The sequence below is a fragment of the Nerophis lumbriciformis genome, linkage group LG19 (genome assembly GCF_033978685.3).
Source record: "Nerophis lumbriciformis linkage group LG19, RoL_Nlum_v2.1, whole genome shotgun sequence".
Lineage (NCBI taxonomy): Eukaryota > Metazoa > Chordata > Actinopteri > Syngnathiformes > Syngnathidae > Nerophis > Nerophis lumbriciformis.
The window spans coordinates 38,149,786-38,293,964 of NC_084566.2; the positions used below are offsets into that span (position 1 = coordinate 38,149,786).

Genomic DNA, 144,179 nt, shown 5'->3' on the forward strand with positions numbered 1-144,179 from the left:
GCGTTACGACACAAATATGCATGACGCTGCTGGCTCGTCCACTAAATATAGCACCCTGACACATACACTACCGTTCAAAAGTTTGGGGTCACATTGAAATGTCCTTAATTTTAAGGAAAAGCACTGTACTTTTCAATGAAGATAACTTTAAACGAGTCTTAACTTTAAAGAAATACACTCTGTACATTGCTAATGTGGTAAATGACTATTCTAGCTGCAAATGTCTGTTTTTTGGTGCAATGTCTACATAGGTGTATAGAGGCCCATTTCCAGCAACTATCACTCCAGTGTTCTAATGGTACAATGTGTTTGCTCATTGGCTCAGAAGGCTAATTGATGATTAGAAAACCCTTGTGCAATCATGTTCACACATCTGAAAACAGTTTAGCTCGTTACAGAAGATACAAAACTGACCTTCCTTTGAGCAGATTTAGTTTCTGGAGCATTACATTTGTGGGGTCAATTAAACGCTCAAAATGGCCAGAAAAAGAGAACTTTCATCTGAAACTCGACAGTCTATTCTTGTTCTTAGAAATGAAGGCTATTCCATGCGAGAAATTGCTAAGAAATTGAAGATTTCCTACAACGGCGTGTACTACTCCCTTCAGAGGACAGCACAAACAGACTAACCAGAGTAGAAAAAGAAGTGGAAGGCCGCGTTGCACAACTGAGCAAGAAGATAAGTACATTAGAGTCTCTAGTTTGAGAAACAGACGCCTCACAGGTCCCCAACTGGCATCTTTATTAAATAGTACCCGCAAAACACCAGTGTCAACATCTACAGTGAAGAGGTGGCTGCGGGATTCTGGGCTTCATGGCAGAGTGGCAAAGAAAAAGCCATATCTGAGACTGGCCAATGAAAGAAAAAGATTAAGATGGGCAAAAGAACACAGACATTGGACAGAAGAAGACTGGAAAAAAGTGTTGTGGACGGATGAATCCAAGTTTGAGGTGTTTGGATCACAAAGAACAACGTTTGTGAGACGCAGAACAACTGAAAAGATGCTGGAAGAATGCCTGACGCCATCTGTTAAGCATGGTGGAGGTCATGTGATGGTCTGGGGTTGCTTTGGTGCTGGTAAGGTGGGAGATTTGTACAGGGTAAAAGGGATTCTGAATAAGGAAGGCTATCACTCCATTTTGCAACGCCATGCCATACCCAGTGGACAGCGCTTGATTGGAGCCAATTTCATCCTACAACAGGACAATGACCCAAAACACACCTCCAAATTGTGCAAGAACTATTTAGAGAAGAAGCAGGCAGCTGATATTCTATCGGTAATGGAGTGGCCAGCGCAGTCACCAGATCTGAACCCCATTGAGCTGTTGTGGGAGCAGCTTGACCGTATGGTACGCAAGAAGTGCCCATCCAACCAATCCAACTTGTGGGAGCTGCTTCTAGAAGCGTGGGGTGCAATTTCTCCAGATTACCTCAACAAATTAACAGCTAGAATGCCAAAGGTCTGCAATGCTGTAATTGCTGCAAATGGAGGATTCTTTGACGAAAGCAAAGTTTGATGTAAAAAAAATCTTATTTCAAATACAAATCATTATTTCTAACCTTGTCAATGTCTTGACTCTATTTTCTATTCATTTCAATAATGGTGAATAAATGTGACTTTTCATGGAAAACACAAAATTGTTTGGGTGACCCCAAACTTTTGAACGGTAGTGTACAAATAAAAAAAAATCACATTCCACTTGAGTCACAATTGGATCTCCCAGACCCAACTTCCTAAAGTGTGGTTGTTTGGCAGCTTGGCCACTTTAAAAAGTGAGCTAGCTGTGATATTACCCCTGGCTTTGCCCCGTCACCCTAACCCCTGACAGGTGGAACATTGCAGCCCTCCCCGTCTCCTCCCTCCCGCCTCCTGATTGGTGCTGAAGGCGACGACGCTGCAGCCTGGACTCTTTAAATAATCCTACAGCGAGATTGTCTTATCAATGAAGTAGTAAAAGGGTGGTCCCTTTTAGGTTCTGAATTCCACAAAAAGCGACCAAGATGAAAATTATCATCGGCATTGGAGGGTGAGTAGACTGGACTTTGTATTCTAATTGAAGTCACGTCTTCAGGGTTCATTTGTTGTCATATTTGTGTGCGATTCCAGCGTGACCAACGGGGGCAAGACCACCCTGACGAACAGACTGCTCGGGTCTTTGCCCAACTGCTGTGTGGTGTATCAGGACGACTTTTTCAAGGTAAGACTGTCTTCGGTTACTTGGAGGAAATGTGACAGTGTTATTAGCTGTGACCCTCCATTCTGACCTGCAGATGTCCTGTCATGGCCGTAACCTAGTAACATGTCTCCACTGATCGTCTCCTGGACGGCAAATCAAAAAAACGGCCGAGCGTCCGCCCGCTTGAAAGATAAAGCTCCGTTAAATCAGCCGGGATAGACTCCAGCTCACCTCGATACACACGAACGCCTTCAGTCTTTTGGTCTTAACGAAGATCTTTTCAAGATTCCTAAACGCTTTAAAGCAGGCAGCCCAAACTATGACATCACATGAATTGGGTTTAAAACTGGGGAGCAGGTACCAGGTATAGGATCGTTAACTGTCGTTTTTGCAGAAGGTCCTTAAAGGGGAACATTATCACCAGACCTATGTAAGCGTCAATATATACCTTGATGTTGCAGAAAAAAAGACCATATATTTTTTTAACCGATTTCCGAACTCTAAATGGGTGAATTTTGGCGAATTAAACTATTATTCGCTCTCGGAGCGATACATCGGGAAGCAATCCGCCATTTTCTCACTTTCGTCGGTGTGTTGTCGGAGGGTGTAACAACACGAACAGGGACGGATTCAAGTTGCACCAGTGGCCCAAAGATGCGAAAGTGGCAAGAAATTGGACGAAATTTGTTCAAAATACGAGGCTGTGGGGAAAGCCGATGAAATGGTCAGTCGTTTGTTCCGCACACTTTACTATGCTACGACAGAGATGGCAAGAATGTGTGGATATCCTGCGACACTCAAAGCAGATGCTGTCATCAACTCCAAAACTGGACAGATCAGCTTTCAGGAAAAGAGAGCGGATGAGGGTATGTCTACAGAATATATTAATTGATGAAAACTTCATTCATTACTCAGAATCAGAATCAGAATCAGCTTTATTGTCATTACGCAAGGTAACGAGATTGAGGCCATTCCATACAGTGCGATGTGTGCATGGTAGAAAAACAATGTGCAAATATATAAAAATATAAAAAATTTAGAAGTGCAATGAATATGGTGTGAAATGAATATATACATGAAAAAAAAAACAAAAAAAAAACAGGGTGGTTGGTGGAATGGGTTATTGCACCGAAGAGAAGGCAGTTATGAGGGACAATGGGGCAGTCCGTTCAGGATGGTTATGGCCCTGGGGAAGAAGCTGTTCTTTAGCCTGTTTGTTTTGGTTTTAATGCACCTGTAGTGCTTCCCAGAGGGCAGCAGGTGGAACAGGTCAGAGCCAGGGTGGGTGCTGTCCTTGATGATGGCACTGGCTCTGTTGAGGCAGCGGGAGGTGTAGATGTCCGTCAGAGAGGGGAGAGGGCGGCCGATGATCTTCTGAGCCGTCTTGACCACTCTTTGCAGCCTCTCCCTGTCTGCTGCAGTGCAGCTGCCGTACCATACCGTAATACAGTAGGTCAGCAGGCTCTCGATGGACGAGCGGTAGAAGGTCAGCAGCAGGTCAGGCTTCAGGTTGTACTTCCCGAGGACTCTAAGGAAGTGTAGCCGCTGCTGAGCCTTCTTGATTATTGATGTGGTGTTGACTGTCCAGGAGAAGTCATTAGAGATGTGGACTCCAAGGTACCTGAAGGTGTGGACCCTCTCTACACGCTCGCCGTTGATGTAGAGGGGGGCAGGTTTTACGTAAATTATAATACATAAACTGTGTTTACCAATAATTTAGCTTAAAAACGTTTATTTTTTTCAATCATTCGAGTACATTCGGGTAGTCTTGTGTAATGCAGTATTTTGTGTCTAGTTGTGACGTCACATCGGGAAGCAATCCGCCATTTTCTCAAACACCGAGTCAAATCAGCTCTGTTATTTTCCGTTTTTTTTCGACTGTTTTCCGTACCTTGGAGACATCATGCCTCGTCGGTGTGTTGTCGGAGGGTGTAACAACACGAACAGGGACGGATTCAAGTTGCACCAGTGGCCCAAAGATGCCAAAGTGGCAAGAAATTGGACGTTTGTTCCGCACACTTTACCGACGAAAGCTATGCTACGACAGAGATGGCAAGAATGTGTGGATATCCTGAGACACTCAAAGCAGATGCATTTCCAACGATAAAGTCAAAGAAATCTGCGAGCGGATGAGGGTATGTCTACAGAATATATTAATTGATGAAAACTGGGCTGTCTGCACTCTCAAAGTGCATGTTGTTGCCAAATGTATTTCATATGCTGTAAAACTAGTTCATAGTTGTTAGTTTCCTTTAATGCCAAACAAACACATACCAATCGTTGGTTAGAAGGCGATCGCCTAATTCGTCCTCGCTTTCTCCCGTGTCGCTGGCTGTCGTGTCGTTTTCGTCGGTTTCGCTTGCATACGGTTCAAACCGATATGGCTCAATAGCTTCAGTTTCTTCTTCAATTTCGTTTTCGCTACCTGCCTCCACACTACAACCATCCGTTTCAATACATGCGTAATCTGTTGAATCGCTTAAGCCGCTGAAATCCGAGTCTGAATCCGAGCTAATGTCGCTATTCCTTGCTGTTTGTTTGTATCGGCATCACTATGTGACGTCACAGGAAAATGGACGGGTGTTTATAACGATGGTTAAAATCAGGCACTTTGAAGCTTTTTTTAGGGATATTGCGTGATGGGTAAAATTTTGAAAAAAACTTCGAAAAATAAAATAAGCCACTGGGAACTGATTTTTAATGGTTTTAACGCTTCTGAAGTTGTAATAATGTTCCCCTTTAAAAATACCCGAGCGGGATTTTTGCCTTGCGCCTTTGCAGTAGGTCCACTCTTGTCATTAAAAGGCTTTCTCGCAGTTTTTGCAATAGGTCCTTAAAAACGACAAGAATTTAAAGCAGTGGTCCCCAACCACCGATCCCGGGACCGGTACCGGTCCGTGACGCATTTGCTACCAGGGCCGTAGAGAAACATTAAATAAATTATAAACGACTGCCTTTGCTCCGACTTAACTTTCTCCTGTCCCACTAGAGCAGGGGTCGGCAACCCAAAATGTTGAAAGAGCCATATTGGACCAAAAATACAAAAAAGTAATCTGTCTGGAGCCGCAAAAAATTAAAAGATGGCCCTGTGATGAGATGGCGACTTGTCCAGGGTGTATCCCGCCTTCCGCCCGAGATAGGCTACAGCACCCCCCACGACCCCACAAGGGACAAGCGGTAGAAAATGGGTAAAAGACCTATATATAAGTGTTATAATGAAGGCAACACATGATGTAAGTGTCTATATTAGTTATATTAGCCTACTATCAAAAAGACTGTGTCGTGATCTTCGTTGACAGAAATGTTGAAATGTAATATTTATTCTACACATTTTTACAACATTGGAAAACATGAGTAAAACTTCTCAGAGGGTGACTTGCTTAGAACGGCCAAAAGTATAGATGTGTGTGTCCAAGTTAAAGGAAATGGAAGGCTGTCTTCTTCTAATGGATTTATTACACTCTTTGCAAGCTAGGTAATGTTTGCTGTGGTCTGGAACAACAGGGCACACAAACAACTATCAGAAATGCAGCCAATATTACATACAGATAATGAATAAACTAAATACACAGAGGACATAAGTAAAGGAATATAAATTATCTCAAATATAGCTACAAACAAGGCATAATGATGCAATATGTACATACAGCTAGCTTAAATAGCATGTTAGCATCGATTAGCTTACAGTCATACACTGACCAAATATGCCTGATTAGCACTCCCAACAAGTAACTAACATCAATATAGCTCACCTTTGTGCATTCACGCACAGCATAAAACGTTTGGTGGACAAAATGAGACACAGAAGCGGTGGCATAAAACACGTCTTTCTTTGGCAGCGTCAGAGAAAGTTATACTTGTAAACAAACTGTTGAGTCGCAGTCCGCACAACGGTGAGTTCAAGGGCCGCTGGAATTAGTAGGACAAAACGGCGCTCATCAGTGAAGGATAAACACAAATATATTTTAAACAGTGGGCTTTCTAACAATTAGCGAGGTTTGGGTCGTGTTTGTCCTCGTACAGGAACCATATTACAACAAATATTTTTCACCCCATTTTTTTTTCCCATTTCCATACATTTTTGAAAACGCCACCAGGGCGCCGCTCAAGAGCCGAATGTAGCTGGAGAGCCGCGGTTTGCTGACCACCGCACTAGACACATCAATAAGCTTGTTTATAGGGTTAACCCTAACCCTAACCCCAATAAAACTCCCTATAGGAAGTTGCCATTTGTTATATTTGTTCTAACTTTGTGACATGATACAATGCACATTAATGAACGAAGTATAAATGTGACAGATTGTAGCCAAAGGGTGATTTCCATCTGCAGTTTACCATCAACCTGCTAGGGATCTTGTCAGGTTCAAACACTGATGACATCTATTAAACAGACAAAGAAGCAAGGAATCAAACAGGGACAGAATTAAATTTGGCTCAATTGAGGAGAAACGCCTGGGCTGTACTCTTTGTACAGTGTCCCACCACGCTCTGACGAAAGATTGTACTTTTATTTGGACTTTCCCTGATTACATGGCAACAGCTGTTTCTAAAGGAAGGGGGTCGTAAACAGCCGCTGCCTTTGGTTACAAAACAGTTCAAAGAAAAGGTCGGTTCAAAGAAAAGGTCGTAAACAGCCGTTGCTGTTGTGTTTACTGAGAGGAGGTGACGGCTCAGACACCAGGGGGCAGTATATACAATAATTTATTATATATAATAAATATATATAATAAACAATACAACTAAACTATAGAAATAGAGTGTGTGACTAAAATACAAGAGTGTGTGTGTTGTAAGACTATGTGTGTAGATATCTGAAGTGTGTTACCAAGTGTTGATGAGAAAAGGCAGACAAGTCCAAAGAGGGCAAGGCAAAAGGGGTCCAAGATCAGCGAGGGGTCCGTGGGGCAGAGAGAGACGTCAGAGTCCAGGGGCGAGTGAGGAGTCGGGAAACGAAGAAGGCAGTCCAAAAACACCGGGGAAACAACGGGAGATCTCGAGGAGGGAAGACTCGGGAAGGCACTGCGGAAGAGCAACAGACGTCAGAATCACGGAGGGAAAAACAACACAGTAAGAGCGCATAAGGCTTACGGTACACCATGAGAAAACTTAAGTTCCCGCGCCGATCCTAGGGTCCACTGGTCTTTTAACCAGCTCGCCCTCATCAGTTTCAGGTGTGATGATTGCCGGTGATTGATTGCAGCTGGTGGCTGCTGCAGGGCGGTGACGTGCGCGGCGCGTCCCTGGATGTGCGCACCCGTGGGCGTGTCCCGAGGTGCGCACAGACGGATGAGCGGCGTTGGCAGGAGCCTGAGCCGTAACAGTTGCCCTCGGTTACAAAACAGTTCAAAGACAAGGTGCCTGGAGGGGGGTCAGGCCCTGCCTCGTCTCTGCTTTGTAGATCTCGGGTCAAAACAAAATCTTCCTGTGGATTACAATACACCAAAGAAACCGACACCCTCATGTCGCTCCCCATCCTACACAGTGGAGTTTTACAAGCCTTTTGATTGTTAAGATCAAAGACAGCTTTTGTCTGCTCGCTGGGAACTCATTGAAACACAAAGTTTTATGATAACTTAGATACAATTATTCTGACGGATCTCAATTGCAAAAATACAAGCCTCGGGCTCCCACTGACTTGTATTTTTAATGCACTTATTTTTGCTGTATTTATCTGGCACAAGTGGAAAGCCGGTCCCTGAAAATGATTTGCCGTACAATAAACCGGTCCGTGGTGGGAAAAAAAGGTCGAGGACCACTGATTTAAATGATCTTTGACTATTTATTAGCTCTAGGTCCTCGGAAAAAAAATGGCAAAGCTCTTGTTTGAACAGCATAAGTTTGTAAAAATCCGCAGAGCACTCCTGTCGTACGGAAGATCTTTGACTCAAGTTTTTGCAGTAGATTCTTAGAAACCGCAGAGAGCGCTCTGCTTGTGTTTTCTGTACGATTCGGAATAGAATTGTGGTTCTCTCCCGTAAAGGCTACGTCCGCACGTTTAAGCTCGATGGTCGTGGGCTTCTTGGGTCGTTGACTTGCCCTGTCCAGGTGTGATCAGCTGCGACTGGCTTACTAGATTGCAACAATGTTTTACTGGTGACTGTTATTTCAGAAGCCCGATCAAATAGAAGTCGGGGAGGACGGCTTTAGACAGTGGGATGGTAAGAATGGATTTGGCGTAGGAAAAAAAATGCACTTTCTTTGGTAACCAAGCAATGCTAAACTAAGGAGTAGCACACCCGTTGACTAACAGTGACTAATGTGTGCTGAGGCATGTCGTGTGCTCAAACCAGCTTTTTCTTCTCTTCCTACCAGTCATCACGGCCTTGGACATGGAGGCCATGGTCAGCACGGTGAGAGGCTGGCAGGAGAACCCGGTCAAGTTCGCCCGCTCCCACGGAGTTTGCCTGTCACCCGAAGCCAAAGACTCGTTGAAGGAGGAGAGGATCCATATCCTCATTGTGGAGGGCTTCCTCATCTACAACTACAAGTGGGTCAACCCTAAAAACCCTCCAGGCCTTCCAGAAGTAGTAAGCGGTTCTTGACTCTCCCTGCAGGCCTCTCATGGACGCTTACGACAAATGCTTCTACATCTCGCTTCCTTATGAGGAGTGCAAGAGGAGGAGAAGGTAGCCATCTCTCGCCAGTCGTTATCGTCGTCAGGTTTGCCCAGTCCTTTGATCTGTTGGACTGTGTCTTCGCAGTACGAGGTCCTACACCGTCCCGGACCCGCCCGGCCTGTTTGATGGCCACGTGTGGCCCATGTACCTGAAGCACCGCAAAGAAATGGAGAGTCACTGTGACAGAATAGGTACGTCAACACAAACACTTCCCAGTGGCCTAGTGGTTAGAGTGTCCGCCCTGAGATGGGTAGGTCGTGAGTAAGGCTGAAACGACGCGTCGACGTAGTCGACGTCATCGGTTACGTAAATACGTCGACGCCGTTTTTGTGCGTCGGCGCGTCGCATATTTACGTCACACTACTGTCATGGCGGAGCGCAAAGCAGACGATGCGAGCGAGGGGAAAAAAGCACGCCAAAAGTCGTCAAAAGTGTCGGAGTATTTCAATAAACGGCCTAATGTTGTTGTATGCACACTGTGTCGAGCGGAAATGGCCTATCATAGCAGCACAACGGCTATGAACGAACATTTGAAAAGAAAACCCCCGACAGCGTTCTTGCCATCACCATCAACTAGTCAATCGTCCGCGTGCGTATACGTTGTCATTATTACACAAAAACATGAATGTGTCATTTGTATCTGCGTTGTAAATTCATAAACTAAAGCACCGTTTGCTCTGAGAGGCGCGTTTGGCGTGCCTGTTCAGTGTTTACAAAGACGCGCTCCTCTTTAACGCTGTGGAGAGGCGGCGGCGGCGGCGAGCGAGCGGCGAGGCGGGGCGCGCCGGGAGCGACGCCGCAAGAGCCAGAGGACGACGAGCGAGCGAGGAAGAGGAGCTGAAAAGCGAGGAAAGAAAGAGAAAAGAGTTGGAAGAGAAAAGACTTTGTGTAAAATTAAAAGATTGTAAACCTGGCAAAGCCGTCTGGCGTTCAGTCTGTCGGTCCTGAAAGAACCCCACGGCACAAGACGTGTCACAAACGCTAACGTTAATTAGTTGTGCAAATACCTTTTACAACATTAACAGTTACATATACTATGTACAAACCAACAATTAACTTTCACTTTAATCATACTATCATTGTTGTGTTATTAAGCAAAATAAGCAATACTTTTACTTATTTTTACACTGTACACTTTTTTGTATTGGATGTTTAGCTTTATTTTTGCACATTTTAGCAAATAAGCAATACTTTTACTTTTGTTGAAATGTTTACATTGTTACAGAATATTTCCGTTTTGCACTTTTTTGTATTGGATGTTTATCTTTATTTTTGCACATTTTAAAGCAAAATAAGCAATACTTTTACTTTTGAAATGCTTATACTATTCCAGAATATTAAGATTTGCACTGGATGTTTACTTTTATATTTGCACATTAAAAAGCAAATAAGCTACTTTTAATTTTGTTAAATGTTAAAAGTTTTAAATGTTTACATTGTTACAGAATATTTTGTCATGTTGTTGTCAATGTTGACTGAGTGGCCATACTTTTTTTTTTGTAAATAAAAGCCATGCCTTTTGAAAAAACTGGCCTACATTTATTTTTTCCTCTTCATTTTAAATAAAAAAAATAATCGGTAAAAGGAAAAATAATCTATAGATTAATCGAAAAAATAATCTATAGATTAACCGATTAATCGAAAAAAAAATCTATAGATTAATCGATAGAAAAATAATCGTTAGCTGCAGCCCTAGTCGTGAGTTCAAACCCCGGCCGAGTCATACCAAAGACTATAAAAATGGGAGCCATTACCTCCCTGCTTGGCACTCAGCATTAAGGGTTGGAATTGGGGGTTCCATCCATCCTTTTTCTACCGCTTGTCCCTTTTGGGGTCGCTGGAACCTATCTCAGCTGCAATCGGGCGGAAGGCGGAGTACACCCTGGACAAGACGCCACCTCATCACAGGGCCAACACAGATAGACAGACAACATTCACACACTAGGGACCATTTAGTGTTGCCAATCAACCTATCCCCAGGTGCATGTCTTTGGAGGTGGGAGGAAGCCGGAGTACCCGGAGGGAACCCACGCAGTCACGGGGAGAACATGCAAACTCCACACAGAAAGATCCCGAGCCCGGGATTGAACCCAGGACTACTCAGGACCTTTGTATTGTGAGGCACATGCACTAACCCCTGTTCTGCCGGAATTGGGGGTTAAATCACCAAAATGGTTCCCGGGCGCGGCCACCGCTACTGCTCACTGCTCCCCTCACCTTCCAGGGGGTAGAACAAAGGGATGGGTCCAATGCAGAGGACAAATTTCACCACACCTAGTGTGTGTGTGTGACTATCATTGGTACTTTAACTTCACTTCATGCCAAAGTACAGTACTACAGGAACTACTCCTAGTTTCTAACTAAAGACCTACTCAGTGGTCTCGTGGTTAGAGGGTCCGCCCTGAGATCGGTAGGTTGTGAGTTCAAACCCCGGCCGAGTCATACCAAAGACATTACCTCCCTGCTTGGCACTCAGCATCAAGGCTTGGAATTGGGGATTAAATCACCAAAAATGATTCCCGGGCGTGGCCACCGCTGCTGCTCACTGCTCCCCTCACCTCCCAGGGGGTGAAACAAGGGGATGGGTCGAATGCAGAGGTTAATTTCACCACACCTAGTGTGTGTGTGACAATCATTGGTACTTTAACTTAACTTCATGCCAAAGTACAGTACTCCAGGAACTACGCCTAGTTTCATGTACTTCAATAAACTGACTAAAGACCTGCTCAGTGGTCTCGTGGTTAGAGTGTCTGCCCTGAGATGGGTAGGTCGTGAGTTCAAACCCCGGCCGAGTCATGCCAAAGACTATAAAAATGGGAGCCATTACCTCCCTGCTTGGCACTCAGCATCAAGGCTTGGAATTGGGGGTTAAATCACCAAAAATGATTCCCGGGCGTGGCCACCGCTGCTGCTCACTGCTCCCCTCACCTCCCAGGGGGTGGAACAAGGGGTTGATTTCACCACACCTAGTGTGTGTGTGACAATCTACATTCGTAGCAGACGTAGGAATGTAGACATTGTGTTGCCACAATTGCTGCTAGGCAGACTATTATAGCGTGGCGCAGTTGGGAGATTCGGAAAAACACTTTGAAAATTAAGTTACTCAACTTAATACCATTTTTTTCCTGCTTGTTATGTCAGATGTTTGTGACCATTTGTTGCTAGGCAGACTTCGTAGGGCAGCGTGATTTGTGCCCCTAGCTCAGGGGTCGGCAACCCAAAATGTTGAAAGAGCCATATTGGACCAAAAATACAAAAACAAATCTGTCTGGAGCCGCAAAAAATTAAAAGCCATATTACATACAGATAGTGTGTCATGAGATATACATTGAATTAAGATGACTTAAAAGAAACTAAATGAGCTCAAATATAGCTACAAATGAGGCATAATGATGCAATATGTACATATAGCTAGCCTAAATAGCATGTTAGCATTGATTAGCTTGCAGTCATGCAGTCAGTGTTTTTCAACCTTTTTTGAGCCAAGGCACATTTTTTGCGTTGAAAAAATGCGGAGGCACACCACCAGCAGAAATCATTAAAAAACGAAACTCAGTTGACAGTAAAAAGTTGTTGTCGCAATTGTTGGATATGACTTTAAACCATAACCAAGCATGCATCAATATAGCTCTTGTCTCAAAGTGGGTGTACTGTCACCACCTGTCGCATCACGCCGTGACGTATTTTGAGGTTTTTGGTGTTCTCCTGTGTGTAGTGTTTTAGTTCTAGTCTTGCGCTCCTATTTTGGTGGCTTTTTCTCTTTTTTTGGTATTTTCCTGTAGCAGTTTTATAGCGATATTTCCCGCATCTACTTTGTTTTTATCCGTCTTCGTGGGGACATTGTCGATTGTCATGTTCAGATGTGCATTGTGGACGCCTACTTTGCTCCACAGTAAAGTCTTTGCTGTCGTCCAGCATTTTGTTTTTGTTGACTTTGTAGCCGGTTCAGTTTTAGTTTTGTTCTGCATAGCCTTCCCTAAGCTTCAATGCCTTTTCTTAGGGGCACTTACTCACTTTGTTTATTTTTTGTTTAAGCATTAGATACCTTTTTACCTGCACGCTGCCTCCCGCTGTTTCCGACATCTACAAAGCAATTAGCTACTGGCTGCCACCTACTGATATGGAAGAGTATTACACGGTTACTCTACCGACACTCAACAACAACACATCATTTGCAGACTATAATTACTGCTTTGCAAAACAAATTTTTAACCCAAATAGGTGAAATTAGATCATCTCCGACGGCACACCAGACTGTATATCACGGCACACTAGTGTGCCGCGGCACAGTGGTTGAAAAACACTGATGCAGTGACCAAATATGTCTGATTAGCACTCCACACAAGTCAATAACATCAACAAAACTCACCTTTGTGCATTCATGCACAACATTAAAAGTTTGGTGGACAAAATGAGACAGAAAAAGAAGTGGCATAAAACACGTCCTAGAAAGTCGGAGAAAGTTATACATGTAAACAAACTACGGTGAGTTCAAGGACCGCCAAAATTAGTAGGACATAACGGCGCTCGCCAAATACTGGAATCAGTGAAGCATGTTTAATACAAACAGTGTGCTTTAATACAATTAGGGAGGTTTGTGTCATGTTTGTCCTCCTACAGAAACCATAATAAAAACAACAACAACAAAAATTCCCCTCATCTTTTTCCATTTTTCATACATTTTTGAAAAAGCTCCAGAGAGCCACTAGGGCGGCGCTAAAGAGCCGCATACGGGTTGCCGACCCCTGCCCTAGCTCAATAAAGGAACACAAAACAATCACAATGCAAACTGGATAAAAAGGGCCACTTGCCCGCAAGGCATGGCTAAAAAATAAATAAATAAATAAATAAATAAAAATTCTCAAGGAGCAGCACTCTAATCAAGAAACATTGTTCTTATTCCACACTATTTTGCAACAAAATAATTGATATTGAATGCATCATGTCTCCTGCTTATTATGTCAAATGTTTGCAGACATTGTTGCTCGCTAGTCTTCACAATCATTGTACCGTTTCCCAGGCAAATACTAGAAAGGACGGGGATATTTGGCAAAGGAAGGAAGTCAAACAATGAACAACTGGGGGGCAGAGGGTTCCTTTGCCCCACACAGTAAAAAAAAAAAAAAAAACGACCAATCAAACATTTGATTCCTCCCAAACTCGTAGTCCCAGTAGTGTGGAAGTGTTATTTCACACCACTTTGTACGAAAATGGGGGAATCTTTCATTCCACTGATGCACCATCTACAATGCAAAAAGTGAAATCTAAGTAAGATGAAATATGTCAAATAAGGGTGATATTTGCTTATTTTCTGTCTGATAAGATAATTCTTCTCACTAAGCAGATTTTATGTTAGAGTGTTTTACTTGTTTTAAGTGTTTTGCTCCTAAATGATCTCAGTAAGATATTACAGCTTGTTGCTGAGATATGATGACCTATATTGAGTAAAACATGCTTGAAACTAAAATATCAAGTGTTGCAAAGCTGTGTCATCAACACTCACAAGTAGAAAACTACTTTTTTAAAGTCATCATTTCTTACTTCAAGCATGAAAACAAAAATCATGATGCCGAGCGCATATCATGATGTCAAGATAATGGCACTAGCATTTACTTTATTTAAGAATATTTTTCAACATATTGAGCAAAAATGTCTCTTTTTTTTCTACCAAGAAAGGTGCACTTGTTATTAGTGAGAATATACTTATTTTAAGGTATTTTTGGGTTCATTGAAGTTAGCTAATTTGACTTGTTTTGGAAAGTCTTGACAAGCCAAATGTTCTTGTTCTATTGGCAGATAATTTTGCTTAGTTCAAGTAAAATACCCCTCATTTTTGTATTTTTTTTTTCTTGTTTTTGAACACTGACTTTTTGCAGTGTTGTCCTTTGTTCAACTTATTTAGTTATACTAGTGGTGTTCCTCAAGGTTCCATTTTAGGTCCACTCTATTTCATTACGTGGGCTATTCAACTGGTGGCCTGCGGGTTCAGTTAAATAAAAAAAAACATGCCAGAGACTCACATTTTTTCAGCAAAACACGAGAGTGCTGTCATGTAGATGATCTTTGACTAGCTTTTTCACTAAAAAATACATGTTTACTGTACAGGACACTGGTTGTCCGGAATATACAAAATAAGAATATTCTGGAAAAGTGGCCCCCTAAATGCTCCATGCAGAAATAGGACAGTAACATATTTTGTCATGCAAGTAAATATAAAAACACTTTTTTGGATGAATACTTTTCACTGCAAAAAGTGAAATCTAAGTAAGAATAAATATCTCAAATAAGGGTGATATTTGCTTATTTTCTGTCTGATAAGATAATTCTTCTCACTAAGCAGATTTTATGTTAGAGTGTTTTACTTGTTTTAAGGGTTTTGGTCCTAAATGATCTCAGTAAGATATTACAGCTTGTTGCTGAGATTTGATGACCTATATTGAGTAAAACATGCTTGAAACTAGAATATCAAGTGTTGCAAAGCTGTGTCATCAACACTCACAAGTAGAAAACTACTTTTTTAAAGTCATCATTTTGTATTTCAAGCATGAAAACAAAAATCATGATGCCGAGCGCATATCATGATGTGAAGATAATGGCACCAGCATTTACTTTATTTAAGAATATTTTTCAACATATTGAGCAAAAAGGTCTCTTTTTTTTTTTTTCTACCAAGAAAAGTGCACTTGTTATTAATGAGAATATACTTATTTTAAGCTATTTTGGGGTTCATTGAGGTTAGCTAATTTTACTTGTTTTTTAAAGTCTCGACAAGCCGAATTTTCTTGGTCTATTGGCAGATAATTTTGCTTAGTTCAAATAAAATACCCCTCATTTTTGTATTTTTTTAATTGTTTTTGAACACTGACTTTTTGCAGTGTCGTCCTTTGTTCAACTTATTTAGTTATACTAGTGGTGTTCCTCAAGGTTCCATTTTAGGTCCACTCTATTTCATTACGTGGGCTATTCAACTGGTGGCCTGCGGGTTCAGTTAAATAAAAAAAAACATGTCAGAGACTCACATTTTTTCAGCAAAACACGAGAGTGCTGTCATATAGATGATCTTTGACTAGCTTTTTCACTAAAAAAAAAACCTCTGTAACTTTGACAAAATACATGTCTACTGTAGAGGACACTGGTTGTCCGGAATATACAAAATAAGAATATTCTGGAAAAGTGGCCCCCTAAATGCTCCATGCAGAAATAGGACAGTAACATATTTTGTCATCTCATCTAGTGGTGTTCCTCAAGGTTCCATTTTAGGTCCACTCTATTTCATTACGTGGGCTATTCAACTGGTGGCCTGTGGGTTCAGTTAAATAAATAAAAAACATGTCAGAGACTTACATTTTTTCATTAGATTCTTAAAAACACGAGAGTGCTGTCATATAGATGATCTTTGACTAGCTTTTTCACTGAAAAAACCTCTGTAACTTTGACAAAATACATGTCTACTGTACAGGACACTGGTTGTCCGGAATATACAAAATAAGAATATTCTGGAAAAGTGGCCCCCTAAATGCTCCATGCAGAAATAGGACAGTGACATATTTTGTCAGGCAAGTAAATATATAAACACTTTTTTGGATGAATACTTTTCACTGCAAAAACTGAAATCTAAGTAAGATGAAATATGTCAAATAAGGGTGATATTTGCTTATTTTCTGTCCGATAAGATAATTCTTCTCACTAAGCAGATTTTATGTTAGAGTGTTTTACTTGTTTTAAGTGTTTTGCTCCTAAATGATCTCAGTAAGATATTACAGCTTGTTGCTGAGATTTGATGACCTATATTGAGTAAAACATGCTTGAAACTAGAATATCAAGTGTTGCAAAGCTGTGTCATCAACACTCACAAGTATAAAACTACTTTTTTAAAGTCATCATTTTGTATTTCAAGCATGAAAACAAAAATCATGATGCCGAACGCATATCATTATGTCAAGATAATGGCACTAGCATTTACTTTATTTAAGAATATTTTTCAACATATTGAGCAAAAAGGTCTCTATTTTTTTTTCTACCAAGAAAAGTGCACTTGTTATTAATGAGAATATACTTATTTTAAGCTATTTTGGGGTTCATTGAGGTTAGCTCATTTTACTTGTTTTTTAAAGTCTCGACAAGCCAAATTTTCTTGTTCTATTGGCAGATGATTTTGCTTAGTTCAAGTAAAATACCCCTCATTTTTGTATTTTTTTTTCTTCTTGTTTTTGAACACTGACTTTTTGCAGTGTTGTCCTTTGTTCAACTTATTTAGTTATACTAGTGGTGTTCCTCAAGGTTCCATTTTAGGTCCACTCTATTTCATTACGTGGGCTATTCAACTGGTGGCCTGTGGTTCCGTTAAAAAAAAAAACATGTCAGAGACTCACATTTTTGCAGCAGATTCTTAAAAACACGAGAGTGCTGTCATATAGATGATCTTTGACTAGCTTTTTCACTGAAAAAACCTCTGTAACTTTGACAAAATACATGTCTACTGTAGAGGACACTGGTTGTCCGGAATATACAAAATAAGAATATTCTGGAAAAGTGGCCCCCTAAATGCTCCATGCAGAAATAGGACAGTAACATATTTTGTCATCTCATCTAGTGGTGTTCCTCAAGGTTCCATTTTAGGTCCACTCTATTTCATTACGTGGGCTATTCAACTGGTGGCCTGCGGGTTCAGTTAAAAAAAAACATGTCAGAGACTCACATTTTTGCAGCAGATTCTTAAAAACACGAGAGTGCTGTCATATAGATGATCTTTGACTAGCTTTTTCACTGAAAAAACCTCTGTAACTTTAACAAAATACATGTTTACTGTACAGGACACTGGTTGTCCGGAATATACAAAATAAGAATATTCTGGAAAAGTGGCCCCCTAAATGCTCCATGCAGAAATAGGACAGTAACATATTTTGTCATCTCATCTAATGGTGTTCCTCAAGGTTCCATTTTAGGTCCACTCTATTTCATTACGTGGGCTATTCAACTGGTGGCCTGTGGTTCCGTTAAAAAAAAAACATGTCAGAGACTCACATTTTTGCAGCAGAGTCTTAAAAACACAAGAGTGCTGTCATATAGATGATCTTTGACTAGCTTTTTCACTGAAAAAACCTCTGTAACTTTAACAAAATACATGTTTACTGTACAGGACACTGGTTGTCCGGAATATACAAAATAAGAATATTCTGGAAAAGTGGCCCCCTAAATGCTCCATGCAGAAATAGGACAGTGACATATTTTGTCATGCAAGTAAATATATAAACACTTTTTTGGATGAATACTTTTCACTGCAAAAAGTGAAATCTAAGTAAGAATAAATATGTCAAATAAGGGTGATATTTGCTTATTTTCTGTCTGATAAGATCATTCTTCTCACTAAGCAGATTTTATGTTAGAGTGTTTTACTTGTTTTAAGTGTTTTGGTCCTAAATGATCTCAGTAAGATATTACAGCTTGTTGCTGAGATTTGATGACCTATATTGAGTAAAACATGCTTGAAACTAGAATATCAAGTGTTGCAAAGCTGTGTCATCAACACTCACAAGTAGAAAACTACTTTTTTAAAGTCATCATTTCTTACTTCAAGTATGAAAACAAAAATCATGATGCCGAGCGCATATCATGATGTCAAGATAATGGCACTAGCATTTACTTCATTTAAGAATATTTTTCAACGTATTGAGCAGAAAGGTCTCTTTTTTTTCTACCAAGAAAAGTGCACTTGTTATTAGTGAGAATATACTTATTTTAAGGTATTTTTGGGGTTATTGAGATTAGCTAATTTTACTTGTTTTGGAAAGTCTTGACAAGCCAAATGTTCTTGTTCTATTGGCAGATAATTTTGCTTAGTTCAAGTAAAATACAGCTCATTTTTGTATTTTTTTTTAAATTGTTTTTGAACACTGACTTTTTGCAGTGTAGTCCTTTGTTCAACTTATTTAGTTATACTAGTGGTGTTCCTCAAGGTTCCATTTTAGGTCCACTCTATTTCATTACGTGGGCTATTCAACTGGCGGGTTCAGTTAAAAAAAAACATGTCAGAGACTCACATTTTTGCAGCAGATTCTTAAAAACACGAGAGTGCTGTCATATAGATGATCTTTGACTAGCTTTTTCACTGAAAAAACCTCTGTAACTTTGACAAAATACATGTCTACTGTAGAGGACACTGGTTGTCCGGAATATACAAAATAAGAATATTCTGGAAAAGTGGCCCCCTAAATGCTCCATGCAGAAATAGGACAGTAACATATTTTGTCATCTCATCTAGTGGTGTTCCTCAAGGTTCCATTTTAGGTCCACTCTATTTCATTACGTGGGCTATTCAACTGGTGGCCTGTGGGTTCAGTTAAATAAATAAAAAACATGTCAGAGACTTACATTTTTTCATTAGATTCTTAAAAACACGAGAGTGCTGTCATATAGATGATCTTTGACTAGCTTTTTCACTGAAAAAACCTCTGTAACTTTGACAAAATACATGTCTACTGTAGAGGACACTGGTTGTCCGGAATATACAAAATAAGAATATTCTGGAAAAGTGGCCCCCTAAATGCTCCATGCAGAAATAGGACAGTGACATATTTTGTCATGCAAGTAAATATAAAAACACTTTTTTGGATGAATACTTTTCACTGCAAAAAGTGAAATCTAAGTAAGATGAAATATGTCAAATAAGGGTGATATTTGCTTATTTTCTGTCCGATAAGATAATTCTTCTCACTAAGCAGATTTTATGTTAGAGTGTTTTACTTGTTTTAAGTGTTTTGCTCCTAAATGATCTCAGTAAGATATTACAGCTTGTTGCTGAGATTTGATGACCTATATTGAGTAAAACATGCTTGAAACTAGAATACCAAGTGTTGCAAAGCTGTGTCATCAACACTCACAAGTATAAAACTACTTTTTTAAAGTCATCATTTTGTATTTCAAGCATGAAAACAAAAATCATGATGCCGAGCGCATGTCATGTCAAGATAATGGCACTAGCATTTACTTTATTTAAGAATATTTTTCAACATATTGAGCAAAAAGGTCTCTTTTTTTTTCTACCAAGAAAAGTGCACTTGTTATTAGTGAGAATATACTTATTTTAAGGTATTTTTGGGTTCATTGAGGTTAGCTAATTTTACTTGTTTTGGAAAGTCTTGACAAGCCGAATTTTCTTGTTCTATTGGCAGATAATTTTGCTTAGTTCAAGTAAAATACAGCTCATTTTTGTATTTTTTTTTAAATTGTTTTTGAACACTGACTTTTTGCAGTGTAGTCCTTTGTTCAACTTATTTAGTTATACTAGTGGTGTTCCTCAAGGTTCCATTTTAGGTCCACTCTATTTTATTACGTGGGCTATTCAACTGGCGGGTTCAGTTAAAAAAAAAACATGTCAGAGACTCACATTTTTGCAGCAGATTCTTAAAAACACGAGAGTGCTGTCATATAGATGATCTTTGACTAGCTTTTTCACTGAAAAAACCTCTGTAACTTTGACAAAATACATGTCTACTGCAGAGGACACTGGTTGTCCGGAATATACAAAATAAGAATATTCTGGAAAAGTGGCCCCCTAAATGCTCCATGCAGAAATAGGACAGTAACATATTTTGTCATCTCATCTAGTGGTGTTCCTCAAGGTTCCATTTTAGGTCCACTCTATTTCATTACGTGGGCTATTCAACTGGTGGCCTGCGGGTTCAGTTAAAAAACAACATGTCAGAGACTCACATTTTTGCAGCAGATTCTTAAAAACACGAGAGTGCTGTCATATAGATGATCTTTGACTAGCTTTTTCACTAGTGCAGTGCACTGGATGAGATGAGGCACTGTCCCACTTGCCTCGAATGCAAAATTGCCAATGTGTTTTTTGGGGCTTGATAAAAACTTAGCTCACCTATTCTAGAACACCTCGACGGATTGACCTCAAAAGACGACATATACGACCACGTCTTCGAGAGCATCCAGAACGCATTTCTCAACTCATAGGTAAAAAAAACAAAAAAACACTCACTTGTTTATTTATTTTTTTACATTTTGTTTGTACAATCCTCACTTTTTTCTTCACAGCGTGACGACCACCTGCCAGAGGAAATGTGTGTACATATGTGTAAATAAATGATGATTGCTGAAATGTACAACAATGTGTTGTGTAAATAGTCGCTAACAACAAGCAGTGTTGTGTTTTCTGTCGTCCTGTCAAACGTTGTTGTTGTTGTTTTGGTTCAAAGAGATGAACTTCAGCACAGGTTGAATGGACGTCAAAGTGAAACCACCTAAAGACCACATAAACAAACTTAAAAAGAGTAATTCTGTTTCCTGTCCTTCTTGCGCTCACAGTCCAACTGTCACGTTTTGGGAGAACTAGTTGCACCTTACTGTGAACCGCTCAAATAAAACAAGTTTCCCTTCATTTCTGAACTATTGCTGGAAACCAACAAAAGATTCAACTTCATGTTGCCTTATTTTTTTTACTGAATCACATATTTGCATATTAACTCACAAAAAAAGATTAAATCTAAAATATTTCTGGTTAGTTATTCCTGTTTTGTTTTGTTAAATAAAATAAATGTATTTTATTTGAAAAACTTATAAATATTTATTTTTTGAACCATTAAGACAGCTACCAAATCATTAAACATCATGTTAGTTTGTAAACAAACTCCAAAACTTAAAAAGTGGGTTTCATACAACATCATCACTGGAAATATAATATACTTGAACATTTTATTTAAAAATTAAAAAAAAAAAATCTGAAAAAGAGAAAAACAATAAATAAATTTAAAAAAATAAATAAATAAAAAAAAAAATAAAAAAAAAAAAAATATATATATATATATATATATATATATATATATATATATATATATATATATATATATATATATATATATATATATATATATATATATATATATATATATATATATATAAATGGGTTGTACTTGTATAGCGCTTTTCTACCTTCAAGGTACTCAAAGCGCTTTGACACTACTATACTACTACTATATATATATATATATATATATATATATATATATATTTATTTTTTTTTAAATTAAAACTTTAATTAAAAATGTCCTTTTCTGTTTTATTTGTTTTTTTAAACAGAAATATTGTATTTTGATTTAAAATGGTATAATTCTGGTATACACCATTAAAAAGCTAAAATAAATTACACTAGGAAAAAATAAATAAAAAACAATTAATGAACTAACTTACCGATTAAAAAAAAAATTAAAACAGGAATATTATATTTTTTGATTTGATTTTTTGGAATAAAAAATGGAATGATTGTATTTTAAACCATTTAAAAATCTTTTACTAATTTAATAATTTATTGCTTTTTTTAATCACTAAATTAATGATTTGTTGATTTTTTCATGGGTTAAAACATTTTATTGTTATTTTATTATTCAAATAAGATATTGTTTATATTAAATTTGCATACAATAATGCAAATTAGTGGACAAATTTAATGGGTTTTTTTCAATGATTAAAACATAAATATATATTTTTTAAATGTAATACCTTACTTTTCCTGCCTTACTAAATGTGTTTAATCTCATTTTGAAGTAGTAGCTTAAGCAACACTTAAAATAATGTTTATATATATATATATATATATATATATATATATATATATATATATATATATATATATATATATATATATATATATATATATATATATATATATGTGTGAATGTGAGTGTGAATGTTGTCTGTCTATCTGTGTTGGCCCTGCGATGAGGTGGCGACTTGTCCAGGGTGTACCCCGCCTTCCGCCCGATTGTAGCTGAGATAGGCTCCAGCGCCCCCCGCGACCCCAAAAGGGAATAAGCGGTAGAAAATGGATGGATGGATATATATATTTATATATATATATATATATATATATATATATATATATATATATATATATATATATATATATATATATATATATATATATATATATATATTTAAACATTATTTTAAGTGTTGCTTAAAATAATATATTTATATATTATATATATATTTAAAATAATGTTTATATATATATATATATATATATATATATATAAACATTATTTTAAGTGTTGCTTAAGCTACTACTTCAAAATGGGATTAAACACATTTAGTAAGGCAGGAAAAGTAAGGTATTACATTTAAAAAATATATATTTCTGTTTTAAACATTGAAAAAAAAAACCATTAAATTAGTCCACTAATTTGCATTATTGTATGCAAATTTAATATAAAAAATATCTTATTTGAATAATAAAATAACAATAAAATGTTTTAACCCATGAAAAAATCAACAAACCATTAATTTAGTGATTAAAAAAAGCAATAAATTATTAAATTAGTAAAAGATTTTTAAATGGTTTAAAATACAATCATTCCATTTTTTATTCCAAAAAATAAAATCAAAAAATATAATATTCCTGTTTTAATTTTTTTTTTAATCGGTAAGTTAGTTCATTAATTGTTTTTTATTTATTTTTTCTTAGTGTAATTTATTTTAGCTTTTTAATGGTGTATACCAGAATTATACCATTTTAAATCAAAATACAATATTTCTGTTTAAAAAAACAAATAAAACAGAAAAGGACATTTTTAATTTAAAAATATATATAAACATTAAATACATTTTTACCCAGTAAGAAAATCAACAGTAAATTAAATTAGTGATTGATTTTTTTTTAAGAAAAGCAACAAATCAGTAAAATAGTTCACAAAATGTTGGGGGTTTTGTTTGCAAAACTCCAAAAACGTAAAGTAACTTTTTATTTTATTATTAGAAAACAAAATGTATAAATACACTGTATATACAATTCTCATTAAATTTGTAGTACAACACATTTTTATAATTAAAACGTTTTTAGAAACTTCATAGTGCAGAGCATTAAATACAAGTATTAGTAAATATGTTAAATATGAAATAGTGCTGGGCTATTTCTACCCTTCTTGAGGCAGCAACAAGGAAAAGTACCTTCCATATGGGAAAGGGAATAAGCGGTAGAAAATGGATGGATGGATGTAAAAATTTGAAGTGCTCCCCCTCTGGCCAACATGTGAAATAACAAGTGTGTGTAAACATTTGAAGTGCTCCCCCTCTGGTCAACATATGAAATAACAAGTGTGTTTAAACATTTGAAGTGCTCCCCCTCTGGGCAACATATAAAATAACAAGTGTGTGTAAACATTTGAAGTGCTCCCCCTCTGGCCAACATATGAAATAACAAGTGTGTGTAAAAATTGGAAGTGCTCCCCCTCTGGCCAACATATGAAATAACAAGTGTGTGTAAAAATTTGAAGCGCTCCCCCTCTGGCCAACATATGAAATAACAAGTGTGTGTAAAAATTTGAAGCGCTCCCCCCTCTGGCCAACATATGAAATAACAAGTGTGTGTAAACATTTGAAGTGCTCCCCCTCTGGTCAACATATGAAATAACAAGTGTGTGTAAACATTTGAAGTGCTCCCCCTCTGGCCAACATATGAAATAACAAGTGTGTGTAAACATTTGAAGTGCTCCCCCTCTGGCCAACATATGCAAAAACATGTGTGTGTAAACTTTTGAAGTGCTCCCCCTCTGGCCAACATATGAAATAACAAGTGTGTGTAAAAATTGGAAGTGCTCCCCCTCTGGCCAACATATGAAATAACAAGTGTGTGTAAACATTTGAAGTGCTCCCCCTCTGGCCAACATGTGAAATAACAAGTGTGTGTAAAAATTTGAAGTGCTCCCCCCTCTGGCCAACATATGAAATAACAAGTGTGTGTAAAAAATTGGAAGTGCTCCCCCTCTGGCCAACATATGCAATAACAAGTGTGTGTAAACATTTGAAGTGCTCCCCCTCTGGCCAAGATGTGAAATAACAAGTGTGTGTAAAAATTGGAAGTGCTCCCCCTCTGGCCAACATATGCAATAACAAGTGTGTGTAAACATTTGAAGTGCTCCCCCTCTGGCCAATATGTGAAATAACAAGTGTGTGTAAAAATTTGAAGTGCTCCCCCCTCTGGCCAACATATGAAATAACAAGTGTGTGTAAAAATTTGAAGTGCTCCCCCTCTGGCCAACATATGAAATAACAAGTGTGTGTAAAAATTTGAAGTGCTCCCCCTCTGGTCAACATATGAAATAACAAGTGTGTGTAAACATTTGAAGTGCTCCCCCTCTGGGCAACATATAAAATAACAAGTGTGTGTAAAAATTTGAAGTGCTCCCCCTCTGGCCAACATATGAAATAACAAGTGTGTGTAAACATTTGAAGTGCTCCCCCTCTGGCCAACATATGAAATAACAAGTGTGTGTAAAAATTGGAAGTGCTCCCCTTTGGCCAACATATGAAATAACAAGTGTGTGTAAAAATTTGAAGTGCTCCCCCTCTGGCCAACATAAGCAATAACAAGTGTGTGTAAACATTTGAAGTGCTCCCCCTCTGGCCAACATATGAAATAACAAGTGTGTGTAAAAATTTGAAGTGCTCCCCCCTCTGGCCAACATATGAAATAACAAGTGTGTGTAAAAATTTGAAGTGCTCCCCCTCTGGCCAACATATGAAATAACAAGTGTGTGTAAAAATTTGAAGTGCTCCCCCTCTGGTCAACATATGAAATAACAAGTGTGTGTAAACATTTGAAGTGCTCCCCCTCTGGGCAACATATAAAATAACAAGTGTGTGTAAAAATTTGAAGTGCTCCCCCTCTGGCCAACATATGCAATAACAAGTGTGTGTAAACATTTGAAGTGCTCCCCCTCTGGCCAAGATGTGAAATAACAAGTGTGTGTAAAAATTGGAAGTGCTCCCCCTCTGGCCAACATATGCAATAACAAGTGTGTGTAAACATTTGAAGTGCTCCCCCTCTGGCCAATATGTGAAATAACAAGTGTGTGTAAAAATTTGAAGTGCTCCCCCCTCTGGCCAACATATGAAATAACAAGTGTGTGTAAAAATTTGAAGTGCTCCCCCTCTGGCCAACATATGAAATAACAAGTGTGTGTAAAAATTTGAAGTGCTCCCCCTCTGGTCAACATATGAAATAACAAGTGTGTGTAAACATTTGAAGTGCTCCCCCTCTGGGCAACATATAAAATAACAAGTGTGTGTAAAAATTTGAAGTGCTCCCCCTCTGGCCAACATATGAAATAACAAGTGTGTGTAAACATTTGAAGTGCTCCCCCTCTGGCCAACATATGAAATAACAAGTGTGTGTAAAAATTGGAAGTGCTCCCCTTTGGCCAACATATGAAATAACAAGTGTGTGTAAAAATTTGAAGTGCTCCCCCTCTGGCCAACATAAGCAATAACAAGTGTGTGTAAACATTTGAAGTGCTCCCCCTCTGGCCAACATATGAAATAACAAGTGTGTGTAAAAATTTGAAGCGCTCCCCCCTCTGGCCAACATATGAAATAACAAGTGTGTGTAAACATTTGAAGTGCTCCCCCTCTGGCCAACATATGAAATAACAAGTGTGTGTAAAAATTTGAAGTGCTCCCCCTCTGGCCAACATGTGAAATAACAAGTGTGTGTAAAAATTTTAAGTGCTCCCCCTCTGGCCAACATATGAAATAACAAGTGTGTGTAAAAATGTAAAGTGCTCCCCCTCTGGCCAACATATGAAATAACAAGTGTGTGTAAACATTTGAAGTGCTCCCCCTCTGGCCAACATATGAAATAACAAGTGTGCGTAAAAATTTGAAGTGCTCCCCCTCTGGCCAACATGTGAAATAACAAGTGTGTGTAAAAATTTGAAGTGCTCCCCCTCTGGCCAACATATGCAATAACAAGTGTGTGTAAACATTTGAAGTGCTCCCCCTCTGGCCAACATATGAAATAACAAGTGTGTGTAAAAATTTGAAGTGCTCCCCCTCTGGCCAACATGTGAAATAACAAGTGTGTGTAAAAATTTGAAGTGCTCCCCCTCTGGTCAACATATGAAATAACAAGTGTGTGTAAACATTTGAAGTGCTCCCCCTCTGGGCAACATATGAAATAACAAGTGTGTGTAAGAAATTTAAAGTGCTCCCCCTCTGGCCAACATATGAAATAACAAGTGTGTGTAAAAATTTGAAGTGATCCCCCTCTGGCCAACATATGAAATAACAAGTGTGTGTAAGCATTTTAAGTGCTCCCCCTCTGGCCAACATATGCAATAACAAGTGTGTGTAAACATTTGAAGTGCTCCCCCTCTGGCCAACATATGAAATAACAAGTGTGTGTAAAAAATTGAAGTGCTCCCCCTCTGGCCAACATACGAAATAACAAGTGTGTGTAAAAAATTGAAGTGCTCCCCCTCTGGCCAACATATGAAATAACAAGTGTGTGTGTAAACATTTGAAGTGCTCCCTCTCTGGCCAACATATGAAATAACAAGTGTGTGTAAACATTTGAAGTGCTCCCCCTCTGGCCAACATATGAAATAACAAGTGTGTGTAAACATTTGAAGTGCTCCCCCTCTGGCCAACATATGAAATAACAAGTGTGTGTAAAAAATTGAAGTGCTCCCCCTCTGGCTAACATATGAAATAACAAGTGTGTGTGTAAACATTTGAAGTGCTCCCTCTCTGGCCAACATATGAAATAACAAGTGTGTGTAAACATTTGAAGTGCTCCCCCTCTGGCCAACATATGAAATAGCAAGTGTGTGTAAACATTTGAAGTGCTCCCCCTCTGGCCAACATATGAAATAACAAGTGTGTGTAAACATTTGAAGTGCTCCCCCTCTGGCCAACATATGCAATAACAAGTGTGTGTAAACATTTGAAGTGCTCCCCCTCTGGCCAACATATGAAATAGCAAGTGTGTGTAAACATTTGAAGTGCTCCCCCTCTGGCCAACATATGAAATAACAAGTGTGTGTAAAAATTTGAAGTGCGCCCTCTTCTGGCCAACATATGAAATAACAAGTGTGTGTAAACATTTGAAGTGCTCCCCCTCTGGCCAACATATGAAATAACAAGTGTGTGTAAAAATTTGAAGTGCTCCCCCTCTGGCCAACATGTGAAATAACAAGTGTGTGTAAAAATTTGAAGCGTTCCCCCTCTGGCCAACGTATGCAATAACAAGTGTGTGTAAACATTTGAAGTGCTCCCCCTCTGGCCAACATATGAAATAACAAGTGTGTGTAAACATTTGAAGTGCTCCCCCTCTGGCCAACATATGAAATAACAAGTGTGTGTAAACATTTGTAGTGCTCCCCCTCTGGCCAACATATGAAATAACAAGTGTGTGTAAACATTTGAAGTGCTCCCCCTCTGGCCAACATATGAAATAACAAGTGTGTGTAAACATTTGAAGTGCTCCCCCTCTGGCCAACATATGAAATAACAAGTGTGTGTAAAAAATTTAAGTGCTCCCCCTCTGGCCAACATATGAAACAACAAGTGTGTGTAAACATTTTAAGTGCTCCCCCTCTGGCCAACATATGCAATAACAAGTGTGTGTAAACATTTGAAGTGCTCCCCCTCTGGCCAACATATGAAATAACAAGTGTGTGTAAAAATTTGAAGTGCTCCCTCTCTGGCCAACATATGAAATAACAAGTGTGTGTAAACATTTGAAGTGCTCCCCCTCTGGCCAACATATGAAATAGCAAGTGTGTGTAAAAAAATTGAAGTGCTCCCCCTCTGGCCAACATATGAAATAACAAGTGTGTGTAAAAAATTTAAGTGCTCCCCCTCTGGCCAACATATGAAATAACAAGTGTGTGTAAAAATTTGAAGTGCTCCCCCTCTGGCCAACATATGAAATAACATGTGTGTGTAAACATTTTAAGTGCTCCCCCTCTGGCCAACATATGAAATAACAAGTGTGTGTAAACATTTGAAGTGCTCCCCCTCTGGCCAACATATGAAATAACAAGTGTGTGTGTAAACATTTGAAGTGCTCCCCCTCTGGCCAACATATGAAATAACAAGTGTGTGTAAACATTTGAAGTGCTCCCCCTCTGGCCAACATATGAAATAACAAGTGTGTGTAAACATTTGAAGTGCTCCCCCTCTGGCCAACATATGAAATAACAAGTGTGTGTAAAAATTTGAAGTGCTCCCCCTCTGGCCAACATGTGAAATAACAAGTGTGTGTAAAAATTTGAAGTGCTCCCCCCCTGGCCAACATATGAAATAACAAGTGTGTGTAAACATTTGAAGTGCTCCCCCTCTGGCCAACATATGAAATAACAAGTGTGTGTAAACATTTGAAGTGCTCCCCCTCTGGCCAACATATGAAATAACAAGTGTGTGTAAACATTTGAAGTGCTCCCCCTCTGGCCAACGTATGCAATAACAAGTGTGTGTAAACATTTGAAGTGCTCCCCCTCTGGCCAACATATGAAATAACAAGTGTGTGTAAACATTTGAAGTGCTCCCCTTCTGGCCAACATATGAAATAACAAGTGTGTGTAAACATTTGAAGTGCTCCCCCTCTGGCCAACATATGAAATAACAAGTGTGTGTAAAAATTTGAAGTGCTCCCCCTCTGGTCAACATATGAAATAACAAGTGTGTGTAAACATTTGAAGTGCTCCCCCTCTGGGCAACATATGAAATAACAAGTGTGTGTAAAAATTTGAAGTGCTCCCCCTCTGGCCAACATATGAAATAACAAGTGTGTGTAAACATTTGAAGTGCTCCCCCTCTGGCCAACATATGAAATAACAAGTGTGTGTAAACATTTGAAGTGCTCCCCCTCTGGCCAACATATGCAATAACAAGTGTGTGTAAACATTTGAAGTGCTCCCCCTCTGGCCAACATATGAAATAACAAGTGTGTGTAAAAATTTGAAGTGCTCCCCCTCTGGTCAACGTATGCAATAACAAGTGTGTGTAAGAAATTTAAACGCGGCCCCTTTGGCCAAAATGTATTAAAAAAAATAAAATATGTATATAGAGACATACTTTAATAACTTGAAGTAAATAATTAAGATTAAATACCAATTACAAACACAAAATAAAATAAAATAAAAATAAATAAAACCTATAAGCTTACCTTTTTTATATTTGCACAGTTTGTATATATTATTCATGTTGTAAATATAAATCTTCATATATCTAGAAAGGGTGGTCCAAGAAGAAGGTAATACTTGAAAGTACGGGTGTGTGCAAATGTGTGTGTTTGTGCAGAGGGGAGGTGAGGGGAGCTGTGAGCAGCAGCGGTGGCCACGCCCGGGAATCATTTTTGGGTGATTTAACCCCCAATTCCAAACCCTCGATGCTGGGTGCCAAGCAGCAAGCATTTTATAGTCTTTGGTATGACTCGGCCCGGGTTTGAACTCACAACCTACCGATCTCAGGGCGGTACACTCTAACCACTAGGCCACTGCGTAGTTTTATTGCTTTTGAAGTGTTTTGCCCAGATGTACTCTTGAATACACAAAACTAGTATCTATATCAAATTAGTCATACTATCTCGCTATCCTGAAATGTCAATATTTTAGATTTTTTTTAAAAACTTTATAAAAAAAATTGTAGTACTATAATAATATAGTAATACATATACAATAGGATATTGGGAATGGAAAAGAATACGGAAAAAATAAATATTTTTAATTATCAAAATTAAAAAAATTAAAGTCACAAATTTGTATTCATCAGGAATATAGTTTAAATATATTTTACTATAATAACATAATACAAAATAAATATTCTATTATGCATGTAAAACAATTAACTACAAAGTATTTTGGATAGTCCTGTAGCAATCAAGATAATATTTGATGGCACATTTTTACATGTATCAGGCATACAGTTTAAACATAATAATAATAATAGATTTTATTTGTAAAAAAAAAAAAAAAGCACTTTACATTGAGTAAACAACCTCAGAGTGCTACAGTGTATTAAAAAAATAAAAATAAAAAGATAATAAAAATAAAAACTATAACAGCCTAATAGCTAGAACTAGCATGCATATATCTAAAAAAAAAGAAGGGTTTTTAAGACTTTTTTAAAAGCATCCACAGTCTGTGGTGCCTTCAGGTGGTCAGGGAGAGTGTTCCATAGACTGGGAGCGGCGGAGCAGAATGCCCGGTAATACATTTTGTCATCATATATTTATTGTTGATGTACTGTTTTACGCACACAAGAGCATATGATATATAAAATGTATACGTGCTCTTGTGCATGTATAACAGTACATCAAAGTACTGATTACTAGCAATCAACATATTATTTTACAGCACATTATCGGGCCTATATAGTGCTTAGTCAATATAATGTCTACTATTTACAGCTACATTAAACTAGTAGTACTATCTATCATAATAATAACAATTTCAGCAGACATTTTTATATTTTATATTTGTCAGCCTTTATAATACCCTATAAAAATATGAAATAAAGAAAATATGTCTACATTGCTGTTTTTAATTATTGACTACCACATGTGTGCACATACATGATAAATATTACGCTATAATTACGTTAAATTGACTAATGCATATGTGCACATACATGATAAATATTACGCTATAATAAAGTTAAAATGACTAATACATATGTGCACGTACATGATAAATATTACGCTACAATAAAGTTAAAATGACTAATACATATGTGCACATACATGATAAATATTACGCTATAATAAAGTTAAATTGACTAATACATATGTGCACATACATAATAAATATTACACTATAATAAAGTTGAATTGACTAATACATATGTGCACATACATGATAAATATTACGCTATAATATAGTTAAATTGACTAATACACATATGCACATACATGATAAATATTACGCTATAATAAAGTTAAAATGACTAATACATATGTGCACATACATGATAAATATTACGCTATAATAAAGTTAAATTGACTAATACATATGTGCACATATATGATAAATATTACGCTATAATATAGTTAAATTGACTAATACATATGTGCACATACATGATAAATATTACGCTATAATAAAGTTAAATTGACTAATACATATGTGCACATACATGATAAATATTACGCTATAATAAAGTTAAATTGACTAATACACATGTGCACATACATGATAAACATTACGCTATAATAAAGTTAAAATGACTAATACATATGTGCACAAAAATGATAAATATTACGCTATAATAAAGTTAAATTGACTAATACATATGTGCACATACATAATAAATATTACACTATAATAAAGTTAAATTGATTAATACATATGTGCACATACATGATAAATATTACACTATAATAAAGTTAAATTGACTAATACACATGTGCACATACATGATAAATATTACGCTACAATAAAGTTAAATTGACTAATACATATGTGCACATACATAATAAATATTACACTATAATAAAGTTGAATTGACTAATACATATGTGCACATACATAATAAATATTACACTATAATAAAGTTGAATTGACTAATACACATATGCACATACATGATAAATATTACGCTATAATAAAGTTAAAATGACTAATGCATATGTGCACATACATGATAAATATTACGCTATAATAAAGTTAAATTGACTAATACATATGTGCACATACATGATAAATATTACGCTATAATAATGTTAAATTGACTAATACATATGTGCACGTACATGATAAATATTACGCTATAATAAAGTTGAATTGACTAATACATATGTGCACATACATGATAAATATTACACTATAATAAAGTTGAATTGACTAATACATATGTGCACATACATGATAAATATTACGCTATAATAAAGTTGAATTGACTAATACATATGTGCACATACATGATAAATATTACACTATAATAAAGTTGAATTGACTAATACATATGTGCACATACATGATAAATATTACGCTATAATAAAGTTGAATTGACTAATACATATGTGCACATACATGATAAATATTACGCTATAATAAAGTTGAATTGACTAATACATATGTGCACATACATGATAAATATTACACTATAATAAAGTTGAATTGACTAATACATATGTGCACATACATGATAAATATTACGCTATAATAAAGTTGAATTGACTAATACATATGTGCACATACATGATAAATATTACACTATAATAAAGTTGAATTGACTAATACATATGTGCACATACATGATGAATATTACGCTATGATAAAGTTAAATTGACTAATACATATGTGCACATACATGATAAATATTACGCTATAATAAAGTTAAATTGACTAATACATATGTGCACATACATGATAAATATTACGCTATAATACATTTAAACAATAGTAATACAAGAGACAAAGATAACACTTTTGATAAATATGTTGAACCATTACTCTTACTGTATGTTGCCAAACAGCACTAATAATTCCCTCTAATGAACAAATCTCATGACCTCCTTCTTTTCAAAGTCCTTCTAGACAAAAGGTGACCTGTCACATGTCACTCAAACACACATCATGTGACCCGTGCCTTGAAAAACATGACCAGGTGTCATCATAATGTTCCATCTAATGAGCAACATTTTGCAGCCGTCTCACCTGTGTTGCAAATATTCCTTTTATTATGACCGTCTTCTTTTAAGCTCATGCTGTGAGCAGCACCGGGCACCTACAGATTGATGACATATATTCCAAAGTTATTATTAGTGCTTCACACTTTGCTGCTCCAGCTCTTTTTTTTAAGCGTTAAAAGGTTAGTTCTCCCTTTTTCCCTTTTTCTTTTTGGTGGGCAACATTCTGTCATGTGATCCAGCGTGGTCATACTTACTGGCTATTTTTTTGTGTCTTACATGTTCCTGCTCGGGGAGGTCTTGTGCCAAACAAGTGCCCAGGACGCGCGGCTCTTATAAAGCAGTTGGGCGGGTGTTTGCCGAGAATAGAACGACTTTTGTCGCCCTATTTGGACCGGGAGACTGTTGCAGGGTCACGGGAGGACGCCTCAAAAGGGCACAATGAGATCCTGTAATCCTGCACATCGTCCAGCAGAATAATGTTGTGATAATATTATTTATTGCTCTTTTTTTTTTTGGTTGTGTTTGACTTTTGTAGCTGTATGTAGAAATAGCGCCTCTGAAGTGGCAGCTGGTTGCATCAGCTATCAGAATCAAGAATCAGAAATCAGAAATACTCATACTTGCCAATCCTCCCGAATTTTCCGGGAGACTCCCGAAATTCAGCGCCTCTCCCGAAAAACCTCCCGGGACAAATATTCTCCCGAAAATCTCCCGATTTTCAGCCGGAGCTTGAGGCCACGCCCCCTCCAGCTCCATGCGGACCTGAGTGAGGACAGCCTTTTTTCACGACGGGAGGACAACAGGGTGACAAGAACTAAATCATCCAGACTAGAGATAAATTGTATTATTATGTTTATCTTACCTAAAAATAAATATATTTATTAATTTAAAAAAAAAAAAACGAAATACATTTTTACTATATTTTGCTAAAAACATCAAAATTAATTGTATTTTTATTTGTATTTTTTCTGACTCCTTATTACATCCAGCCATAGAATTATACATTAAAATAAACATATTTGAAATAATTAATTTTAAATGATCATAATTCATTTAAAATGACCATATTTAATTAATAAAATAATTGCTTGTTTATCAACAACTTTAGCATTTTATTCATTACATTTTGAAGCTCTCAGAAGCCAAGTTATGTTATATTCCTTAAGATTTATTTATGCAAGTTTGAAGTATCAATGATTTAAACACAGTTTTGTTTGCATATTTTCAGGATAAATATATATATATGTATATATATATATACATATATATATATATATATATATATATATATATATATATATATATATATATGTATGAAATAATTGACTTGGTGAATTCTAGCTGTCAATATACTCCTCCCCTCTTAACCACGCCCCCAACCACGCCCCCGCCCCACCCCTGACCACGCCCCCGCCCCCCACCTCCCGAAATTGGAGGTCTCAAAGTTGGCAAGTATGGAAATACTTGAATAATCCCCGGGGGGAAATTTAACATTTTCAGCACAATCCCATTCAAGATCAGAGACAAACATTACGGGGAGACAGAACAGGATCGCTGACGGGTCTGCCAACTTCCGGCGCCCCTTACAAAAAAGGTGAGAAACAGGTAAACGCTGGGGCGGGGGTTGGGTGAGACAAAAAAATATTCAGTCTGAGGCCAAGGAAAAAAACCACAACTTCAAAGCCATAGCACACATAAGCATGTGTGTAAGAGGGAAACATAAATTAACACAAAGCAGAGATGTCCGATAATATTATCGGCCGATAAATGCTTTAAAATGTGATATCGGAAATTATCGGTATCGGTTTCAAAAAAGTAAAATGTATGACTTTTTAAAACGCCGCTGTGTACACGGACGTAGGGAGAAGTACAGAGCGCCAATAAACCTTAAAGGCACTGCCTTCGGGTGCCGGCCCAGTCACATAATATCTACGGCTTTTTACACAACAGCCATACAGGTCACACTGAGGGTGGCCGTATAAACAACTTTAACACTGTTACAAATATGCGCCACACTGTGAACCCACGCCAAACAAGAATGACAAACACACTTCGGGAGAACATCCGCACCGTAATTACCAGAGCCCAAAAAAAGTCTGCGGGCTATAGAGCGTTTTCTATTGGGGCTCCAGTACTATGGAATGCCCTCCCGGTAACAATTAGAGATGCTACCTCAGTAGAAGCATTTAAGTCCCATCTTAAAACTCATTTGTATACTCTAGCCTTTAAATAGCCCCCCTGTTAGACCAGTTGATCTGCCGTTTTTTTTCTTTTCTCCTCTGCTCCCCTATTCCTTGTGGAGGGGGGGGGGGCACAGGTCCGGTGGCCATGGATGAAGTGCTGGCTGTCCAGAGTCGGGACCCGGGGTGGACCGCTCGCCTGTGCATCGGCTGGGAACATCTCTGCGCTGCTGACCCGTCTCCGCGCGGGATGGTGTCCTGCTGGCCCCACTATGGACTGGACTCTTACTATTATGTTGGATCCACTGTGGACTGGACTCTCACAATATTATGTCAGACCCACTCGACATCCATTGCTTTCGGTCTCCCCTAGAGGGGGGGGGGGGGTTACCCACATATGCGGTCCTCTCCAAGGTTTCTCATAGTCATTCACATCGACGTCCCACTGGGGTGAGTTTTTCCTTGCCCGTATGTGGGCTTTGTACCGAGGATGTCGTTGTGGCTTGTGCAGCCCTTTGAGACACTTGTGATTTAGGGCTATATAAATAAACATTGATTGATTGATAACACAACAGAACAAATACCCAGAAGCCCTCGCAGCACTAACTCTTCCGGGATGCTATAGGGAGAGCATGTCCCAAATTCCAAGCTGCTGTTTTAATAATAATGCACTTTGTGACTTCAATAATAAATATGGCAGTGCCATGTTGGCATTTTTTTTCTCCATAACTTGAGTTGATTTTTTTAGGAAAACCTTGTTACATTGTTTAATGCATCCAGCGGGGCATCACAACAAAATTAGGCATAATAATGTGTTAATTCCACGACTGTATAGATCGGTATCGCTTGATATCGGAATCGGTAATTAAGAGTTGGACAATATCGGATATTGGCAAAAAAAAGCCATTATCGGACATCTCTAACACAAAGGACTATAAAGACATTAAAAGAGCAGAGCTGATGCAACCAGCCATTTCTACACACAGTCACAAAAGTAAAACAACAACAACAACAACAAAACATCTACAATGTGGTGTGGTGTTCCACGCCATCGTCTGCTGGGGTGGGGGTAGCATGGGCAGAGACAGGAGCAGACCCATCAAAGCAACCACCTGTTTAGTGGCCTAGTGGTTAGAGTGTCCGCCCTGAGATGGGTAGGTCGTGATTTCAAACCCCGGCCGAGTCATACCAAAGACTATAAAAATGGGAGCCATTACCTCCCTGCTTGGCACTCAGGATCAAGGCTTGGAATTGGGGGTTGCCCACTGCTCCCCTCACCTCCCAGGGGGTGAACACCTAGTGTGTGTGTGACAATCATTGGTACTTTAACTTTAACTGAAGAAAGCCGACTCCACCCTTGGCCGCCCACCAACTCTCGGCCAGTGTCCAGTCCGCATGGATGAGCGAGGACGCGTCCCAAGGAGACCGAGGTGTCCGGTACCCGCTCACTCAGCCAAGACACTGTGAAGCTTGTCTGTTCCGGCGCTCAGCACCAGCTCCGCAGCCCTGTCCCTTCATCCGCATCTCCTCCAGTCTCTCCAAACGGACTCTGGTGTGGCAGAGACCCAGCAGCTGGTCTCCATGGCCAAAAGGCTCCCGGGAAGTAACCCTAGATCTAGAAGTTCACAAAAAAAAGCACCGCAGAAGTCAGGAAAGTGCCACCCCCTTGTCACACGGTCCCAAAGGGTCCCGAACCAGAGGCAAAGGCAAAAAAAACCCACATGAAAACAAGAAGGCTCCTTTACAGTTTTTTTTTTACAGTCGCTAGGACTCATTTCCCAATACTTAGGTCACCTACTCAGTGGCCTAGTGGTTAGAGTGTCCGCCCTGAGATCGGTAGGTTGTGAGTTCATACCAAAGACTATAAAAATGGGAGCCGTTACCTCCCTGCTTGGCACTCAGCATCAAGGGTTGGAATTGGGGGTTAAATCACCAAAAAATAATTCCCGGGCGCGGCCACCGCTGCTGCTCACTGCTCCCCTCACCTCCCAGAGGGTGATCAAGGGTGATGGGTCAAAATGCAGAGAATAATTTCGCCACACCTAGTGTGTGTGAGGCTATCATTGGTACTTTAACTTTATATTTACTGTAGTATGACTGTTGACAACAATACTAGACATCAGTAGCTTGTAGAGATGCGCGGATAGGCAATTATTTCATCCGCAACCGCATCACAAAAGTCGTCGACCATCCGCCATCCACCCGATCTAACATTTAATCAAAACCGCACCGGCCATCCGCCACCCGCCCGTTGTTATATATCTAATATAGACGATGCAAGGCATTAGTGAGGTTATAAAGCTTTTGCCTGTTAAAGAAAGGAGACTGATCCAATGCAACAGAGACATTCAATGCGTGCCACGCTGTCACGGCCCAGACGCACACCAGTGCGCAATCATCTGGGAGCCGCGCTGAGCGCACCTCCAAGCGCGTGGAGGTGCGATGTCCCTCGCACCCGCGGCGGCTCCACCCGGGCTCGCGCCCGAGGCTTCAGCGGGCACCGCGGCGGCCATCCTACTCGTCGCGGCCTAGCCCTCGCGGCTCTCGCTGCCGGCGACGGCCGGGTATGGGCCCGACGCTCCAGCGCCATCCATTTTCAGGGCTAGTTGATTCGGCAGATGGGTTGTTACACACTCCTTAGCGGATTCCAACTTCCATGGCCACTGTCCTGCTGTCTATATCAACCAACACCTTTTCTGGGGTCTGATGAGCGTCGTCATCGGGCGACTTAACCCCGGCGTTCGGTTCATCCCGCAGCGCCAGTTCTGCTTACCAAAAGTGGCCCATTCGGCTCACCAGGGTGAGCTCCACCCCTTTCGTGAGCGCACTGAGCACGGAGTGACCCCTGTTACGCGCCCCCGGCAACGGGGGTGGCGGGCAGGTAAGCTGCGCGGGCGCAGCGCGCGGAGTGACCCCTGTTACGAGCCCCCGGCCACGGGGGTGGCGGGCAGGTAAGCTGCTTACCTGCTGCGCGTGACACCGGCCGCGGCGAAGGCGGACGAGGCGGGGTGTCGGTGCGGTGGGCGCGGTGGTGACCCTGGACGTGCGTCGGGCCCTTCTCGCGGATCACCTCAGCTACGGCTCCCGGTGGGGCCCTCTCGGGGGAAGGGGCCTCGGTCCCGGATCCCTTCTCCGCTCCGTAAAAGTGTCCATCTCTTTTTTTTCTTCTTCTTCTGTTGTGGCATATGCTGCAGGTGCCTGCTTGTTTTTCGTATGTGGGTAACAACATTTAACTATGTATATATATTTCCCAATTGGTTTAGCTGCCACCCGCCTGAATCTATTTAAAATCTAATTTTTTTTTTATTTCAACCGCCCGACCCGACCCGCGGATAAAATCTAATTTTTTTTTATTTCAACCGCCCGACCCGACCCGCGGATAAAATCTAATTTTTTTTTATTTCAACTGCCCGACCCGCGGATAATCCGCGGACTCCGCGGTTGTGTCCGCAAACCGCGCATCTCTAGTAGCTTGGCAACACTGCCCTCATGTGGTGACTAATTCCTCAGGCAGACGTGCAGATTCAATTAAATAAAATTAGTAATTGTGAAAAATAAATACTTTAAAAAATATATATATATTAGCTAACCGGTGGTGAAAATGTTATATTTTTGTCTGAAAAAAAATGTCAAACAGCCCCATTATGGACCTCAGTAGTTTGGCAACACCGCCCTCATGTGGTGGCTTTCTACAACTACATTCAGTACATTTACACTGATACAATTGTAATATTATTTTGTGAATGATGAATGTTGTCTGTCTATCTGTGTTGGCCCTGCGATGAGGTGGCGACTTGTCCAGGGTGTACGCTGCCTTCCGCCCGAATGCAGCTGAGATAGGCTCCAGCACCCCCTGCCATCCCAAAAGGGACAATCGGTAGAAAATGGATGGATGGATGATGTATTGTAAAGAATTCACACAGCATTCACACATTTGCACGCATATAGGATTCCAATTGTTATTCGTATTGTTTATCTGCCTTCTTCTCCCACAGTTTTCAACCCATCGGAACCGTTTAAGTACCAAAACGTTCCGCTTTTTTTATGTTCTCAAATATCCCAGATTACCATTACCGGGACATTTTTCGGATCAAAGAATATTGGGTAAAGTTCCCTCATTTCTCAAAAGATTCACACCAATCCACCATCCACACACTCCACGCTGGACGTTCCAGCCGACATATTTCCATGGGCCCAAAAAATGTCCTGGATTTACCAGGTAAATCCAACAATGTTTTTCACGGATTCATGTTTAATTTGTGGACCCCTCAGATGTAAAGACATGATGTGCCTCCAATCTTTCTTTTTTTTCTCTAAATACAGTGAGAGTCCAGTCCATAGTGGATCTAGTTAATAGTGTGAGAGTCCAGTCCATAGTGGATCTAACATAATAGTGAGAGTCCAGTCCATAGTGGATCTAACATAAAAGTGAGAGAGTCCAGTCCATAGTGGATCTGTCATGTCTGTGTGATCATGTTTTGTTTTAGTAATGTTCGGTTTAAATTTTGGACTTTTTGTGCACTTTTGTTTTATTTTGTCACCATAGCAACCATTAGTTTCACCTGTCACGTCACGCACCTGTTCCACGTTTGGACTCATTGTGCACTCTTGTCACCATAGCAACCATTAGTTTTCACCTGTCACGTCACGCACCTGTTTCACGTTTTGAGTCACGCACCTGCTTTCACTAATCATGTCCATAGTATTTAAGTTCATTCATTTTCTGTTGTTCGTCCTGACGACATCACCACATTTATGCTCCTGCACACTCTCCACACCCTGATGACCCTTGCTACTCTTTTTTTCATGCCGGTTCCATGCCAAGTAAGTTTTTGTTTGTTAAGCCACAGTTAGTGTTTTGTTTAATTGTTCATAGTTTCTGCCAATGTGCAAGTTTTGTGTTTAAAGTCTAGTTTTATTCTCCGCCACTGTGCGCGCTTTTTGTTTATTCCTTTTTTGATAGTTTAAAATAAATCATGTACCCACCTTCAAGCCTTGACCAGTCCAGTTCATTTGCACCACGGGAGAACAAACCAAGCCAAAGTCCAAGTCCTGACAGGATCTAACATAATATTGTGAGAGTCCAGTCCATAGTGGATCTAACATAATAGTGTGAGAGTCCAGTCCATAGTGGATCTAATATAATAGTGTGAGAGTCCAGTCCATAGTGGATCTAACATAATAGTGAGAGTCCAGTCCATAGTGGATCTAACATAATAGTGTGAGAGTCCAGTCCATAATGGATCTAACATAATAGTGTGAGAGTCCAGTCCATAGTGGATCTAACATAATATTGTGAGAGTCCAGTCCATAGTGGATCTAACATAATATTGTGAGAGTCCAGTCCATAGTGGATCTAACATAATAGTGAGAGGCCAGTCCATAGTGGATCTAACATAATAGTGAGAGTCCAGTCCATAGTGGATCTAACATAATAGTGAGAGTCCAGTCCATAGTGAATCCAACATAATAGTGTGAGAGTCCAGTCCATAGTGGATCTAACATAATAGTGTGAGAGTCCAGTCCATAGTGGATCTAACATAATAGTGAGAGTCCAGTCCATAGTGGATCTAACATAATAGTGAGAGTCCAGTCCATAGTGGATCTAACATAATAGTGTGAGAGTCCAGTCCATAGTGGATCTAACATAATAGTGTGAGAGTCCAGTCCATAGTGGGGCCAGCAGGAGATCATCTTGAGTATATACCTCATGTTAAAATATTCCTATTTTTTACTGCTAATTGTGAGTATGTTGTGTGGCCGCTAGATGGCGCTGTTCCTGCTCAAAGTGGTGAAGTTAACTTGTCAAAGTTGACCTGAGCAAGTGAAGGGTTAAAGTTCCCTGCTAGAAAACATGGAAAAGGAACTGAGTGGAATGACTTTTGGGGGGAAATGACCCAAAAGCGAGAGAGTGGGGAGTTCCATCCCACTCAGGAACTGATAAGGTCCAACATTGAAGAGACTTTTACGCGCGTTGAATGTCAGAATTGTTGATTTGGGTACTTTGAGTCGTCATGGCAAACTTATGTCTTTTGTATCTTTTCCCCGGACTGCTCCTGCCTCTTATCGGCGGCCAACAGCCTCCGCGCGCCGGGCCTTGGCGGCACCGCATCCAGTGGGAGAACAACGGCCAGATCCACAGCCTCGTCAGCAGCGGCTCAGCGTTCAAAGCTCCTGCCAGGTCCAGGAGCCAATCGACGGTCTACGTCAGCAGTCGGGACCGCACGGCGGCCTCAGAGTCCGCGTCACCCGCCGCCGACCACGCGTCCCGCCGGGCGCGCACCCGCGTCCGCCGCCCGAGGCCGGACCTCACCGGCAGCATCAGCGCATGGACCGACGGTCTCACCGTGGACGGCTCGGTGCCGCACACCAGCCGAGACGAGGAACCGTTCCAGTCCTTACGCGCGGACGTCAGCTGGCTTTACGCGCCCAGGACGCAGAGCTCCATCCTGGCTCATCCTGCGCCCTTCCAGCAACCAGGAGGAGACGCGTTTCCTCTGGAAGCGACGGGCAGCGACGTGGAGAGTATGTTTAACGACGATTCTCGGAACCACAACTTCCCCGGGAATTCCGTCTTCTACAATATTTATCCACCCAGCAGGGGACGACCGGGGACGCACACGCGGCGGCCTCCTGACGCAGGACACGGGACCACATACTTCCAGAATGGTAAGCAACTATGCAGAAATCAGCAAAATTGTTTTATTATTGTACTAGTTTTTTTTAGTGTTGAGCCACACTGCTGCTTTTTGACCCTGCCATGCAGCTTAATAACTTTTTATTTTATTTTATTATAAATTATTATTATTATTATTATTATTATTATTTTAATATTTATTTTTTATTTAATTATTTATTTTATTTATTTTGTTTATTTTAATTATTTAATTTTATTTTATTTAATATTTAAAATGTATTTGTAAATGTATTTATTTATAATTATTATTATATAATTTAATATAATATAATGTATTTATTTTTTAAATATTTGTTTGTTATTTAATTATTTATTTAATTATATTTATTTATTATTTATTTTAATTATTTAATTTAATTTAATTTAATATTTAAATGTATTTATACATTTATTTATTTATAATTATTATTATATAATTTAATTTTAGGGCTTCACGGTGGCAGAGGGGTTAGTGCATCTGCCTCACAATACGAAGGTCCTGAGTAGTCTTGGGTTCAATCCCGGGCTCGGGATCTTTCTGTGTGGAGTTTGCATGTTCTCCCCATGACTGCGTGGGTTCCCTCCGGGTACTCCGGCTTCCTCCCACCTCCAAAGACATGCACCTGGGGATAAGTTGATTGGCAACACTAAATTGGCCCTAGTGTGTGAATGTGAGTGTGAATGTTGTCTGTCTATCTGTGTTGGCCCTGCGATGAGGTGGCGACTTGTCCAGGGTGTACCCCGCCTTCCGCCCGATTGTAGCTGAGATAGGCTCCAGCGCCCCCCGTGACCCCAAAGGGAATAAGCGGTAGAAAATGGATGGATGGATGGATTATATAATTTATTATTATATTTTTATTATTATTAAAAAAAAATTATTTTAACTTTAACTTTACAAAATACTAGAAACAGCGTATAATTTAATTTAATAACATTTTATTTTATTTTATTATAAATTATTATTTTTATTTATTTGTTTATTTTTTTAATATTTGTTTTTTATTTAATAATTTATTTTATTTATTACATTTATTTATTATTTATTTTAAATATTTAATTTAATTTAATATTTAAAATGTATCTATAAATGTATTTATTTACAATTATTATTATATAATTTAATATAATATAATGTATTTATTTTTAAAATATGTATTTTTTATTTAATTTTTTATTTTATTTTATTTATTTATCATTTATTTAAATTATTTAATTTAATTTTATTTAATATTTAAAATGTATTTATACATTTATTTATTTATTTATAATTATTAGTATATAATTTATTATTATATTTGTATTATTATTATAATTTTTTTTAATTTTAACTTAACTTTAACTTTACAAAATATTAGAAACAGCATATAATCTACATTTCTGCCAGTGGGTGCTCGGTGTGTGTGTATTAGTCTTGTCCCGATTTCCCAACTCATATGGAAACGGGGTTTGTACTTTTGTATATGTAAAAATGTTGAATGGACCTTTGGAATTTTGAAGTGGACCCCATTAAATCCCAACAAAGAAGGGAGAAAATTGCTTCAAGGTGACACAAATTGCCTTGGATTGCATTTGGACAGCATCAGAATGTCAAACTGGTAGAATCCTGCCAAGCATCTGCAAGACTCGCTCAACAGTTGGAGGGAAGAACAGACATTGAAACATGTTCTGTCCTCCTGACAGGACTGCCTGACCTGCTGCCAGATCCCTACGCCATCCAAGCAGGTGCTTACGTGCAGCGCATGCAGATGTTTGCGTTACGTTGTGCGGCAGAGGAGAACTGCTTGGCCAGGTAGGTAGGCTGCAGGACCACACACACACACACACACACACACACACACTGACCTTTGTTTCCATTGTGTGCAAGCAGAACCTTATACAAGTCTGTTAGTGTCTTCCCATATCTACTCTGACTTTTATTGCTCATTTTCCATTGGATGGCCCGTCTTTGGCTCTGGTTTGTCGCTTTTCCATTAGCAAGGGCTTTATAGGGATCGGAATCGGTATTCCGTTTCCATTTTCCATTCTGCTTAACGATTTGGTTGTCGTTTCATCAATTCTCATGATTAAAAAAACCCAATTCCCAACGCATCACATTTACTTTTTCCTTCAACTACATCACTGATCACTACTCAGTGCAGACATCATGAGAGCCAACAAACATAATAAAATAGCACTTACCGTAACAATATCTTCTCTAACTGGAATGCAGACTGTTAGGATGTTGATATATTCTCGTTTAGGGGAAGAATGACTCATAATTCATGCGAAGGGTTTAAAAAAACAACAAAAATGTATTTTCTTTGTCTGCGGGTCTAAATTGGCTGTCAAAGTGTGCCAACTTCTCAGTTAATGTCCACATCATTTTACTATCAAGGTGAGAGGCTTGATTTATAATCTGGAATTAACTTTCAGCAACTCACCACACTGCAAAAACTGAAATCTGAGAAAGATGAAATATCTCAAATAAGGGTGATATTTGCTTATTTTCTGTCTGATAAGATCATTCTTCTCACTAAGCAGATTTTATGTTAGAGTGTTTTACTTGTTTTAAGTGTTTTGCTCCTAAATGATCTCAGTAAGATATTACAGCTTTGTTGCTGAGATTTGATGACCTATATTGAGTAAAACATGCTTGAAACTAGAATATCAAGTGTTGCACAGCTGTGTCATCAACACTCACAAGTATAAAACTCCTTTTTTTAAAGTTATAATTTCTTATTTCAAGCATGAAAATAAAAAATCATAACTTTGACACAATTGTGTCTCATAATTAAAACAAATGGACTTTGCTGTTTTATTTTCAATGAAACAATAGAAAATAGGTACTCATATAGTAGTACAGTTGGCACAGTAAAGTAAACTGACAGTTAATATTTAAACATTTAACATGTGACATTTCTAGAAATTTTGAACAGAAATAGTTCATGCACATTCAGGTAAATCTTCAAAATTACAATTTAAAAAAATTTGGCCGGGGGCCTGGCTGTATGTATGCACACTAGAGATCTGCGGTTTGCGGACACAACCGCGGAGTCCGCGGATTATCCGCGGGTCGGGCGGTTGAAATAAAAAAAAAAAAACAGATTTTAAATAGATTCAGGCTGGTGGCAGTTAAACCAATTCGAAAATATATATACATAGTTAAATGTTGTTACCCACATACGAAAAACGAGCAGGCACCTGCAGCATATGCCACAACAGAAGAAGAAAAAAAAAAGAGATGGCAACGCCGGCAGCAAACGTGGTACGCGACAAACTAAAAAAGGGAATACTAAAGACCAGGGGAAAAAAAGGCCAGAAAAGTTCAGCGTGGACTCGTTTTTATGAGGTTGTAAATCAGGATGATAGTAATGCTGGCTACGTGATTTGCAAGAGCTGCGACGCTGTTTATGTCTACGACAGTCACAAAACCGGGACATCTAACATGGTGCATCACATTTGTGCAAAACCCCGAACCTCCACAAACACCCTGAGCATGAGCAGTTTCGTCCGCCGTGATACCAGAAGAGTGCCACAGGATGTTAAAACAAGATAGAACACAGCTGCCTGCAGCAGTTTGAGTGGCGCGAGCGCGCTTGGAGGTGCGCTCAGCGCGGCTCCCAGATGATTGCGCACTGGTGTGCGTCTGGGCCGTGACAGCGTGGCACGCATTGAATGTCTCTGCTGCATTGGATCAGTCTCCTTTCTTTAACAGGCAAAAGCTTTATAATCTCACTAATGCCTTGCATCGTCTATATTAGATATATAACAACGGGCGGATGGCGGGCGGGTGCGGTTTTGAATAAATGTTAGTTTGGGTGGCTGGCGGATGGTTGACGACTTTTGTGATGTGGTTGCGGATGAAATAATTGCATATCCGCGCATCTCTAATGCACACTAATTGACTGAAAGAGTACGCACTTGGCGCGATGATGTCATGTTATCCATGGAAAAATGCATTTTTAGACAATATGATTTGCCTGAGCGGCTAGGAGACCCCGAGAGTAACAAGCGGTTGCCTTGTTGCCTTTCCATTAAGAACAATAAATTAGTTTTTAGTATAAGTTTGCTGGTTTCAAGAAATGTAATGCCGAGCGCATATCATTATGTCAAGATAATGGCACTAGCATTTACTTCATTTAAGAATATTTTTCAACATATTGAGCAAAAAGGTCTGTTTTTTTTCTACCAAGAAAAGTGAACTTGTTATTAGTGAGAATATACTTATTTTAAGCTATTTTTGGGTTTATTGAGGTTAGCTAATTTTACTTGTTTTGGAAAGTCTTGACAAGCCAAATGTTCTTGTTCTATTGGCAGATAATTTTGCTTAGTTCAAGTAAAATACCCCTCATTTTTGTATATTTTTTTCTTGTTTTTGAACACTGACTTTTTGCAGTGCAGCTGAGGATGCCAATACATAGGGAATTTGCCTCTCTCTGATCAATAAATGTACGTCCTTAACGTTAGCGCGTATAATGACATTACATTTAATACCGGTAGGTTAATATTCAGGTCGCGACATGCAAATGGAGTATTGTTGGCGCTTTTTGGATGGTTATTTATAGGGTTTTACGGTCGGAATAAATGCAATAGACGCTAGAGATGCGCGGTTTGCGGACACAACCGCGGAGTCCGCGGATAAACCGCGGGTCGGGCGGGTAAAAATAGATTTTAAATAGATGCGGGCGGTTGGCGGTTGAACAAATTCGGAAATATATATACATAGTTAAATGTTGTTACCCACATACGAAAAACGAGCAGCACTCTTTGAAACAGTCAATTATTCATCAGGCACCGCGTCCCAGCAACAAGTGCCGCAAGCGAGCGCTCCTTCAGCGCAGCAGGGCGCATTTTAGAGGCCAGGCGCTCTCGCATGAATCCTGGCACTGTAGATGCCATTTTATTCCTGCATAGTGCTAACAAAAAAAAAAGTAAGTAGACATACGGTTGGATATGTTAAACGAATTAGTCTACGTTACCTATAGGCTATACCAAATAAGCCCATGTCTAACCTATATTGAGTTCGGTCAGCTAAATAATTTTGATGGTTACGTGTTGTTTGGGCGCACTACAATGTTAAGGAATTAAGGCAATTGCGTTGTTTATTGTGGTTTTTTTCTATTCGAGATATACTACTATGTGTGAATAATTATTTGGCCTCGCTTTCAAGTGAAGCGCATCTCCGATTGGCGACAATGTAAGGATATTTAGCCTGCTTTGTTTGTCGCGACCATCTATTTTCATTATAATTCAAGTTTGATGATAAAGTGCAGTCTGATGGGTTTGATTTCCCCCCTTCAGCTATTTGCCTTGGCCAATAAGTTGCAGGTAATTTATTATTATTATTTATTGAATTTATTTTTGTTTAAATAGGGATGACATAAATATGTTATTGTATAATTTAAGTTTGTGCGCGTGATTGACAGCCTAAGGCTTATGAGGCACATTTTTTATTTATTTTTTTATTTCAACTTAAAAACGTATGAGCCTATGCCTAGAACATAGGCTATGTGTTTATCTTTATTTTCCTGCCTGTCGTTGACAATGGAGATTGTCTGATATTTTGTCATGGCTGCAGATCAATCAATAAAGGTTCATCTTTGTCGCGAAATTGTTCACTGCTTCACTGTGCACCCCGCCCTCGTCCCTATTTGAGCATTATAACGTTAACAAGTTAATATTCATTGAAATAAATTCAGAACATTTTTTTTACCTAACGAAAATATAGGCCTAGTCTTTCTAAAACATTTTTTTAACTTCTTAAAAGCCTCGTTCTGCTTGCTGCAACTGCGCACACAAAGTGTGAGGAATGCACTCCTGATCTGAGGGCATTGGCAACAATAGTCAACACTTTCTTAATGGAAATGACAATAATATTATAATAATGATGAATAATATCATCACGCATTAATATCTCTTAGTCACTAATGCGTGGCACGCATTGAATGTCTCTGCTACATTGGATCAGTCTCCTTTCTTTAACAGGCAAAAGCTTTCTAACCTCACTAATGCCTTGCATCGTCTATATTAGATATATAACAACGGGCGGGTGTGGTTTTGATAAAATGTTGGTTCGGGTGGATGGCGGATGGTTGACGACTTTTGTGATGCGGTTGCGGATGAAATAATTGCCTATCCGCGCATCTCTAATAGACGCAATGACGTCATGGCTCCCATTGGCTCCTTTCACAGCAGAAGTTTATTTACGTTTATTTACAGGTAATAATGCATTAAAAAAGAACATGTGTGGATTGGGAATTGTAGGCACAATTCCTAAAAAAAAAAAAGTGCAGTTCTCCTTTAAGAGGCCCACAACCTCCAAGCGGGTACCAAGGGTCAGGACTCAGGGTATCCCCAGAAAAATTACTTTCTGAATTTAACAATTAAATAATAATAACATTAACAGTCGACTGTAGAAATAAACAACACATTACACAAGATGATTCTTTTTAAAAGTAAAACTCTGTCAGCTCGTGTGATCTAATTTCACCTATTTGGGTTAAAAATATTTTTTTGCAAACCAGTAATTATAGTCTGCAAATGATGTGTTGTTGTTGAGTGTCGGTGCTGTCTAGAGCTCGGCAGAGTAACCGTGTAATACTCTTCCATATCAGTAGGTGGCAGCAGGTAGCTAATTGCTTTGTAGATGTCGGAAACAGCGGGAGGCAGGGTGCAGGTAAAAAGGTGTCTAATGCTTAAACCAAAAATAAACAAAAGGTGAGTGCCCCTAAGAAAAGGCATTGAAGCTTAGGGAAGGCTATGCAGAACGAAACTAAAACTGAACTGGCTACAAAGTAAACAAAAACAGAATGCTGGACGACAGCAAAGACTTACTGTGGAGCAAAGACAATGTACATCCGAACATGACATGACAATCAACGATGTCCCCGCAAAGAAGGATAAAAACAACTGAAATATTCTTGATTGCTAAAACAAAGTAGATGCGGGAAATATCGCTCAAAGACATGAAACTGCTACAGGAAAATACCAAAAAAAGAGAAAAAGCCATTAAAATAGGAGCGCAAGACAAGGAGTAAAACACTACACACGGGAAAACAGCAATAAAGTCCAAATAAGTCAGGGTGTGATGTGACAGGTGGTGACAGTACACCTACTTTGAGACAAGAGCTATATTGATGCATGCTTGGTTATGCTTTAAAGTCCTATCCAATAATACCCATTGCATATAATATACTGCTGTAACCCCCACAGGTCGGCCTACGCTCCCTCAATGCGAGACATCGACTTCCGGGTCCTACTACGCTTCCCGCAGAAAGTGAAGAACCAAGGCACCGCCGACTTCCTCCCCGTGAAACCAAGGCACCAGTGGGACTGGCACAGCTGCCACCAGTGAGTTGGTAACGATTCAGCCATGTTTGGGCCGTACTCTAACATGAACATGGAATAATTCAAAAAAACCTTTTATTGCAAAGGCACTACCACAGCATGGAGGCCTTCAGCAACTACGACCTGCTGGACGCCGCCACGGGACGTAAAGTCGCCGAGGGACACAAGGCCAGTTTTTGTCTGGAGGACACGGGCTGCGACCCCGGGATCAGGCGGCGCTACGCCTGCACAGCTCACAGACAGGTGATACCCAAAGTCCTCATTTTGGAAGTGGCACTCACGGAACTAAGGAAGGGAGTTTTGTACTAACCCCGTTTCCATATGAGTTGGGAAATTGTGTTAGATGTAAATATGAACGGAATACAATGATTTGCAAATCCTTTTCAACCCATCTTCAATTAATATGCTACAAAGACAACATATTTGATGTTCAAACTGATAAACGTTTTTTTTTTTTTTGCAAGTAATCATTAACTTTAGAATTTGATGCCTGCAACATGTTTCAAAAAAGCTGGCACAAGTGGCAAAAAAGACTGAGAACGTTGAGGAGTGCTCATCAAACACTTATTCGGAACATCCCACAGGTGGACAGGCAAATTGGGAACAGGTGGGTGCCATGATTGGGTGTAAAAGTAGATTCCATGAAATTCACAAACAAGGATGGGGCGAGGGTCACCACTTTGTCAACAAATGCGTGAGCAAATTGTTGAACAGTTTAAGAAAAGCCTTTCTCAACCAACTATTGCAAGGAATTTAGGGATTTCACCATCTACGCTCCGTAATATCATCAAAGGGTTCAGAGAATCTGGAGAAATCACTGCACGTAAGCAGCTAAGCCCGTGACCTTCCATCCCTCAGGGTGTACTGCATCAACAAGCGACATCAGTGTGTAAAGGATATCACCACATGGGCTCAGGAACACGTCAGAAACCCACTGTCAGTAACTACAGTTGGTCGCCACATCTGTAAGTGCAAGTTAAAACTCTCCTATGCAAGGCGAAAACCGTTTATCAACAACACCCAGAAACGCCGTCGGCTTCGCTGGGCCTGAGCTCATCTAAGATGGACTGATACAAAGTGGAAAAGTGTTCCGTGGTCTGACGAGTCCACATTTCAAATTGTATTTGGAAACTGTGGACGTCGTGTCCTCCGGACCAAAGAGGAAAAGAACCATCCGGATTGTTATAGGCGCAAAGTTGAAAAGCCAGCATGTGTGATGGTATGGGGGTGTATTAGTGCCCAAGACATGGGTAACTTACACATCTGTGAAGGCACCATTAATGCTGAAAGGTGCATACAGGTTTTGGAGCAACCAAGCAACGTTACCATGGACGCCCCTGCTTATTTCAGCAAGACAATGCCAAGCCACGTGTTACATCAACGTGGCTTCATAGTAAAAGAGTGCGGGTACTAGACTGGCCTGCCTGTAGTCCAGACCTGTCTCCCATTGAAAATGTGTGGCCCATTATGAAGCCTAAAATAGCACAACGGAGACCCCCGGACTGTTGAACAACTTAAGCTGTACATCAAGCAAGAATGGGAAAGAATTCCACCTGAGAAGCTTCAAAAATGTGTCTCCTCAGTTCCCAAACCTTTACTGAGTGTTGTTAAAAGGAAAGGCCATGTAACACAGTGGTGAACATGCCCTTTCCCAACTACTTTGGCACGTGTTGCAGCCATGAAATTCTAAGTTAATTATTATTTGCAAAAAAAAAAAGAAAAGTTTATGAGTTTGAACATCAAATATGTTGTCTTTGTAGTGCATTCAATTGAATATGCGTTGAAAATGATTTGCAAATCATTGTATTCCGTTTATATTTACATCTAACACAATTTCCCAACTCATATGGAAACGGGGTTTGTTTCTTAACTGTCACGTTTAAAAAGACGGTAACTGTGTAGCCTGCAAGGGAAGTTTCTTCCCCCTAAAGATGAAACACAGCTTGCATGTTTACTTTTATTGTATTGAATTGATTAAATACTAATTTGTGACAGTACTATGGAGCAGGGGGCGGCACTGAGACAGAGACGTCGATAGTATGAGACGTGTTTATTCAACACAAGGAAGTGGAGTGTGTAATTAATCCAAATAAGTATAGTGCGACTATGTGTTGTGTTTAACTGAGTGTTGAGCGAGATGTGGAAGTCCAGGGAGGGCGAGGCAAGCTCGGAGCTCCGTGGGCAAGCGAGAGGTCAAAGGCAGGAGCGAGGCGTCAAGGTCCGTGTCCAGGCGAGAGGTCGAGATCCGGGAAGGCAGCCAGGGAGCCAGAGGGACACGAGACACACAGCTCGAAACCAGGAAATGGGGGAACGCTGCGGGATGACGACACAGGACACAAGACGATGAGCTTCCATAACACAGATAGAGCGAATGCACATAGGAAGAGAGCTAGAGACGTGTAGGCTTACAGTACTGAGACGGATAGCTACGTTCTGGCACTGGAACGCAGGACCGCGCTGGCTTATGAAGGGAGTGGATTCCTCATTAGCGTCGGGTGTGTTGAGTTCAGATTGCCTGCAGCCGCACGGACGGGAACGCCTGTGGGCGTGTCCAGAGGCACCCGTGATTTGTACAACTTTAGGGGCATTTGAGACGTAGACGCATCTCAAAGTCTGATCCATGAAGTGTCTGAACGACCAAAAAGGCGTATCATTCCAGAATGATTTGGTCCAATTTGTACGATTTCAGAGGTTTTCAAAGTTTTGGCATGTCTCAAAGTCTGACCGATTAAAGCGTATTATTCCAGATTGCTTTGGCCAAAATCTTAGCAACATTAGATGTTTTGCCTCCAGATTTTGACAAGTCTTGCAAGATTTTGCGTGACGTCATACTTGAGAGGGCAATAAACAATGGATTATTGAAGGGGGGGGCGTGGTTGGGGGCGGGGCTAAGAGGGGAGGAGTATATTTACAGCTAGAATTCACCAAGTCAAGTATTTCATATATATATATATATATATATATATATATATATATATATATATATATATATATATATATATATATATATATAAGAAATACTTGAATTTCAGTGTTCATTTATTTACACATGTACACACACATAACACTCATCTACTCATTGTTGAGTTAAGGGTTGAATTGTCCATCCTTGTTCTATTCTCTGTCACTATTTTTCCAAACATGCTGAACACCCTTTCGCAGGTACCCAGAAAGGTTTCGAGTACCACCAAAAAAACTGAATCTCTGAAGACAGTATAAAAATCTGTGTTAAAGATGTACAAATACTGTTTGTATAATAAGCATGTTATTTTTTTTTTACAAATGAGGGTTAAGAGTTCAGTACTAAAAAAAAAGAAGAAAAGAATGTGGCTTAAGTACAGTTTTTTAATTGAGCTGCTGCATTTTTTTGGTTGGGTTGTTTATTTATTTTGAGTAACTTCTATACATTTCTAAAAGGGGAGGAATGTAATAGAGTGATCTATGTTTGTCTGTTGCCATCTCCTGGTGAATGTTGGCTATAGCGTACTGGGGTTACTTTTTGGTTGGCCAACGATTTACGTGGTGTTGCGCACCTGACGTCACTCAGGTCCGCATGGAGCTGGAGGGGGCGTGGCTTCCAGCTCCGCCTGAATTTCGGGAGATTTTCGGGAGAAAATTTGTCCCGGAAGGTTTTCGGGAGAGGCGCTGAATTTCGGGAGTCTCCCGGAAAATCCGGGAAGGTTGGCAAGTATGCCTAAGACGTGTATTTTTCCAGAATAATTCAGTCAAATTCAGAAATGTAAGACCTTTGCTGCGTTAGACTTCAGCAAATCTTGCAATATTTGACCAATGAAGTCTTAAGTGACTGTGGAAGCTCTCTTCCAGTGGGTCCTTTTGACCACCAAGCATCTCCAGGCGAGCCCCTTCATGGTTTATTTTTCCAACAATGTTCTCAGGTTGCTTTTCAGCAGTAGTCTGTTGGTCTCTCGCTCGCGCTCTTGCTCCAGCTCCAACAACCTCTCTCCTCCCGGTTTGCCGCTTATACAGAGTGACAGGTGATTAGATAACAAGGTCCCTTCCGGGTGCCCGTCTTGGTTGGGGCCTGTTGGGCCTAGTCCCTGCGTCTATTGTGGTAGCTTGGTGCTGCAAGGTATTCCGAGGTGCTGCGAGTCGGCCAGTTGCTGGGGTAGTGACCTTGTTTGTCAGCATGTCTGTGATCTTCTTTTAATTATTATTATTTTTTTAAATTAATTTATTTATTTATTTATTTTTTTAATATATTTTATTAATATTATTTTTAAATTTTTCCCCTCCCTCAGGGGGGGGGCTCGGCGGGGCGGTTGCTGGTTGTTCCATCTCCATCGTTGGGGTCCCTGCGGGTGGGGTGGGTGGTTCCCGTGGCCCTGTGCCTGGGTGGTCCTGCGGCGGCCGGTTTGGGTGGGGTGGCCGGGGGCTGGCCTCGCCACGCTCTCCGGGGGTGGGGGGTGGGCTCGTGGGGGCCCGGTTGCCGGTGGGGCGGGGGCGGTCTTCCCGTCCGGTTGCGGGGAGTCTCTGGGTCCCTCGGGCGGGGCGTCTCGCCTTTCTGCCCGTGTGGGGTGTGGTCTCTCGCTGGCTTGGGGTCTGGCTGTCCCCTGCTTTTCTCGTGCCCTGTCCTCTGCCGGGTGCGTCTGTCTGCGGCCTGCTGCTGGCCCTTGTGGGCGGTACGGTGGGTCGGGCTCTGGGGTTCCTGTCGCTGGCCGGCTTGGCTGCGTGGGGGCGGTGGTCCCTGGTTCCCTGGGCACCACGCCTCCTGTTTGTGGGTTGGGCTCTCGGGGGTGATGGGGCCGTGCTCTGGCTCCCACGCACTCTGGGAGTCGAATGTATTGTACATGCAAATTCACATATGCTCACATACGTACATAGGTACCTACGCTCCCACATACATACACAAATACAGTACATATTTACCTACCTAATGTTCGTACATCCACACGCACATTCAATATACAAACATACACATACACATACTGTACATATACATTCACTGTACAAACACATATACACATTCTGTACATATACATTCATTGTACAAACACATATACACATTCTGTACATATACAAGTACATATGCATACTTACACTCATGCACATAATCACGTTTCATCAAACATATATTAACGTTGTTGCCCTAGGGTAAACTGGGTGTAACACATGGCACACTGACAAAGCTTAACCTATTGTGACTATAACAATCTACAAGGTTAATGTAGGTTGCTTCTCTTTCTCCCCCTCCATTTTTCTGCATTCTTTCGTATCTCAAGTTATCATTACGTATATGTATTGTTGCATTTAAACAACTGTATTGTTGATAATAAAGGTAAATTATTGGTATTGTTCATTATCAATAGCGCTATTTCTATTGGTATTTGTATTGATCCATTTGTAGTGTAATAATGCTCATTGTCATTTCTGTATTATTTTTTATTTTTCTGCTTATTTGCTATTACTTTTACCATCATATTTGTACATGTCATATTTGCTGATGTTGCTCTATTGTTGTTGTTGTTGTTGTTTTTGTCTCTCTGTCTAATCCCCCTCTTGTCCCCACAATTTCCCCCTCTGTCTTCTTTTTTTTCTCTTTCTATCCCCTCCTGCTCCGGCCCGGCTGCACTAAATGATAATATAAATACATTTAATAAAGTCAAATACAAATAAGGCAACAAGAGAAGTATCCTACACTTCTCTTTTGTAAAGTAAATCTGAACAGCCGACATGGGCATCTACATCTACTATATGATTTGCCTGAGAAGCTGGACAGGACAAAAAAAAAAAAAAAAAAAAGATAACAAGGCCCAGGAGGGCCATCCACGCACCTGTCGCTGACTTCGAGGCCGGTCCTGGCACACCCCGCTTCGCTGCAGGCCCGCAGGCCACGCCCCCCTCCACATTTCTATAAATATTTTGGTCAAATTCTGTATTGTCAGACTTTACGGGTACTAGAATCTTGTAAGTTTCTGCATGAAGCATATTTTTTCCAGAATATTTTCATTCAATTCTGACTTCAGAGGTGTCTGTCTTTAGACGATGCACTCTATAACTTCATGATCATATTTCGGAGGCAGCTTTCCAGAAGTTTTGATGTTTTTTCCTTACAAATAAACTTCTGACACGAGAATGGGAGGGTAAGTGCATTACGAAACCGCATTTGCTCAACTGTTGTGTTGTTTCCAGGGACTGAGCCCAGGGTGTCACGACCTCTACGCCGCCAACATCGACTGTCAGTGGATCGACATCACCGACGTAGCGCCGGGGAAATACAACTTGAAGGTAACAAAAACACACACCCGTGTCGTTCTTCTGGTAACACTCCCGCCAGTTTGTCTCCCCCCACCACATCCCACCTCCCCGGATTGTAAATAATCAAATGTATATACAAACCCCGTTTCCATATGAGTTGGGAAATTGTGTTAGATGTAAATATAAACGGAATACAATGATTTGCAAATCCTTTTCAACCCATATTCAATTGAATGCACTACAAAGACAACATATTTGATGTTCAAACTCATAAACTTTATTTTTTTTTGCAAATAATAATTAACTTAGAATTTCATGGCTGCAACACGTGCCAAAGTAGTTGGGAAAGGGCATGTTCACCACCGTGTTACATGGCCTTTCCTTTTAACAACACTCAGTAAACGTTTGGGAACTGAGGAGACACATTTTTGAAGCTTCTCAGGTGGAATTCTTTCCCATTCTTGCTTGATGTACAGCTTAAGTTGTTCAACAGTCCGGGGGTCTCCGTTGTGGTATTTTAGGTTTCATAATGCGCCACACATTTTCAATGGGAGACAGGTCTGGACTACAGGCAGGCCAGTCTAGTACCCGCACTCTTTTACTACGAAGCCACGTTGATGTAACACGTGGCTTGGCATTGTCTTGCTGAAATAAGCAGGGGCGTCCATGGTAACGTTGCTTGGTTGCTCCAAAACATTAATGGCGTCTTCACAGGTGTGTAAGTTACCCATGTCTTGGGCACTAATACACCCCCATACCATCACACATGCTTGCTTTTTAACTTTGCGCCTATAACGATCCGGATGGTTCTTTTCCTCTTTGGTCCGGAGGACACGACGTCCACAGTTTCCAAAAACAATTTGAAATGTGGACTCGTCAGACTACAGAACACTTTTCCACTTTGTGTCAGTCCATCTTAGATGAGCTCAGGCCCAGCGAAGCCGACGGCGTTTCTGGGTGTTGTTGATAAACGGTTTTCGCCTTGCATAGGAGAGATTCAACTTGCACTAACAGATTTAGCAACCAACTGTAGTTACTGACAGTGGGTTTCTGAAGTGTTCCTGAGCCCATGTGGTGATATCCTTTACACACTGATGTCGCTTGTTGATGCAGTACAGCCTGAGGGATCGAAGGTCACGGGCTCAGCTGCTTACGTGCAGTGATTTCTCCAGATTCTCTGAACCCCTTGATGATATTACGGACCGTAGATGGCGAAATCCCTAAATTCCTTGCAATAGCTGGTTGAGAAAGGGTTTTTCTTAAACTGTTCAAATATTTGCTCACGCATTTGTTGACAAAGTGGTGACCCTCGCCCCGTCCTTGTTTGTGAATGACTGAGCATTTCATGGAATCTCCTTTTATAACCAATCATGGCACCCACCTGTTCCCAATTAGTCTGCACACCTGTGGGATGTTCCAAATACAGGTAAAAGCCAGTAAATTACAATATTTTGAAAAACTTGATTTATTTCAGTAATTGCATTCAAAAGGTGTAACTTGTACATTATATTTATTCATTGCACACAGACTGATGCATTCAAATGTTTATTTCATTTAATTTTGATGATTTGAAGTGGCAACAAATGAAAATCCAAAATTCCGTGTGTCACAAAATTAGAATATTACTTAAGGCTAATACAAAAAAGGGATTTTTAGAAATGTTGGCCAACTGAAAAGTATGAAAATGAAAAATATGAGCATGTACAATACTCAATACTTGGTTGGAGCTCCTTTTGCCTCAATTACTGCGTTAATGCGGCGTGGCATGGAGTCGATGAGTTTCTGGCACTGCTCAGGTGTTATGAGAGCCCAGGTTGCTCTGATAGTGGCCTTCAACTCTTCTGCGTTTTTGGGTCTGGCATTCTGCATCTTCCTTTTCACAATACCCCACAGATTTTCTATGGGGCTAAGGTCAGGGGAGTTGGCGGGCCAATTTAGAACAGAAATACCATGGTCCGTAAACCAGGCACGGGTAGATTTTGCGCTGTGTGCAGGCGCCAAGTCCTGTTGGAACTTGAAATCTCCATCTCCATAGAGCAGGTCAGCAGCAGGAAGCATGAAGTGCTCTAAAACTTGCTGGTAGACAAGTTTTTCAAAATATTCTAATTTACTGGCTTTTACCTGTAAGTGTTTGATGAGCATTCCTCAACTTTATCAGTATTTATTGCCACCTTTACCAACTTCTTTGTCACGTGTTGCTGGCATCAAATTCTAAAGTTAATGATTATTTGCAAAAAAAAAAAAATGTTTATGAGTTTGAACATCAAATATGTTGTCTTTGTAGCATATTCAACTGAATATGGGTTGAAAAGGATTTGCAAATTATTGTATTCCGTTTATATTTACATCTAACACAATTTCCCAACTCATATGGAAACGGGGTTTGTACTTGTTCTTATGCTTTCTGAGCTCACTATGTTCTACCTAAACTGTTTCAATGTCCATTTCTCAGATGATATTATTGTTGATGACTGAAGTGCTGATATCAACCAAACCTAACCCCCCCAGATTATAAATAATGTAAATAATTCAATGTATATACTCTGATGATTAACTTGTGTGATGACTGTATTATGATGATCGTATATATTTATACCATGAATTGATTAACGTGGACTTAAACAAGTTGAAAAACTTATTGGGGTGTTACCATTTAAGTGGTCAATTGTACGGAATATGTACTGTACTGTGCAATCTACTAATAAATGTCTCAATTTAATCACAACCGTGTCCTCAGGTGACCGTCAACCCCGACTTCCGCGTGCTGGAGTCGGACTTCACCAACAACATTGTGAGGTGTGAGATCACCTACACGGGGATCTACGTTCAGACGCGCAACTGTCGAGTAACAAGGTGCAGGAAAGATGACGGTATTTCACGCTCAATATTCATGTTGATATATATTTTTGCCTTCTTCTCCTTCTCAGCGGGTGAAATCTCCCGGAATTGTCCAGTTTCAACTTTTGACTTGCCGGTCAATTTGAGTTGAATTCCGACTAAAGAGGTTGCATTTATACAATTTGTATTAAGGGTGTATGTACTTTGTATTTAATGTTCCATAAGATATTTTGTTTCTATTACGGTGCTATGTTTAGTTGATAATATTTTAAATTGTGGGGTGCTCGGTTGTTTTCGAAATGTCACCCGATGTCACAGCAGTAGAGATGTCCGATAATGGCTTTTTTGCCGATATTGTCCAACTCTTAGTTACCGATTCCGATATCAACCGATACCGATATATACAGTCGTGGAATTAACACATTCATCCATCCATCCATCTTCTTCCGCTTATCCGAGGTCGGGTCGCGGGGGCAGCAGCCTAAGCAGGGAAGCCCAGACTTCCCTCTCCCCAGCCACTTCGTCCAGCTCTTCCCGGGGGATCCCGAGGCGTTCCCAGGCCAGCCGGGAGACATAGTCTTCCCAGCGTGTCCTGGGTCTTCCCCGTGGCCTCCTACCGGTCGGACGTGCCCTAAACACCTCCCGAGGGAGGCGATCGGGTGGCATCCTGACCAGATGCCCGAACCACCTCATCTGGCTCCTCTCGATGTGGAGGAGCAGCGGCTTTACTTTGAGCTCCCCCTGGATGACAGAGCTTCTCACCCTATCTCTAAGGGAGAGCCCCGCCACCCGGCGGAGGAAACTCATTTCGGCCGCTTGTACCCGTGATCTTGTCCTTTCGGTCATAACCCAAAGCTCATGACCATAGGTGAGGATGGGAACGTAGATCGACCGGTAAATTGAGAGCTTTGCCTTCCGGCTCAGCTCCTTCTTCACCACAACGGATCGATACAGCGTCCGCATTACTGAAGATGCCGCACCGATCCGCCTGTCGATCTCACGATCCACTCTTTCCTCACTCGTGAACAAGACTCCGAGGTACTTGAACTCCTCCACTTGGGTCAGGGTCTCCTCCCCAACCCGAAGATGGCATTCCACCCTTTTCCGGGCGAGAACCATGGACTCGGACTTGGAGGTGCTGATTCTCATCCCAGTCGCTTCACACTCGGCTGCAAACCGATCCAGCGAGAGCTGAACATCCTGGCCAGATGAAGCCATCAGGACCACATCATCTGCAAAAAGCAGAGACCTAATCCTGCAGCCACCAAACCAGATCCCCTCAACGCCTTGACTGCGCCTAGAAATTCTGTCCATAAAAGTTATGAACAGAATCGGTGACAAAGGGCAGCCTTGGCGGAGTCCAACCCTCACTGGAAACGTGTCCGACTTACTACCGGCAATGCGGAACAACCTCTGACACTGATCATACAGGGAGCGGACCGCCAAAATCAGACAGTCCGATACCCCATACTCTCTGAGCACTCCCCACAGGACTTCCCGAGGGACACGGTCGAATGCCTTCTCCAAGTCCACAAAACACATGTAGACTGGTTGGGCAAACTCCCATGCACCCTCAAGGACCCTGCCGAGAGTATAGAGCTGGTCCACAGTTCCACGACCAGGACGAAAACCACACTGTTCCTCCTGAATCCGAGGTTCGACTATCCGGCGTAGCCTCCTCTCCAGTACACCTGAATAGACCTTACCGGGAAGGCTGAGGAGTGTGATCCCACGATAGTTAGAACATACCCTCCGGTTCCCCTTCTTAAAGAGAGGAACCACCACCCCGGTCTGCCAATCCAGAGGTACCGCCCCCGATGTCCACGCGATGCTGCAGAGTCTTGTCAACCAAGACAGCCCCACAGCATCCAGAGCCTTAAGGAACTCCGGGCGGATCTCATCCACCCCCGGGGCCTTGCCACCGAGGAGCTTTTTAACTACCTCAGCAACCTCAGCCCCAGAAATAGAAGAGCCCACCACAGATTCCCCAGGCACTGCTTCCTCATAGGAAGACGTGTTGGTGGGATTGAGGAGGTCTTCGAAGTATTCCCTCCACCGATCCACAACATCCGCAGTCGAGGTCAGCAGAACACCATCCTCACCATACACGGTGTTGATAGTGCACTGCTTCCCCTTCCTGAGGCGGCGGATGGTGGTCCAGAATCGCTTCGAAGCCGTCCGGAAGTCGTTTTCCATTAACACATTATTATGCCTAATTTGTTGACATACCTTGTTACAAGGTTTTCCTAAATAAATCAACTCATGATATGGAAAAAAAAAGTGCCAACATGGCACTGCCATATTTATTATTGAAGTCACAAAGTGCTTTTTTTTTTTTTAACATGCCTCAAAACAGCAGCTTGGAATTTGGGACATGCTCTCCCTGAGACCCACTACAACTATGGGAAGTACAAACCCTGTTTCCATATGAGTTGGGAAATCGTGTTAGATGTAAATATAAACGGAATACAATGATTTGCAAATCATTTTCAACCCATATTCAGTTGAATATGCTACAAAGACAACATATTTGATGTTCAAAATGATAAACTTTTTTTTTTTTTTGCAAATAGTCATTAACTTTAGAATTTGATGGCAGCAACACGTGACAAAGAAGTTGGGAAAGGTGGCAATAAATACTGATAAAGTTGAGGAATGCTCATCAAACACTTATTTGGAACATCCCACAGGTGAACAGGCTAATTGGGAACAGGTGGGTGCCATGATTGGGTATAAAAACAGCTTCCCAAAAAATGCTCAGTCTTTCACAAGAAAGGATGGGGGGGAGGTACACCCCTTTGTCCACAACTGCGTGAGCAAATAGTCAAACAGTTTAAGAACAACGTTTCTCAAAGTGCAATTGCAAGAAATTTAGGGATTTCAACATCTACGGTCCATAAAATCATCAAAAGGTTCAGAGAATCTGGAGAAATCACTCCACATAAGCGGGATGGCCCGAAACCAACATTGAATGACCGTGACCTTCCATCCCTCAGACGGCACTGTATCAAAAACCGACATCAATCTCTAAAGGATATCACCACATGGGCTCAGGAACACTTCAGAAAACCACTGTCACTAAATACAGTTGGTCGCTACATCTGTAAGTGCAAGTTAAAGCTCTACTATGCAAAGCGAAAACCGTTTATCAACAACACCCAGAAACGCCGTCGGCTTCGCTGGGCCTGAGCTCATCTAAGATGGACTCATGCAAAGTGGAAAAGTGTTCTGTGGTCTGACGAGTCCACATTTCAAATTGTTTTTGGAAATATCCGACATCGTGTAATCCGGACCAAAGTTAAAGCGAACCATCCAGACTGTTATCGACGCAAAGTTGAAAAGCCAGCATCTGTGATGGTATGGGGGTGCATTAGTGCCCAAGGCATGGGTAACTTACACATCTGTGAAGGCACCATTAATGCTGAAAGGTACATACAGGTTTTGGAACAACATATGCTGCCATCTAAGCGCCGTCTTTTTCATGGACGCCCCTGCTTATTTCAGCAAGACAATGTCAAGCCACATTCAGCACGTGTTACAACAGCGTGGCTTCGTAAAAAAAGAGTGCGGGTACTTTCCTGGCCCGCCTGCAGTCCAGACCTGTCTCCCATCGAAAATGTGTGGCGCATTATAAAGCGTAAAATACGACAGCGGAGACCCCGGACTGTTGAACGACTGAAGCTCTACATAAAACAAGAATGGGAAAGAATTCCACTTTCAAAGCTTCAACAATTAGTTTCCTCAGTTCCCAATTGTTTATTGAGTGTTGTTAAAAGGAAAGTCCATGTAACACAGTGGTGAACATGCCCTTTCCCAACTACTTTGGCACGTGTTGCAGCCATGAAATTCTAAGTTAATTATTATTTGCAAAAAAATAAAGTTTATGAGTTTGAACATCAAATATGTTGTCTTTGTAGTGCATTCAATTGAATATGGGTTGAAAATGATTTGCAAATCATTGTATTCCGTTTATATTTACATCTAACACGATTTCCCAACTCATATGGAAACAGGGTTTGTACTATACTTTGACTTTCACAAAGTGCATTATTTTTTTATTCTTTTTAAACATGCCTCAAAACGACAGCTACAAAAACAATGAAGGCACACAGCTTCAGTCCAGAGTATACTAGAGTCATAAAGTAAACAATAACATAGTCCTCCTTTAGTGCAAGACTGCCTGGTATACTGTATAACAGGAAAGTATAAACTGGGCTCAATCTGCCCTGCTCTAACGAATTTGCATGAGTAACACAAATGTGCTGCAAGCTAGTGGTGAGTGCTTGAAGTGGCCTAGCAGTCAGTCAGAGCTTCTGAAATGCTGCGTTGAGACAAGGGTGTTTTTTGTTGTATTTTTGTTTTTTCTCGGCGGAGTCTTTAAAGGGGAAAATTATCACCAGACCTATGTAAGCGTCAATATATACCTTGATGTTGCAGAAAAAAGACCATATATTTTTTTAACCGATTTCCGAACTCTAAATGGGTGAATTTTGGCGAATTAAAGAGAGGCGTTCGGGTGGCATCCTGACCAGATGCCCGAACCACCTCATCTGGCTCCTCTCGATGTGGAGGAGCAGCGGCTTTACTTTGAGCTCCCCCCGGATGGCAGAGCTTCTCACCCTATCTCTAAGGGAAAGCCCCGCCACCCGGCGGAGGAAACTCATTTCGGCCGCTTGTACCCGTGATCTTGTCCTTTCGGTCATAACCCAAAGCTCATGACCATAGGTGGGGATGGGAACGTAGATCGAACGGTAAATTGAGAGCTTTGCCTTCCGGCTCAGCTCCTTCTTCACCACAACGGATCGATACAGCGTCCGCATTACTGAAGACGCCGCACCGATCCGCCTGTCGATCTCACGATCCACTCTTCCTTCACTCGTGAACAAGACTCCGAGGTACTTGAACTCCTCCACTTGGGGCAAGATCTCCTCCCCAACCCGGAGATGGCACTCCACCCTTTTCCGGACGAGAACCATGGACTCTGACTTGGAGGTGCTGATTCTCATCCCAGTCGCTTCACACTCGTCTGCGAACCGATCCAGTGAGAGCTGAAGATCCTGGCCAGATGAAGCCATCAGGACCACATCATCTGCAAAAAGCAGAGACCTAATCCTGCAGCCACCAAACCAGATCCCCTCAACGCCTTGACTGCGCCTAGAAATTCTGTCCATAAAAGTTATGAACAGAATGGGTGACAAAAGGGCAGCCTTGGCGGAGTCCAACCCTCACTGGAAACGTGTCCGACTTACTGCCGGCAATGCGGACCAAGCTCTGGCACTGATCATACAGGGAGCGGACTGCCACAATCAGACAGTCCGATACCCCATACTCTCTGAGCACTCCCCACAGGACTTCCCGAGGGACACGGTCGAATGCCTTCTCCAAGTCCACAAAACACACCCTCAAGGACCCTGCCGAGAGTATAGAGCTGGTCCACAGTTCCATGACCAGGACGAAAACCACACTGTTCCTCCTGACTCCGAGGTTCGACTATCCGGCGTAGCCTCCTCTCCAGTACACCTGAATAGACCTTACCGGGAAGGCTGAGGAGTGTGATCCCACGATAGTTAGAGCACACCCTCCGGTTCCCCTTCTTAAAGAGAGGAACCACCACCTCGGTCTGCCAATCCAGAGGTACCGCCCCCGATGTCCACGCGATGCTGCAGAGTCTTGTCAACCAAGACAGCCCCACAGCATCCAGAGCCTTAAGGAACTCCGGGCGGATCTCATCTACCCCTGGGGCCTTGCCAACGAGGAGCTTTTTAACTACCTCAGCAACTTCAGCCCCAGAAATAGGAGAGCCCACCACAGACTCCCCAGGCACTGCTTCCTCATAGGAAGATGTGTTGGTGGGATTGAGGAGGTCTTCGAAGTATTCCCTCCACCGATCCACAACATCCGCAGTCGAGGTCAGCAGAACACCAAAATAAAAAAAACAAAAAATGTCAGAGACACTTTAAAATAATCCCAAACCATAGACACGGTGTCGTTAGTTAGTCACCGAGCAAGCTGGCTTGTTAGCCACGGCTACAGCACCGGCAACAACACACTCTTGTTGTCGTTATGCTCCGCTCGCGGCGGTTTGATGAGGTCATCAAGCGTCGCCAGTAAACTTCTCATGCTGCAGTCGTGGGGGGAGGGGCTGCTGACTGGGAGACGCAACTGCTCTGTACTTCTCCCTACGTCCGTAGGGAGAAGTCATACAAGTCATACATTTTACTTTTTGAAAACGATATTACATTTTAAAGCATTTATCGGCCGATGATATCGGCAGTCTGATATTATCGGACATCTCTACACAGCAGTGTGGCTAATGCAAGCTTGTGATACAAATAGAGCCCTGTGGAATATAACTAGATACACAGTAGAACTAACCAATTGTTGGTTTTAGTCTTAGAATTAGCTGTCAATTGGAAAATGAGAATGTGCAATAACAATGAAAAGTTTACTATCATATGTTAAAAAATGTGCTTGAACACGACTGTTGAAAATGACACTGTATGTCAGATTTAATGCAATAAATACTGATGACTTAGTACATGTTGTTTACCCCATTACTTTAAAAGTCTTAGGTTGGACAACATATTTGGTTTGTCATTGCTGAAAGTTGATAAATACTTAAAAAAATCATCATCTTTTACTTCAAGCATGGCATGCATTTCCACTGACTGCAGTTCCAATGGCCACCAGTGACGGCAGTAATAAGCAACAAAGACGTTCCAGCGCGAAGCCAGAAAAATACGATTTTGGGCTGACACCCGGGGCTCGAAAAGGTTGGTGACCTCTGATATCTTAATTAAATGTGTGGGTAGATTTTTTTATTTTTTTATTTTAAAAATATAGAAATGTGTTAGAGATATGTATCTATTCTATGGAGGAATGTAGTTAATGTTATTAAAAAAAGTATTGATTTTAAATCAAGAATCGTTTTGAATCAAAAATCCATTCTGAATCGAATCATTGCCCCCAAGAATCGAATCGAACAATGTGGTGCCCAAAGACCTGAGGGTTCCTGGTTCGATCCCCAGCTTCTACCAACCTAGTCACGTCCGTTGTGTCCTTGAGCAAGACACTTCACCCTTGCTCCTGATGGGTGGTGGTTAGGGCCTTGCATGGCAGCTTCCGCCATCAGTGTGTGAATGTGTGTGTGAATGGGTGAATGTGGAAATAGTGTCAAAGCGCTTTGAGTACCTTGAAGGTAGAAAAGCGCTATACAAGTATAACCCATTTACCATATACGTACATATATACTGGTATAACCCATTTACCATATACGTACATATATACTGGTATAACCCATTTACCGTATATGTACATATATACTGGTATAACCCATTCACCATATATGTACATATATACTGGTATAACCCATTTACCATATAGGTACATATATACTGGTATAACCCATTTACAATATACGTACATATATACTGGTATAACCCATTTACCATAAATGTACATATATACTGGTACAACCCATTTACCATATACGTACATATATACTGATATAACCCATTTACCATATACGTACATATATACTGGTATAACCCATTTACCATATACGTACATATATACTGGTATAACCCATTTACCACATACGTACATGTATACTGGTATAACCCATTTACCATATACGTACATATATACTGGTATAACCCATTTACCACATACGTACATGTATACTGGTATAACCCATTTACCACATACGTACATGTATACTGGTATAACCCATTTACCATATACGTACATGTATACTGGTATAACCCATTTACCATATACGTACATATATACTGGTATAACCCATTTACCATATACGTACATATATACTGGTACAACCCATTTACCCTATACGTACATAGATACTGTTATAACCCATTTACCATATACGTAGATATATACTGGTACAACCCATTTACCATATACGTACATATATACTGGTATAACCCATTTACCATATACGTACATATATACTGGTATAACCCATTTACCGTATACGTACATATATACTGGTATAACCCATTTGCCATATACGTACATATATACTGGTATAACCCATTTACCATATACGTACATATATACTGGTACAACCCATTTACCATATACGTACATATATACTGGACATACCCATACCGACATACAGTATATTTGTACATTAATACTGGACATACCCGCGACCCTAGCGAGGATGAGCGGTATAGAAAATGGAATGGATTGATAGATAGATCTAGAACTTTGGATCGGTAATGTATTGCATCACTTCACGTCTCTATTTTTGTCTATAATTATTTTTTTTATCACCAGGCCCTTTCTGTGTCAAACCAATGTGCTTATTTTCAGTAATATTGCATGCTGAATTCTACATAAAATAAGCAAAATAGTTCACAATTGTGGTTTCTAGCAGCGCAGTACTCAAACATTACCCCAACATTTTGCAATCATGAGCTCATTTATTTGTATATTAAAAAATGCATGAATCATAATAACAAAAGGTATGTTGTAGGGCCAATTTAGTTTGAACTTTGAGCACTTTTTTTTTTTTTGGTATCAACCAAAAATAAAATAAGGATCTGTGTCAGGTTCAAACACTGATGACATTTATTAAACAAGACAAGAGGCAAAGAATTAAACAGAGCATAATTGCCAACCTTGAGACCTCCGATTTCGGGAGGTGGGGGGCGTGGTTAAGATATATATATAAGAAATACTTGACTTTCAGTGAATTCTAGCTATATATACATATATTTTATTACATATATATATATATATATATATATATATATATATATATATATATATATATATATATATATATATATATATATATATATATATAAAATAAATACTTAAATTTCAGTGTTCATTTGTTTACACATATACACACACATAACATTCATCTACTCATTGAGTTAAGGGTTGAATTGTCCATCCTTGTTCTATTCTCTGTCACTATTTCAGAACACACACATTATACAAATATACATTATAAAATCCATAAGAAAACAGGAGTTTTAATTTGGGAGTCTGAATTAGGATCAGAAGTTCCTATATAAACATTGCGCACTCACGTCGCCTTTTTGTATTGATTACTGCAGCTGTGCACTGGATTCATTCACAAATACAAACTACAACTCACAAACACTTTAGAGTTAGGCTCCACCATCAGAATGTGTACTTAAACTAATAAAGATCACATGGATATTATTCAGTGAGTTGATTCACCAAAACTAACCTGTTATACAGGAGGAAAAAGCACACAGGACGTTTCAATTGTTCACAGACTGGTCGCGCTCATCAGAATGACAAGACACTTCCGGTCTGCAGGTGATAGCATTCAATTGGGAAGAAACGCCCTACTGCCCCCTACTGACCAATGTGAATACTGATAAATGTGTAATGACAGCTCCAAAAACGAATTCAAACCACAAAATAAAATAAATAAATCAACACAAAAATGTGACACATTATGGGTGGGTCACAATAGCATGTACAGTAGATGGCCTTATTGTCATGTTTAAAAGTGTCACAACATTGCTGTTTACGGCAGACGAAAATTTGACTGCTATTGTTGTGTGTTGTTACCGCGCTGGGAGGACGTTAATGAAACTGCCTAACAATAAACCCACATAAGAAACCAAGAACTCGCCCTCAATCATTAGCTGTTTAAATTGTGGGAAAGCGGACGTGTGAACAGGCTGTCAACACGTCACTCAGGTCCGCATGGAGCTGGAGGGGGCGTGGCCTCCAGCTCCGCCTGAATTTCGGGAGATTTTCGGGAGAAAATTTGTCCCGGGAGGTTTTCGGGAGAGGCGCTGAATTTCGGGAGTCTCCCGGAAAATCCGGGAGGGTTGGCAAGTATGAAAAAGAGACAGACTTAAATTTGGACTCAATTGAGGAGAAAGGTGTCACCCACGCTCTGGCGAAAGATTGTACGCCACCTCTTTTTATTTGGACTTTCCCTGTTTACATAACAACATCTGTTTCTAAAGGAATGGGGAGTATGTAAACAGTCATTGTTTTCGATCACATTAACACAAAAGAAAAAGATGCCTCGGGCTTGGGCTAGTCCTGGACAGAGGTGGGTAGTAACGCGCTACATTTACTCCGTTACATCTACTTGAGTAACTTTTGGGATAAATTGTACTTCTAAGAGTAGTTTTAATGCAACATACTTTTACTTTTACTTAAGTATATTTATAGAGAAGGAACGCTACTTTTACTCCGCTACTTTTATCTACATTCAGCTCGCTACTCGCTACTAATTTTTATCGATCTGTTAATGCACGCTTTGTTTGTTTTGGTCTGTCAGACAGACCTTCATAGTGCCTGCCTTACTGGTGACGTTTCACTTCGTTCCACCAATCAGATGCAGTCACTGGTGACGTTGGACCAATCAAACAGAGCCAGGTGGTCACATGACCTGACTTAAACAAGTTGAAAAACTTATTGGGGTGTTACCATTTAGTGGTCAATTGTACAGAATATATACTGTACTGTGCAATCTAATAATAAAAGTTCCAATCAATCAATCAAAAGTGTGAAGGAAAAAAGATACTTGTTTTATTTCAACCGTACCGTCAAAAGCCTCAAGACTGACCGCACATGAGGACGTTCCTGCATGTCTTCACAATAAAAGTGCCGCGCCATCGCGCCTGCGCTTTCAAAACAAGAGTCTCCGAAAGCCAGCGTAAACAAGCTAGCAAGCTACGGAGTTTGACACCAATATATTTCTTGTAAAGTGTATAAAAACAAATATGGAAGCTGGACAAATAAGATGCCAAAAACCCACCACTTTCATGTGGTATTAGACAGAAAGGAGGAACTTTTCTTCTCCTCCATTTGAAAACGTGGACGTTATCATCACGACTGTCTGATTACAATCAACGCAAGTCATCAGAATCAGGTAATACACCAACTTATATTCTAGTCTTCATTAAAGAAAGGAATCTATATGTTAAACATGCATGTATATTCATTAAAACACCTTTAATATGTAAACAAAAACAGCAAAATAAATACTTATAAATTATATACTGTATATATCAATGTATATGTATGTATGTATGTATATATATATATATATATATATATATATATATATATATATATATATATATATATATATATGATATGAGTGTGTATGTTACTCATCAGTTACTCAGTACTTGAGTAGTTTTTTCACAACATACTTTATACTTTTTTTTAAGTAAATATTTGGGTGACTACTCCTTACTTTTACTTGAGTAATAAATCTCTAAAGTAACAGTACTCTTACTTGAGTACAATTTCTGGCTACTCTACCCACCTCTGGTCCTGGATTCAGCCTGAGCAGGTCTTCGATGACAATAGATAACCCCCATCCCGTCTCCTCCCATCGTACACAATGGAATTTTCCAAGCCTTTGCTTGGTGCAACAAAGACAACCTCTTGTCTGTTCATTGGGAACTTAGAGAACGGAAAGTTTTTTGATAATTTACATACAATTTTTCTGACAATCTGATTTTACGAAGAAAAACAGGGATTTTCAGCTATCTTCTGTCTTGAAACTAGAAATATATCCCAATTCAAATTGTTGAGAGAATAGATGTCTTCCGGAGGCGGAAGCGGTTCCAAGTTCGGAATTTTAAGGAGAGAAACCAGCGTTTTACTGCGGTCCTTTGGGTGAGTGGTGGGTGCAGATTGAGGCTCGCAGGCAGACATTGGTGGCATGTTTACTGACAGGCTTCTGTGAAGCTGCATGAATGAAGACCTTCAATAGTGCCCTCCCTCCGGGGCGCATCTTAAAAAGAAGACGTCTTTTTTTTTTTTTTTTTTGGCCAGCCAGAGAGTTAATTGCTTTTATCCTCCTAACGCTGGGATTTTTAACGCAACGGAGCCTGAGTCGTTCAAAGGTTTTGTTTTTGAAGAGACCTCTCTGAGGACTCACCCTTTGAAACAAGTCGGTGCTGAGAAACATGAAGTGTACGTTGCAAAAAGTCAGTGCTCAAAAATAATAAGAACATTTAAAAAATGAGGGGTATTTTACTTGAACTAAGGACATTTATCTGCCAATAGAACAAGAAAATTTGGCTTGTCAAGACTTTACAAAACAAGTCAAATTAAAGCTGCAAGCAGCATTGGTCGGGCCCGCGTATTTGGCAGGTGCTAGTCCTAAGTGTCCCAATACTTATTTACAGTTTTTGGCAGGTGCTAGTCCTAAATTTCCCAATACTTTTGTCAAGTTGTAGTCCTAAGTGTCCCAATACTTTTGTCAAGTGGTAGTCCCAAGTGTCCCAATACTTTTGTCCAGTTGTAGTCCTAAGTGTCCCAATACTTTTGTCAAGTTTTAGTCCCAAGTGTCCCAATACTTTTGCCCAGTTTTCGGTGTAAATGTCCCAATACTTTTGTTTAGTGGTAGTCCTAAATTTCCCAATACTTTTGTCAAGTTGTAGCCCCAAGTGTCACAAAACTTTTGTCCAGTTGTCGTCCTAAGTGTCCCAATACTTTTGTCCGGTGGTAGTCATAAGTGTCCCAAGACTTTTGTCTAGTGTACCTACCTTGTCTGCATTGTGTAGGCACGCTGGTGCTTCCTGCTTTTAAGCAGCCATCTAGAAAAAACAGCAGCCCAGCAGCATCAGCGCAGCGGTTCTTTGAAGGGTCATAAAATCAAAACCGGAGCAGTTAGAAATACGCTGTTCTATACTTTTATACACAAGGGTTCAATCTCTCTCCTGTGTTAGTTTGAAGCCGAAACGACAAACGCGCTCAGAAGGAAGGTGACCAATTTTTACAAAAATTTTGTTTTGAAGGGGTAATAGCAAACTTCCTGTTGATTTTTGCTGGGGGTTGTCAATCTATGAAATGTAGGTCTGAGTGAGACCTACATAGAGGTTTTTGTTTCATGTCTCTCCGACCTTCCCAGTGAGAGTTACGGGCAGTTGTGTCATTTTTTTCTTCCGAGGAGCAGTTTTTTGTGCGTTTTATTCAAAAATTTTGAGATTTGGGGTTAGGTTTTTTTATTAGATCGCAATTTTTGCCAGTCCTGATGTGTGTGTTCAGTTTGGTGAGTTTTGAAGCATGTTAAGGGGGTCAAATTACAGCTCAAAGAGGCAAAAGTGACTGTTTTTAGTACTTTTTTGTCTTGAAGGGGGAATTGCCAACTTCCTGTTGATTTTAGCCCGAGGATGTACTATTATGAAATCTAGATCTGAGTCAGACCTACATAGAGGTATTTGTTTCATGTCTCTCCGACCTTCCTAGTGGGAGTTACAGGCAGTCTAGTTTTTTTTCTTCCTAGGGGGCGCTAGAGCGCAATTTTGAGTTTTGGGGTTCGGTTTTTTATTAAAAGGCAATTTTCGCAGGTCCTGATGTGTGGGTCAAATATGGTGAGTTTTGAAGCATGTTATGCGGGCCCTAATTAGATAACCTCAACAAACCCAAAAATACCTTCAAATAAGTATATTCTCACTCATAACAAGTGCATTTTTCTTGGTAGAAAAAACAAAATTAGACCTTTTTTTTTCAATATGTTGAAAAATATTCTTAAATTAAAGTAAATGCTAGTGCCATTATCTTGACATAATGATATGCGCTCGGCATTACATTTCTTAAAACCAGCAAATTTATACTAAAAAGCAGTGACGTGCGGTGAGGTTGATGACTGGTGAGGCACTGACTTCATCACAGTCAGATTTACAAACATATGAACCCTAAAGAGTATCTTATTCACCATTTGATTGGCAGCAGTTAACGGGTTATGTTTAAAAGCTCATACCAGCATTCTTCCCTGCTTGGCACTCAGCATCAAGGCTTGGAATTGGGGGTTAAATCACCAACAATTATTCCCGGGCGCGGCGCCGCTGCTGCCCACTGCTCCCCTCACATCCCAGGGGGTGATCAAGGGACGGGTCAAATGCAGAGGACACATTTCATTACACCTAGTGTGTGTGTGACAATCATTGGTACTTTAACTTAACTTTAACTTTACACATACAAACTGTAGCACACAAAAAAGCACATTTAATTAAAAAAACATTATTACGGTCTTACCTTTACTTATAAGTGCGGGAACAGTGGTGTTCGTGTTGGAGGAGTTGTGAATGAATGAAATATGAAATCCGTGCTGCAGTCTGCAGGTGTACCTAATGTTGTGTCCCTGCAGTCGTTCACGGCTCCTCCGGCGCGAGCAATGTTGTTTTTGCACTTTTTGGCTTCTTGTTAAGTGACTTTTTTTGGGTGGATTCGGTCTTGCACGTGGAGGGTTTGGGTGTGGGCCATACTTGCCAACCCTCCACGAATTTTCCGGGAGACTCCCGAAATTCAGCGCTCTCTCCCGTAAACCTCCCGGGACAAATATTCTCCCGAAAATCTCCCGATTTTCAGCCGGAGCTGGAGGCCACGCCCCCTCCAGCTCCATGCGGACCTGAGTGAGGACAGCCTTTTTTCACGACGGGAGGACAACAGGGTGACAAGAACTAAATCATCCAGACTAGAGATAAAATGTATTATGTTTATTTTACCTAAAAATAAATATATTTATTAACTTAAAAAAACAAACAAAACTAAATACATTTTTACTATATTTTGCTAAAAACATCAAAATTAATTGTATTTTTATTTGTATTTTTTTGTGACTCCTTATTACATCCAGCCATAGAATTATACATTAAAATAAACATATTTGAAATAATTGATTTTAAATTATCATAATAATTCATTTAAAATGACCATATTTAATTATTAAAATAATTGCTTGTTTATCAACAACTTTAGCATTTTATTCATTACATTTTGAAACTCTCAGAAGCCAAGTTATGTTATATTCCTTAATATTTATTTATGCAAGTTTGAAGTATCAATTATCTAAACACAGTTTTGTTTGCATATTTTCAGGATATATATATATATATATATATATATATATATATATATATATATATATATATATATATATATATATATATATATATATATATATATATTTATATATATATATATATATATATATATATATATATATATATATATATATATATATTTATATATATATATATATATATATATATATATATATATATATATATATGTATATATATATAGCTGTCAATATACTCCTCCCCTCTTAACCACGCCCCGCCCCACCCCCGACCACGCCCCCACACCCCCATCTCCCGAAATTGGAGGTCTCAAGGTTGGCAAGTATGGTGTGGGCTTTGGTTGGTGTGGCGCTCCCGTCGGGGGGTGCAGTCTGCGGCGGAGGTGCCTTAACCGGCACCAGGAGGCGGGATTACTGCGAGCCTCACCCAGTGCATCTTCGCAGCAGTTTTATGATTGCTCAGCACAAGAAATACGTTACACACATACAGTTGTTGACAAAATACACTGTACATTATATACCTCAGCTAACTAAACTATGGAAATGTATAATATAGTTCATATAGCAACACTAAATTGGCCCTAGTGTGTGGATGTGAGTGTGAATGTTGTCTGTCTATGTGTTGGCCCTGCGATGAGGTGGCGACTTGTCCAGGGTGTACCCCGCCTTCCGCCCGATTGTAGCTGAGATAGGCTCCAGCGCCCCCCGCAACCCCAAAAGGGAATAAGCGGTAGAAAATGGATGGATGGAGGGATGGATAGCAATACGGTCTCACTGCACAATCCATGTTGAGGCACTGAGTGACGTGCCTCAACTGGCTGCTGATCACCGCACCGTCTCTTCTCAGTATTTGAACGGAAAATGTGAAAATTCAGCGATTTTGAATAAAAATAATCTAAAACTGGTGAAGTTAAATGGAAAATAACTTTATAGTATAATCACTGGATACATATAACAATTTAATTAATTTTTTTTTTTTTTTTTACATTTTTTTTCTTTCCATGATGGCAGGTGAGGCCCCGCCTCACCTGCCTCTAGTGACCGTACGTCACTGCTAAAAACTAATTTATTGTTCTTAATGGAAAGGCAACAAGGCAAGCGCTTGTTACTCTCGGGGTCTCCTAGCCGCTCAGGCAAATCATATTGTCTAAAAATGCATTTTTCCATGGATAACATGACATCATCGCGCCAAGTGCATCATGCTCTTTCAGTCAATTAGTAAGCAAGGAATATATATATATATATATATATATATATATATATATATATATATATATATATATATATATATATATATATATATATATATATATTAGAGATGCGCGGATAGGCAATCATTTCATCCGCAACCGCATCAGAAAGTCGTCAACCATCCGCCATCCACCTGATGTAACATTTGATCAGAACCGCACCCGCCCGTTGTTATATATCTAATATAGACGATGCAAGGCATTAGTGAGGTTATAAATCTTTTGCCTGTTAAAGAAAGGAGACTGATCCAATGCAGCACAGACATTCGCGTGCCACGCTGTCACGACCCAGACGCACACCAGTGCGCAATCATATGGGAGCCGCGCTGAGCGCACCTCCAAGCGCGTCTCGCTGCCGGCGACGGCCGGGTATGGGCCCGACGCTCCAGCGCCATCCATTTTCAGGGCTAGTTGATTCGGCAGGTGGGTTGTTACACACTCCTTAGCGGGTTCCGACTTCCATGGCCACCGTCCTGCTGTCTATATCAACCAGGGTGAGCCCCACCCCTTTCGTGAGCGCACTGCGCGCGGAGTGACCCCTGTTACGCGCCCCCGGCAACAGGGGTGGCGGGCAGGTAAGCTGCGCGGGCGGAGCGCGCGGAGTGACCCCTGTTACGAGCCCCCGACCACGGGGGTGACGGGCAGGTAAGCTGCTTACCTGCTGCGCGTGACGCCGGCCGCGGCGAAGGCGGACGAGGCGGGGTGTCGGTGCGGTGGGCGCGGTGGTGACCCTGGACGTGCGTCGGGCCCTTCTCGCGGATCACCTCAGCTACGGCTCCCTGTGGGACCCTCTCGGGGGAAGGGGCCTCGGTCCCGGACCCCGGCGAGGCGTCCCTTCTCCGCTCCGTAAAAGTGTCCATCTCTTTTTTTTTTTTTCTTCTGTTGTGGCATATGCTGCAGGTGCCTGCTCGTTTTTCGTATGCGGGTAACAACATTTAACTATGTATATATATTTCCGAATTGGTTTAACTGCCACCCGCCTGAATCTATTTAAAATCTAATTTTTTTTTATTTCAACCGCCCGACCCGACCCAACCCGCGGATAAAATCTAATTTTTTTTAATTTTCATCCGCCCGACTCCGCGGTTGTGCCCGCAAACCGCGCATCTCTAATATATATATATATATATATATATATATATATATATATATATATATATATATATATATATATATGTATATATGTCACATGTTAAATCAAATCAAATCAAATCAACTTTATTTATAAATGTTTAAATATTAACTGTCAGTTTACTGTACTGTGCCAACTGTACTACTATATGAGTACCTATTTTCTATTGTTTCATTGAAAATAAAACAGCAAAGTCCATTTGGCTGTCATCTGTTTTAATTATGAGACACAATTGTGTCAAAGTCATGATTTTTTTTTCATGCTTGAAATAAGAAATGATGACTTTAAAAAAGTAGTTTTATACTTGTGAGTGTTGATGACACAGCTTTGCAACACTTGATATTCTAGTTTCAAGCATGTTTTACTCAATATAGGTCATCAAATCTCAGCAACAAGCTGTAATATCTTACTGAGATCATTTAGGAGCAAAACACTTAAAACAAGTAAAACACTCTAACATAAAATCTGTTTAGTGAGAAGAATTATCTTATCAGACAGAAAATAAGGAAATGTCACCCTTATTTGACATATTTCATCTTACTTAGATTTCACTTTTTGCAGTTAAGGCACAGACGTTGGATATTTTTATTGGGTCAAGAAAGAGAACCGAGATAAATCCCAATTGAAAAGGTTTGCGTGTGAAGTAGCCAAAGTGCTTCCTTGCCAGAGTAGATTGTCTTTGTGATTGAGAATGTCTGGAAAATGCAACCCAACTCTGTCTGCCATTCCTTTCTGGATCAGAACATTCTAGACAACGATGATAGATTGTTAGCTCAAACGTCTGAGATTTAAGTTCCCAGAACCCTTTTTTTTTTTTTTATAGCTCGCCAGCATGTTTGCAATGCCTAAAATTGTATGAACTTTGATATTTATAGTATTTATATGTATGGTTATACTCATATATATCAGTATAAGCATGCTAACACGCTCACATCAAAACTATAGGTATTCGAACCTTTGATATTACACTAATCAACTGTAGAAATGGTAAAACTCTTATTATTAGCAGGTACCCCAAATTTGTATTAGCATTTCTAACATTGACAGCGATAATAGACTAAATATTAGAAAGTATTGACTTACATGCTAACATGCTTACCATTTAATATTGCAAGTAATCTGATGCAAGTTAATATGCTAGATGTTGGTGGCGTCCCGAAAGAGTTAGTGCTGCAAGGGTTTCTGGGTATTTGTTCTGTTGTGTTTATGTTGTGTTACGGTGCGGATGTTCTCCCGAAATGTGTTTGTCATTCTTGTTTGGTGTGGGTTCACAGTGTGGCGCATATTTGTAACAGTGTTAAAGTTGTTTATACGGCCACCCTCAGAGTGACCTGTATGGCTGTTGACCAAGTATTCCTTGCATTCACTTGTGTGTGTGTAAAAGCCACATATATTATGTGACTGGGCCGACACGCTGTTTGTATGGAGGAAAAACGGACGTGACGACAGGTCGTAGTGGACGCTAAAGGCAGTGCCTTTAAGGCACGCCCCCAATAATGTTGGCCAGGTGGAAATCGGGAGAATGGTTGCCCTGGGAGATTTTCGGGAGAGGCAGGCACTGAAATTTGGGAGTCTCCCGGGAAAATCGGGAGGTTAAAACCGACACCGATCATTTCCGATATCACATTTTAAAGCATTTATCGGACATCTGTAATATTAAGCATAGTTATCAAGCTGGTCAAGTACAAACCCCGTTTCCATATGAGTTGGGAAATTGTGTTAGATGTAAATATAAACGGAATACAATGATTTGCAAATCCTTTTCAACCCATATTCAGTTGAATATTTGATGTTCAAACTCATAAACTTTCTTTTTTTTTGCAAATAATAATTAACTTAGAATTTCCTGGCTGCAACACGTGCCAAAGTAGTTGGGAAAGGGCATGTTCACCACTGTGTTACATCACCTTTTCTTTTAACAACACTCAATAAACGATTGGGAACTGAGGAAACTAATTGTTGAAGCTTCTCAGGTGGAATTATTTCCCATTCTTGTTTTATGTAGAGCTTCAGTCGTTCAACAGTCAGGGGTCTCCGCTGTCGTATTTTACGCTTCATAATGCGCCACACATTTTCGATAGGAGACAGGTCTGGACTGCAGGCGGGCCAGGAAAGTACCCGCACTCTTTTTTTTACGAAGCCACGCTGTTGTAACACGTGCTGAATGTGGCTTGGCATTGTCTTGTTGAAATAAGCAGGGGCGTCCATGAAAAAGACGGCGCTTAGATGGCAGCATATGTTGTTCCAAAACCTGTATGAACCTTTCAGCATTAATGGTGCCTTCACAGATGTGTAAGTTACCCATGCCTTGGGCACTAATGCACCCCCATACCATCACAGATGCTGGCTTTTCAACTTTGCATCGATAACAGTCTGGATGGTTCGCTTTAACTTTGGTCCGGATTACACGATGTCGAATATTTACAAAAACAATTTGAAATGTGGACTCGTCAGACCACAGAACACTTTTCCACTTTGCATGAGTCCATCTTAGATGATCTCGGGCCCAGAGAAGCCGGCGGCGTTTCTGGATGTTGTTGATAAATGGCTTTCGCTTTGCATAGTCGAGCTTTAACTTGCACTTACAGATGTAGCGACCAACTGTATTTAGTGACAGTGGTTTTCTGAAGTGTTCCTGAGCCCATGTGGTGATATCCTTTAGAGATTGATGTCGGTTTTTGATACAGTGCCGTCTGAGGGATCGAAGGTCACGGTCATTCAATGTTGGTTTCCGGCCATGCCGCTTACGTGGAGTGATTTCTCCAGATTCTCTGAACCTTTTGATGATACACTCTTAGAAATAAGGGTTCTAAAGGGTTCTTCTACAAGGGATGAGGTTCTAACTGGAACCATTTGCTTCTGAAAAACCCTTTCCCAAAGAAAGGGTTTTTCAAGGGTTCTTGGTAACGCTAATGGTTCCAGTAAGAACCATTTTGATCCAGAGAACCCTTTAAAACCCCTTTTCTGAATAATTGGTTTTAAAAGGGTTCTCACTAACACTAAGGGTTCCAGTAAGAACTATTTTGATCCAGAGAACCGTTTTTGGAAGAAAGAGTTCTTCAGGGATTGTTGAAAGCATGGGTAAGATCCTGTGTCACCAGGGACATACTTCCTGATAACATTTGCCAATAATGGTGCCTATCTTTAAATAAATGTTTTTCTCATTAAAATGTTTTGAATGTTTGTTCAATGTCAACATGATAAATGACCACAATATAATATGAACTGAACTGATCTGTAGAATACAATATGGTTCTTTATAGAACCCTCAGAAGACAAGACGGTTATCGGTGAAAACCTTTGAAAAGGGATGTTTTTAGAACCCCCTGTGTCAGGTCTAGATGAAACCCTTGAAACATGAAAGAGTTCTTTGTGGAACTCCCTGTGTGGGTTCTAGACGAAACCCTTGAAACATGAAAGGGTTCTTAGTGGAACTCCCTGTGTGGGTTCTAGATGAAACCCTTGAAATACGAAAGGGTTCTTAGTGGAACTCCCTGCATGGGTTCTAGATGAAACCCTTGACAAACGAAAGGGTTCTTAGTAGAACTCCCTGTGTGGGTTCTAGATGAAACCCTTGAAATACGAAAGGGTTCTTAGTGGAACTCCCTGCGTGGGTTCTAGATGAAAGTCTTGAAATACAAAAGGGTTCTTAGTGGAACTCCCTGTGTGGGTTCTAGATGAAACCCTTGAAATACGAAAGGGTTCTTAGTGGAACTCCCTGCGTGGGTTCTAGATGAAAGTCTTGAAATACAAAAGGGTTCTTAGTGGAACTCCCTGTGTGGGTTCTAGATGAAACCCTTGAAATACGAAAGGGTTCTTAGTGGAACTCCCTGTGTGGGTTCTAGATGAAACCCTTGAAACATGAAAGGGTTCTTAGTGGAACTCCCTGCGTGGGTTCTTTGTAGAATCTCTCATGGGGGGTTCTGGGTGGAACCTTACACACACAGTTCTAGGTAGAACCCTCCAAAAGGGTTCCAGGTGGAACCTTTATAAAAAGGTTCTACCTGGAGCCAAAAAGGGTTCTCCTATGAGGACGAGCCGAAGAACCTTATATGGTTCTACTTAGCACTTTTATTTCTAAGAGTGTATTATGGACCGTAGATGTTGAAATCCCTAAATTTCTTGCAATTGCACTTTGAGAAACGTTGTTCTTAAACTGTTCGACTATTTGCTCACGCAGTTGTGGACAAAAGTGGTGACCCTCGCCCCATCCTTTCTTGTGAAAGACTGAGCATTTTTTTGGGAAGCTGTTTTTAATACCCAATCATGGCACCCACCTGTTCCCAATTAGCCTGCACACCTGTGGGATGTTCCAAATAAGTGTTTGATGAGCATTCCTCAACTTTATCAGTATTTATTGCCACCTTTCCCAACTTCTTTGTCACGTGTTGCTGGCATCAAATTCTAAAGTTAATGATTATCAGTTTGAACATCAAATATGTTGTCTTTGTAGCATATTCAACTGAATATGGGTTGAAAATTATTTGCAAATCATTGTATTCCGTTTATATTTACATCTAACACAATTTCCCAACTCATATGGAAACTTACTTACTTACTTACTTAGTCCTCTTGCACTTCAGGGCGCGTAGAGCCGACCATAGCAACCAGGTCTCTCCATCTGGGTCTGTTGTGGGCAAGGTTTTGAGCTTGTGCCATAGTCACATTGCAGGCCTTAAGGTCCTGGGCTAATACATCCAGCCAGCGAGTCCTGGGGGCGCCTCTAGGGCGTCTCCAGCCAGCTCGCTGCGGGTTGAAGTCCAGGATTTTGCGCGTGGGGTGTTGCCCCGGCAGGCGGATGACATGGCCGTACCAGCGCACTCGCCGCATTGCTGCGAGGCGAGAGGCTGGGAGCTGTTGGGTTAGCTCTCTTAGGGTCTTGTTGGTGACATGCTGGCTCCACGTGATGCCTTCTATCCTCCTGAGGGCTCTGGAATCAAAGCCATCTAGCCTGGCCGCGAGGATGTTATTCAGCGGCCATGTTTCCGAGCCGTACAGAAGGACAGAGATGACAGAGGAATTGTAGACCCTCAACTTGGTGTCCCGAGATATGTGCCGGTGTCGCCACAACGGTCTCCACAGGGACTGCATGACGGAGGCTGCAAGGGCGCGACGGCGGTCCACCGCTCGTTTGAGGTCGCCGGTGTTGGTGACTGTCGAGCCGAGGTATCTGATGGTAGGGACAAAGTGGACAGGGGTATCCTCAAATAAGAAGGGTGGTGGGTCTGGTCCATCGCCGATATGCATGAGTTCGGTTTTGAGCATATGGAAACAGGGTTTGTAAATTCTAAACGGCTCTTTTCTTGGCTTCTTTGCATCCTCTCGACGCAGACTGCGGGTAGGCACATCAGTTCTCTGTGGTCCGTACATCAGGTGGCCACCATCTTTTTGGACCCACGTGTCATTCTAAACATGTCACGCTGTAGAGAAGACCGCCACTGTTTGTTCAGCTGTGGCCCTCGGCACTCACAGCTGGACGGAGGCTCAGAGTGCCGAGACCGTGAAAATTGTTGGATTCGGCCCCCGCACAAACACAAGGCAGGTAGGCACGGCGGGCCAGGTTGCATCAAACAGACCGCTTGAAGAGGCTAGAAAGGCCAATGTTTGGTATTCACGGAAGCGGGGGTCCGAGTGGGGGGGGTCATATTTCAACACAAGCATGGCCACGTGAGAACTGACAGGGGATGCAGGCATCCAACCTGACTGCTCCATTTAGGCACAGAGTAGAGAAATTCCTCGGCAGTTCTGTCATCCTGTCGTGATTAAAAGCAGCGTCCGGGGGTCAAGCGTCTTGGACAGCCTCCGAGCACAGGAGTCTTTTTTTACACGATCCGGCGAACGCGCTCCGTCTTGGGAGTGATGATGAAATGTTTGCGTTTCAAGCTGGGTGGTACGGTGACTTGGGTGGTCATTTCAGAGGGGACGGCTTGGTTCAATCCTCTCTTGTCTTCCTTCAAACAACGTGTTGGCTGCGCTTAGGTTCACCTTTCTCGACGGGAACGCTCACATTTTGTGAATCAGAAGATCACTTTTTGGATTTCGAGGTGTTTCTTTGAACCATACTTGCCAACCTTGAGACCTCCAATTTCGGGAGGTGTGGGGGTGGGGGGCGTGGTTAAGAGGGGAGGAGTATATTGACAGCTAGAATTCACGATGATAAATATATTTACTAATTTAAAATAAAAAAAAAACGAAATACATTTTTACTATATTTTGCTAAAAACATCAAAATTAATTGTATTTTTATTTGTATTTTTTCTGACTCCTTATTACATCCAACCATAGAATTAAACATTAAAATAAACATATTTGAAATAATTAATTTTAAATGATCACAATTCACTTAAAATGACCATATTTAATTATTAAAATAATTGCTTGTTTTTTAACAACTATAGCATTTTATTCATTACATTTTGAAGCTCACAGAAGCCAAGTTATGTTATATTCCTTAATATTTATTTATGCAAGTTTGAAGTATCAATTATCTAAACACAGTTTTGTTTGCATATTTTCAGGATATATATATATATATATATATATATATATATATATATATATATATATATATATATATATATATATATATATATATATATATATATATATGTCTTAATAAGGTTATCCAAAAAATATTGCTCGATACCGTAGTAGAGCGCAATATATGTGTGTGTGGGAAAAAAAATCACAAGACTATTTCATCTCTACAGGCCTGTTTCATGAGGGGGGGTTCCTGTAGAGATGAAATAGTCTTGTGATTTTTTTTCCCACACACACACATATATATATATATATATATATATATATATATATATATATATATATATATATATATATATATATATATATATATATATATATATATATATATATGTATGTATATATATATATATATATCCTGAAAATATGCAAACAAAACTGTGTTTAGATAATTGATACTTCAAACTTGCATATATATATATATATACATCCTGAAAATATGCAAACAAAACTGTGTTTAGGTAATTGATACTTCAAACTTGCATAAATAAATCTTAAGGAATATAACATAACTTGGCTTCTGAGAGCTTCAAAATGTAATGAATAAAATGTTAAAGTTGTTGATAAACAAGCAATTATTTTTAATAATTAAATATGGTCATTTTAAATGAATTATTATGATCATTTAAAATTAATTATTTCAAATATGTTTATTTTAATATATAATTCTATGGCTGAGTGTAATAAGGAGTCAGAAAAAATACAAATAAAAATATAATTAATTTTGATGTTTTTAGCTAAAAATAGTAAAAAAAAAAAAAATTTTATTAATATATATATTTATTTTTAGGTAAAATAAACATAATAATACAATTTATCTCTAGTCTGGATGATTTAGTTCTTGTCACCCTGTTGTCCTCCCGTCATGAAAAAAGGCTGTCCTCACTCAGGTCCGCATGGAGCTGGAGGGGGCGTGGCCTCCAGCTCCGGCTGAAAATCGGGAGATTTTCGGGAGAATATTTGTCCCGGGAGGTTTTCGGGAGAGGCGCTGAATTTCGGGAGTCTCCCGGAAAATTCGGGAGGGTTGGCAAGTATGCTTTGAACCCTTGTGTAACGTTCATATTGTTGTTACTCAGCCAGCGTTTGTGGGTCTGATGGACCCGTTGCATTTTGTGGCTTTTAAAGGGGAACATTATCACAATTTCAGAAGGGTTAAAACCATTAAAAATCAGTTCCCAGTGGCTTATTTTATTTTTCGAAGTTTTTTCAAAATTTTACCCATCACGCAATATCCCTAAAAAAAGCTTCAAAGTGCCTGATTTTAACCATCGTTATATACACCCGTCCATTTTCCTGTGACGTCACACAGTGATACCAATACAAACAAACAGCAAGCTATAGCGACATTAGCTCGGATTCAGACTCGGATTTCAGCGGCTTAACACTGTCTGATAAGATATTGAAATACATTTGGCAACAACATGCACTTTGAGAGTGCAGACAGCCCATTTCAGGCGCGCTAAGAACATATATTTTTCCACGATTTCAGCACTCAGGTTAACCATACCTAAATAGACACAAAATACTGCATTACACAAGACTACCCGAATGTACTCGAATGATTGAAAAAAATAAATGTTTTTAAGCTAAATTATTGGTAAACACAGTTTATGTATAATAATTTACGTAAAACCGCAAGTAATGAATAAAGTTTTCATCAATTAATATATTCTGTAGACATACCCTCATCCGCTCTCTTTTCCTGAAAGCTGATCTGTCCAGTTTTGGAGTTGATGTCAGCAGGCCAGGGAAGCTAGGGTCGATATTCTTCTCTTGATCATCTTCGGTGGCATAAGGGACGGTGTGAGCCAAGACATCCAGGGGGTTTAGCTCGCTCGTCTGCGGGAACAAACTGCCGCCATTGCTTGCCGTGCTACCGAGGTCTTTTGTCCCTGAATTGCTCACACACTCCGGCAGATTCAATGGGGGTCTGGCATCAGATTTCTTTGACTTTATGGTTGGAAATGCATCTGCTTTGAGTGTCGCAGGATATCCACACATTCTTGCCATCTCTGTCGTAGCATAGCTTTCGTCGCTAAAGTTTGGGAACAAACGACTGACCATTTCGTCGGCTTTCCCCACACCCTCGTATTTTGAACAAATTTCGTCCAATTTCTTGCCACTTTCGCATCTTTGGGCCACTGGTGCAACTTGAATCCGTCCCTGTTCGTGTTGTTACACCCTCCGACAACACACCGACGAAAGTGAGAAAATAAATTTCAAGGTAAAATTTTTAATCTTTTAATTTTTTTTTTAAATTTTAAAAATTTTTTTAATTTAAAAAAATTTTTTTTTATATTTTTAAACTTTTTTTTTAAACTTTTTTAAAACTTTTTTTAAAACTTTTTTTAACTTTTTTTTTAACTTTTTTTTAACTTTTTTTTATTTTATTTTTTACTTTTTTAAAACATTTTTACCCTAACCCTAACCCTCACCCTCACCCTCATCCTAACCCTAACCCTAACCCTAACCCTAAAAAAAAAAGTTAATTGTTAAAATTAAAAAAAAAAAAAATTTGTTTTAAAAAATTTAAAAAAATTAAGAAAAAGTTAAAAATGTTTTTAAAAAATTAAAAAAATTAAAAAAATTACAAAAAAAAAAATTTTAAAAAAAAAAATTTAAAAAAAAAAATTAAAAAAATTAAAAACAATTAAAAAATTTAAAAAATTTAAAAAATTTAAAAAATTAAAAATAAATAAATAAAATAAAAAAATAAAATAAAAACATTTAAAAACATTTTTAAAAAATTTAAAAAATTTGAAAATCATTTTTTACTTTGAAAATCATTTTTAACCTTGAAAATTATTTTTATCCTTGAAAAAAAAAATTTATCTTGAAAAATTTTATTTACCTTGAAAATCATTTTTTACCTTGAAAAAAAAATTTCCCTTGAAAATTTTTTTTTACCTTGAAAATCATTTGTTTACCTTGAAAATCATTTTTAACCTTGAAAAAAAAAATTTCCCTTGAAAATTTTTTTTTACCTTGAAAATCATTTTTTACCTTGAAAATCATGTTTTAACTTAAAACCTTTTTTTTTTCTTTTTTTTTTTTTAAACTTTTTTTGGATTTTTTTAAATTTTTGTAAAACTTTTTTAAAAAATAAAAAAAAATAACGTTTTTTTAAAAAAAATTTAAAGGTTTTAAAAAAAAATCTAAATTTAAAAAAAAAAAATTATAATTTTTTTTTAATTTTTTTTTTATTTTTTAAATTTTTTTTAATTTTTTTAACTATTTTTTTTAACTTTTTTTAACTTTTTAAAAAAAAATTTTTTAAATGTTACCCTAACCCTAACCCTAATCCTAACCCTAACCCTAACCCTAACCCTAACCCTAAAAAAAAAAGGTTAATTATTAAAATTGTTTAAAAAAATTTAAAATTTTTAAAATTGTTTTAATTTGTTTTAAAAAATTTAAAAACATTTTTAAAAAGTTAAAAAAAAAAAAAAAAATTTAAAAAAATTAAAACAATTAAAAAATAAAAATAAAAAATAAAAACATTTAAAAACATTTTTAAAAAATAAAAAAATTTGAAAATCATTTTTACCTTGAAAATCATTTTTAACCATGAAAAAAAATGTTTACCTTGAAAATTCTTTTTTACCTTGAAAATAATTTTTTACCTTGAAAAAAAAAATGTACCTTGAAAATTTTTTTTTACCTTGAAAATCATTTTTTACCTTGAAAATCATGTTTTAACTTAAAACATTTTTTTTTAATTTTTTAATCTTTTTTTAACTTTTTAAAAAAAAATTAAATTTTTGTAAACATTTTTTAATTTTCAATTTTAAAAAAAAAATTTTTTTTAATTTTTTTATTTTTAATTATTATTATTATTATTATTATTATTTATTATTTTTTTTATTTTTTTTTCCCATCCATTTTCTACCGCTTATTCCCTTTTGGGGTCGCGGGGGGCGCTGGAGCCTATCTCAGCTACAATTGGGCGGAAGGCGGGGTACACCCTGGACAAGTCGCTACCTCATCACAGATGAGGTGGCGACTTGTTTCATTTTTTAAAAATATTTTTACTTTTTTTTTAATTTTTTTTTAATTTTTTTTTAATTTTTTAAATTTTTTTTAACTTTTTAACTTTTTTTAACTATTTTTAACTATTTTTAACTTATTTATTTTTTTATTTTTACCCTAACCCTAACCCGAACTCTAACCCTAACCCTAACCCTAACCCTAATCCTAACCCTAACCCTAACCCTAACCCTAAAAAAAAAATGTTAATTGTTAAAATTGTTTAAAAAAATTATTTTTTTTAAAAATTGTTTTAATTTGTTTTAAAAAATTTAAAAAAATTAAAATAAAGTTAAAAAAAAGTTTTAAAAATGTTTAAAAATTTAAAAAAATTGGCGGATTGCTTTCCGATGTGACGTCACGTTGTGACGTCATCGCTCCAAGAGCAAATAATAGAAAGACGTTTAATTCGCCAAAATTCACCCATTTAGAGTTCGGAAATCGGTTAAAAAAATATTTGGTCTTTTTTCTGCAACATCTAGGTATATATTGACGCTTACATAGGTCTGGTGATAATGTTCCCCTTTAATGCCTCACAATCAAACACTTTTAAGTTAAAATACTGAGCAGATGTTTATTGGGATAAGGTAAACATCTGTTCAGTATTTTAACATAAAAGTGTTTGATTGTGAGGCATTAAAAGCCACAAAATGCAACGGGTCCATCAGACCCACAAACGCTGGCTGAGTAACAACAATATGAACGTAGCACGGAACATTTCTCTGCCAGTTTCTGCATCCCACAGGGATTTTTCTTTTGTGTTTCTGCACCTACAGTTCCCACACAAGGTTGCAACATTGTTTGTCAACACCGTCTGCTCTCACTTTCTCGCACATTTGACCCTCTGATGTTCTGTGTACCTACACTCTGTCCTCCTCCTGTCTAGGCCTGCCGTGTGTGTGTGTGTTACACAGAACATCAATTTCCACACTTCTATTAGCCCTGGACATCTTATATGTAATATAAATGTGTAGAGGGGGTGTATGGTGTGTGGTCATTAAATATGTATTCTGATATATGTTCTTCACAGAAAATGAGCCAAAGTCAGTGAGTCCCAGTTTGAAAAATTAATTAATTGTATCTTTTTCTTTGAATAAAAAAATGAAAACGGGTCCCACAGACCCGAACACCACACAAGGGTTAATAGGTAGCCACACTACTATGAGGTTCAATAACAAAGAGTAGTCCAGCAGTGTGCGTTTTGGGTTTATGATCCAGCATCGCACACTCGCTGTATGAGCAGTGTCCTCTGCTATTGTTTTTTCAGTGTGTTGTTTTTGGGTTGAATCCCTTGTCTAAAAATTCCAGAGAAACTCGGGTGTTTACAAACGCCTCACAGGCGTTCGCTTCAAGCCGAAAGAACGTCCTTCTTCTAAAGCAGTGTTTTTCAACCACTGAGATACAGTCTGGTGTTCCGTGGGAGATGATCTAATTTCACCTATTTGGGTTAAAAATATTTTTTGCAAAGCAGTAATTATAGTCTGCAAATGATGTGTTGTTGTTGAGTGTCGGTGCTGTCTAGAGCTCGGCAGCGTAACCGTGTAATACTCTTCCATACCAGTAGGTGGCAGCAGGTAGCTAATTGCTTTGTAGGTGTCGGAAACAGCGGGAGGCAGAGTGCAGGTAAAAAGGTGTCTAATGCTTAAACCAAAAATAAACAAAAGGTGAGTACCCCTGAGAAAAGGCATTGAAGCTTAGGGAAGGCTATGCAGAACAAAACTAAAACTGAACTCACTGCAAAGTAAACAAAAACAGAACGCTGGACGACAGCAAAGACTTATATATTGATGCATGCTTGGTTATGCTTTAAAGTCATATCCAACAATTGCGTCTTTTTACTGTCAACTGAGTTTCGTTTTTTAATGATGTCTGCTGGTGGTGTGCCTCCACATTTTTGCAGCGCAAAAAATGTGCCTTGGCTCAAAAAAGGTTGAAAAACACTGCTCTAAAGCACAGGAATATTTCTCCACCGCATAACTGTCTTAACCAGGGGGTGTCTAACGCATACTTGCCAACCTTGAGACCTCCGATTTCGGGAGGTGGGGGGGTGGGGGCGTGGTGGGGGGTGGGGCAGGGCGTGGTTGGGGGCGTGGTTAAGAGGGGAGGAGTATATTGACAGCTAGAATTCACCAAGTCAAGTATTTCATATATATATATATATATATATATATATATATATATATATATATATATATATATATATATATATATATATATATATAACTAAATAACTAAATCATCCAGACAAGAGATAAATTGTATTATTATGTTTATCTTACCTAAAAATAAACATATTTATTCATTTAAAAAAAAACAACTAAATAAATGTTTACTATATTTTGCTAAAAACATCAAAATTAATTGTATTTTTATTTGTATTTTTTCTGACTCCTTATTACATCCAGGCATTAGAATGATACATTAAAATAAACATATTTGAAATAATTAATTTTAGATTATCTTAATAATTCATTTAAAATGACCATATTTAATTATTAAAATAATTGCTTGTTTATCAACAACTTTAGCATTTTATTAATTACATTTTGAAGCTCTCAGAAGCCAAGTTATGTTATATTCCTTAATATTTATTTATGCAAGTTTGAAGTATCAATTATCTAAACACAGTTTTGTTTGCATATTTTCAGGATATATATATATATATATATATATATATATATATATATATATATTTAAAATATATATTTATTTATATATACAGTTTTGTTTGCATATTTTCAGGATATATATATATATATATATATATATATTGGGTCAAAATATGCAAACAAAACTGTGTTTAGATAATTGATACTTCAAACTTGCATAAATAAATCTTAAGGAATATAACATAACTTGGCTTCTGAGAGCTTCAAAATGTAATGAATAAAATGCTAAAGTTGTTGATAAACAAGCAATTATTTTAATAATTAAATATGGTCATTTTAAATGAATTACTATGATCATTTAAAATTAATTATTTCAAATATGTTTATTTTAATGTATAATTCTAATGCCTGGATGTAATAAGGAGTCAGAAAAAATACAAATAAAAATACAATTAATTTTGATGTTTTTAGCAAAATATAGTAAACATTTATTTCGTTTTTTTTTGTTTTTTTTTAATTAATAAATATGTTTATTTTTAGGTAAGATAAACATAATAATACAATTTATCTCTTGTCTGGATGATTTAGTTCTTGTCACCCTGTTGTTCTCCCGCCGTGAAAAAGGATGTCCTCATTCAGCTCCGGCTGAAAATCGGGAGATTTTTTGTCCCGGGAGGTTTTCGGGAGAGGCGCTGAATTTCGGGAGTCTTCCGGAAAATTCGGGAGGGTTGGCAAGTATGGTCTAACGTACGGCCCCAGGGCCGGATCGGGCCCGCGAACAGGTTGTATCCGGCCCGCTGGATGAGTTTGCTAAGTTAAGTGAAATGTGTCCTCTGCATTTGACCCATCACCCTTGTTCACCCCCCTGGGAGGTGAGGGGAGCAGTGAGCAGCAGCGGTGGCCACGCCCGAGAATCATTTTTGGTGATTTAACCCCCAATTCCAACCCTTGATGCTGAGTGCCAAGCAGGGAGGTAATGGGTCCCGTTTTTATAGTCTTTGGTATGACTCGGCCGGGGTTTGAACTCACAACCTACCCATCTCAGTGCCGAGTAGTATAAAAATTATAAAAATTTAACAGCTGTTCTAAATGTGTCCACTGGATGTCGCAATAGATCATCTTTGTAGATGATGCTACATACACTATATTGCCAAAAGTATTTGGCCACCTGCCTGGACTCACATATGAACTTGAAGTGCCATCCCATTCCTAACCCTTTGGGTTCAATAGATAGTGTCGGAGGCAGATCAATACATATATCCGAATTTAAGTTGTACTTCTTTCATTTCTTAGTCATATTTGAAAACAGCTCGTGTTTTCCATTTATTCTCTTGATGCTCTGTCAGCAAGTATACTATGTGTGTAAACCTTGAGTTCTTTGGAATGTGTTTAGACCAGCATTTGTTTGGTCTACAGACAGGCCCGGCCCTAACCAATCTGGCGCCCTAGGCAAGATTTTAGGTGGCGCCCCCCCACATCGGCAGTGAAGTGTATATACTCACAAGAAACCGAATAGCTTTGTCTTTGACCTTTTTTTTACTTAAAGAAAGCAAATTAACAATCAGAATAGTTAACAAGATTTAAAAAAAATATGAATAAATAAATGAATGCAAAAAATAAAAAATGAATATATGAAATACAATATTTTTTACATACATATTGCTTAATTAACATTAATGATGTGCACTTTAACAACTAGGCTTACAACTATACCATATATATAAAGGGGTGGAAAAGTGACTATTACCTGCAGGGCAAACATTAGCTAACCAGAAGGCAATAACAATGTAAACAAAAAACACCTGCTTAAAAGATCTAATACAAATGTCCCTGAGGAATGTAAGGTGGGAGTACTGTAATTACCTAACGTTACATTATTATTTTCCATAACAGTTTAGCCTCCTCCACAATATTAACCCGACGTTAAAACAGAACTAGCTATTTATTGATTAGCAATTGCCGAATCATGTAACATTAGCTTAATGCTAAAAAGCCAGGTTACTATCACATTCTGTAACAGACAAATAATTTCATGTAGGCTAACGTTACCTACCTGCTACCTCTGTCTTTTCTCGTTTCTCCTCCTCTTCTTTTCTCTTTTTTCTTCCCTGGGCACCTGACAGTTTTGGCCGTTTTGACATCTTGTGTTGATTTTTTTGATGTGGTGACGTCCAAAAAGAGTCATGATACGGGAAGGGAGGGGGCGCACCGTGCGAGGGGGGTTGGGGGAGGTTGTTATGTTGTAACAAATAATATTTCTGTTATATAGGCTTTACTTTGCATTTTAATTAGCGTGGGATTATTTTTTATATTTAGAAATAATAGGACCAACTTTTTTTTTTTTTTTCTCCAACATTTGTGGCACTGGCGTGGCGCCCCCTGATGGACGGCGCCCTTAGCATTTGCCTATACGGCCTATGCCACGGGCCGGCCCTGTCTACAGAGATGGGAGGAGAGAGAGGGTGGTGGGATCGGGAAGACAGACCATTTTTGGGAGGCGCGATAGAATGTTCTAGGGTTGGACTGGTCTCAATCAAAATGTATATTGGCAAAGCTTTGAGAATATACAACAAAATACCTATTCTGTCTCTGGTGGTTTTTCAACCCAGCTTTAAGTGTCGTAAAGAACTTGGGAGCGAATTGTGACTTGAATTCCCTGGGAGGAACAACTGGTCCAAAACGCAACAATAGATAGATAGTACTTTATTGATTCCTTCAGGAGAGTTCTCTCAGGAAACTTAAAATATATATGATGTCGGTCCACCTTTTGCAGCTATTACAGCTTCAACCCTTCTGGGAAGGGCTGTCCACAAGGTTTGCGGAGTGTGTTTATGGGAATTTTCCACCATTCTTCCAAAAGCGCATTGGTGAGGTCACACACTCATGTCGGTCGAAAAGGCCTGGCTCTCAGTCTTCGTTGTAATTCTTTCCAAAGGTGTTCTATCGGGAACTTGACTGGACAATGCTGAAGAAACAAGTCCATGTCAGAAATGCAACACATTTAGCTGAACTGCACCGATGTTGTCAAGAGGAGTGGTCAAAAATTCAAGCAAAAGTGCCTTATTGCAGGTAAACTTGCCAAGGGACATGTAAGCAAATATTAACATTGCTGTATGTATACTTTTGACCCAGCACATTTTCAGTAGAGCCATAATAAATTCATAAAAGAAGCAAACTTCATGAATGTTTTTTGTGAGCAACAAGTATGTGCTCCAATCACTCTATCACAAAAAAAATAAGAGTTCTAGAAAGTATTGGAAAAACAAAACAGCCATGACATGATGTTCTTTACACGTCTATGTACACTTTTGACCGTGACTGTATATGAGTGGATCTCCGGGTGTAGGCGGTGAGATATGACACCAGCAGGGAGCTTGTGAGAGCTCAAATTCTCAGACAAGATTTAAACAAACACACGTGCAGATGCTGGCCAGCCCGTCCCAAACCATTGGTGCACCTGACAAAAATCAGGTCATTAACAGGTCACAAAGCACCACCTGCTGGTCCGGAGGAGAAGTCTTCTTGCAGCTGCTTTTTAAGCAAGCATGTTCATCATTTGGCAAGGAGGCGGAAATACTGAAGTCACTTCTTTTATTTGGAAGCTGAACATGGGACTTTCGGAGCTGCTTTATCTCGTTGCGCTAGATAATTCAGTTGTCAAATTGATTTATTTGAGGAACACATAGAACATACTTGCCAACCCTCCCGAATTTTCCGGGAGACTCCCGAAATTCAGCGCCTCTCCCGAAAACCTCCCGGGACATATATTCTCCCGAAAATCTCCCGATTTTCAGCCGGAGCTGGAGGCCACGCCCCCTCCAGCTCCATGCGTACCTGAGTGAGGACCAGAGGTGGGTAGTAACGCGCTACATTTACTCCGTTACATGTACTTGAGTAACTTTTGGGATAAATTGTACTTCTAAGAGTAGTTTTAATGCAACATACTTTTACTTTTACTTGAGTATATTTATAGAGAAGAAACGCTACTTTTACTCCGCTACTTTTATCTACATTCAGCTCGCTACTCGCTACTAATTTTTATCGATCTGTTAATGCACGCTTTGTTTGTTTTGGTCTGTCAGACAGACCTTCATAGTGCCTGCGTTTCAACAAATACATTCACTGGTGACGTTCACTCCGTTCCACCAATCAGATGCAGTCACTGGTGACGTTGGACCAATCAAACAGAGCCAGGGGTCACATGACCTGACTTAAACAAGTTGAAAAACTTATTGGGGTGTTACCATTTAGTGGTCAATTGTACGGAATATGTACTGTACTGTGCAATCTACTAATACAAGTTCCAATCAATCAATCAAAATTGTGAAGGAAAAAAGACCATTTTTTATTTCAACCGTACACCCCGTCAAAAGCCTAAAGACTGACTGCACAGTTCCTGTCTTCACAATAAAAGTGCCGCTCCATCGCGCCTGCGCTTTCAAAATAAGAGTCTCCGAAAGCCTGCGCAAACAAGCTAGCAAGCTACGGAGTTTGCCGCCAATGTATTTCTTGTAAAGTGTATAAAAACGAATATGGAAGCTGGACAAATAAGATGCCAAAAACCAACCACTTTCATGTGGTATTAGACAGAAAGGAGGAACTTTTTTTCTCCTCCATTTGAAAACGTGGACGTTTGTCATCACTACTGTCTGATTACAATCAACGCAAGTCATCAGAATCAGGTAATACACCAACTTATATTCTTGTCTTCATGAAAGAAAGGAATCTATATGTGTTAAACATGCATGTATATTCATTAAAACACTATTAACATGTAAACAAAAACGGCAAAAAAAAATTGTATAAATTATATATTGTATATATCAATGTATGTATATATAAATATATATATATATGTGTGTGTGTGTGTATATATATATATATATATATGTATATATGTGTGTGTGTGTGTATATATATATATATATATATATATATATATATATATATATATATATATATATATATATATATATATATATATATATATATATATGTATGTATATATATATATATATATATATATATGTATGTATATATATATATATATATATATATATATATATATATATATATATATATATATATATATATATATGATATGTGTGTGTATGTTACTCATCAGTTACTCAGTACTTGAGTAGTTTTTTTACAACATACTTTTTACTTTTACTCAAGTAAATATTTGGGTGACTACTCCTTACTTTTACTTGAGTAATAAATCTCTAAAGTAACAGTACTCTTACTTGAGTACAATTTCTGGCTACTCTACCCACCTCTGGTGAGGACAGCCTTTTTTCACAACGGGAGGACAACAGGGTGACAAGAACTAAATCATCCAGACTAGAGATAAATCGTATTATTATGTTTATCTTACCTAAAAATACATATATTTATTAATTAAAATTTTAAAAAAATAAATACATTTTTACTATATTTTGCTAAAAACATCAAAATTAATTGTATTTGATTTGTATTTTTTCTGACTCCTTACTACATCCAGCCATAGAATTATACATTAAAATAAACATATTTGAAATAATTAATTTTAAATGATCATAATAATTCATTTAAAATGACCATATTTAATTATTAAAATAATTGCTTGTTTATCAACAACTTTAGCATTTTATTTATTACATTTTGAAGCTCTCAGAAGCCAAGTTATGTTATATTCCTTAAGATTTATTTATGCAAGTTTGAAGTATCAATTATCTAAACACAGTTTTGTTTGCATATTTTCAGGATGTAGATATATATATATATATATATATATATATATATATATATATATATATATATATATATATATATATATATATATATATATACACCGTATTTTCCGCACTATAAGGCGCACCTAAAAACCTCTTAATTTTCTCAAAAGCTGACAGTGCGCCTTATAATCCGGTGCACCTTATATATGGACCAATATTGAGCCACAACAGGTCTCGCAACTACGGGATGCATAACGTAACCCCAGCCTCTACTGTAGCTTCTATTCTATGCGCCTTATAATGCGGTGCGCCTTATATATGAACAAAGTTTTAAAATAGGCCATTCATTGAAGGTGCGCCTTATAATCCGGTGCGCCTTATAGTGCGGAAAATACGGTATGTATGAAATACTTGACTTGGTGAATTCTAGCTGTCAATATACTCTTCCCCTCTTAACCACGCCCCCAACCACGCCCCCGCCCCCCCACCTCCCGAAATCGGAGGTCCCAAGGTTGGCAAGTATGACATAGAAGAAGTGTCTGTACTGCAGTTCCATCTCGTCTACACACACACAGTAAAGAGCCATTGTTGTAAAAATGTCTTTAACGATACACATCTTCATCACGAGAAGCGTGGATTGTTTGCTGTTAACTAAATTGAACATGAACGAACAAATTATGTCGTCAAGAGATAACTTTGTTTTTCCCACGAGAAGATTCCAGGCACTAGTCGCTTCAGTTTAATTAAAAAGAAACTACAATTTTGTCAGGTTCAAACATTGATGACATTTGACAATCAGGCAAGAAGCAAGGCATCATGCAGAGACAGAGTTCAATTTGGCTCAATGAGGAGACACATGTTTTGGGTCGTATTCTAGCAGTGACGTGCAGTCACTAGAGGCAGGTGAGGCGGGGCCTCACCTGCCATCATGGAAAGAAAAAAAAAGTAAAAAGAAAAAAAAAAATTAAATTGTTAAATGTATCCAGTGATTATACTATAAAGTTATTTTCCATTTAACTTCACCAGTTTTAGATTATTTTTATTCAAAATCGCTGAATTTTCACATTTGCCGTTCAAATACTGAGAAGAGACGGTGCGGTGAACAGCAGCCAGTTGAGGCACGTCACTCAGTGCCTCAACATGGATTGCGCAATGACTCGGTTAACTGCTGGCCTGCTGTGCAGTGAGACTGTATTGCTATATGAATTATATTATACATTTCCATAGTTTAGTTAGCTGAGGTATATAATGTACAGTGTATTTTGTCAACAACTGTACGTGTGTAAAGTATTTCTTGTGCTGAGCGATCATAAAACGGCTGCACTGGCTGAGGCTCGCCTCCTGCACCCCCGCCGTAGAATTGTTATATCAACTAAAGCCCACACTTAAACTTTCCACGTGCAAGATTTAATCTATTTAAAAAAATTATTTCATAAGAAGCCAAAAAGTGCAAAAACAATAATGTTGGTACACCTGCAGTCTGCAGGTGTACCTAATGTTGTGGCCCTGCAGTCATTCACAACTCCTCCAACACCAACATTATTGTTTTTGCTCTTTTTGGCTTCTTATTAAATAACTTTTGTAACCTATTTTCATGGGCTTTCCTTTTTGTGATGTTAAGTTCCTGTTATGCGCTGTTATACAGTATATGCCTTGAGCTCTTATTTTGAAGGCGCTAAGAGCGGAAGTGATGTCACGTTGCGGAGGTTTTTGAAAGAAGGTAAATAAAGTGGTCCTCGTGTAAACTGGAGCCTCCGTGTTTGTTATTTTGTAGTTTCATACAGTATAGGCGACATTTATAAACCCTCGGTTACACTTTTTTAAATAGATTCAATCTTGCACGTGGAAAGTTTAAGTGAGGGCTTTAGTTGCGGTGCATGGACTTAATTTCTAAGTAAAGGTAAGACCATAATAACGTTTTTTTTTATTAAATGTGCTTTTTTGTGTGCTACAGTTTGTATGTGTAAAGTTAAAGTTAAGTTAAAGTAGCAATGATTGTCACACACACACTAGGTGTAATGAAATTTGTCCTCTGCATTTGACCCATCCCCTTGTTCACCCCCTGGGAGGTGAGGGGAGCAGTGGGCAGCAGCGGCGCCGCGCCCGGGAATCATTTTTGGTGATTTAACCCCCAATTTTAAGCCTTGATGCTGAGTGACAAGCAGGGAAGAATGCTGGTATGAGCTTTTAAACATAACCCGTTAACTGCTGCCAATCAAATGGTGAATAAGATACTCTTTAGGGTTCATATGTTTGTAAATCTGACTGTGATGAAGTCAGTGCCTCACCAGCCATCAACCTCACCGCACGTCACTGTATTCTAGTCACAGATCCAAACTACGTTCTAAAAGTCCAGCCCGCGCCTCCTCTATTTATTTGGAAGGGCCCTATTACATCACTGAAGCTGTCGTAAGGGGGTAATCTCCACAACTCCAGTTAGACGCAATATATGATTATAGAATAAATCAAAATTAGGTCATATCGCCTTGTCTCTGCTCTGTCTGCGTTACGGCGGTGTTCAGCCTTGGCAGCCAGCAGGCCGAGTCTAGACACAACACTGATAAAGTCGGCTGGCAATCTTTTGGACTGCCAGCTTTGCGCAGATACAAAAATACCACTTCAGCACAATTGACAATAATTTATAGCAATGGCCCTTAAGCATAAAGTTAGTGTGATAATATATACATATTTATTCTAACATTTTTCCTATATATGTATATATATTTATTTATTTATTTTATTATATATATATATATATATATATATATATATATATATATATATATATATATATATATATATACATATAGAGAAATACTTGAATTTCAGTGTTCATTTATTTACACATATACACACACATAACACTCATCTACTCATTGTTGAGTTAAGGGTTGAATTGTCCATCCTTGTTCTATTCTCTGTCACTATTTTTCGAACCATGCTGAACACTCTCTCTGATGATGCATTGCTGTGTGGCACGCACAAAAGTGCTTTCATCAAATACACTAGATGGCAGTATTGTCCTGTTTAAGAGTGTCACAACATTGCTGTTTACAGCAGACGAACTGCTTTACGGTAGACGAAAACGTGACTGCTGTTGTTGTGTGTTGTTACCGCGCTAGGAGGACGTTAATGAAACTGCCTAACAATAAACCCACATAAGAAACCAAGAACTCGCCCTCGATCATTCTACACTTATAATGATTGGGCTGGCACGTTGTTTATATTGTGGGAAAGCGGACTCAGGTCCGCATGGAGCTGGAGGGGGCGTGGCTTCCAGCGCCGCCAGAATTTCGGGAGATTTTTGGGAGAAAATTTGTCCCGGGAGGTTTTCGGGAGAGCCGCTGAATTTCGGGAGTCTCCCGGAAAATCCGGGAGGGTTGGCAAGTATGCCGTTCTCCGATGTTATCTTCCCATCTTTTCTATCGTCTCCCTCGTCTCCTGCCACCTTGTACGGTGCCTTGCAGGATGGTTTTCGCAAGGCCTGAGGACCTGGCGATGTGTCCGTACCACCTCAGTTTCCGCTTTGTCAATCAATCAATCAATGTTTACTTATATAGCCCTAAATCACGAGTGTCTCAAAGGGCTGCACAAGCCACAACTACATCCTCGGCTCAGATCCCACATCAGGGCAAGAAAAAACTCAACCCAATGGGATGACAATGAGAAACCTTGGACTTCATGGCTTTATGACCGTGGTGAGCAGGTCATCATATGGGCCGATGGCTTGGCTGAGCTTTTGCCGGACTTCTTCGTTTGTGACATGTCAGGTGTAGGAGATACCCATGAGTCTTCTGTAGCATCTCTTCTCCATTTTTCTGAATTCTCTTCTGCAGCTCTGCTGTAAGGGTCCATGTTTCACAGGCGTAAAGGACGATCGACATTTACAAGTGAGCGCTGTAATCTTACCTTTGATGTCAGACTGATGTTTGTGTCTTTCCTCATGGGCTTGAGTTCTGCCAGGGCCGCAGTCCCGTTTGGATCCTTCATCAGACACGATTGCTCCGAGGTACTTGAAGCTCCACACCGTGTCCAGTGCCTGTCCATTGACTTTGATGTCTGAGCGGTTGTTGTTGGTCATCATTTTGTTTTTTCAGCATAGATTTCCATTCCATAGGCCCGGGAGGTGGTAGCAAGCCTTTCAACTAGACTGGCAAGTTCTCTTTCTTCTCCAGCTAGCCCATCATCTGCAAAACGGACGTTGGTGATTGGTCTGCCTTCAATGCTGACAGTTCCTTCATGATCTGCCAGGGCATCCGTCATAATAGGCTCCAGAAAGATGTTGAAGAGAATGGGAGAAAGAAGGCATTCCAATTGTTGTCCTGAACCAGTCTCCGTAAAAAATGGGGTCCCACAGTAAATTTTTGGGGTCCCCACTTTTTTGTAAGCGTTTTGAAAGCAAATGACAAATGTATGCATTATCCTGTTATATCTCACATTCTATATTGTGTTTTGGAAAGAGGTTGTCATAAACGTTACTTAATTTTTTTTTCAAATAATACAAAAGAAAACACATTTTTATGCATATGCACATTTATTCAGTTATAAACATTCATTAACATTCTTCTTTCCTTCATGGATCTAAACTTTACCGCTGCCGGTATTTTTTATATGTTTTTATTGGAATATTTTCAGAATGTGTTTGTTTTGTTTTTGGCCAAAGTAAGACAAAGAAAACAATCTGAAGTTGTCATTATTTTTTTAGTTTTAATGCCATGTTTTTTAATATTCCGGCCCGCATGTGTGTTAAGATCCGTGGCCCGGATCATGTTTTGTCATTTTCTGTTAGTTTTGGACTCCCTCAATTCCTGTTTTTGTGCACCATTGTGTTTGTTTTTAGTTACCATGGTTGCTTATTATTAGGGCCCGCATGGCCCATTGCATAAGGACTCCCAAAGGGAGTCCTTATGCAATGGGACATAAGGACCTATTGAATTTGTAAGGTTTTATTATTCTTTTTTCTTCCGCCGCCACAAAAAACTGTAATTTGACCCACTTAACATGCTTCAAAACTCACCATATTTGACACACACATCAGGACCTGCGAAAATTGCCTTTTTAAAAAAAAAAACGAACCACAAAACTCAAAATTGCGCTCTAGCGCCCCCTAGAAAAAAAAATAGACTGCCTGTAACTCCCACTAGGAAGGTCGGAGAGACATGAAACAAAAACCTCTATGTAGGTCTGACTTACACCTACCTTTCATAATTGTACATCCTCGGGCAAAAATCAACAGGAAGTTTGCAATTCCCCCTTCAAGACAAAAAAGTACTAAAAACAGTCACTTTTGCCTCTTTGAGCTGTAATTTGACCCCCTTAACATGCTTCAAAACTCACCAAACTGAACGCACACATCAGGACTGGCAAAAATTGTGATTTAATAAAAAAAACCTAACCCCAAATTTAAACATTGCGCTCTGGAGCAATTTTTGAATAAAACGGAGAAAAAACTGCTCCTCGGAAGAAAAAAATGACAAAACTGCCTGTAACTCCCACTGGGAAGGTCGGAGAGACATGAAACAAAAACCTCTCCGTAGGTCTCACTTAGACCTACATTTCATAAATTGACAACCCCCAGCAAAAATCTACAGGAAGTTTGCTATTCCCCCTTCAACACAACATTTTTGTAAAAACCGGTCACCTTTCTTCAAACATTATCTCCTCTGAGCGTGTTTGTCGTTTCGGCTTCAAACTAACACAGGAGAGAGATTGAACCCTTCTGATTAAAAGTTATCGAAAGAGTTTTGATACCGACTCCGGTTTTGATTTTATGACCCTTCAAAGAGCCGCTGCGCTGATGCTGCTGCTCTGCTGTTTTTTCAAGAAGGCTGCTTAAAAGCAGGAAGCACCAGCGTGCCCACACAATGCAGACAAGGTAGGTACACTAAACAAAAGTATTGGGACAATTCGGACTAAAAGTAGACAAAAGTATTGGGACACTTAGGCCGAAAACTGAACAAAAGTATTGGGACACTTACACTGGAAAAAAATATTGGGACACTTAGGAATACCACTGAACAAAAGTATTGGGCTACTTAGGACGAAAACTGGACAAAAGTATTGGGACACTTACACTGGACAAAAGTATTGGGACACTTATGGCAACTACTTGACAAAAGTATTGGGACACTTAGGACTAAAACTGGACAAAAGTTTTGGGACACTTAGGACTAAAACTGGACAAAAGTATTGGGACACTTAGGAATACAACTGGACAAAAGTATTGGGACACCTACACTGGACAAAAGTATTGGGACACTTAGGACTACAACTTGACAAAAGTATTGGAAAATTTAGGACCAAAACTGGAAATAAGTATTGGGACACTTAGGACTAACACCTGCCAAATACGCGGGCCCGACCAATGCTGCTTGCAGCTTTAATTTCCACCTGTCTCTGATTGGTGTTTTGGACGGTCACCTGTTTCCCGAGCACTAATCAGAGGCATTATTTAAGCCTGCCTTTGCCGGTCAGTCGGCCTGGGGGTCGCAGCTTACTGCAGGGTTCGTTCCCCCGGGAGGCAGACGGACCACTCCGGACAAGGCGTGCAGGTAGGAACATGATTTATTCTTCGAAATCAAACAAGTAGTGATGGGTTGATGAGGCGTCATGAAGCGTTTCGACACATTGCAAAACTGTATTGATACTGTGACAATACTGTGTCACTAAATACTGACATCTGCTGGACATTAAAAATCCCTACAGGCAACCTATGGACCGACTCAACTGACACTGATTTTATGCCCTAGTACAGGGGTCACCAACCTTTTTGAAACCAAGAGCTACTTCTTGGGTACTGATTAATGCGAAGGGCTACCAGTTTGATACACACTTAAATAAATAAATATATTGTCATTTGTAAGTTACACGTAAGTGTGATTTAAACAAGAATAGCTAAATAAATAAATTTATATATATAAAAAAATGGGTATTTCTGTCTGTCATTCCGCCGTACATTTTTTTTTTCCTTTTACGGAAGGTTTTTTGTAGAGAATAGATGATGAAAAAAACACTTAATTGAACGGTTTAAAAGAGGGGAAAACACGAAAAAAATTCAAATACAATTTTGAAACCTAGTTTATCTTATATTTCGACGCTTTAAATTTCAAAATTCAACCGACAAAAAGAAGAGAAAAACTAGCTAATTTGAATCTTTTGGAAAAAATTAAAAAAAATAATTTATGGAACATCATTAGTAATTATTCCTGATTAATATACATTTTAGAATTTTGATGACATGTTTTAAATTGGTTAAAATCCAATCTGTACTTTGTTAGAATATTTAACAGATTGGACCAAGCTATATTTCTAACAAAGACAAATCAGTATTTCTTCTAGATTTTCCAGAACAAAAATTTTAAAAGAAATTCAAAATACTTTGAAATAAGATTTAAATTTGATTCTACAGATTTTCTAGATTTGCCAGAATATTTTTTTTGAATTTTAATCATTTGAAGAAATATTTCACAAATATTCTTCGTCGAAAAACCAGAAGCTAAAATATTTATTATTCTTTACAATAAAAAATAAAAAAAATTACTTGAACATTGATTTAAATTGTCAGGAAAGAAGAGGAAGAAATTTAAAAGGTAAAAAGGTATATTTGTTTAAAAATCCTAAAATCATTTTTAAGGTTGTATTTTTTCTCTAAAATTGTATTTCTAAAAGTAATAAGAAGCAAAGTACAAAATAAATGAATTTATTTAAACAAGTGAAGACCCATCCATCCATCCATTTTCTACCGCTTATTCCAAGTGAAGACCAAGTCTTTAAAATATTTTCTTGGATTTTCAAATTCTATTTGAGTTTTGTCTCTTCTAGAATTAAAAATGTCGAGCAAAGCGAGACCAGCTTGCTGGTAAATAAATAAAATTTAAAAAATAGAGGCAGCTCACTGGTAAGTGCTGCTCTTTGAGCTATTTTTAGAACAGGCCAGCGGGCGACTGATCTGGTCCTTACGGGCTACCTGGTGACCGCGGGCACCGCGTTGGTGACCCCTGCCCTAGTATATACAATAATATAAACCAAGTCATTGTATTTCATTTAGGATTATTCCATATCTTCATTTAAATAAAAATATATTTTTATCTTTTTTAGATACAGTCAATAAATAATGTGAACATGTATCATAACATGGAAATCTAAGAGAACGTGTTGTGGATGATTGTGGACTGGGAATTGTTTTAATTTTATTTTTTTACACATTTTTATAAAAAAAAATTTAAAAAAAGTTTTTCCGACATATTACATTTTAGACGATTTTTCTTAGTTATTATTTCTCCGGCTGTAGAAAAGACCCGCTCACAGGGCACAGAGGAGGCGTCAGTGCGACACAGCTCGCGTATCGGTCACGTGACTTTCTAAAAGTGGTACGCGCACCGACACAGGGTTTTGCTCTATGAGCTCGACGCATGCGCCGATGCATCGGTGTTGCCGGACCCATCACTACAAACAAGTACCAAAAACAGAAAACAAGCCAAAGGAAAAACGTGCCGATCGCACTGGACGCTAAGGCTACCACTTAGCATAGACTAGAAGACAAGGAATTCTCACGTAACCGGTTGCTTGTAGCAAACAATGAAGCCAGGCCGACTGACCGGCAAAGGCAGGCTTAAATAATGCCTGTGATTAGTGCTCGGGAAACAGGTGAGCGTCCCGAACACCAATCAGAGATAGGTGCAAATAATAAGCAACCATGGTAACTAAAAACAAACTCAAGGGTGCACAAAAAAAGGAACTGAGGAAGTCCAAAACTAACAGGAAATAACAAAACATGATCCGAACCACGGATCATAACACTGTGTACACATTTTCCTCCATGCTGAGCTAAAATTATGGTTTATAGCCTTGATTGTCGGTTGCAAATCATTGCCTTAGTGCCTGAATAACATAATTACAAAGGTTTGACCCCAAATACGTAACAGCCACTGTGCCTGGTAGCTTTTCCCCATACATAAAATGAAGGTGCAACACAATTAAAACCTGAGCTTGCAGTGTTTTTTTGTGCAATGTACCACGTGTGCTAGCTCGCTGTAAATGTTAAATGGGTTATACTTGTATAGCGCTCTTCTACCTTCAAGGTACTCAAAGCGCTTTGACACTATTTCCACATTCACCCGTTCATTCACACACTGATGGCGGGAGCTGCCATGCAAGGCCCTAACCGCGACCCATCAGGAGCAAGGGTGAAGTGTCTTGCTCAAGGACACGACGAACGTGACAAAGTTGGTAGAAGGTGGGGATCGAACCAGAAACCCTCAGGTTGCTGCCAACCCGCGCCACGCCGTCCCCTGTATGTGCAAGGATGAGCTAACGACTCGAGTTGATGTCTAAAAATGATTGTTGAAGTAATAGACCATCCAACGGAATTTAATCAAGCCGCTAACACAGTTTCTGGTTTAATCAGTCCACAGTGTGCCCCCTCTCGCTCTATGGTACTTAGGAATATGCCCAGAATTAATGGTACAGAAAATGGATGCAGGATTTAATTGTTTCCCCTACAAAGGCCGGACATGTTGCGGCACGTTTTTTTCCCGCCAACTCCAGCTGCGTTGGCGTATCTCGCTGCGGGAACGTGTCATCAGCATACTTGCCAGCCTTGAGACCTCCGATTTCGGGAGGTGGGGGGTGGGGGGCGTGGTTGGGGGCGGGGCTAAGAGGGGAGGAGTATATTTACAGCTAGAATTCACCAAGTCAAGTATTTCATATATATAAGAAATACTTGACTTTCAGTGAATTCTAGCTACCGTATTTTCCGCACTATTAGCCGCACCTAAAAACCACAAATTTACTCAAAAGCTGACAGTGCGGCTTTTAACCCGGTGCGCTTTATATATGGATAAATATTAAGATTCATTTTCATAAAGTTTCGGTCTCGCAACTTCGGTAAACAGCCGCCATCTTTTTTCCCGGTAGAACAGGAAGCGCTTCTTCTTCTACTGTAAGCAACCACCCGCCCGCGTAGAAGAAGAAAAAGCGCGCGGATATCACCGTACGTTTCATTTCCTTTGTGTGTTTACACCTGTAAAGACCACAAAATGGCTCCTACTAAGCGACCGGGATCCGGTTCATGAAAAGACGCAATCTCTCCATCCGCACACGGATTACTATTTCACAGCAACTGATATTCCTGTGAACCGCACTGTGGATACAACGGGAGCACGTACGGTGAATATTCGCACCACAGGGAATGAGAAGTCATCCTTCACTGTGGTTCTAGCTTTCCATGCTAATGGCCAGAAACTTCCACCCATGGTGATATTCAAAAGGAAGACCTTGCCAAAAGAGACCTTTCCAGCCGGCGTCATCATAAAAGCTAACTCGAAGGGATGGATGAAGAAAAGATGAGCGAGTGGTTAAGGTAAGTTTAAGTTTACGCGAAGAGGCCGGGTGGCTTTTTTCACGCAGCTCTGTCCATGTTGATATACGTATGTTTGTGATTGCACATTTGCGTACATTTTGGGAGTGAACAGAGTTGTTAGAACGCTGGTTTTTAATATATTATTAAAGTTTGACTGACCTATCTGACTGTTTTTTTGACATTCCTTTAGCGCAGTTAGATGCGGCTTACAACACCGGGCGGCTTATAGGTGGACAAAGTTTTGAAATATGCCGTTCATTGAAGGCGCGGCTTTTAACCCAGGGCGCCTTATGGTGTGGAAAATACGGTATATATATATTTATTTTATTATATATATATATAAATAAAAGAAATACTTGAATTTCAGTGTTAATTTATTTACACATATACACACACATAACTCATCTACTCATTGTTGAGTTAAGGGTTGAATTGTCCATCCTTGTTCTATTCTCTGTCACTATTTTTCTAACCATGCTGAACACCCTTTCGCAGGTACCCAGAAAGGTTTCGAGTACCACCAAAAAAAACTGAATCAGTATAACAATCTGTGTTAAAGATGTACAAATACTGTTTGTATAATAAGCATGTTATTTTTTTTACAAATGAGGGTTAAGAGTTCAGTACTAAAAAAAAAAAAAGAATGTGGCTTGAGTACAGTTTTTTAATTGAGCTGCTGCATTTTTTGGTTGGGTTGTTTATTTATTTTGAGTAACTTCTATACATTTCTAAAAGGGGAATAATGTAATAGAGTGATCTATGTTTGTCTGTTGCCATCTCCTGGTGAATGTTGGCTATAGCGTACTGGGGTTACTTTTTGGTTGGCCAACGATTTACGTGGTGTTGCGCACCTGACGTCACTCAGGTCCGCATGGAGCTGGAGGGGGCGTGGCTTCCAGCTCCGCCTGAATTTCGGGAGATTTTCGGGAGAAAATTTGTCCCGGGAGGTTTTCGGGAGAGGCGCTGAATTTCGGGAGTCTCCCGGAAAATCCGGGAGGGTTGGCAAGTATGCATCAGACGCGTTCTGGTTGCAGTGTATTCGTCATGTTATTTGCCAGCTCCAGAACCAAAAAAAATCACTTCCACGCTCAAGCCCCTGTGCGAGGTTTCTGTAGGGGGAAACATCCTCCACCCTCGGACCACGTTCCGTTTCCGACTGACAGCTGCAACGTCTGAGTGGCGTCAGCTCCTGCTGGAGAAATCACACGGCAAAAGCAAGTTAAAAGCGGTCACTGAACCCTTACGAGTTGCCATATTTTTTTTTTTTACCAGATGTACAAGCCGTACTTTTTTCCAAGGCCTTTCTTGGAATAAAGACATTGGTACGGTGCTCAAAGGGAACGCTGAGCTACCCTGAGTTCTTTTGTATGTGTCCTCATGAGTCATGTTGCCGAGCTTCGCACTTTTGTTCATTTTTCTCAAAACTGAATTAGTGAGAGGTAGTCAGTTACTGTCTCGACCTTCACACTTGCAAAAATGTTGCCTCGAATAGCAGACATCAGGCAGAGATGGGACTCAACTAGAACGGTTACCCATGCACAATATTGATGATATACGATACAAATGATATACATAGAACTTTTAATATCCTCATATTGTAGGGGGCCAGTTAGGCTGGCAAAATTCCGGGAATATTCAAAGTTGGAAACTTTCCAAGGGAATGAATAGGAATTTAATAGGAATAAACATTGAATGCAACATGCTGGATCTTGCAGTATGACTTTTAGCTGAAACAACCTGATTTAATGCAAATTCAGTAGAATTTCAACCCTGCACTGTGCATTCCTCTATCACATGCCCAGATAATTACCAGCATGCTACACACTACAGCAGGGCTATTGAGGCCACACTAGTATTTGAGCCCAATGACTTCATCCAGGGGCTTCACGGTGGCAGAGGGGTTAGTGCATCTGCCTCACAATACGAAGGTCCTGAGTAGTCTTGGGTTCAATCCCGGGCTCGGGATCTTTCTGTGTGGAGTTTGCATGTTCTCCCCGTGACTGCGTGGGTTCCCTCCAGGTACTCCGGCTTCCTCCCACTTCCAAAGACATGCACCTGGGGATAAGTTGATTGGCAACACTAAATTGGCCCGAGTGTGTGGATGTGAGTGTGAATGTTGTCTGTCTATCTGTGTTGGCCCTGCGATGAGCTGGCGACTTGTCCAGGGTGTACCCCGCCTTCCGCCCGATTGTGGCTGAGATAGGCTCCAGCGCCCCCCGCGACCCCAAAGGGAATAAGCGGTAGAAAATGGATGGATGGATGCTTGTTACTGTATGACTGTAGCAGTGACGTGCAGTTACTAGAGGAGAGAAAGAAAAAAAATGTAAAAAGAAAAAAAATTAATTAAATTGTTATATGTATCCAGTGATTATACTATAAAGTTAATTTCCATTTAACTTCACCAGTTTTAGATTATTTATATTCAAAATCGCTGAATTTTCACATTTGCCGTTCAAATACTGAGAAGAGACGGTGCGGTGAACAGCAGCCAGTTGAGGCACGTCACTCAGTGCCTCAATATGGATTCCGGACTCGGCTAACTGCTGGCCTGCTGTGCAGTGAGACCGTATTGCTATATGAATTATATTACCGTATTTTCCGCACTATAAGGCGCACCTAAAAACCACAAATTTTCTCAAAAGCTGACAGTGCGCCTTATAACACGGTGCGCTTTATATATGGATTAATATTACGATTCATTTTCATAAAGTTTCGATCTCGCAACTACGGTAAACAGCCGCCATCTTTTTTCCCGGTAGAGCAGGAAGCGCTTCTTCTTCTACGCAAGCAACCGCCAAGGTAAGCACCCGCCCCCATAGAACAGGAAGCGCTTCTTCTTCTACTGTAAGCAACCACCCGCCCGCGTAGAAGAAGAAAAAGCGCGCGGATATTACCGTACGTTTCATTTCCTGTTTACATCTGTAAAGACCACAAAATGGCTCCTACTAAGCGACAAGGATCCGGTTCATGAAAAGACGCAATCTCTCCATCCGCACACGGATTACTATTTCACAGCAACTGATATTCCTGTGAACCGCACTGTGGATACAACGGGAGCACGTACGGTGAATATTCGCACCACAGGGAATGAGAAGTCATCCTTCACTGTGGTTCTAGCTTGCAATGCTAATGGCCAGAAACTTCCACCCATGGTGATATTCAAAAGGAAGACCTTGCCAAAAGAGACCTTTCCAGCCGGCGTCATCATAAAAGCTAACTCGAAGGGATGGATGAAGAAAAGATGAGCGAGTGGTTAAGGTAAGTTTAAGTTTACGCGAAGAGGCCGGGTGGCTTTCTTCACGCAGCTCCGTCCATGTTGATATACCGGTACGATTCCATGCGCACCCACATCACGCTGGTTTTAATATATTATTAAAGTTTGACTGACCTATTTGACTGTTTTTTTGACATTCCTTTAGCGCAGTTAGATGCGGCTTACAACACGGGGCGGCTTATAGGTGGACAAAGTTTTGAAATATGCCGTTCATTGAAGGCGCGGCTTTTAACCCAGGGCGCCTTATGGTGCGGAAAATACGGTATACATTTCCATAGTTTAGTTAGCTGAGGTATATAATGTACAGTGTATTTTGTCAACAACTGTATGTGTGTAAAGTATTTCTTGTGCTGAGCAATCATAAAACGGCTGCAAAAGACGCACTGGCTGAGGCTCCAGTAATCCTGCCTCCTGCACCCCCGCCGTAGAGTTATTGTATCAACTAAAGCCCACACTTAAACTTTCCACGTGCAAGATTGAATCTATTTAAAAAAGTTATTTCATAAGAAGCCAAAAAGTGCAAAAACAATAATGTTCGTGCTGGAGGAGTTGTGAATGACTGCAGGGCCACAACATTAGGTACACCTGCAGACTGCAGGTGTACCTAATTCACAACTCCTCCAACACGACATTATTGTTTTTGCACTTTTTGGCTTCTTATTAAATAACTTTTGTAACCTATTTTTATGGGCTTTCCTCTTTGTGATGTTAAGTTCCTGTTATGCGCTGTTATACAGTATATGCCTTGAGCTCTTATTTTGAAGGCGCTAAGAGCGGAAGTGATGTCACGGAGTGGAGCGGAGGTTTTTGAAAGAAGGTAAATAAAGTGGTCCTCGTGTAAACTGGAGCCTCCGTGTTTGTTATTTTGTAGTTTCATACAGTATAGGCCACATTTATAAACCCTCGGTTACACTTTTTTAAATAGATTCAATCTTGCACGTGGAAAGTTTAAGTGAGGGCTTTAGTTGATATAACACACCCGTCAGGGGGTTCATTAATCCAGCACAACAGTGGCGCATGGACTTCATTTATAAGTAAGGGTAAGACCATAATAACGTTTTGTTTATTAAATGTGCTTTTTTGTGTGCTACAGTTTGTATGTGTAAAGTTAAAGTTAAGTTAAAGTACCAATGATTGTCACACACACACTAGGTGTAATGAAATTTGTCCTCTGCATTTGACCCATCCCCTTGATCACCCCCTGGGAGGTGAGGGGAGCAGTGGGCAGCAGCGGCGCCGCGCCCAGGAATAATTTTTGGTGATTTAACCCCCAATTCCAACTCTTGATGCTGAGTGCCAAGCAGGGAAAAATTCTGGTATGAGCTTTTAAACATAACCCGTTAACTGCTGCCAATCAAATGGTGAATAAGATACTCTTTAGGGTTCATATGTTTGTAAATCTGACTGTGATGAAGTCAGTGCCTCACCAGCCATCAACTTCACTGCACGTCACTGGACTAGCTTTCGGTTTCAATTATGGCAATGTTTGACCATGTCGACAACCACCCCTGTCAATAGTCAGCCACTCAAATGGGCTAAGCTGGTTAAACCATGTTGGTATTTTAGAACAGTGATTTTCAACCTTTTTTGAGCCATGACACATTATTTGCGCTGAAAAAACCCGGCGGCACACCACTAGCAGAAATCATTAAAAAAATGAAACTCAGTTGACAGTAAAAAAAAATCGTTGTCACAATTGTTGGATGTGACTTCCGAAAGGGACAAGTGGTAGAAAATGGATGGATGGACTTTAAAGCATAACCAAGCATGCATGAATATAGCTCTTGTCTCAAAGTAGGTGTACTGTCACCACCTGTCACATCACACCCTGACTTATTTGGACTTTTTTGCTGTTTTCCTGTGTGTAGTGTTTTACTTCTTGTCTTGCGCTCCTATTTTAATGGCTTTTTCTCTTTTTTTGGTATTTTCCTGTAGCAGTTTCATGTTTTCCTTTTAGCGATATTTCCCGCATCTACTTTGTTTTAGCAATCAAGAATATTTCAGTCGTTTTTATCCTTCTTTGTGGGGACATTGTTTGATTGTCATGTCATGTTCGGATGTACTTTGTGGACGCCGTCTTTGCTCCGCAGTAAGTCTTTGCTGTCGTCCAGCATTCTGTTTTTGTTTCCTTTGTAGTGTCGGAGGCAGATATTTACATACATCCGAATTTAAGTGTTACTTCTTTTTATTTCATAGTCATATTTGAAAACTGCTCGTGTTTTTCCATTTGTTCTCTTTCTGTTTGTCTGCAAGTAAACTGTGTGTGTTAACCTTGAAGCTTTGGAATGTAAATAAGAGAGATAATGGGCATGTGTTTTGACTAGAGAGACTTAAGAGGGGAGAGGGTTTTGTCGGGAGGGGAGACCATCTTAGCGAAGCGATTGAATGTTCTATGCTGGACTGGTCTCAATGTATATATGCAAAGCTTTGCAAATATATTACAAAATACCTATTCTGTCTCTGGTGGTTTTTCTACTCAGCTTTAAGTGTCGTAAAGAGCTTGGGAGCGACTTGTGACTTGAATTCCCTGGGAGGAACAACTGGTCCAAAACGCAACAGTAGCCAGTTCAGTTTTAGTTTCGTTCTGCATAGCCTTTCCTACACTTCAATGCCTTTTCTTATGTGCACTCACCGTTTTGTTTATTTTTTGGTTCAAGCAATAGACATCTTTTTACCTGCACACTGCCTCCCGCTGTTCCCGACATCTACAAAGCAATTAGCTACCTGCTGCCACCTACTGATATGGAAGAGTATTACACGGTCACTCCGCCGAGCTCTAGACAACACCGACACTCAACAACAACACTTCATTTGCATACAATAATTACTGGTTTGCAAAAAATATTTTTAACCCAAATACCGTATTTTTCGGACTATAAGTCGCAGTTTTTTTCATAGTTTGGCCGGGCTCCAGTGCGATTTATATATGTTTTTTTCCTTCATTATTATGCATTTTCGGCAGGTGCGACTTATACTTTGGTGCGACTTATACTCTGAAAAATACGGTAGGTGAAATTAGATAATTTCCCACGGCACACCAGACTGTATCTCATGGCACAGTGGTTGAAAAACCCTGTTTTAAAGTACTAGTCCGGTGGAAAAACAAGTTGCCTCTATATTGAAACAATTATCATATAAGTTGGATTTATAACACACCGAAAGCCTTATAAAGTGTGCAAAGAAATAGGTATGATCAAAATAGTATCAATATCACAAAAATGAGGAAGCCAGTCAAGTGATCGCATGACGTAGTGGTAGGAACCACAGATTCCTTCCCCACCAAAAAAAAATGCAAATCATGCAGACTTTGCGAGAGCCAACAACAATTACTATGGGAAATACTTTGATCCAGAACCTTGTATTGTTGATCCTGAATATAAGGAGGATGATCTATAAGTTTTAGAATCTCTGCTAAGCAAACCCAGCTTTAGTGAAAGACTATTGCATCATGTCGCAGTATTGCTAAGTGTTTTTTGATTGATTGATTGAGACTTTTATTAGTAGATTGCACAGTACAGTTCATATTCCGTACAATTGACCACTAAATGGTAACACCCCAATAAGTTTTTCAACTTGTTTAAGTCGAGGTCCACGTTAATCAATTCATGGTAAACAAAAAAACACAAACTACAAACATAAAAAACAATACCTTACTGTACAATGTCTGCTCTCATTTTGATGGCGACTGATAGGATGTCCATATTGTTCCGTTTATATGAAGAATTATTCATGATGCACACAAAGCGTTAACAAGTAAAAGTCTCCCTGCAGACACTGTCTTCAGTTGTGTGTATTTGCCTCCATCTCCGTGTTTAGATTGAATGTCACAGATGAACAACTTCGAGATTTATGGCAAAATCTTCCTAATACCCGGATGAGAGGCATGACTTGTAATCTAGAATAACTTTGACGAGCCAAGACGAGCCAGCTCACACCAATGCAGCACAGGGCGACTTTGCTGTGTGTCATCAATCCGCCGCTAAAAAAATAGTTTGTCTGCGTTAGCGCTTATAATAACAACATCGCTAATATTTGTTTAATATTCAGGTCACGATATGTATGAAGCGGATTTTGGATGATTATTTAGAGGATTCTGTGGATGAATTGGAGAGCCCCATTGACTACATTGTTAGCTGACTTTATGTATGTACTTATTTCCGAATGCTATGCCCGAATGCAGCTGAGATAGGCTCCAGGACCCCCCGCGACCCCAAAAAGGGACAAGCGGTAGAAAAATGGATGGATGAATGGATGCCCATGTGATTGTAGACTCTTACTGACACCTTGTGGCGATATGAAAATACTACGCTTTATTAGTTTGGGCACTTCCGGGTTGACGATGTCAGTTCAGTTCATGAGACAATTGAGAAGTAGACAAGTTGTGTTAGCTCTTACAAGCCTTGGGAAAGATAAGTCTGTAAGTAAACTGTTTAACTTGTTTATGTAACTCAATATTAAGGTGGAAAGTGGTTAAATTTGATACTAAGATGTTTATTGAAAAACGATTTTTGTGCACTGTTTTAATGGATGTTTTGAGGACTTAAAATGGCTGCCAGTCGTATATTTCCACCATCGAAATAGTTTCAACACTCAGCAGTATTTGTTTGAGGATAATACTGTATATTTGTGTAAAGCTAATATTTACATATTGTGTATTACATTTCAGCACATAGCTTATACATTTGTCCTTGTGTGTATTTCAGTTTTAAAAAGAAATCCAGTGCAAAATAAAAGTCCAGTGCAAGACAAAAGTAAAGATAGGAAAAAGACAAAGCAAGATCAACAATAAAGAGCCTAACTGGATTAATCTGCTTTGGAACTTTATTAGAACGTCTTGGATTGTTTGTTAGCTGTCTGCCAAGCTGTATAACCCCAACACATATAATGAGGGCAGAACACCGAATTTGTAGCTTTTTGTGATGTTAAGACGACGCATACTTTGCGGATTGTAAATACAATTGGATATGGTTTAATGGCTACAATGAAACACAATTAAAACCATATAAAGTCAACTTGTTTTTCCACTGTACTGGTATTTTAACTTTCTCTTGCTACTGTATGCCATTTTGTCAATTTTTTTCAACTTTACTGGTTATTTTCTTGTTGCCGTGGACTAAAAAAAGACAAGCTGCGGGCCGAAAATATCCCCACGCTTTGGAAACCCCCTGACGTATATTAACGGACATCCCGTAGTTCCTTTTTTTCGAAGATTCGATGTGTGAGTTGAGTTGACAAAGATTTTGCCCTGGACTTTTTGGTGTCAACTAGTCAATAGAAATGTGTATATTTGACTCATGATCTGCATTTATTTTGATGCATGTTTTGCAAAATAAAGAGTACACATGAAACAAATTGTTCAGTAATGTACATTTAGTCCAAAATAAAAAATTAATTAATTAATAAAAATAAAATACTTACAAATAAAGCCTAAGATGCTTCCAAAAGCAGTCGCTCATTAATCAGTACCCAAGAAGTAGCTCTTGGTTTCAAAAAGGTTGGTGACCCCGGTTCTATATTTTCAATGGAACATATAAAATGTTGGTGTTGTTTACTTGAGTCATATTGCCATCATATTACAGTTTACACATATCTCTTATGTTTGACTGCCATCTACTGGTCACACTTGTCATTACACCACGTACCCAAAAAAAATGGTTTGAAGGCCGTTAAAGGGGAACATTATCACCAGACCTATGTAAGCGTCAATATATACCTTGATGTTGCAGAAAAAAGACCATATATTTTTTTAACCGATTTCCGAACTCTAAATGGGTGAATTTTGGCGAATTAAACGCCTTTCTAATATTCGCTCTCGGAGCAATGACGTCACTACGTGACGTCACATCAGGAAGCAATCCGCCATTTTCTCAAACACCGAGTCAAATCAGCTCTGTTATTTTCCGTTTTTTTCGACTGTTTTCCGTACCTTGGAGACATCATGCCTCGTCGGTGTGTTGTCGGAGGGTGTAACAACACCAACAGGGACGGATTCAAGTTGCACCAGTGGCCCAAATATGCGAAAGTGGCAAGAAATTGGACGTTTGTTCCGCACACTTTACCGACGAAAGCTATGCTACGACAGAGATGGCAAGAATGTGTGGATATCCTGCGACACTCAAAGCAGATGCATTTCCAACGATAAAGTCAAAGAAATCTGCCGCCAGACCCCCATTGAATCTGCCGGAGTGTGTGAGCAATTCAGGGACAAAGGACCTCGGTAGCACGGCAAGCAATGGCGGCAGTTTGTTCCCGCAGACGAGTGAGCTAAACCCCCTGGATGTCTTGGCTCACACCGTCAAGAGAAGAATATCGACCCTAGCTTCCCTGGCCTGCTGACATGAGGGTATGTCTACAGAATATATTAATTGATGAAAACTGGGCTGTCTGCACTCTCAAAGTGCATGTTGTTGCCAAATGTATTTCATATGCTGTAAACCTAGTTCATAGTTGTTAGTTTCCTTTAATGCCAAACAAACACATACCAATCGTTGGTTAGAAGGCGATCGCCGAATTCGTCCTCGCTTTCTCCCGTGTCGCTGGCTGTCGTGTCGTTTTCGTCGGTTTCGCTTGCATACGGTTCAAACCGATATGGCTCAATAGCTTCAGTTTCTTCTTCAATTTCGTTTTCGCTACCTGCCTCCACACTACAACCATCCGTTTCAATACATGCGTAATCTGTTGAATCGCTTAAGCCGCTGAAATCCGAGTCTGAATCCGAGCTAATGTCGCTATAGCTTGCTGTTCTTTCCGCCATGTTTGTTTGTGTTGGCTTCACTATGTGACGTCACAGGAAAATGGACGGGTGTATATAACGATGGTTAAAATCAGGCACTTTGAAGCTTTTTTTAGGGATATTGCGTGATGGGTAAAATTTTGAAAAAAACTTCGAAAAATATAATAAGCCCCTGGGAACTGATTTTTAATGGTTTTAACAATTCTGAAATTGTGATTATGTTCCCCTTTAAGCAAAACCAGAATTATTCCAAACATTAGGCGCACCGGGTTATAAGCTGCACTGTCGAGTTTTAGGACAAAAAAAAGGATTTTAAGTGCGCCTTTTAGTCCGGAAAATATGGTACTTCACTTAACTTCTTCTATTCTTCTCACCACTTGTCATACTTGCCAACCTTGAGACCCCCGATTTCGGGAGGTGGGGGGTGGTCGGGGGGCGTGGTTGGGGGGCGTGGTTAAGAGGGGAGGAGTATATTTACAGATAGAATTCACCAAGTCAAGTATTTCATATATATATATATATATATATATATATATTAGAGATGCGCGGTTTGCGGGCACAACCGCGGAGTCCGCGGATTATCCGCGGATCGGGCGGATGAAATTAAAAAAAATTAGATTTTATCCGCGGGTCGGGTCAGGTCGGGTCGGGCGGTTGAAATAAAAAAAAAATAGATTTTAAATACATTCAGGCGGGTGGCAGTTAAACCAATTGGGAAATATATATACATAGTTAAATGTTGTTACCCACATACGAAAAACGAGCAGGCACCTGCTGCATATGCCACAACAGAAGAAAAAAAAAAAGAAGAGATGGACACTTTTACGGAGCGGAGAAGGGACGCCTCGCCGGGGTCCGGGACCGAGGCCCCTTCCCCCGAGAGGGCCCCACCGGGAGCCGTAGCTGAGGCGATCCGCGAGAAGGGTCTGACACACGTCCAGGGTCACCACCGCGCCCACCGCACCGACACCCCGGCTCGTCCGCCTTCGCCGCGGCCGGCGTCACGCGCAGCAGGTAAGCAGCTTACCTGCCCGCCACCCCCGTGGCCGGGGGCTCGTAACAGGGGTCACTCCGCGCGCTCCGCCCGCGCAGCTTACCTGCCCGCCACCCCTGTTGCCGGGGGCGCGTAACAGGGGTCACTCCGCGCGCAGTGCGCTCACGAAAGGGGTGGGGCTCACCCTGGTTGATATAGACAGACGATGGCCATGGAAGTCGGAACCCGCTAAGGAGTGTGTAACAACCCACCTGCCGAATCAACTAGCCCTGAAAATGGATGGCGCTGGAGCGTCGGGCCCATACCCGGCCGTCGCCGGCAGCGAGACGCGCTTGGAGGTGCGCTCAGCGCGGCTCCCATATGATTGCGCACTGGTGTGTCTGGGTCGTGACAGCGTGGCACGCGAATGTCTGTGCTGCATTGGATCAGTCTCCTTTCTTTAACAGGCAAAAGCTTTATAACCTCACTAATGCCTTGCATCGTCTATATTAGATATATAACAACGGGCGGGTGCGGTTCTGATCAAATGTTACATCGGGTGGATGGCGGATGGTTGACGACTTTCTGATGCGGTTGCGGATGAAATAATTGCCTATCCGCGCATCTCTAATATATATATATATATATATATATATATATTTCGTGTATATATATATATATATATATATATATATATATATATATATATATATATATATATATATATACGAAATACTTGACTTTCAGTGAATTCTAGCTATGTACAGTATATATTTATTTTATTTTATATTTATATATATATATATATATATATATATATATATATATATATATATATATATATATATATATATATAGTATAGCAGTTGTGCACTGCACTCTCTAAAAGCCCTAAATGTTATTGTCACATATGCATGTACAGTAGATTGCAGTATTGTCCTGTTTAAGAGTGTCACAACATTGCTGTTTACGGCAGATGAAGTGCTTTACGGTAGACGAAAACGCTGTTGTTGTGTGTTGTTACCACGCTGGGAGGACGTTAATGAAACTGCCTAACAATAAACCCACATAAGAAACCAAGAACTCGCCCTCGATCATTCTACAGTTATAATGTGATTGGGCAGGCACGCTGTTTATATTGTGGGAAAGCGGACGTGAGAACAGGCTGGCCGCTGTCGACACGTCACTCAGGTCCGCATGGAGCTGGAGGGGGCGTGGCCTCCAGCTCCGCCTGAATTTGGAGAGACTTTCGGGAGAAAATTTGTCCCGGGAGGTTTTCGGAGAGGCGCTGAATTTCCACTTGTTGATGCTACTTTTGTGTCACATACATTCTGGTACAGGCATGTCTTTCCTGAAAATTTATGACAATTAGTGGTTAGTTTGCCAGTGAATAATACGTATGTGTGAGGGACTGAGTAACATAGCACACAATCTGTTGTGCCAGCCATTTACTAATGGACCTGCGCTGAGTGACTAATTCTGAGGAATTGGATCCTTAAAATGTCAACGGCATCATTAGGACCTGAAAGACGCCGTTGTACAGAAATAGGCGGAACGACGCCTAAAAGTAATTCATTAGAGTAAATAAATTGCATAAACCTTCATGCTGTGACGCAGGAGTAGGCCACTTTGTTCGTGTTCGCACATACACTGAGAGTTCGCCTCGCTCGGTATGGCAGGTGGCCAGGGGGTTTTATGATTAAAACCAGACCGTGCTTGCCCGAATTCAGGCGCCTCCAGAAAAATAGACTGCAGTTGCACATACTCTGCACAAGAGGGAAGTATGCGAGCATCAGCAAAGGTGGTCTTATTCTATTTTGGAACATTTTAACTCTGTGTTGTTCCTCAATGGCTGAAGGGGCTTTCTGGCTGATGTCATTCTGTAGTTCTAATACGTTGGAAGAAAGGCTGCTAAACTGGAGGGTTAATTATGGCACTCTTGAGTCAGAGCTGTGATCATATCGTGTATGTGACGCCTCCATTGTGTCACATGACTGGAGGGAATAGATCGTGGGGTCTCATTTCTGTCAACCCTTAGTTCCTTTCAAGGCAGAGTTTCGGGATTTAGGATCTGCTTTTTGGGTTCTCAGATTTTGGTGAATTAACAAAAACAAAACATCTAATTACCCAAAAAGAACGGCCTTAGTGTCTTTGCCTTGTTTTGGGGTTGTTTCAAAGCAGACAGTTTTTTTACAGAGTAGACCGGGAAGTCACGTGACGGCAATAAACGCTGCCCTCCTCGTCGCCCACACACGCATCAAACACACTTAAAACTTTTCAGTTCGCAGCAAGAGAGCCGCAATTCATTTACTGACTAAGCTGCCCGTAAACATGGCTGACGTCATCAGCAGCGTGCCCCGGCGGAAACATCAACACTGTGAGGACAAGAGTAGGAAAAAGGATCCCCTTGTACTTACCATGAGTTGTGCCCCTGCTTGCTCGTACTCTGACCCCCCACTCACTGCAGAAGGGTCTCATGTTTCAGCCCCCCCAATGGCACCGGGGCAGACAACCGCCGCACTCTCTGTCCCCTTCTTCACACTATGCTGCCGTTCTGGTGGCCTTTCCAGGCGTATTCAAGGGCCCTCACAGGGTTTGAAGTGTTGCCGCACCGTCCATTCCGCGGGTGCGGCGGAGGCTTTTGTGTTCTTGAATGGACCGTGCTGTTCCTGATGACAACTTTGGAATGTAGGTTCAGCGAACGGGGCTCTGAGGTGTCCGCTTTGTGGTTTGCAGGGTTCCCGTTCACATTGGATCTCTCGTGTTTGGCGTCCTTGCTGTGGTCGGGTGGGGTGAAGCAGCGGGTTTTGACCACAGACGCCATATGAATGGGCGACGGGGAGTTGGTTCGTAAGATGATGCGTTCTTCGTCCGAATGCCTTGACCCCTCGACCGGGATGTGCTTGTGATCAGGCGGCGGGGACCTCCTGAGTTCTCTTTGCTGAGTAGAGGCGTGAATATTATTGGAAGACCCGCAAGTGATGCTGGGTGGTTTCTCGCTGAGGTCGATGCTGGCCGTGAGATAATCGATCTGCTTGATGACCTAAAAGAAACATATGGATTTTTCTCATTGACAGAATCTCTTTAAAAACAGAAGAGAAGCTACACCAGACCGGAACATACCCCTTAATTTACAATTAAGCTAAAATTCCAACTTTCTAGGAACAGTGAAAGATGACTGTCCACCAATACTCAGGAATAAGTTAATTTGCGATGTTTTGCTACATGGAAAATGTACACCTAAAGCACAATTTAGTCAGGCAGGCTTGGCAGAAACAAAAGTTCAGTAAAAATTGTTCTTAATGGCCGTGCCCCAAGCAGATGTCCTATACAAACAATGTGTCAGCATGCACACATACAGGGATTAGCTGCCATGATCACAAACACTGGCCGATTGTGTCAAAGTGAACTACACTGTACACAGAATTTTTAAATCACCTGACCTGGACTAAACGAAATTGCCCGCTTTCTTATGAAAGATCAAATAAAATGTTGGAACAAAAACAATGACTCTCCCACCTCTTTCATCTCCACATGAACTTGCTTTAAACCGCCCAAGACGTCCTCTAGATTTGTCACCACTTGTCGGATCTGATCCTTCACCGCATCATGCCCTCTCGTTTGCTTTGCCAAACCCACACCTTGGTGCTGGTTCTGGTCAACATCCGAGTTGATGATGGCTGGGGGTCGAGCAGAAGGCCCCTTCTTTTGGTTTAAGTGTTTCTGTGGGACTTCAGTTGCGAAGAAACTTTTGTGGGAGTGTCCATTACAGTTCTCCGGTGAATTACCTGAGTCCTGATTGGTATTGCTTCCCTCTTTTCCTTTGGAGGGTCCAGGCTTTGGTCCACAATGCCCATTAGCTACAAGTAATTGTTCCAAACTGGAATTATTTTGCTTCAAATGGTCATTTCCGGCAAAATGTGCACATCCTTCCTCTCTGTTGCCAACAAATGCATTATATTGGACCGTCCTACTATAGCCACACCCTTGTCCTTTGACCCGTAAATGAGGGAGTGGGTGTGGAATCCCGCCATTAAAGAGGTGTGCCTTGGGGTGGCTGTGCGTCACCACACACTCTCTGAAAGACGGACAGTGTGTCACGCTAGCTTCTGGCAAATAATCCCACCTGGAGGAGTTCAACTCACATGGACGACAAAGTCGGGGCAGGTCGTTAGACTGGTGTAAGGGGCCAGACCCCATGAACCGAGGCCATCTCTGAGGGCTACAGTGATTGCCTCGGTCTTCTCTGGGCGTCCTCCATCCTTCGTCCTTAACCCGAGGAGACTGAAAGTCTCTTCGGCCTTCCAGATGTTGGTGGTCAGCCTGTTTGCTCAACGCTGGTTGGTACCTCAGCCCGCCGTGCTGGTCACAGCGTTGGCAGGGGCACGGGCCGTGGATGAATCGCCTGTGTGCCGTCGCTTGTCCGCCTTCTGTGTACATGTCCGAAAAGGTATACGTGGAAAAAAGCGCTCAGGGGAAAAAAAATCGCTCTGTGAAGTTCTGTCATTCACTCATTCTGTTTTTCTCATCTAGTGGTTCCCCGCAAGAAAACTTCTCCGTAGCCTCCCCCCTTCTCCCTTTACACAAGACTTCCCCCTCCCCTTCCTTCCTGTCTGTTGTTTCCCTGCCTCTCCTTTCCTCTTCAAAGCCAGTTCTTTTCTTCCCCTTTCTCTCTTCTTTCTCTTAACTTTTTTTCCCCCCGACTTCTTCCCCCTGGAGCTCCCGCTCTCTGAAATCTCTCCTTGTACCTCCCTCCACCTCTCACGCTTGCTCGTTCTGTCTCATTTGCTGCCTCAGGAGTCTCTGGCTTTCTGCATTTCAACCGCCCCCTCCACTCTTTGCTGTCTTTCTCTTCCTTTTAGTCCGTCTCATTCCCTTGCTTAGTCGGCGATACCTGGATTTGCCAAGTCCCTCTCTCGTTTCCATGTGCGATCCAGGCGTACTCTAGTAACGGACTCCATCCATATGGCTGTCCGAGACTGTGAGGGAAGTAGAATCCAAAAACCGGAGCCGAACTCGGTATCCCAACTGAAGTCTGATGACCGACAGCGCAATTAAACGCTGCCTAAGATTTCTTGGCCAGGAAGGGAGAGAGAGGAGGGTATTCTAAGGGGGGGTGGGTGGAGAGAAGCAAAAAGTGGGAGGAGGTGGGGTTTCTAGCAACGCCGGCATGGAAGTGGGCAGCAGTCTGACTCAAGGAGACATTAACAGTGCTTGAAACATTCCTCATCACACAATCCTGCCTTGCCTACATTTCTCCTTCTATTTTCTGTCCTTTGCCATCTTTTCCAAAGTTGTCTTTATTTGGAATATTTGCTCCTTAAGTCATACTTGCCAACCTTGAGACCTCCGATTTCGGGAGGTGGGGGGTGGGGGCGTGGTCGGAGTGGGGCGGGGCGTGGTTGGGGGCGTGGTTAAGAGGGGAGGGGTATATTGACAGCTAGAATTCACCAAGTCAAGTATTTCATACATATATATATATATATATATATATATATATATATATATATATATATATATATATATATATATATATATATATATATATATATATATGTATGTATGTATATATATATATATATATATATATATATATATATATATATATATATATATATATATATATATATATATATATATATATATATATATATCCTGAAAATATGCAAACAAAGCTGTGTTTAGATAATTTATACTTCAAACTTGCATAAATAAATATTAAGGAATATAACATAACTTGGCTTCTGAGAGTTTCAAAATGTAATGAATAAAATGCTAAAGTTGTTGATAAACAAGCAATTATTTTAATAATTAAATATGGTCATTTTAAATGAATTATTACGATAATTTAAAATCAATTATTTCAAATATGTTTATTTTAATGTATAATTCTATGGCTGGATGTAATAAGGAGTCAGGAAAAAATACAAATAAAAATACAACTCATTTTGATGTTTTTAAATATAGTAAACATGTATTTAGTTGTTTTTTTAAATTAATAAATATATTTATTTTTAGGTAAGCTAAACATAATAATACAATTTATCTCTTGATGATTTAGTTCTTGTCACCCTGTTGTCCTCCCGTCATGAAAAAAGGCTGTCCTCACTCAGGTCCGCATGGAGCTGGAGGGGGCGTGGCTTCTAGCTCCAGCTGAAAATCGGGAGATTTTCGGGAGAATATTTGTCCCGGGAGGTTTTCGGGAGAGGCGCTGAATTTCGGGAGTCTCCCGGAAAATTCGGGAGGGTTGGCAAGTATGCCTTAAGTGCTGAGAAAAGGGAGTTTTACAACCTATTCCCCGTCTGTTCCATATGCAGGCTTTAACCGGCTTTCCATAAGAGAATGCAAGCTTTTTCAAGATCAGTTTTCAAGCTTTTCCACAAGGTTATAACTTGCAACTCAGGAAATATGTACCTGGACACATGGGGACTTTGAATATGTAACGACTTGGTATCGGATTGATACCCAAATGTGTGGTGTCATCCAAAACTAATATAAAGTATCAAAGAAGAGAAGAATAAGTGATTACTTGTATTTTTCGGAGTATAAGTCGCACTGGAGTATAAGTCGCACCGGCCGAAAATGCATAACAAAGAAGGAAACAAACATATATAAGTTGCACTGGAGTATAAGTCGCATTTTTTGGGGAAATGTATTTGATAAAAGCCAACAGCAAGAATAGACATTTGAAAGGCAATTTAAAATAAATAAAGAATAGTGAACAACAGGCTGAATAAGTGTACGTTATATGAGGCATAAATAACCAACTGGTATGTTAACGTAACATATTATGGTAAGAGTCATTCAAATAACTATAACATATAGAACATGCTATACGTTTACCAAACAATCTGTCACTCCTAATCGCTAAATCCCATGAAATCTTATACGTCTAGTCTCTTACGTGAATGAGATCAATAATATTTTACGGTAATGTGTTAATTTCACACATAAGTCGCTCCTGAGTATAAGTCGCAACCCCGGCCAAACTATGAAAAAAATTGCTACTTATAGTCCGAAAATACGGTATTACATTTGAACAGAAGTGTAGATAGAACATGTTGAAAGAGACAGTAATAATTCATTTTCTACCACTTGGATCTACACCTAACACCCACTGTAATGATACCAAGTACAGTAGTGTATCTAATCAATACTACTACGATTACGTCAATATTTTTTGGCATCACAACATCTTCTTTCGTTTAAAAAAAATGTATATTATGTTTATAAAGTCAGGAAATATGTCCCTGGACACATGAGGACTTTGAATATGACCAATGTATGATCCTGTAAGGACTTGGTATCGGATTGATACCCAAATTTGTGGTATCATCCAAAACTAATGTAAAGTATCAAACAACAGAAGAATAAGTAATTTTTAAAATTTAACAGAAGTGTAGATAGAACATGTTAAAAAGAGAAAGTAAGCAGATATTAACAGTAAATGAACAAGTAGATTAATAATCCATTTTCTATCGCTTGTCCTTGATAATGTTGACAAAATAATAAAATGTAAAATGACACAATATGTTACTGCATATGTCAGCAGCTAAATTAGGAGCCTTTGTTTGTTTAATTACTACTAAAAGACAAGTTGTCTAGTATGTTCACTATTTTATTTAAGAACAAACTTGCAATAATAAACATATGTTTAATGTACCCTAAGATTTTTTGTGAAAATAAAGCCAATAATGCAATTTTTATGTGGTCCCCTTTATTTAGAAAAGTACTGAAAAGTATCGAAATACTTTTGGTACCGTCACGACGTGGTTTTCGCTCACTGCGAGGTCGTTCTCCCAGGAAGGCAAACGGACGACTCCGGACAGGACTTGCAGGTAGGAACATGATTTAATTTTAAGAAACAATCAACGAGGTACAAAACAGAAAACAACCCGAAGGCAAGCGTGCCTATCCCACGCGGAAGCTAAGGCAAAAACTTAGGACATGAAACTATAGACATGAACCTCACGAAACTGTGGCATGAAACAAACACGAAACTGTGGCATGAAACAACTGCCATTAACTATGGCATAGAACAAACACGAAACTGTGGCATGAAACAACTGCCATTAACTATGGCATTGAACAAACACGAAACTGTGGCATGAAACAACTGGCATTAACTATGGCATAGAACAAACACGAAACTGTGGCATGAAACAAACACGAAACTGTGGCATGAAACAACTGGCATTAACTATGGCATAGAACAAACACGAAACTGTGGCATGAAACAACTGGCATTAACTATGGCATGAAACAAACACGAAACTGTGGCATGAAACAAACACGAAACTGTGGCATGAAACAACTGGCGTTAACTATGGCATAGAACAAACACGCAACTGTGGCATGAAACCAATAATGACGCCAGGACGACTGACTGGCAAAGGGAGGCTTAAATAGTCCTCTGATTAGAAGCAGGTGCGCCGGTCCCGAACACTGATAGTATATACCTGTATCATGAATCAATTTAAGTGGACCCCGACTTAAACAAGTTGAAAAACGTATTGGGGTGTTACCATTTAGTGCTCAATTGTACGAAATATGTACTTCACTGTGCAATCTACTAATAAAACATACTTGCCAACCTTGAAACCTCCAATTTCGGGAGGTGGGGGGCGGGGGGCGTGGTCAGGGGTGGGGCGGGGCGTGGTTGGGGGCGTGGTTAAGAGGGGAGGAGTATATTGACAGCTAGAATTCACCAAGTCAAGTATTTCATACATATATATATATATATATATACATATATATATATATATATATATATATATATATATATATATCTACATCCTGAAAATATGCAAACAAAACTGTGTTTAGATAATTGATACTTCAAACTTGCATAAATAAATATTAAGGAATATAACATAACTTGGCTTCTGAGAGTTTCAAAATGTAAGGTCAAGGTCAAGGTTCAACTTTATTGTCCCCGCGGGGAAATTTGTCTTGGGCACAGTGCATCATTGCTTTCTTAACATACCCAAAAACAACAGAACAAAAACACAAGCACAGACACAACCACAATCATACAACTAACATTTAAACATCAGAACATGGAGCTTGATAGACATAGGTGGCACTTTGATGTAGGCATAAAATCTACAGTATGGAGATAAAGATAAAGTACCAATGTGCATTGCACTAGAGCTCATGGATAAAGTGCTGTGTGCTAAAGTGCTTAGTTCTAAAGTGCTATGTGCTAAAGTGCTATGTGCTAAAAAAGTGCTAACCTATGTATTAAAATTCTATTGCACATTGTTGGTCAGCTTAATGGAGGCTGGAACAAATGATAATTTAAGGCGGTTAGATTTGCATAGTGGGACCCGGAGTCTTCTCCCTGATGGCAGGGTTCCATATTCAGGAAAGAGTGGGTGTTGTGAGTTGGAAATAATTTTCTTAGATTTTTTCCTAACTGCCTGCTCATAGATGCTCTGTATAGGCTCATATTATTTTCTCCCTACGATTTTCATTGCCGTTTTATGCATGCCGGCCAGTTTGCTTTTTAGCTTAACGGTTAGGTTGCCAAACCATGAGGTGATCCCGTATCTAATGATGCTCTCTACAATGGCACGGTAGAAAATCATCATGATATGTATGTACATGATATGTAATGAATAAAATGCTAAAGTTGTTGATAAACAAGCAATTATTTTAATAATGAAATATGGTCATTTTAAATGAATTATTATGATAATTTAAAATCAATTATTTCAAATATGTTTATTTTAATGTATAATTCTATGGCTGGATGTAATAAGGAGTCAGGAAAAAATACAAATAAAAATACTCATTTTGATGTTTTTAGCAAAATATAGTAAACATGTATTTAGTTGTTTTTTTTAAATTAATAAATATATTTATTTTTAGGTAAGCTAAACATAATAATACAATTTATCTCTTGATGATTTAGTTCTTGTCACCCTGTTGTCCTCCCGTCATGAAAAAAGGCTGTCCTCACTCAGGTCCGCATGGAGCTGGAGGGGGCGTGGCTTCTAGCTCCAGCTGAAAATCGGGAGATTTTCGGGAGAATATTTGTCCCGGGAGGTTTTCGGGAGAGGCGCTGAATTTCGGGAGTCTCCCGGAAAATTCGGGAGGGTTGGCAAGTATGCCTTAAGTGCTGAGAAAAGGGAGTTTTACAACCTATTCCCGGTCTGTTCCATATGCAGGCTTTAACCGGCTTTCCGTAAGAGAATGCGAGCTTTTTCAAGATCAGTTTTCAAGCTTTTCCACAAGGTTATAACTTGCAACTCAGGTAATATGTACCTGGACACATGGGGACTTTGAATATGTAACGACTTGGTATCGGATTGATACCCAAATGTGTGGTATCATCCAAAACTAATATAAAGTATCAAAGAAGAGAAGAATAAGTGATTACTTGTATTTTTCGGAGTATAAGTCGCACCGGAGTATAAGTCGCACCGGCCGAAAATGCATAACAAAGAAGGAAACAAACATATATAAGTCGCACTGGAGTATAAATCGCATTTTTTGGGGAAATGTATTTGATAAAAGCCAACAGCAAGAATAGACATTTGAAAGGCAATTTAAAATAAATCAAGAATAGTGAACAACAGGCTGAATAAGTGTACGTTATATGAGGCATAAATAACCAACTGGTATGTTAACGTAACATATTATGGTAAGAGTCATTCAAATAACTATAACATATAGAACATGCTATACGTTTACCAAACAATCTGTCACTCCTAATCGCTAAATCCCATGAAATCTTATACGTCTAGTCTCTTACATGAATGAGATAAATAATATTTTACGGTAATGTGTTCATTTCACACATAAGTCGCTCCTGAGTATAAGTCGCAACCCCGGCCAAACTATGAAAAAAATTGCTACTTATAGTCCGAAAATACGGTATTACATTTGAACAGAAGTGTAGATAGAACATGTTAAAAGAGATGTCATAATTCATTTTCTACCACTTGGATCTACACCTAACACCCACTGTAATGATACCAAGTACAGTAGTGTATCTAATCAATACTACTACGATTACGTCAATATTTTTTGGCATCACAACATCTTCTTTCGTTTAAAAAAAATTTATATTATGTTTATAAAGTCAGGAAATATGTCCCTGGACACATGAGGACTTTGAATATGACCAATGTATGATCCTGTAACGACTTGGTATCGGATTGATACCCAAATGTGTGGTATCATCCAAAACTAATGTAAAGTATCAAAGAAGAGAAGAATAAGTCATTATTACATTTGAACAGAAGTGTAGATAGAACATGTAAAAAGAGAAAGTAAGCAGATATTAACAGTAAATGAACAAGTAGATTAATAATTCATTTTCTACCGCTTGTCCTTAATAATGTTGACAAAATAATAAAATGTAAAATGACACAATATGTTACTGCATATGTCAGCAGCTAAATTAGGAGCCTTTGTTTGTTTAATTACTACTAAAAGACAAGTTGTCTTGTATGTTCACTATTTTATTTAAGGACAAACTTGCAATAATAAATATACAGTATGTTTAATGTACCCTAAGATTTTTTGTGAAAATAAAGCCAATAATGCAATTTTTATGTGGTCCCCTTTATTTAGAAAAGTACTGAAAAGTATCGAAATACTTTTGGTACTGTCACGACGTGGTTTTCGCTCACTGCGAGGTCGTTCTCCCAGGAAGGCAAACGGACGACTCCGGACAGGACTTGCAGGTAGGAACATGATTTAATTTTAAGAAACAATCAACGAGGTACAAAACAGAAAACAACCCGAAGGCAAGCGTGCCTATCCCACGCGGAAGCTAAGGCAAAAACTTAGGACATGAAACTATAGACATGAACCTCACGAAACTGTGGCATGAAACAAACACGAAACTGTGGCATGAAACAACTGGCATTAACTATGGCATAGAACAAACACGAAACTGTGGCATGAAACAAACACGAAACTGTGGCATGAAACAACTGGCATTAACTATGGCATAGAACAAACACGAAACTGTGGCATGAAACAACTGGCATTAACTATGGCATAGAACAAACACGAAACTGTGGCATGAAACAAACATGAAACTGTGGCATGAAACAACTGGCATTAACTATGGCATAGAACAAACATGAAACTGTGGCATGAAACAACTGGCATTAACTATGGCATGAAACAAACACGAAACTGTGGCATGAAACAAACACGAAACTGTGGCATGAAACAACTGGCGTTAACTATGGCATAGAACAAACACGCAACTGTGGCATGAAACCAATAATGACGCCAGGACGACTGACTGGCAAAGGGAGGCTTAAATAGTCCTCTGATTAGAAGCAGGTGCGCCGGTCCCGAACACTGATAGTATATATCTGTATCATGAATCAATTTAAGTGGACCCCGACTTAAACAAGTTGAAAAACTTATTGGGGTGTTACCATTTAGTACTCAATTGTACGGAATATGTACTTCACTGTGCAATCTACTAATAAAACATACTTGCCAACCTTGAAACCTCCAATTTCAGGAGGTGGGGGGCGTGGTCAGGGGCGGGGCGCGGTTGGGGGCGTGGTTAAGAGGGGAGGAGTATATTGACAGCTAGAATTCACCAAGTCAAGTATTTCATATATATATATATATATATATATATATATATATATATATATATATATATATATATATATATATATATATATATATATATCTACATCCTGAAAATATGCAAACAAAACTGTGTTTAGATAATTCATACTTCAAACTTGCATAAATAAATCTTAAGGAATATAACATAACTTGGCTTCTGAGAGCTTCAAAATGTAATGAATAAAATGCTAAAGTTGTTAAAAAACGAGCAATTATTTTAATAATTAAATATGGTCATTTTAAGTGAATTGTGATCATTTAAAATTAATTATTTCAAATATGTTTATTTTAATGTATAATTCTATGGCTGGATGTAATAAGGAGTCAGAAAAAATACAATTAATTTTGATGTTTTTAGCAAAATGTAGTAAAAATGTATTTCGTTTTTTTTTTTTTTTAATTAGTAAATATATTTATTTTTAGGTAATATAAACATAATGATACAATTTATCTCTAGTCTGGATGATTTAGTTCTTGTCACCCTGTTGTCCTCCCGTCGGGAAAAAAGGCTGTCCTCACTCAGGTCCGCATGGAGCTGGAGGGGGCGTGGCCTCCAGCTCCGGCTGAAAATCGGGAGATTCTCGGGAGAATATTTGTCCCGGGAGGTTTTCGGGAGAGGTGCTGAATTTCGGGGGTCTCCCGGAAAATTCGGGAGGGTTGGCAAGTATGTAATAAAAGTTTCAATCAATCAAAAAAAAAAAACCAGAGGCAGGTGAAAATCATAAGTAGCCATGGTAACTAAAACAAACTCAGGTGTCAAACTGGAACTAAAAAAAGTCCAAAACTAACAGAACATAACAAAAACATGATATGGACTACGGATCATGACAGGTACTGGTACCAAAATATTGGTATTTGGACAACACCCGTATGGACACAAGCTTCATCATGATTAGCAAGCACTTGTAGAAACCCGACCTAACTTCTCGGCCTTTTGGCTAAGATCAAGTGTAGTATCTGTTCTTATCAGTTTAATATCTGATACGTCCCCTATCCGGGGACCATGTATTAAATTGATTTTTGGAACAGGGAGATGGAATAGGGGCTTTGCTCCGTCCACTCCAAGTATCGACCTGGTATTGCAGTACCTCCAGGAACGGTGCACCCCCTATACGAGGGGTCGGCAACCTTTACCAGTCAAAGAGCCATTTTGACCAGTTTCACAAATTATAGAAAACAATGGGAGCCGCAAAATTTTTTGGAAATTTTAAATGAAATAACACTGCATACAAAGTTTTTTTTTGCTTTGTGCTATGTATAAACCAGGGGTCTCAGACACGCTGCCCACACCTTTGTATGGAATTTGAAAGCTGGTGCGGCACGCGGGTTTTAAATGAATGGCGCTTGTCAGCGTCATACGTGCGGTGATGGTACAGCTAACAGCACCCACTACAACCAGCGTGCCTGATCAGCCACACGTTGTATGGGGCTTCCGCTTGCTCACGTAGGTGACAGCAAGGCATACTTGCTCAACAACCACACAGGTCACACTGACGGTGGCGGTATAAAAAAAACTTTAACACTCTTACTAATAATGCGCCACACTGTGAACCCACACCAAACAAGAATGACAAACACATGACAAACATCTGCACCGTAACCAGAGGTGGGTAGTAACGCGCTACATTTACTACGTTACATCTACTTGAGTAACTTTTGGGATAAATTGTACTTCTAAGAGTAGTTTTAATGCAACATACTTTTACTTTTACTTAAGTATATTTATAGAGAAGGAACGCTACTTTTACTCCGCTACTTTTATCTACATTCAACTCGCTACTCGCTACTAATTTTTATCGATCTGTTAATGCACTCTTTGTTTGTTTTGGTCTGTCAGACAGACCTTCAAAGTGCCTGCCTTACTGGTGACGTTTCACTTCGTTCCACCAATCAGATGCAGTCACTGGTGACGTTGGACCAATCAAACAGAGCCAGGTGGTCACATGACCTGACTTAAACAAGTTGAAAAACTTATTGGGGTGTTACCATTTAGTGGTCAATTGTACGGAATGTGTACTGTACTGTGCAATCTACTAATAAAAGTTCCAATCAATCAATCAAAAGTGTGAAGGAAAAAAGATACTTGTTTTATTTCAACCGTACCGTCAAAAGCCTCAATACTGACCGCACATGAGGACGTTCCTGTCTTCACAATAAAAGTGCCGCGCCATCGCGCCTGCGCTTTCAAAACAAGAGTCTCCGAAAGCCAGCGTAAACAAGCTGGCAAGCTACGGAGTTTGACACCAATATATTTCTTGTAAAGTGTATAAAAACGAATATGGAAGCTGGACAAATAGGATGCCAAAAACCCACCACTTTCATGTGGTATTAGACAGAAAGGAGGAACTTTTCTTCTCCTCCATTTGAAAACGTGGACGTTATCATCACGACTGTCTGATTACAATCAACGCAAGTCATCAGAATCAGGTAATACACCAACTTATATTCTAGTCTTCATTAAAGAAAGGAATCTATATGTTAAACATGCATGTATATTCATTAAAACACCTTTAACATGTAAACAAAAACAGCAAAATAAATACTTGTAAATTATATACTGTATATATCAATGTATATGTATGTATGTATGTATGTATATATATATATATATATATATATATATATATATATATATATATATATATATATGTATGATATGAGTGTGTATGTTACTCATCAGTTACTCAGTACTTGAGTAGTTTTTTCACAACATACTTTTTACTTTTACTCAAGTAAATATTTGGGTGACTACTCCTTACTTTTACTTGAGTAATAAATCTCTAAAGTAACAGTACTCTTACTTGAGTACAATTTCTGGCTACTCTACCCACCTCTGACCGTAACACAACATAAACACAACAGGACAAATACCCAGAATCCCATGCAGCCCTAACTCTTCTCCCCTCCCGGCTACCAAACCCCGCCCAACTCAACCGACGCACAAAAGTGTTGGGCTGGCACGCTGTTAATACAGATTGTAGAGGGTGCCAAATGTTGTACCATCATGGCACGCCCTTATTATAGCTGTAAAGGTGAAAATCGGTGAATATTAATCCCGGGAGTTTTCTGCGAGAGGCACTGAAATCCGGAAGTCTCACGGGAAAATTGGGGGGTTCAGCAAGTAAGCTGCTGAGCCGCAACAGAGTGATCAAAGAGCCGCCGGAGCCGCGGGTTGCCGACCCCTGCCCTATACCGTCATACTCGGTACGCCTAGTGGTTAGAGTGTCCGTCCTGAGATCGATAGGTTGGGAGTTCAAACCCCGGCCGAGTCATACCAAAGACTATAAAAATGGGACCCATTACCTCCCTGCTTGGAATTGGGGGTTAAATCACCAAAAATTATTCCCGGGCGCGGCCACCGCTGCTGCCCACTGCTCCCCTCACCTCCCAGGGGGTGATCAAGGGTGATGGGTCAAATGCAGAGAATAATTTGTGTGACAATCATTGGTACTTTAACTTTAACTTTCAGTTGTCTGTTGGTGTCTGCTTTCATTCCACTCAACTATTGAATGAAAGACAAAAGGCATTGAAGAACAACATGACCACCAAACGTTTGAGTCACCACGCCCAAAGTTGGCCTCTGTCATCACGCCAAGCGTCTATTTTGAAAGACAATAACAGGAACTTTGGAAACAATGGCTTCGCACTGCTACATGTAGAGAATATGCGACAGGGAGCAAAAACTGGTGTTGGTTTGTCCCAGCAGGAGGCCGAGTGGTCTGCTCACATCTGCTGATTGATTGTGGAAAGGAAGCACAACTGGCGGAGCTTCACCTCGACTTCACCAGGAATCGTTATTTTCAGCCGATGTACAGTATCTATCTTTATACTGTAATTGTCTCTAAACAAAAGTAACACTCCCACGCTCCCTCCTTCTTTCATTTCATGCATTTTGGCTGGTATCAGTCTTGCAGAAGAGACATCAAAACTGGCATGCTGCACATTTGCCAGAACTACGTGACCAATCTGCTTCTATTTTGTGAAAGATTTCCTTTGAACGGCAGCGGAGAGACTGACTTTGCACCATTTCATCAGATATAATGCAAATGCTGTATTGAAAGTGATCATGTTCTGTTATGGTTAAAAGGGTCAAACAAGTATCAATATGTTAGCTTTCATTGTTATGCTGATGACAGCCAACTCTACACGCCCCTAAAGCTGACCAACACGCCGGATTGTAGTCAGCTGGAGGCGTGTCTTAATGAAATTAAACAATGGATGTCCGCTAACTTCTTGCAACTCAACGCCAAGAAAACGGAAATGCTGATTATCCATCCATCCATCCATCTTCTTCCGCTTATCCGAGGTCGGGTCGCGGGGGCAGCAGCTAAAGCAGTGAAGCCCAGACTTCCCTCTCCCCAGCCACTTCGTCCAGCTCTTCCTGTGGGACCCCGAGGCGTTCCCAGGCCAGCCGGGAGACATAGTCTTCCCAACGTGTCCTGGGTCTTCCCCGCGGCCTCCTACCGGTGGGACGTGCCCTAAACACCTCCCTAGGGAGGCGTTCGGGTGGCATCCTGACCAGATGCCCGGACCACCTCATCTGGCTCCTCTCGATGTGGAGGAGCAGCGGCTTTACTTTGAGCTCCCCCCGGATGGCAGAGCTTCTCACCCTATCTCTAAGGGAGAGCCCCGCTACCCGGCGGAGGAAACTCATTTCGGCCGCTTGTACCCGTGATCTTGTCCTTTCGGTCATAACCCAAAGCTCATGACCATAGGTGAGGATGGGAACGTAGATCGACCGGTAAATTGAGAGCTTTGCCTTCCGGCTCAGCTCCTTCTTCACCACAACGGATCGATACAGCGTCCGCATTACTGAAGACGCCGCACCGATCCGCCTGTCGATCTCACGATCCACTCTTCCCCCACTCGTGAACAAGACTCCGAGGTACTTGAACTCCTCCACTTGGGGCAAGATCTCCTCCCCAACCCAGAGATGGCACTCCACCCTTTTCCGGGCGAGAACCATGGACTCGGACTTGGAGGTGCTGATTCTCATCCCAGTCGCTTCACACTCGGCTGCGAACCGATCCAGTGAGAGCTGAAGATCCTGGCCAGATGAAGCCATCAGGACCACATCATCTGCAAAAAGCAGAGACCTAATCCTGCAGCCACCAAACCAGATCCCCTCAACGCCTTGACTGCGCCTAGAAATTCTGTCCATAAAAGTTATGAACAGAATGGGTGACAAAGGGCAGCCTTGGCGGAGTCCAACCCTCACTGGAAACGTGTCCGACTTACTACCGGCAATGCGGACCAAGCTCTGGCACTGATCATACAGGGAGCGGACTGCCACAATCAGACAGTCCGATACCCCGTACTCTCTGAGCACTCCCCACAGGACTTCCCGAGGGACACGGTCGAATGCCTTCTCCAAGTCCACAAAACACATGTAGACTGGTTGGGCAAACTCCCATGCACCCCATGCTGATTATCGGTCCTGCTAAACACCGACATTTATTTAATAATACCACCTTAACATTTGACAACCAAACAATTACACAAGGCGAATCAGTAAAGAATCTGGGTATTATCTTCCACCCAACTCTCTCCTTTGAGTCACACATTAAGAGTGTTACTAAAACGGCCTTCTTTCATCTCCGTAATATCGCTAAAATTCGTTCTATTTTATCCACTAGCGACGCTGAGATCATTATTCATGCGTTCGTTACGTCTCGTCTCGATTACTGTAACGTATTATTTTGGGGTCTCCCTATGTCTAGCATTAAAAGACTACAATTGGTACAAAATGCGGCTGCTAGACTTTTGACAAGAACAAGAAAGTTTGATCATATTACGCCTATACTGTATATACCTATATATACATATATACCTATATATATACCTATACTGGCTCACCTGCACTGGCTTCCTGTGCACTTAAGATGTGACTTTAAGGTTTTACTACTTACGTATAAAATACTACACGGTCTAGCTCCGTCCTATCTTGTCGATTGTATTGTACCATATGTCCCGGCAAGAAATCTGCGTTCAAAGAACTCCGGCTTATTAGTGATTCCCAGAGCCCAAAAAAAGTCTGCGGGCTATAGAGCGTTTTCTATTGGGGCTCCAGTACTATGGAATGCCCTCCCGGTAACAGTTAGAGATGCTACCTCAGTAGAAGCATTTAAGTCCCATCTTAAAACTCATTTGTATACTCTAGCCTTTAAATAGCCCCCCTGTTAGACCAGTTGATCTGCCGTTTCTTTTCTTTTCTCCTTTTCTCCCCTGTTCCTTGTGGAGGGGGGGGGCACAGTTCCGGTGGCCATGGATGAAGTGCTGGCTGTCCAGAGTCGGGACCCGGGGTGGACCGCTCGCCTGTGCATCGGCTGGGAACATCTCTGCGCTGCTGACTTGTCTCCGCTCGGGATGGTGTCCTGCTGGCCCCACTATGGACTGGACTCTTACTATTATGTTGGATCCACTATGGACTGGACTCTTACTATTATGTTGGATCCACTATGGACTGGACTCTTACTATTATGTTGGATCCACTATGGACTGGACTCTCACAATATTATGTCAGACCCACTCGACATCCATTGCTTTCGGTCTCCCCTAGAGGGGGGGGTTACCCACATATGCGGTCCTCTCCAAGGTTTCTCATAGTCATTCACATCGACGTCCCACTGGGGTGAGTTTTTCCGTGCCCTTATGTGGGCTTTGTACCGAGGATGTCGTTGTGGCTTGTGCAGCCCTTTGAGACACTTGTGATTTAGGGCTATATAAATAAACATTGATTGATTGATGTAAACATATTTATTAATTATGGTGGTTGTAGTGCTGTCCTGATACCAATATTTTGGTACCGGTACCAAAATGTCTTTCCATACTTTTTGATACTTTTCTAAATAAAGGGGACCATAAAAAATTGCATTATTGGCTTTATTTGAACAAAAAAATCTTACGGTACATTTAACATATATTTCTTATTGCAAGTTTGTCCTTAAATAAAATAGTGAACATACTAGACAACTTGTCTTTTAGTACAAACCCCGTTTCCATATGAGTTGGGAAATTGTGTTAGATGTAAATATAAACAGAATACAATGATTTGCAAATCATTTTCAACCCATATTCAGTTGAATATGCTACAAAGACAACATATTTGATGTTCAAACTCATAAACTTTTTGTTTTTTTGCTAATAATCATTAACTTTAGAATTTGATACCAGCAACACGTGACAAAGAAGTTGGGAAAGGTGGCAATAAATACTGATAAAGTTGAGGAATGCTCATCAAACACTTATTTGGAACATCCCACAGGTGAACAGGCAAATTGGGAACAGGTGGGTGCCATGATTGGGTATAAAAGTAGATTCCATGAAATGCTCAGTCATTCACAAACAAGGATGGGGCGAGGGTCACCCCTTTTTTAACAAATGCATGAGCAAATTGTTGAACAGTTTAAGAAACACTTTCCAGCTATTGCAAGGAATTTAGGGATTTCACCATCTACGGTCCGTAATATCATCAAAGGGTTCGTCCCTTATATATTTATATGTGGTTATAGTGTATATATATATATATATCCATCCATCCAACTTCTTCCGCTTATCCGAGGTCGGGTCGCGGGGGCAGCAGCCTAAGCAGAGAAGCCTGGACTTCCCTCTCCCCAGCCACTTCGTCCAGCTCCTCCCGGGGGATCCTGAGGCGTTCCCAGACCAGCTGGGAGACATAGTCTTCCCAACGTGTCCTGGGTCTTCCCCGTGGCCTCCTACCGGTCGGACGTGCCCTAAACACCTCCCGAGGGAGGCGATCGGGTGGCATCCTGACCAGATGCCCGAACCACCTCATCTGGCTCCTCTCGATGTGTGTGTGTATATATATATATATATATATATATATATATATATATATATATATATATATATATATATATACATATATATATATATATATATATATATATATATATATATATGTGGTTATGGTGTATATATAAATGTATATGTGGTTTATATATATTTATATGTGGTTTATATATATTTATATGTGGTTATAGTGTATATATATTTATATGTGGTTATAGTGTATATATATTTATATGTGGTTATAGTGTATATATATTTATATGTGGTTATAGTGTATATATATGTATATGTGGTTATATTGTATATATATTTATATGTGGTTATATTGTATATATGTTTATATGTGGTTATAGTGTATATATATGTATATGTGGTTATAGTGTATATATATTTATATGTGGTTATAGTGTATATATATTTATATGTGGTTATATTGTATATATATTTATATGTGGTTATATTGTATATATGTTTATATGTGGTTATAGTGTATATATATTTATATGTGGTTATAGTGTATATATGTTTATATGTGGATATAGTGTATATATATTTATATGTGGTTATAGTGTATATATATGTATATGTGGTTATATTGTATATATATTTATATGTGGTTATATTGTATATATGTTTATATGTGGCTATAGTGTATATATATGTATATGTGGTTATAGTGTATATATATTTATATGTAGTTATAGTGTATATATATTTATATGTGGTTATAGTGTATATATATTTATATGTGGTTATAGTGTATATATATTTATATGTGGTTATAGTGTATATATATTTATATGTGGTTATAGTGTATATATATTTATATGTGGTTATATTGTATATATATTTATATGTGGTTATATTGTATATATGTTTATATGTGGTTATAGTGTATATATATGTATATGTGGTTATAGTGTATATATATTTATATGTGGTTATAGTGTATATATATTTATATGTGGTTATAGTGTATATATATTTATATGTGGTTATAGTGTGTATATATTTATATGTGGTTATAGTGTATATGTATATATATATATATATATATATATATATATATATATATATATATATATATATATATATATATATATATATATATATATATATATATATATATATATATATATATATGTGGTTATGGTGTATATTTATATATACTTATATGTGGTTATAGTGTGTATATATTTATATGTGGTTATAGTGTATATTCATTTATATGTGGTTATAGTGTATATAAATATTTATATGTGGTTTATATATATTTATATGTGGTTTATATATACTGTATGTATATGTGGTTATAGTGTATATATATTTATATGTGGTTTATGTATATTTATATGTGGTTTATATATATTTATATGTGGTTTATTTATATTTATATGTGGTTATAGTGTATATATATTTATATGTGGTTATAGTGTATATATATTTATATGTGGTTATAGTGTATATATATTTATATGTGGTTATAGTGTATATATATTTATATGTGGTTATAGTGTATATATATTTATATGTGGTTATAGTGTATATATATTTATATGTGGTTATATTGTATATATATTTATATGTGGTTATATTGTATATATGTTTATATGTGGTTATAGTGTATATATATGTATATGTGGTTATAGTGTATATATATTTATATGTGGTTATATTGTATATATGTTTATATGTGGTTATAGTGTATATATATTTATATGTGGTTATAGTGTATATATATTTATATGTGGTTATAGTGTATATATATTTATATGTGGTTATAGTGTGTATATATTTATATGTGGTTATAGTGTATATGTATATATATATATATATATATATATATATATATATATGTGGTTATGGTGTATATTTATATATACTTATATGTGGTTATAGTGTGTATATATTTATATGTGGTTATAGTGTATATTCATTTATATGTGGTTATAGTGTATATAAATATTTATATGTGGTTTATATATATTTATATGTGGTTTATATATACTGTATGTATATGTGGTTATAGTGTATATATATTTATATGTGGTTTATGTATATTTATATGTGGTTTATATATATTTATATGTGGTTTATTTATATTTATATGTGGTTATAGTGTATATATATTTATATGTGGTTATAGTGTATATATATTTATATGTGGTTATAGTGTATATATATTTATATGTGGTTATAGTGTATATATATTTATATGTGGTTATAGTGTATATATATTTATATGTGGTTATAGTGTATATATATTTATATGTGGTTATAGTGTATATATATATTTTCTCATTCTGTTTTGCACACTCTTTGTATATATTGTTTTTCAAATCACCTGACATGTATACTGCGTATATGTACATCATTTATCCTTTGTTTTTTGTTTTTTTTTACATAATTTTTTATATACACGCTACAGGTTATATATCTATTATTATTGAATGTATCAAATGTGATGAATATTTAATGGACCACAATGGAAACAAGCCTTTTGGCTTTTTGTGCCATCCGTTTGCCTTTTTAAAGCATTACCGGTACATGGATTACATTCTTTAAGATGTCAATAAACTTCTCAATCAATCAATCAAACTCCTCTCAATACTGAAATGAACTGCAACAAAAAAACAGTGCAATACATTTTCATAACATGGTCACTACTGCCTAGTTTCTCTTGATATATTCTTATGTTCACGGTTATATCTTTATTCTTATTGTTGCTTTTTATTTTTGTTCTTATTGCAAGGAATCACTAAAGTACTATCTATCTATCTATCTATCTATCTATCTATCTATCACTCATTCACCATAATTACAACAGTGCATAAATTAAAAACTCAAAAGAAAAAAAGCTTTACTGTTTACTCGCTACCCTTCTGTTCAGTACCAAATGTTGCTGAAAAATGCCAACGGCCTCATGAGATACATGCACGTTGAATAATAGTGGGCATAAAGAAGACCGGGGGTCCTGCGGCCAATCTGTCCTGATGTGCCGAGCCACAAGGACCAAAGTGCACAGGAGTCAGCTGCTAAAAAAGCCTTAAATCCAGAAAGCACTAATGGATGGGCTAATGACTGGGAAGGAGGAGGGGGGGGCCGTAGCCTTAAGAAGTGGCGCTGCACAGTTAGTTGGCAGATGTTGTCACGGCCGAGAGTTAAGAAAATGACACGCTTTGTCCCATTGGCAACTAGGATGCACTTGCTAAGAGGACTTGCCGGGACATATGGTACAATACAATCAGCAAGATAGGACCGTGTAGTATTTTATACGTAAGTAGCAGAGGTGGGTAGAGTAGCCCGAAATTGTACTCAAGTAAGAGTACTGTTACTTTAGAGATTTATTACTCAAGTAAAAGTAAGGAGTAGTCACCCAAATATTTACTTGAGTAAAAGTAAAAAGTATGTTGTGAAAAAACTACTCAAGTACTGAGTAACTGATGAGTAACATACACACACACACACCATATATATATATATATATATATATGATGATGGACTGGCAGTGTGTCGCGCCTCGCCAAGGAGCAGCGAGAATACCAAGAAGCGCATATGCCAAATTTTCAAAGAGAACGGCCTACGGATCACGATTGAAGCCAACAAGCAAACCGTCAACTTCCTTGACGTCACTTTCAACCTGAGAAATAACAGCTACCAACCATTCACGAAACCCAACACAACACTCCAATACGTGCACCATGACAGCAACCACCCACCCACCACCACGAAAAGAATACCTACCGGAATCAATAAAAGGCTATCGATGCTGTCATCTAGCAAAGCTGAATTTGACTAAGCAACCCCCCCGTACCAAAAAGCCCTTGATGAAAGCGGGTACAATTTCACCCTCACCTATGAACCCACGCCAGGAAACCAGCCAAAAAAGAACAGAAAACGGAACGACATCATCTGGTACAACCCCCCATACAGCAAAAACGTCTCAACTAACATTGGACACAAATTCCTCAATCTGATTGACAAACACTTTCCCAAAGACAACACCCTAAGAAAAGTATTCAACAAGAACAACATTAAATTGAGCTACAGCTGCATGAACAATATACGACAAATCATCTCAAACCACAACAAAACAATTGCAAATGAGCCGTCGGCCCCCAGACAGAGCGACTCCAAAACCAACAAAGACTGTAACTGTCGAAAGAAACCTGATTGCCCTCTCAACGGGGGGTGCTTACAAACATCAGTTGTCTACCAATCTAAAGTAATACGCAAGGACATTAACACATCCGATACATATGTAGGATTAACCGAGGGAGAATTCAAAACCAGATGGAACAATCACAAGGCTTCTTTCAGGAACAAAAACCTGCGAAATACCACAGAACTCAGCAAACACATTTGGGACCTCAAAGACAATAATGTTGAATATTCAATAACATGGCAAATTCTTGCATCCAGCACACCTTACAATAGTGGTAATAAAAGATGCAACCTATGCTTGAAAGAGAAACTGTTTATTATTTACCGTCCAGAGAGATGAAATAGTCTTGTGATTTTTTTTCCCACACATACATACATATATATACATATATATATATATATATATATATATATATATATATATATATATATATATATATATATATATATATATATACATATATATATATATATATATATACATACATACATTGATATATACAGTATATAATTTATATTTATTTATTTTGCCGCTTTTGTTTACATGTTAAAGGTGTTTTAATGAATATACATGCATGTTTAACACATATAGATTCCTTTCTTTCATGAAGACAAGAATATAAGTTGGTGTATTACCTGATTCTGATGACTTGCATTGATTGTAATCAGACAGTAGTGATGATAACGTCAACATTTTCAAATGGAGGAGAAAAACAAGTTCCTCCTTTCTAATACCACATGAAAGTGGTTGGTTTTTAGCATCTTATTTGTCCAGCTTCCATATTCGTTTTTATACACTTTACAAGAAATACATTGACGGCAAGCTCCGTAGCTTGCTAGCTTGTTTGCGCTGGCTTTCGGAGACTCTTATTTTGAAAGCGCAGGCGCAATGGAGCGGCACTTTTATTGTGAAGACAGGAACTGTGCAGTCAGTCTTTAGGCTTTTGACGGGATGTACGGTTGAAATAAAAAATGGTCTTTTTTCCTTCACAGTTTTGATTGATTGATTGGAACTTTTATCAGTAGATTGCACAGTACAGTACATATTCCGAACAATTGACCACTAAATGGTAACACCCGAATAAGTTTTTCAACTTGCTTAAGTCAGGTCATGTGACCCCTGGCTCTGTTTGATTGGTCCAACGTCACCAGTGACTGCATCTGATTGGTGGAACGGAGTGAACGTCACCAGTGACTGCATTTGGTGAAACGCAGGCACTATGAAGGTCTGTCTGACAGACCAAAACAAACAAAGCGTGCATTAACAGATCGCTAAAAATTAGTAGCGAGTAGCGAGCTGAATATAGATAAAAGTAGCGGAGTAAAAGTAGCGTTTCTTCTCTATAAATATACTCAAGTAAAAGTAAGAGTATGTTGCATTAAAACTACTCTTAGAAGTACAATTTATCCCAAAAGTTACTCAAGTAGATGTAACGGAGTAAATGTAGCGCGTTACTACCCACCTCTGGTAAGTAGTAAGACCTTAAAGGTTCTTCTTGCAGGTGCCAAGCAAATAACAGGGGTTAAAAGTGGTCAAATGATTTCATTAGAATCTCAATCATTGACTAATGAACCTTTGCTGATGGTCACAGCTGCTGTTTTCCAACCCAAAACTATTTCCTGTCCCCATCTGTTTTGAGAACACACAAGGGCATTCTCAAAGAGAAATCCTTCGTCCTAATGCAGCTTAATGCAACTGTAATCACCTTCTACCTATCACCGCCATCTATTGTTATAAAGGCACTATCCTGGGTGCAACTCTTCTAAAGGAACAATCCATCCATCCATCAATCTTATTCCGCTTATCCGAGGTCGGGTCGCGGGGGCAGCAGCCTAAGCAGGGAAGCCCAGACTTCCCTCTCCCCAGCCACTTCGTCCAGCTCTTCCCGGGGGATCCCGAGGCGTTCCCAGGCCAGCCGGGAGACATAGTCTTCCCAATGTGTCCTGGGTCTTCCCCGCCTACCAGTCAGACGTGCCCTAAACACCAACGGCGCAAACTGTGATGTTTCCAAAGCGTCCATTCTAGAGATGCGCGGATAGGCAATTATTTCATCCGCAACCGCATCAGAAAGTCGTCAACCATCCGCCATCCACCTGATGTAACATTTGATCAGAACCGCACCCGCCCGCACCCGCCCGTTGTTATATATCTAATATAGACGATGCAAGGCATTAGTGAGGTTATAAAGCTTTTGCCTGTTAAAGAAAGGAGACTGATCCAATGCAGCACAGACATTCGCGTGCCACGCTGTCACGACCCAGACGCGCACCAGTGCGCAATCATATGGGAGCCGCGCTGAGCGCACCTCCAAGCGCGTCTCGCTGCCGGCGACGGCCGGGTATGGGCCCGACGCTCCAGCGCCATCCATTTTCAGGGCTAGTTGATTCGGCAGGTGGGTTGTTACACACTCCTTAGCGGGTTCCGACTTCCATGGCCACCGTCCTGCTGTCTATATCAACCAGGGTGAGCCCCACCCCTTTAGTGAGCGCACTGCGCGCGGAGTGACCCCTGTTACGCGCCCCCGCCAACAGGGGTGGCGGGCAGGTAAGCTGCGCGGGCGGAGCGCGCGGAGTGACCCCTGTTACGAGCCCCCGGCCACGGGGGTGGCGGGCAGGTAAGCTGCTTACCTGCTGCGCGTGACACCGGCCGCGGCGAAGGCGGACGAGGCGGGGTGTCAGTGCGGTGGGCGCGGTGGTGACCCTGGACGTGCGTCGGGCCCTTCTCGCGGATCGCCTCAGCTACGGCTCCCGGTGGGGCCCTCTCGGGGGAAGGGGCCTCGGTCCCGGACCCCGGCGAGGCGTCCCTTCTCCACTCCGTAAAAGTGTCCATCTCTTTTCTTTCTTTTTTCTTCTGTTGTGGCATATACAGCAGGTGCCTGCTCGTTTTTCGTATGTGGGTAACAACATTTAACTATGTATATATATTTCCGAATTGGTTTAACTGCCACCCGCCTGAATCTATTTAAAATCTAATTTTTTTTTATTTCAACCGCCCGACCCGACCCGACCCGCGGATAAAATCTAATTTTTTTTTATTTCATCCGCCCGATCCGCGGATAATCCGCGGACTCCGCGGTTGTGCCCGCAAACCGCACATCTCTAGTCCATTCATCACAAAGTAACTGATTTTGAAATAACTTTTGTTTTGGGGATTTTCATGAAAGCCTCATACTTGAAATACTTGCTCTATAAACAAGCTTCAAGCTGGTCACGTATACGGCGGAACCGCAGAATTTCTTCCGGAACACGGTTCCAATTGGTTATTTCAAAACACAGAAAATGCAAGATGTCGCCGTTAGCAACAGGCAGTCTTTAAAAAAAGTGCTTCTCACAAAGTGGGGTGAGATGTAGTCTTTAGTCATGCTTGAACGATATACACACCTTAGCTGCTCCAAATAATCAACGGGTAGACCATCAAATAGGAGGAAATATACATTGACCTTCCATCCATCCATCCATTTTACTCTGCTCATCCGAGACCGGGTCGTGGGGGCAGCAGCCTAAGCAGAGAAGCCCAGACTTCCCTCTCCCCAGCCACTTCGTCCAGCTCCTCCCGGGGGATCCCGAGGCGTTCCCAGGCCAGCCGGGAGACATAGTCTTCCCAACGTGTCCTGGGTCTTCCCCTTGGCCTCTTGCCGGTCAGACGTGCCCCAAATACCTCCTTAAGAAGG

General features: G+C 39.8%; 3 protein-coding genes and 1 non-coding gene across 5 annotated transcripts; 3 read left to right on the forward strand and 1 right to left on the reverse strand.

The window, feature by feature from the left end:
- The first annotated feature begins 1,614 nt into the window (after window positions 1-1,614).
- Window positions 1,615-20,765, forward strand: LOC133618452 (nicotinamide riboside kinase 2-like). The gene is made up of 7 exons (XM_072915245.1): window positions 1,615-2,028; window positions 2,109-2,199; window positions 8,288-8,336; window positions 8,491-8,665; window positions 8,733-8,804; window positions 8,880-8,986; window positions 20,683-20,765. The coding sequence occupies exons 1-7, from the start codon at window positions 2,003-2,005 to the stop codon at window positions 20,763-20,765; spliced, it is 603 nt and encodes a 200-aa protein (XP_072771346.1). The 5' UTR covers window positions 1,615-2,002.
- A 20,578-nt stretch (window positions 20,766-41,343) lies between these two features.
- LOC133618448 (protein-lysine 6-oxidase-like) lies at window positions 41,344-59,272 on the forward strand. Its single transcript, XM_061978805.2, has 7 exons — window positions 41,344-42,068; window positions 43,756-43,864; window positions 49,267-49,404; window positions 49,488-49,644; window positions 55,552-55,647; window positions 58,355-58,470; window positions 58,545-59,272. The coding sequence occupies exons 1-7, from the start codon at window positions 41,414-41,416 to the stop codon at window positions 58,549-58,551; spliced, it is 1,278 nt and encodes a 425-aa protein (XP_061834789.1). The 5' UTR covers window positions 41,344-41,413; the 3' UTR covers window positions 58,552-59,272.
- A 46,046-nt stretch (window positions 59,273-105,318) lies between these two features.
- Window positions 105,319-120,472, reverse strand: LOC133618987 (uncharacterized). 2 transcript variants are annotated; one of them, XM_061979847.1, is made up of 3 exons: window positions 119,440-120,472; window positions 118,338-118,963; window positions 105,319-106,132 (listed from the first exon to the last, which is right to left on the reverse strand). In XM_061979847.1, exons 1-2 carry the CDS (start codon window positions 120,358-120,360, stop codon window positions 118,457-118,459), a joined length of 1,428 nt encoding a protein of 475 aa, XP_061835831.1. In that variant the 5' UTR covers window positions 120,361-120,472; the 3' UTR covers window positions 105,319-106,132; window positions 118,338-118,456. The 2 variants fall into 2 exon arrangements, with proteins under 2 accessions (XP_061835831.1, XP_061835832.1); XM_061979848.1 differs by lacking the exon at window positions 105,319-106,132 and adding an exon at window positions 107,124-107,239.
- An 8,978-nt stretch (window positions 120,473-129,450) lies between these two features.
- On the forward strand, window positions 129,451-129,642 carry LOC133619074 (U2 spliceosomal RNA). Its single transcript, XR_009817401.1, has one exon. It is a non-coding gene; the product is annotated as a U2 spliceosomal RNA (small nuclear RNA).
- The last annotated feature ends 14,537 nt before the right edge of the window (window positions 129,643-144,179 follow it).

Excerpts from the sequence above, each read along its gene's own strand:
- LOC133618452 (XM_072915245.1), top strand. The coding sequence starts at position 2,003 with ATGAAAATTATCATCGGCATTGGAGG. Across the intron at positions 2,029-2,108 it reads ATTATCATCGGCATTGGAGG|CGTGACCAACGGGGGCAAGA; the intron begins GTGAGTAGACTG and ends GTGCGATTCCAG. Across the intron at positions 8,805-8,879 it reads GAGTGCAAGAGGAGGAGAAG|TACGAGGTCCTACACCGTCC; the intron begins GTAGCCATCTCT and ends GTGTCTTCGCAG.
- LOC133618448 (XM_061978805.2), top strand. The coding sequence starts at position 41,414 with ATGGCAAACTTATGTCTTTTGTATCTTTTCCCCGGACTGCTCCTGCCT. Across the intron at positions 43,865-49,266 it reads GAGGAGAACTGCTTGGCCAG|GTCGGCCTACGCTCCCTCAA; the intron begins GTAGGTAGGCTG and ends TAACCCCCACAG. Across the intron at positions 49,645-55,551 it reads CCTGCACAGCTCACAGACAG|GGACTGAGCCCAGGGTGTCA; the intron begins GTGATACCCAAA and ends TGTTGTTTCCAG.
- LOC133618987 (XM_061979847.1), bottom strand. The coding sequence starts at position 120,360 with ATGTACACAGAAGGCGGACAAGCGACGGCACACAGGCGATTCATCCAC. Across the intron at positions 118,964-119,439 it reads TTCATGTGGAGATGAAAGAG|GTCATCAAGCAGATCGATTA; the intron begins GTGGGAGAGTCA and ends TGTTTCTTTTAG.